General features: G+C 37.9%; 1 protein-coding gene across 4 annotated transcripts; it reads left to right on the forward strand.

Annotated features, from left to right (window-relative positions):
- The first annotated feature begins 54,554 nt into the window (after nt 1-54,554).
- On the forward strand, nt 54,555-119,575 carry ARHGAP29 (Rho GTPase activating protein 29). 4 transcript variants are annotated; one of them, XM_073008563.1, is made up of 24 exons: nt 54,852-54,978; nt 60,727-60,963; nt 62,584-62,695; nt 72,511-72,645; nt 82,933-83,029; nt 83,680-83,752; nt 86,911-86,959; nt 87,385-87,522; nt 88,566-88,630; nt 89,338-89,448; nt 89,549-89,629; nt 89,854-90,042; nt 90,759-90,896; nt 102,086-102,243; nt 102,819-102,955; nt 103,230-103,334; nt 105,569-105,667; nt 106,696-106,835; nt 107,113-107,301; nt 107,872-108,009; nt 112,192-112,424; nt 113,985-114,312; nt 114,444-114,552; nt 117,401-119,575. In XM_073008563.1, the coding sequence occupies exons 4-24, from the start codon at nt 72,573-72,575 to the stop codon at nt 118,282-118,284; spliced, it is 3,534 nt and encodes a 1,177-aa protein (XP_072864664.1). In that variant the 5' UTR covers nt 54,852-54,978; nt 60,727-60,963; nt 62,584-62,695; nt 72,511-72,572; the 3' UTR covers nt 118,285-119,575. The 4 variants fall into 4 exon arrangements, with proteins under 4 accessions (XP_072864663.1, XP_007976094.3, XP_007976095.3 ...); XM_073008562.1 differs by lacking the exons at nt 54,852-54,978; nt 62,584-62,695 and adding an exon at nt 54,555-54,570; XM_007977903.3 differs by lacking the exon at nt 62,584-62,695 and having other exon boundaries at nt 54,803-54,978.
- The last annotated feature ends 2,321 nt before the right edge of the window (nt 119,576-121,896 follow it).

The following is a 121,896-nucleotide window of genomic DNA, read 5'->3' on the forward strand; positions in this document are numbered from 1 at the left end:
ATAATTGTCAGATTCACCAAGGTTGAAATGAAGGAAAAAATGTTAAGGGCAGCCAAAGAGAAAGGTCAGGTTACCCACAATGGGAAGCCCATCACACTAACAGTGGATCTCTCTGCAGAAACCCTACATGCCAGAAGAGAGTGGGGACCAATATTCAACATTCTTAAAGAAAAGAATTTTAAACCCAGAATTTCATATCCAGCCAAATTAAGCTTCATAAGTGAAGGAGAAAAAATATACTTTACAGACAAGCAAATTCTGAGAGATTTTATGACCACCAGGCCTGCCTTACAAGAGCTCCTGAAGGAAGCATTAAACATGGAAAGGAACAACCGATACCAGCCACTGCAAAACGTGCCAAATTGTAAAGACCACTGAAGTTATGAAGAAAGTGCATCAATTAACAGGCAAAATAACCAGCTAGCATCATAATGACAGGATCAAATTCACATATAACAGTATTAACCTTAAATGTAAATGGGCTAAATACCCCAATTAAAACACACAGACTAGCAAGTTGGATAAAAAGTCAAGACTCATCAGTGTGCTGTATTCAGGAGACCCATCTCATGTGCAAAGACACACATAGTCTCAAAATAAAGAGATGGAGGAACTATTGATTGGAATAGTTTCAGAAGGAATGGTACGAACTCCCCTTTGTAAAGGGTATTCAATCAGGAAAAGAGGAAGCAAATGAAAAGAAAAAAAAAAAAAAAAAAAAAAGGCAGGGGTTGCAATCCCGGTCTCTGATAAAACAGACTTTAAACCAACAAAGATCAAAAGAGACAAAGAAGGCCATTACATAATGGCAAAGGGATCAATTCAACAAGAAGAGCTAACTATCCTAAATATATATGCACCCAATACAGGAGCATCCAGATTCATAAAGCAAGTTCTTAGAGACCTACAAAGAGACTTAGACTTCCACACAATAATAATGGGGAACTTTAACACCTCACTGTCAATATTAGACAGATCAATGAGACAGAAAATTAACAAGGATATCCAGGACTTGAACTAAGCTCTGGACTAAGTGGACCTAACAGACATCTACAGGACTCTTCATCCCAAATCAACAGAACATACATTCTTCTCAGCACCACATCACACTTATTCTAAAATTGACCACATAATTGGAAGTAAAACACTCCTCAGCAAATGTAAAAGAACAGAAATCACAACAAACTGTCTCTCAGACCACAGTGCAATCAAATTAGAATTCAGGATTCAGAAACTCACTCAAAACCACACAACCACATGGAAACTCAACAACCTGCTCCTGAATGACTACTGGGCAAGTGATGAAATGAAGGCAGAAATAAAGATGTTCTTTGAAACCAATGAGAACAAAGACACAACGTACCAGAATCTCTGGGACACATTTAAAGCAGTGTGTAGAGGGAAATTTATAGCACTAAATGCCCACAAGAGAAAGAGAAATGATGTTATGACACCATAACATCACGATTAAAAGAACTAGAAAAATAAGAGCAAAAAAATTCAAAAGCTAGCAGAAGACAAGAAATAACAAAGATCAGAGCAGGACTGAAGGAGATAGAGACACACAAAAAAAAACCCTTGAAAAAAATCAATGAATCCAGGAGCTCGTTTTTTGAAAAGATCAACACAATAGGTAGACCATTAGCAAGACTAATGAAGAAGAAAAGAAGGAAGAATAAAATAAATGCAATAAAAAATGATAAAGGGGACATCACCACTGATCCCACAGAAATACAAACTATCATCAGAGAATACTATAAACACCTGAATAGACCAATAACAGGTTCTGAAATTGAGGCAATAATTAATAGCCTGCCAACCAAAAAAGGTCCAGGACCAGACAGATTCAGAGCTGAATTCTACCAGAGGTACAAAGAGGAGCTGGTACCATTCCTTCTGAAACTATTCCAATCAATAGAAAAAGAGGGAATCCTCCCTAAATCTTTTTATGAGGCCAGCATCATCCTGATACCAAAGCCTGGCAGAGACACAATAACAAAAAAAAGAGAATTTTAGGTCAATATTCCTGATGAACATTGACGTGAAAATCCTCAATGAAATACTGGCAAACCAAATCCAGCAGCACATCAAAAAGTTTATCCACCACAATTAAGTTGGCTTCATCTCTGGGATGCAAGGCTGGTTCAACATATGCAAATCAATAAACATAATCCATTACATAAGGAGAACCAACAACAAAAACCACATGATTATCTCAACAGATGCAGAAAAGGCCTTCTACAAAATTCAACAGCCTTTCATGCTGAAAACTCTCAATAAACTAGGTATTGATGGAACATATCTCAAAATAATGAGTTATTTATTATAGACCCACAGCCAATATCATACTGAATGGGCAAAAACCAGAAGCATTCCCTTTGAAAACCAACAGCAGACAAGGATGCCCCCTTTCACCACTCCTATTCAACATAGTATTGGAAGTTCTGGCCAGGGCACTCAGGCAGGAGAAAGAAATAAAGGGTATTCAATTAGGAAAAGAGGAAGTCAAATTGTCTCTGTTTGTAGATGACATGATTGTACACTTAGAAAACCCCATCATCTCAGCCCAAAATCTCCTTAAGCTGATAAGCAACTTCAGCAAAGTCTCAGGATACAAAATCAATGTGCAAAAATGATAAGCATTCCTATACACCAGGAAGAGACAGAGAGCCAAATCATGAGTGAACTCCCATTCACAATTACTACAAAGAGAATAAAATACCTAGGAATCCAACTTACAAGGGATGTGAAGGACCTCTTCAAGGAGAACTACAAACCACGGCTCAACAGAATGAAGAGGACACAAACAAATGCAAGAACATTCCATACTCATGGATAGGAAGAATCAATATTGTGAAAATGGCCATACCGCCCAAGGTAATTTATAGATTTAATACTATCCCCATCAAGCTGCCAGTGTCTTTCTTCACATAATTGGAAAAACTACTTTAAATTTCATATGGAAACAAAAAAGAACCTGCTTAGCCAAGACAATCCTAAGCCAAAAGAACAAAGCTGGAGGCATCACACTACCTGACTTCAAACTATACTACAAGGTTACAGTAACCAAAACAGCATGGTACTGGTACCAAAACAGAGATATAGACCAATGGAACAGAACAGAGGCCTCAGAAATAACATCACACATCTACAACCATCTGATCTTTGACAAACCTGACAAACACAAGCAATGAGGAAAGGATTCTCTATTTAATAAATGGTGCTGGGAAAACTGGCTAGCCATATGTAGAAAGCTAAAACTGGATCCCTTCCTTACACCTTATACAAAAATTAACTCAAGATGGATTAAAGACTTAAATGTAATACCTAAAACCATAAAAACTCTAGAAGAAAACCTAGGCTATATCATTCAGGACATAGGCATGGACAAGGACTTCATGACTAAAGCACCAAAAGCAATGGCAACGAAAGCCAAAATAGACAAATGGGATTTAATTAAACTAAAGAGCATCTGCACAGCAAAAGAAACTACCATCAGAGCAGATAGGCAGCCTACAGAATGGGAGAAAATTCTTGCAATCTACCCATCTGACAGAGGGCTAATATCCAGAATCTACAAGAAACAAACAAACGACCCCATCAAAAAGTGGGCAAAGGATATGAAGAGACACTTCTCAAAAAAAGACATTTATGCAGTCAACATACATATGAAAAAATGCTTATCTTCTCTGGTCGTCAGAGAAATGCAAATCAAAACCACAGTGAGATACCATCTCACGCCAGTTAGAAAGGGGATCATTAAAAAGTCAGGAAACAACAGATGTGGGAGAGGATGTGGAGAAATAGGAATGCTTTTACACTCTTGGTGGGAGTGTAAATTAGTTCAACCATTGTGGAAGACAGTGTGGATCAATGATCTAGAACTAGAAATACCATTTGACCCAGGGATCCCATTACTGGGTATATAACCAAAGGATTATAAATCATGCTACTATAAAGACACATGTACACGTATGTTTATTGCAGGACTATTCACAATAGCAAAGACTTGGAACCAACCCAAATGTCCATCAATAATAGACTGGACAAAGAAAATGTGGCACATATACACCATGGAATACTATGCAGCCATAAAAAAGGATGAGTGTATGTCCTTTGCAGGGACATGGATGAAGCTGGAAACCATCATTCTGAGCAAACTATCATAAGGACAGAAAACCAAACATCGCATGTTCTCATGCATAAATGTGAGTTGAACAATGAGAACACGTGGACACAGGCAGGAGAACATCACAAACCAGGGCCTGTTGTGGGGTGGGGTGCTAGGGGAGGGATAGCATTAAGAGAAATACCTAATGTAAATGATGAGTTGATGTGTGCTGCAAACCAACATGGCATATGTATACCTGTGTAACAAACCTGCAACTTGTGCACATGTACCTTAGAACTTAAAGTATAATAATAATAATAATAGTAAAAAAGGTTTAATTGACTCACATTTCCAGATGGCTGAGGAGGCCTCAGGAAACTTACAATCATGGTAGCAGCCAAAAGCGAAGCAAATAACTTCTTCATACGGTGGCAGGAATGACCCAGCTAGAAAGAGCAGGGAAAACTGCCTTATAAAACCATCAGATCTCATGAGAATTTACTCACTATCATGAGAATACAATGCGGGAAACCACCCCCATGATCCAATCATCTCCCTCCCTCAACATGTGGGGATTACAATTCCAGATGAGATTTGGGTGGGGCCACAGAGCCAAACCATAACAGTATTCTTTGTAATCTCCTTTATAATAAACCAGTAAACGAAAGTGTTTACCTGAGTTCTGGGAGCCACTCCAGCAAATTAATCAAACTCAAAGAGGGTAGTGGAAACCTCAACTTGAGCCAGTCAATCAGAAGTTCCAGAGGCCTGGACTTGTGACTGTTGTCTGATGGGTGTGGCAGGATGTCCTGGGGACTGAGCCCTTAACCTGTGGGATCTAATGCTATCTCCAGGTTGATAGTGTTGGAATTGAATTGGAGGGCACCCAGGGATTGTGATTGTTGTATGAGAGCAGAGGAAAATTCAGTTTTGTTTTTCCACATTTACCACATCATATTCCACTTTCTCAGTCACTGGAACCCAACTTTTGAGATCATCTTTGACTCCTAACGTACCAATTCATTTGATCACCAAAGACCTTGTTTATTCTATTTCCTTCTTAATTTTTCTGAAATCTATTCATCCTCTCTGTTTCTTCTGACCTCACTTTTTAAATTTATTTATTTTTGAGACAGGGTCTCACTCTGTCGCCCAGGCTGGAGTGCGGTGCATGATCTCAACTCACTGCAGTTTCAACCTTCCAGTGTCAGGTGATCCTCCCACTTCAGCCTCTCGAGTAGCTGGGACTACAGGTGTGCATCACCACGCCTGGCTAATTTTTGTATTTTTTATAGAGATAGGGTTTCACCATGTTGCCCAGGCTGGTCTTGAACTCCTGGTCTCAAGTGATCCTCCTGCCTTCGCATCCCAAAGTGCTGCGATTATAGGCATGAGCCACCATGCTCAGACTAAATTTTTTCTTATTTTCAATCCTTAGTATATGTTATGGGTTGAATATTTGTGCCTTTCCCAAATTTATATGTTGAAGCCCTAAACCCCTAATGTGACTGTTTTTTTAGGCCATAATTATAGTTAAATGAGGTCATAAGAGTGGGGCTGGTAGGATTGGTGGCCTTATAAAAAGAAGAAGAAATCTTTCTCTGCCATGTGAGGGCACAGCAAGAAGGCAGCCATCTGCAAGCCAGGAAAAGGACCCTCAACAGACCCTGACCATGCTGGCACCCTAATGTAAGACTTCCAGCCCTCATAACTGTGAAGAAGTAAATTTCTATTCTAAGCTACTCAGTCCATAATATTTTGTTAGCGTAGCCCATGCTGACTAAGGCAGTGTATTACTTGCTGTCTCCTAGAACAAGTCACGTTCTTTCAAACTATTTTGTCTCTGTGTCCTCGCCTTTCCACCAACTGCTCACTGGGGCTTGGCTGTAGTTTTTTTGTTTTTTTTTTTCAGAATCTTTTTCTGTCGTCGGGCCGGAGTGTAGTGGTGCAATCTTAGCTCACTGCAACCTCCGTCTCCGGGGTTCAAGTGATTCTCCTGCCTCAGCCGCTGAAGTAGCTGGGATTACAGGCACACGCCACCACGCCCAGCTAATTTTTGTATTTTTAGCAGAGACTGGGTTTCTCCGTGTTGGCCAGGATGGTCTCCATCTCCTGACCTTGTGATCCACCCGCCTTGGCCTCCCAAAATGCTGGGATTACAGACAAATGTACTTCTTTTTCTCTGCACCAGTACGTTCCCTCTCCTTCTTCATCTGCAAACACTCACTCATCTTTTAGGAATCAACTTATGACTCACTTCCTCCAGAATGCCTTCTTTGACTCTTCCAGGCTGATATTCTTCCTCCATATATCCATAGCTTCCTGAGCTTAACTTTATTACAGCTCTTATCATGCTCTAGTATAATTCCCTATTAACGAATTTGTCTCTCGCACTAGCTTGCGAGACCTTTGAGACTGGGACTGTATTTTTTTTAACCTGTATCTGCAGGAGTGAACACAGCACTCAACTCATTGTTGATGCTCAACGTGTATTTGTGGAATGAATGACTGAAACTCATGACTGCCTCGTTCCGTACTCAATCTACAGTTAACAAAACACACTGTCCAACTCTATTCATCGCCTTTTGACACAGCTGGTTGTGAATATGCGACTCTCACTCATGAAATTATGAACAGCTGGAAGACAATCATTTTTATGTTTTGTTTTTGTATCAGCCATGACACCTCACTCTGTGCCTTGTACATGTTATGTAGACAATAATTTTTTTGTTAAAGAAATAAGTACAGTTGACAAAAAAGCTAATGTACTCTAAACCTTCATTAACAGATGTTCAGTGTAAAAAGACTGTTTGTACTCCTAATGACTCTTACGTGGATCAGATCACATCTGAAGTATTGTGTTCAATGCTGGGCAACAACCAAAAATTCCTTCCTTCAACAAATGTTTATGGAGTGCCTAGTCTATGTCACTACCTTTCTTCTGTGCCCAAGGCTTAGAAATCAAAGAAACTTGGGTTTTGACACTTAAACTATGTGTACCAGACAGGATTGGCTAGATTTTGTTACAGAAATGAGCAATCTCGAACTATCAGTGGCTTACCACCTCCTAGTTTTGTTTCTCATTCATGCTTTATGTCTATCATGGGCTGAATGCGACTTTACTCCACACAGTCTTCACTCCAGGACCCAATCTTCTTCCATCTGGAGCACTGCTGATTTCACAGCAGACAGAAGGCATAGCCAACCATGCATTGGCTCTTAAAACTTCTGTCCAGAAGTAACACACACCATTTCTGCTCACATTTCATTGGCCAAACAGTGCTATGACCATGCCTGGATTCACACAAAGAGGGGCAGAGGGGCAAATAGGGTGAACAGTAATATAATCAACTATACTATGTGACCTAACCTGTTCAAGTCCCCATTTTATCATTTGTAAAATGATAATAATAATCTCTGCAATGAAGACTGAGGTAAGGATGCAAACTAACGTATATAAAGTGTTTGGCACGTTGTAATCTGTCAGGAAATTGTAGCTATTTCAATTTAAATTCTATTTAAAAGTTTAAAAATTCTGATATTCAGCATAAGAAATTACTATAAGTAAAGCTCTCTAAGCACTTAACAGTCAAGTAAATTAGTTCTCCCTTCCTTTGAATTTTTTCTCTGAAAGCCCACTTAAACTGTCTGATTTATGTTTCCAGCCCTGGTTTGATGTTTTTTTCCCATTTCTACCTTTCACCTTTTTGCCAGAATCAACATAACCTATGAAGAAATTGATTGGGTGAAAATTCTGTGATTTATTATTCATTTTTTTCATGTTCAAGATCTGTTTTTCAAACAACTAAGCAACTGAGTACAAGACCATTTTTCACACTTTATTGCATCACTAGAAACTAGCTCTATTCACCATCCAGAAAATTTCTGGGTACCAATAAGGATGTTTGGAAATGGGACTGGGACTTTATGTTATAATTTTATAGTATCCACTGATTTTCTAAATTTATGGCTACATTTTAGCAGTGTTTATTTTTAAATGCACCTTATTTGTTTGTTAAACTTCATACCATTTTCCACCAAATTATGCAAGAGCAAAGGGCATGATGGTATGACTTAACATACAGAGTTACACAGATCCTGGTAATATTGCTTCCAGATTCATCCACTGAAAACTGAGTGCAATAATAACTTACTGCTTTTTCATTACTCTCCCTGGAATGACTAAAAGAGATTCTAGATGCAGAGTTGAACATTCTTTCCATGAGATAATCGATTCTAGTTTTTTTAACTACTTGGTAACCATTCGAGGTATCAAATATGACTTTCTAAAAAATAATTATGCAATTGGGGGCATTTTAAAATAAGTCTTTGAAATCTATTGTATACCTCATTTGAAGTGAGGGACAGGAGTGGTGCTTGGGAGTCACGTGGGTAGCACCTTCCAAGACTTTTCTAAACCACTCAGCAGCCCTGTGAGCCACGTGTGCATGGCAACCAGGTTTTCCCTCAGCAATGTCATCTCATGCAGAATATCCTTAGTGACTCTGCAGTGTTTAGAAGATAGAAAGCAATGGTACCCAGGTGGCCATTCAAACTAATGGCTGGCTACTTGCTACAAAAACAGAGAGCCACCCTGTTTATAAACTCATTAAAATATACTCAATAACAATAAAAAATCTTACAGAGTTGGAGTTGGCAGTTTAGAATAATGCGTTTATGTATTTTTTTTTTCTTAAGGTTAAAAAAAGGTTGCTGACTGTTGGTCTATGTCTTTACTAATCTTTATAACTTGGTATTTATCTATAAAGATCTAAATACTAGGGCCAAGACTGTCGAGAGAGTAGGAGGGAAAGACATCCTTCCTTACTAACAAAGGGAGAAACACTAATTTGAACTAGACTTCAGTTATTTAGATTCACTCAGATCTAAAGTCCTCATTTTTGCCTGCAGACAAACCACATAGTGAGGGGAATCAATCAGCTTAGGCATAGCCCATTCTTAGTCCTTCTTCTGCAGTATGAAGCAGTCCATAGCTCTCTAAGCTGCCAGGCTTACCCTCTCATCATCCAGAAGAAAACCTCAGGGCTGTGGACCTCTAGGCAGAAGAGAAGAGGGTTAGAGGCCCTGACAGATACTATGGAACTCTCAAATCTCATTCCCTCCTTTTTTACTTATCTTCCATTTTTACTATTCACTGGCAAAAATACACTTCGACCATGTGCTGTGGCTCATGTCTGTAATCCCAGCACTTTCAGAGGCCTAGATAAGAGGATTGCTTGAGGCCAGGAGTTTGAGACCAGTTTGGGCAACATGGCAAAACCCTCTCTCTACAAAAAATACAAACATTAGCTGGGCTTGGTGACATGCACCTTTAGTCCTAGCTGCCTGGGAGGCTGAGGTGGGAGGATCACTTGAGCCCAGGAGGTCAAAGTTGCAGTAAGCCAAATTGCACCACTGCACTCTGGCCTGGGTGACAGAGGGAGACTTCGTCTCAAAAATAAATAAATAAATAAATAAATAATAAAGCACTATCATGTAAACCAGTGGTCCCCAAACTATTGGATTACAGAACCACCATGGAACTTTTTTGAAAAAAGACAAGGTTGTGGGCTCCAGCCCAGACTTACAAGGTCAGATTCTGGGTGATAGGGCCCAGGAATCTATGTTTTTAAAAAAGTTCCTTTGTGATTCTGATTGTCTGCCAACTTCAAGGACTATGGAGAGAATTTCCAGCTGTGGGCTGCCTTGATTTCTGCCCTTGATAAAAGGGCTCAACCTATATAGTTTGAGTCATTTTGGCAATTAGAGAGATCTGGTCAGAACTGTAGCTCTCCCCACCACCCCTCTGCACTGCCCCGTCACACCTACAGCATGCTATGGTAGATGCTGAGGAGTGCAAACAAAGAATGTCCCGTGCAGGAGTCTCAGTGATTGCATGTCCATCGTAATGACAGTCCTAAACTATCACATCCCCAAGGGAAACAAATATTCCCCAGCAATGCTGTCAAAACTGCACTTATTACTCAGAATTGAATTTCACCCACCCTGGCTGCACTCTGTCCTACTGTTTACACTTTATAGCATTTGCCCAACTTCGTGTAACTGCTCTCTAATTGATTTTATCCAGAACCCCATTTTCCTTAAGTGCTTGTAAGCAGTACCTAGTGGGGGAGAAGTCTGTGTGCACATAATTCAAATTCTAGTCACCAGTGATAACGCTATTATGTGTGATTGCAATTCTCTAAATTCTTTCAGCTTATTTCCTGCCACCAGAGTAACGAATGCTTTGATATGTTCCTGAGTTTCTGTGATGCTCTGCCATGAAGTCCTGTAACTCATCTCACTGACGGTGTTGATATCAGGGTTAACTTTAAGTGCTGGGCTGTTCCCAGCAAAAGAAGCCTCTAGCGCACATCCCTGCCTTGTGCTTGCCCAGCAAGTTATGATAGCACAAGGGCCTTAATTCATTCCCTATCATACTGTCATGTTTAGCAAACACAGAGACTTAGTGCAATCTTAGAAAATTATGAATCTTTGTTTTAGAAAGGGAGTTTACATGTTTATATACCTGTATCAATGTGAGTATTTTACAAACGCATATGTGTGAATACAGGTATATGTCTATAGGAGTGTGTGTGATACTAAGGTGCATGTATACACCAACATACCTTAAGATGCAAATATTCCACTGCTTTTTGTGTCTCAAAGAGCAACATTTTGACCATTTCTTTTTTTTTTTTTTTTTTTTGAGACGGAGTCTCACTCTGTCGCCCAGGCTGGAGTTCAGTGGCCGGATCTCAGCTCACTACAAGCTCCGCCTCCCGGGTTCATGGCATTCTCCTGCCTCAGCCTCCGGAGTAGCTGGGACTACAGGCGCCCACCACCTTGCCCGGCTAGTTTTTTGTATTTTTTAGTAGAGACGGGGTTTCACCGTGTTAGCCAGGATGTCTCGATCTCCTGACCTCGTGATCCACCCGTCTCAGCCTCCCAAAGTGCGTTATGACCATTTCTATATCTAATAATCACAGTTGTCACTTGTGGAGATATAATTAGCTCTTGAAAGGGTTGAAATGGTTCTGTGCCACTGGAAGTGATTATTCACCATTGGGAAGTGACTCCTAGAAATTCAAGATTGATGGCAGAGGTGGCACAAGAGAATAGAAGGGAGGATGTCAGTCTTCTCTGCTTACACCACCATTATTCCATTTGTGAGGTCATTTGACAACTCCATCCCATCCTCTTAGTTATGTGGACCATGTAATAGTTTGAGAATTGAGTTGTAATTTGCAGAAAAGAACCAGGGTAAGCTCCGGGCATTACACCATAAATCCTGACCACAGCCAGCTATTACACATCAGACATCAAATTTCCCTTGTGCACTCACCATTCCTGGCCTTCGCTACAATTTGGCTTTCATCCATGTATTCATTTATACAGCCATGCATTTCATTTCATTCAATAAATTATTATTTCATTCAATAAATTATTGTGCACTTTCTACATGTGGTACTGTTCTTTACTGTGTTCTGCCAGGATCACTCTTCTCCTCCTTTAGAAATTCTATTCATCTGTCCGTCTCTTCTAGTTAGACCTAATTTTTCCTCCTCCTTCCATCTCTTAGCACTTGTGCATTCTGGTAGATTTTTAAAATTTTAATTTATTTTTACTGCATTTTGTTTGATAATTAGTTTTTTGGTCTGGCTTTCTTCTCCTGCCGAAGAGGAGCTCTTGGAGGACAGGAAGATGGTCTGCAGCATTGTGTCTCCCACCCACCCTGGCACTGCCTTTTGCAGGTAACCTTTCACTGGAAAAGTCTCTTGAATTGAAAAGTGAGTGAACTGTTAAGGAACCTGGAGAGGAATATGGAAAGGTTGGAGGCTTCCAGGAATCTCACTTGTGTCCTCTAGTTAATCTCTCCCACGTGCATATAACCTAGCCATCATGAGTGTGGTAGACTCATGGAATTCACCATTAAGAAGTAAAGAATTTAATTCCCCTGAATTGTACACTTATAAGTGGTTAAATGTAAATATTATGTTATGTATATTTTATCACAGGAAAAAACAAGTACAGAAATATTTTGCTCTGGAGTTGGGGAAATAAAAAACTAAAAGAACAAACAACTTGCAGGCACTAGCAGGAAGGGAGGCTGTTTCAGGAAGATGCTGTTAAAAAAAAAAAAAGTTGGAACCAGATTAGGGAAACCCTTGGCCCAAAAGAGCAACGCACATCAAAGCCCCAACAGAATGAATAGAAAGACTTTGAGGAAAAAACTCAAGGCATAGTGAAAATCCAAGACATACCCCTAAAGGCGTTACTCAGGGCACTGGAGCAGGAATGGGGGTAGAGGTGGGGCCCAAGGATAAACAGAGAAATTTAGGCTAGAGAAGAGAGTCTATGAATATACTTATTTCGTGAATCACAGAACAATGAAGCATCAGTATGCATTCAACCAACATGGGCCAAAGGCCTACTCAGGCCACTTTTAGCCATAGAAGAAAAGATGCAGTCACTTCTTCATGGAGCTCCATTCTACTTGAAAAGGTAAAAAGATAAATTAGTGATTTTGATATGATCTGAAAAGCATTGTAACAGAAATTGTGTGTTAAATGTGATGGAACATACTGGAAGGAGAAATTAGTGCCACCTTTTGGGAGTCAGGAAGAAACCTCATAGAGGAGATGACATGTAAATCTGCTCTTGGAAGTAGAAACTTGTCAGAGAAGTCAGAGAAGAGAGGCAGGGCATTCCAGGCAGAGGGTCTAGCACAGACAAAGGGGCATGGAATCGCACAGCAAGTAAAGCATTGCTTCATACTATAAGCAGCTGTCCACTAATCTGCACAGAAATACTAATGCTGTTGGAGATTAACCATCTGGAGGACCTTCACAGCTGCTTTTTGGGAACCACTGTGTTAATGGACAAAAGGAAACCATGAGAAGTATTATAGTGAATCTAGCCAAAAGGATCAAAGAAGCTAGAAAGTAGGACACTGTCGTCTGACACCTAGATGAATGTTAGCCAGATTAATAACAAGTTTTTAGTCACTACTTTGATTCCTTGCAAGTGTAAATTGATCAATACCAGGTTATTCTCCTATGCATCAGATGTAAGTACTTTTCCTAATGATCACTGAAATCACATTTGTGCATTTCTCTAAACCAAAGGAGGAACAGGAGTTATACTAGGGGAGAAGCCCTAATGCTTGGAGCTGTTAAACATTTGCTTGTATTTATTGACAGTCGGGTTGAAAACCCATCTTTCCAGGCTGGCATGCATACTTAGTAATTAAAGCGGGATTTTATAGGGCGTGAAATATTTTAATGTGAATGTATCCTGAGGGACCTCAGCAGAGAGTCTGGTTTAATAAATTTAATAACTAATTAAGACATCCTCAACTTCAACCTCCATTAGGTTAATTTTTTAATGAGTCTCAGAATGTCTCTCAAGTCATTTCTTCCCTAGATGTGGTAAGAAACACACATGCATGCATGTGCACCAGCTGTAGATTTTAATCTTTGACTTGCCAGGTACTAACTGTGTAACCTTGGTAAAATCACCGAGTGTCTCTGGGTTATTCTTTCCTTCTCCATAAAAAACATGTTTAAATGAATCTCATTTCATGAATCTCAAACAGTCTGATGGCTTTGTGCAAGTAGTAGAATTAGAATTGGGTATGTTATCAGTATGCAGAAACATTCCTTGAAAGAGTTTTTTAAAGTTAAAATTAAAATTTAATAATAATTTTTTTTTTCTAGAGAAAGGGTCTTGTTCTGTTGCCTAGGTTGGAATGCAGCGCCATTATCATAGCCCACTATAATCTCCAACTCCTAGGCTGAAATTATCTCTATGCGTCAGCCTCCTGGGTGGCTAGGACTACAACTGTGTGCCACCACACTTAGCTTTTTAAAATTTTTATTTTTGTAGAGATAGGGTTTTGCTATGTTGTCCAGGCTGGTCTCAAACTCATGGCCTCAAGCACTTCTCCAACCTCGGCCTCCCAAAGCTCTGGAATTACAGCCATGAGCCACTGCACCCAACCTACTTGAAAGGTTTTATTAACTGGCCAATATACCAACAAAATGTGTAGATAATCCAAAGCCACTGAGATTTGTCTCTTTTTCAAAAACTACTTAGCCCCTTTGCTTCTAAGGGCTTGAATTGTTTTTCCCTTCAGTAGCTATACCTTGGAGGACCCATCAGAAAGTGATGGAGACTATCTCTCACCAATCTGCCTCCCTCCAATAAAGATCTTAGACTTAGGGAAAAGCAAATCACTAGCCTATTCTTCTTCCTTTCTTTCTTCCCATCACTGTGTCAGACCAATCCCATCATGGAAAATTTACTTTGATGGAGAAGGAGGAGGGAATTGCAGAGAAAGGGAAAGAGGAAAATTAAAATATTAACTTCTTCGTATGCTAAAATAGAATGGTCTTCCTCATTCCGAGGCAGACTTGGGTAGTATAATCCTCTATTTTTTTTTCTCTTCCACACTAATGGTGAGTCTGATCTACCTACAAAATAATTGGTACTTTCAAAAAATAACTTTTATAATATATTTAAAATACTCTTTACATATACTTTTTATAATATATTTAAAATGGTAAAAATAGGCATTTGCTTTTACCTTGAGCAGTGATATGGAAGGGAACATGATCTGAGGGAAAATAAAGTCTGAACAGTCTCATTCAGTACAGCCAAATGTTGATCATCCAAATCCATGACAAATCTGCCTTTCAGTTTCTTTGTGACATTACTCCCTCCCTCTGCATATTTAACTCATCTTTAAGAATGAGAAGTTGGCCTACTGTCCAGTTTCCTAGGAACAAGATCTTCCGAGAATGGCAACACTATTTTATTTAAAGTTCATTTGAATTCCCAGCATTTTAGAGAATCCATATTCAAACGTTAGAATAAAAATACATTCCGAAGTAAGATGAAAAAGTGCACTCCGCTCCAGAGCCAATGTACTATTTGGGAAAGTTCCTTTGGGTCGAAACTGGTTAGAAGCAGGCCTGTTTTCCTTTGCAGTGTTCATAAAGGCCTCAGTAACAATCTGGGGGTCATAGCTATGGGGAGTTACACCCATAGGCTGGAGAGTGCGAAGACACTTAAGTCATATTTGTTAGGTAAAGTAAGCCGGCCCTTTGCAATGCCCAGGAGCCGGGTGACACATTTTATAAAAAAGAAATTAAGGAACATACAGGATGAGAACTTTTTCCAATATGCTAGTAATAGGAACTACAGTGAATGGAGAATTGGGACACAGGACGTTTTTTTGTTTTGTTTTGTTTTTGAGACAGGATCTGGCTCTGTCACCCAGGCTGGAGTGCAGTGGCAACATCATAGCTCACTGTAGCCTCAAACTCCTGGGCTCAGGCAATCTTCCCACCTCAGCCTCCTGAGTAGCTGGGACTACAGACACACGCCCCAATGCCCACTAATTTTTGTATTTTTTTGTAGAGATGGGCTTTTGCCATGTTGCCCAGGCTGGCTCAAACTCCTGGACTAAAGTGGTCCGCCTGCCTCGGCCTCCCAAAGTGCTGTGATTACAGGCAGGTGATTACAGGTGTGAACCACCACGCCCAGCTTGAGACTCAGGACTTTCTAATACTTCTATCTTTTAAAAAAAAAAAAATCTTAAAAACCAGCTCTGTGTGTGAACAATAATAGCTTAATATCCTTTGGTATCTCTATGAGAGTGCCCCATCAGACCATCTTATTCATATCTCTGCAGTCTAACAAGATGCTCCCCTATCCTATGCTCTGAAGTTAAGCAATAACTTAATATCCAGATGGCTTCCAAAACTTTTTTTTTTTTTTTGAGACAGAGTCTCACTCTGTCACTTAGGTTGGAGTAGAGAGGTGTGATTTCAGCTCACTGCAACCTCTGCCTCCCAGGTTTAAAAGATTCTCATGCCTCATCTTCCCAAGTAGCTGAGATTACAAGCATGCACCACCATACCCAGCTAATTTTTGTATTTTTTAGTAGAGACGGGTTTTGCCATATTGGCTAGGCTGGTCTCGAACTCCTGGCCTCAAGTAATCTGCCCGCCTCATCCTCTCAAACTGTTAGGATTACAGGCATGAGCCGCCTATCCCGGCCCCAAAACTTTTTTTTTAAGGTTGAAAACCCTCCTGCTAATCTTGTAGCTCTGTTTCTACCCAAATGCCCTGATTTGTGATAGAAGTTGAGAATTCTAGGTCTTTGGAGTAACAAAAAACCCCAAACCCAAAAATTGACCTAATTTTTAAAGCATAATCAGGAAATAGGAAACTTTCTACCACTCCAACATACCTTTTCTTCCTCGTTGCTTTCTAACACACTCTCTCGTATGTTTCTTTTTCTTTCTTTCTTTTTTAACCCTTTTCCTTCCTTTGCTTATGACATTTGCCAACTGGAACTCAGTAACCCTACTGGACACTAGTTTAAACCAATGCTGGGGCTAAGAAGACTGCCAAGCAGCACCCATCCTGAACCTGAAGGCATGAAGAATTCTCCTGTGTTTTGCTAGGCTCGATTTATACACAGCTACTGCTCTTTTACTGTGTAAAGCATGCCTGAATTAAGCATACAGGCATCATCCATCCAAGATTCACATTTTTGTTCTGTTACCTAACAAAGAGGAACTCCTGACCATTCTTCAACATATTAGGGCAACAAAGTTTACTCCCACACATCAGCCTATCAAACCATTGTCCTTACATGGTAGTGATGGGAAGGTAGAAATCATGGTAAACATCCCTAAAACCATTTCAATTTTCCCTTCCTTCTTAGTAAGATGTTTGTAAATGTAGCCATGGCAATAAACAGTTGGCTGGAAAGGTTAAATGCATCTTTAGAAATCCTTCCGGCCAGCAGTTTCCAAACATGGTTCATGCACACCAGACATACTTGTGGAGCTTGTTTAAAAGTTGGCTTCTCACCCACTTAACAAGTACTTTCTAAATCGCTAGGCTCAGAGTTCTAGAATGCTATTCAAGTAAGTAGTTCATAGACAGCCAGGTTTCAGAAGCCCTGGTAGATTAATCCAGGCTTACCCACTTGCTCTAAATGCCACTCTTTGGGTGAGTAGATGACAACTGAGTTTGAGCACTATGGCCTCTTAGAGAAGGTCAGGATTCAAGGCGAAGCTAGAGAAACCAAGACCCTTCAAAACAAACTGGTGATTTCTTTGAACAGATCTCCAGGTGACATTGGCAGACCCTGGTTCATGAGACTACAAAGGGCCTGAGCTTGAAGCCCATGGAGACTGGACAGCTAGCTGAAGCCATGCTCCAGCTGTTGTTGTTTAAATAACCTTTGCTCCTGGAGAGTGGAGCTGGGTGGTGGGAGCAGAGAGTTGGCAAAGGACCATTGGCCTGTTCTGCCAGAGGCTTCCTAATTGCCCAGGCTAGGTTTGTTGCCCTTTTGCTGTGTTTTCTTGGTATCCCAATCCCTGCCCCATCAAATAGCATTTATCACAGTGTATGGAAATAATAACTCTCTAATTACTTGTCTTTTTTCCACATTAGACTCCATTAAGGTCTCTGTGACCACCATATTGCCAACATCCCAGCAATAAGCACTCAGCTGGTATTTGCCGAATGAATAAGTTTTGTAGCTTAGTTAGATTCAACTTGGTTAGAATTTTCTCTGTAGGATTTAAAATACATTTACTTTGAAAGCAACTCATGTGCTTTGCGATTTAAAACACAGTCCCACCTAAGAACAAGAAACATTCACAGTGATTAGGCCCACTAACCAAATCTAGCTGGCCTGTTTTTGTAAATTAAGCCTTACTGGAACACAATCATGCTCATTCATTTATGTTATCATTGATAGCTTCTATCACAATACGACAACAAAGTTGGTAGTTGCAATGAAGACCCAGAGACTGTAAGACCTGCACAGCTGAAAATATTACATCTGGTTTTTTACAGAAGGGTTTACCAACTCCTGCCCTAGAATCACGTGGACTTGACTGTGTGACACGTTGGGCACGTTGCTTAGCTTCTCTAAATCTTGGTTTTCTTATTTGGATAGTGGGCATAATAATGGCATCCTGTCTTACAGGGTTCTTTTTAGGAATAAATAGGATAATCTCTATAAACCTGCCCATAGTGTTCAGTAATTATTAACTGTTATTTTTACAGCTTTAAAAAATTTGCCTACATTCTTTCTTGTCTCTCTTTTTTTTTAATGCTACTGCTCATCTGCTCTTCAAATTTTTAATCAAAATAAAGCCAGAGCATTCCCTAGCCTTAATGGAGGCACTGACATTTGAAAGAACTTAGGGTTCAATCAGGTTTTGGTGACTATTCAGTTTCTTAGGAAAAAAAAGACTAAAAACTTCTCTAGTTCTATTAAAAAAACCAAGGCAAGATCTTTTAGATGTTTAATAAACATGCTGTGATATGAGATGTTTGTTTTGCACAAGTTTCAGTCATAATAGACAGAAGTAGGACTTGACTTCTTACACATTTATCCCCTAATTGTGTATCTATCTTACATATTATTTCAATTGCCTCTGAAACCAAAAAGCCACAGCAGTTCTATTAAATTTCTTTGAAAAATGCAGAGGGTGGAGTAGTGTGGGAGGAAACACTGAAAATATCAAATGGTTTTTTGTATCAAGAAAGTTCTGAGTGATAAATAAGAGACCAAGCCAAGAATTTCCAAGGGATCTTTTACTTAACTTGCAACTTTGATTGCTGGAAAGCTTACTGATCACTTTTGTTAAAATAAATTGCTTAAGCCCTTTAATCAGAAAAACATCCTGCAGAGTAGCTCATGCAAAGGAGGAGAGCATTCTGACTCATTTAATATTTTATTTACTTATTTCTCATTCTGATCATGGAGCTTAAATGAAATTACAGTTTACCCTTTAGTATTCAGGATTTCCAAAATCTTGGCATTAATCAAGACTCTGTCTTACAGGAATGGACAGCAGTAGGCAACTCCTACTTTCACTCCTTCAAGCACTCATATATCCATCTGAGGAGTTACCTGCTTGGTCACAGTGTCCAACTGACCATAGCAACAGGTATTTACAGTGTTCGTTAATGTACAAATCTATTCTCCAAAAGTTACACTGCAGTCTGGATTTGTATAATTGGGACATTTACATGTTGAGTTAGAATCTATCTACATTGAAGATATTTTTTTCTGGAATTTTACCTTCAACTCCAAGAAATAAGGTCACTCTGCTCTGGGTCATTTTGTGTCCTCCAAGAAGCAGTCCCCAAAAAGGAATTAGACACGCATGAGATTTACTGGGGGACAAAGCCCATGAAGGATATAGGGGCAAGGGAGCAGGTAGGAAAAGCCTTCAGACTGTGACGCAGGTCTGACCTCCATGGAAGGAGAGAAGGGGAAGGAGAATTGTGAAGAAGGAACCTCAGACTGCAATGCAACTCGCCGCAAGTCTCAGCCAGGCCAGTAGAGAGTTTCAGAGCTGAGATTATTCATCAGAGGAATGTCATGTTAGCCATAAATGACCCAGCTGTAGTACTTCCCATTTCAATCATTGGCTTGGACCAGCCTAGGTAGACTGTGACCTTGAATGAATGCTTGGATGTATTCAAAGATGCAGCAGCTGGAGGCTGTTGGCTGCCTACCTCCTTGCACCTGGTTCTCTAGAAGGGAGATCCGAGCAATACACTTTCATGGTCACCACAGTCTAGCCTTTACCTCACAGATCCCCTTCTCCACACAAGTTCAAGGAGCAGCTCCACCATAGTTCCCATAGTCCTCTCTTCCTGAAAAGAATCTTAGAAAAAGGAGGTTAGTGGGACAAACTATAATCCCATCTCTGCAGTTAGTCTTTTTAAAATTTATTTATTATACTTTAAGTTCTAGGGTACATGTGCACAATGTGCAGGTTTGTTACATATGTATACATGTGCCATGGTGGTGTGCTGCACCCATCAAGTCGTCAGCACCCATCAACTCATCATTTACATCAGGTATAACTCCCAATGCAATCCTTCCCCCCTCCTCCCTCCCCACAATAGGCCCCAGTGTGTGATGTTCCCCTTCCCGTGTCCAAGTGATCTCATTGTTCAGTTCCCACCTATGAGTAAGAACATGCAGTGTTTGGTTTTCTGTTCTTGTGATACTTTGCTGAGAATGATGGTTTCCAGCTGCATCCATGTCCCTACAAAGGACACGAACTCATCCTTTTTTATGGCTGCATAGTATTCCATGGTATATATGTGCCCCATTTTCTTAATCCAGTCTGTCACTGATGGACATTTGGGTTGATTCCAAGTCTTTGCTATTGTGAATAGTGCCGCAATAAACATACGTGTCTGCAGTTAGTCTTAGAACCAAAGTGGCACTCACCCTCTCCTTCCTCTACTATCCAGGCTAAGTCTCCCTTACCCTCAACCTTTACTTCAACAGGTGTTGGTGGCTCTCCTGGTGGTTTAACCTTAACTCTCTTCTCTGAGGCATCTGAGCCCTTGGCATTCATAGCCTTCCTACACCAGGACTGCTGTCTGTGCTCTTTCACAGTTATAGTTGAGTGAGGGATTATCAAGAGATCCCCAAGTAGATAACCCGGGCTTATCCCTGACCCCATTGTCTAAAAGCAGTTCCATTTCTCTTGCTCATCAGGATTAATTACTACTGCCAAAATGGTGGCACTTCTTGCCTACTTGCCTCTGGACACAAAGGTTCCAAAGTGTCCAGGTAGAAGCTGTACCTTGTACTTCAATGGAATTCTTTGCTCTGTCCCCTTACTTCAAAGGAAGTAAGAGAGTACTTCCTCTGGGGACCAGAACTTCGAATCCTGCAGTCCAAAATTACCAGAGTGAGTCATCGGGAGTAATGGTGAGTGACACTACTGCTGCTTCCACCTTTTATATTCTTAATAGAGGGGATTCAGTCTCATAAAGAGGTCCTGTGTCCTGAATGATGACACTCCATCTGTAGGATATTGCCACCAAATTGGCACTTGAGCTGCATGTTCAGTAGGCCATTCCAATGTTCTAACGAGCCGCTGTTACTGGTCATTGCCCATGAGTCTGTTTTGTGGTACACAGTTTCTAAGCTGGCTCCTAATAATCTTCTCTTACTAGTATTGGTGTCCTTATGTAATCCCCTACCTTTGAGTGTGGACTGGACTTAGTGACATACTTCTAACAAATAGAACAAAGCAAAGGTAATGGGACATCACTTCTGAGATTAGTTACAAAATAGCTCTGGTTCCATCTTGCTTGCCCTCTCTTATTCTCTTGCTCACTGTCATAGAAACCGGCTGCCATATAGCAAACTGTCCTATAGAGACCCATGTGGTAAGCAATTGAGGGAGGCCTCTGGCCAACAGACAGCAAGGAACCAAGTCTCTCAGTCTAACATCATGTGTAACACTGAATCCTGTTAACAATCACATGAGAGAGCTTGGTTGCAGATCCTCTCCCTCAGTTGAGCCTGGAGTGGCTCTAGCTCAGCCAGCATCTTGGTTGCAGCCTTGTGAAAGCCCCTGAGTTGGGGGGTCTAGCCAAGCAACACCTGGATTTCTAACCCACAGGAACTGTGAGTTTTGTGTTATTTCAACTCACTACATTTTAAAGTAATTTGAAATGCAGCAACAGATGACTAATAGATATTCCTATTTGGGGCCATTCTCTTTTCTTTGCAAAGTGGGTATTCAAGTACACTGCGTGGCAGCTCCGCCCACTGGGGAAATTTGCTTTCTCTGCTGTCTTTCTAGTTCATCTCTGAGGGTAGCAGTAAGGAAGCTGCTGTCCATTTTTTACTTGCTCCCACATGCCAAGCTCATCTGTCCATAACCTAACCTTAGGCTTTTTCCTTCTGTTTAAGTTGATCATATAGGGATCCCTGCATGGCATAGGTGCCAACTGAGGGAGAGGTGCTGGTGTAGCTGTGGCCATGAGGTCCTGGGCCACCTGCTCATGAAGTTTATTTGGCCCTCTGGTGCTGCTTGGGCTGGATACTGGATGTACCAGTTTCATGTTTTAATGGACTATCGCTGGGAGTGTCTGACTTTATGATATGGCAGCACCAAAATAACCCAACTCATAATGGGTAGTTTTGGGTACCCGGTATCCCATGGTCACACATTCTGTGTCTTCCAGGGCACAGTTACGCACATCAAGAGTTATTTCTCAAAAAGTGCATAATGTTTCACTGCAGATGGCATAGCAATGCTCTGCAACTTCAGGGGCCTTCATTGTGAGTCTCTTCCTGGGACTTACCATCAACTCCACTTTCCCAGCACCAACATGTCCACCACTACAGCTCTGCCAGAAGTTATGGCCCAAGCAGTAGAGCTGCTTGTATTGGACCTGTTGCAGAGCATTTTTTTCTGCTCTGGACCCCAGTAAAAGCTGGCAGCCTTCTATGACACTGGAATTTGGGTGGTGCAATATTCATAGGTGTGAAATGTGTGACTTCCAGGACCCAAAAGGCTCATCAGGCTCTGTGCTTCCTAATGAGTAGAGAAGGTAAGATGCAGTGCTCTATCTCTTGCTTTGGAGGCAATCCCAGGACACCTATGATCACCGGACTCCAAAAACTTTATTGAAGTGTCAGATCCCTGAATCTTGATAGAGTTTATTTATCACATTCCAGAGTGCATGTATCTGACCAAGGTCTCCAGCATGCTGACTACCTCTTATTTTTTCGCCTGATCAGCATGAAGTTATCAATGTCATAGTGTTTTGAGGGAAGTCTGGATTGTGCAGCTCTTTTTCAGAATATTTTATGACAAATGATTAGGATAGTTAACATAGCCTGGAGCAAAACTGTAATATTGTTGTCCATCCCATTGATTTTCTCCAATTTTCATGTATGTTGATCTCAATTTTATAATTGGGGACTATGAAAATGACCTCTATCTGGATTCATGGGCCCAGTGGACCCCCCAGTAAACGGAGCTTCAATCAGGACTCTAATTATAAGCTCATGCACTTACCTATTATTTATTCATTTGTTTATTTTATGTCTCCCCAACTAGAATACCAGCTCTTTGAGAATCATGATTTTGTCAGCTTTAGTCCCTACTATACCCCCAGCACCTTTAACAATGCCTGCTGGCACACAGTAGTGCTCAATAGTTGAATGAATCTATTTCATTATTATTTTAATTTGCATTACTTCAATTATGAGTAAGATTGAATTTCTTATTCTGTAAACTGTCTTTTTCTTACCATCATTGTTATTACAAATATATTAATAGTAATAATAATAATATATTTTGCTCCTTCTGTTTCTGACCACAAGCAATTACCATCTCAGAGCAGACAAAATGGCTGGTCCTATCTCAGAGCAGACAAAATGGCTGGTCCTATCTCAGAGCAGAAAAAATGGCTGGTCCTATCCTGAAAACCTGACTGTCTCAGGGTGAACTTGGCAGTGGTCTTGAGTACTTACATATCAGTATCTCCTAACTGCTTGTGTTCCTTTAGCATCCTGTTGTCAGCTATAATGAGGCACTTACACTGCATTATAATCGCGGTTTAAACTTGTCTATTACTTCCCCTAGATTATATTCTTTAAAGGAAGGAATTTTGTCCTTTCATCATACATAAACAGAACCTAGCACAATGCCTGACAAATAATGGTATGTGAATAAGTTAATTACATGAATGCTTACAAATCAATCAATCCAATGAATCCACTCAGGGCTAAGCAGCAACTAACAAGTTTAATTTAGGTAAAAATGGAGAAATCCTAGGTCACTCATTACTCTGTGGGATATGTGATGAAATAGCTATTTCTTTAGAAATAAACTTTCCCTCAAAATAGAAAAGAAGAAAAAATACTATAGAGTTTGAGAGATTTAAAAGTTATTGCACCATTAAAAAATGTAACCTTCTTACATATGTATATGGATGTGCCTTTATATGCATATTATATATGTATATGTGTGTGTATATATATACACATGCATACACAAATAGTCATTACTAAAGTTTAGTTAGGCTTAGCAGGAAGACAAATAGAAGTTAATGGCTCAGGGATTTGTCTCTCTCTCTATATATCATATATCATATGTGTGTGTGTGTGTGTATATATATACATACATATATCTCTTCTTGAGCCCAGAAGTTCAAGGTTACAGTGAGCTATGATCAGCCTGGATGACAGAGCAAGACCCTGTTTCTAAAAAGAAGAAGAAGATAGTGATTTGATAATTTAAGAAGATCTAGTTTAATAAATATGCCAGTATATTCATTCAAAAAACATTCAACCAATACTTATTGTACTTACTGAACTCTTACTATGTCCCTGGCACTACTCTAGGCCCTTGAAAGTATTAATGAGAGAGAAACAGAGAGAGGCAAAAACCCTTACCCATGTGGAAAAATACAATAAACAATAAAAATTATGCAGTATATTAGACAGTGATAAGTGCTGTGGAAAAAAAAATTGAGCAGAATAAAGTGGGTTCAGGGATGCCAATGAGTGTGTGTGCTGGGGGAATGTGGCAAGAGTAGGGGAGGGTGAAAGTTCCTGGAATCGGGGAGTGGTAGGTGTGGGAGAAGGTAGAAGCTTGCAGAATAGGATCAATTAAGCTTCGTTAAGAAGGTAAGATTTGAACAAAAACTTAAAGAGAAGGGACTTAGTAAAGTGGATATTTTGAAAACCATGTATTGAATATTGTCTATGGGTCTTGCTATGTAATACAAATATTTAAATTAAACTAAGAGTTTCAACAGCTATATTCAAAATGATATCTGAATTAAGACAGACACACTTAATTTAAAAAATACATGTATTACACAGAACTATAATGAAATGTACTAGTTCTTTTTTTTGTTTATCAGAAGAAGTTTAAGTTTACCGTGTGAAAATAATGAAGAGTGCTACAGAAAGGGGAAAAAAGTAATAGAATAAATATTAGCACCACCAATATGCCAAAAAATGTAGTTATTTCATCTAGCAGCTTGACCATCCAAGGTCTCTTACTATGTAGTGAAGACTGAGGTAGTTCAAAGGAATGCAATAATACAACTATTATTTGGGAGGCATTGGCCATTAGATATGCTCAGTGTTAAGCCTTTTTCCTGGATTATTTCATGTAGTGATCTCAAGTAATACTCATTTTATGAATGAGAAAACTGAGTCTTGGAAAGGTTATGTAATTTACCCATGATCACACAGTTAGCAAGTGACCAGGTCAGGATATGATTCCACATTTGTTTGGCACTGGAGTCCACTATTTCATTATTTATGTTATGCTACCTCTCCACAATGTTTTATTGCTACATTCATGTATACAATGGAAGATTAAACATAGGTGAGTTAAATTTTCACTCACAACTATTATTTGGAAGGCATTGGCTATTAGATATGCTCAGTGTTAAGCCTTTTTCCTGGATTATTTCATACAGTGATCTCAAATAATACTTATTTGATGAATGAGAAAACTGAGCGAGAGAAAGAAAAATGAAAATAGGATTTGACAATCACATTGCACTTTTACCTGATCCCAGTACTTAACATAGGTCACTCAAGTATATTCATGGCCACAATCCATATGCAAGACTTGTGACACTGTAGCCTTTGGAAACCAAAACTGTAGACCACATCTTAATTGAGAACACACCAGCAATGACTTTCCAGAATTTGGGATTACTAACATACCTGTTGAGGATCTAAGATGGCTCCATGAGGCCCCAGTTTTCTACTTTAACAGTCCATAGTGTTTTGAGACTCCCATGTAGAAAGGCAGAAAGAAAATGCTAATGAGGCAATTGTCCTATTTCTAAGCTATGGGAGTAATTTCAACTTAAGATATAGAGTTGCATAAGCCAAAGATGAGCAAAATCCTGAGGAAGGCATGATAGCATAACAGAAGGATCCCTGGATTGAGGGCAGATCTGACTTCTTGTCCTGGGTCTAACTCATGTGACCTTGGGCAAGTAAGTCACTTCGCCTCCTTGAGTCTTGGTTTCCTCACACGTAAGATGTCCGAAGTTGTAAAGCTTTAAGAATGCCAATGGGTGTGCTTCCTCTAGGAGATAATGATTGGTTTTCACAAATAGTTGATTTGTGTATGTGTCTCTGGAACGTGAGGGCAATCAGAAAGTTTGATTCAAGGCACTTAGGATGGAAAACTTCAGTGCTAGAGAGGCTATGAATACTAAGAGGTAAGTTACCATGAATTTAATAAGGATGGATTAACAGGTACTCCACCTAAACGGTTTTCTTTAGAACCAGAGTTATGGCAATGAGTTGGTTCTCCCAGCCTCTCTCTGTGTTCTGCACCCTGAACCCCAAAATAATGCAGGTGAAAAGAAGCAAAGGCCATAGTTTGAAGGGGCTCAGTTCATGAAGGGGGAAGGAGAGAAGGGATGGAAGAGGTAAGGAGTTAGCTCTTCAGTTAGCACAGTGAGCACACTATTCAGGAAAAGTTAGTCCCTGTCTATCAGGAAGAGAGACTCAGAACTTCATTCAAAGCTCTGATAACTCCCCAACATGATTTGGAGGTGAGAGAACATTCATTTGTTGAGAGGAGTTTCTGGACTAGCATGGGCCCCAGGAGTTCCTAGTCTTTTTGTAATCAGGAGGAAACCAAGGAATAAGCATGCTATAGAAGGAACAGAATGACAGTGACCAGTGTTCATTCAATGCCTGTCTTTTGAGACTGGCTGACTCACTGCTCTGGACATGACAGTCCATTTGCCTGTCATTTTCTATTTTCCTACTAGCATTGCTAGAGAAGGGCCAGCTCTTCCTCTTATTGCAATTGTCTGAACCCTAAGTAGATTTTGGTTTCCTTTAATCAAATGCAGCTTGACCAGAAAGAACACCACCATGTGCCTTGCCCTGCTGGCTCATACGATAGGCCAGAAACAAAAGCAATGTTTCTTCCTAGTCTCCCTGCATTCACATGCTTGTTCTATGCCAAGTCTATAGCAGCTACTAGAGTGGAGGGGCACCAGATGCTCATGGATTTTTGGACTTTGGCTCCCATGAACCAAGAAACATTTCCTCACCCTCCTGATTTTGGTGCTCCCCCATTCCCTCTGGTGAAATAGCCCCCACAGTCCCTCACCTTGTAGAACTCACTAAGGTGACCAGCCACCCCCACCCTTGAAGCAGGGTGACTCAGACATTCAGCAATAGGTCTAAGGAAAAAGTCACTGGAGTCTGGGGAGCAGAAGCAGTAGCAAGGTGGGAGACCCCCCACAACTGATAGATAAAAGCACCTTGGTAGCTTTTCAAAATCGGTAACATAGAACTGGGTAAGAACACACTATAGAGGGATGATCAGGGCATTCCAGGCAATAACTGCTGGTTTATTTCTTAGAGTTTCTTCAGTTCTGAGTGGCTGCCCCTATTATCCACTTTCCTTCCCAAGGCATGTCCCTGGAAAGGATTTGCTGGAAAAAGGATGGTCTGAGACTGGACTGCCGATACTCACGTGTTAGGCCCTATGTTCTCAGGAGAACACTGAAATTGGAGGGGTTAAAATATCCTATACACATAGCTTCTGGAGCAGGGCCAGAGCCAAGGAGGAAGCAAGCCCATCAGGAATGCGAGGTCATGCCTGCCAGGGCAGCTTATAGATTCAGCTCACAGGGAAGCCAGACCCGGTCAGCAATGCCAAGGCAGAAGGGGAGCCAAACTGGGCACTGAGATATCATATGGTGGGCCAGAGGTCAGAAGGCAAGTTAAGATTCTGAAGCCAGAGATGGAGCTTCAACGAAGTGAGTCAGGAAGGACCTAACAGAAGTAGGGCAGGGCTGGGATGTCTGGGGAGTGGCATAGAGTTCATTAAGATGTAACTGGCAAACTGCCATGGTCCTTCTATGCATAATTAATACACTCCTTTTGTATTCTGAAGCAAAGTCTTGAAGTATCAGTTTCTCACCAGGCTTGTAACATACAGGCCAGGGCATGCTGGGAATAGTAAAGCCTTGCGCCAAAGTGAAGGGGAGTCACCAGAGTCAGGGGCAAAGCTAGGGCAGAAGTGGCAACCTAAAGGAGGGGGTGGCAATAAGGGACCAAGAGTAAGCAAATGCATAGAAAATATAGCTCCATTTCACTGATGTCAAAGTCAAAGCAACAACTAATACAGGAGAGTAGCATAAGGGAATGGCCTCAGTGGCCTTGGCGAAGACGGGAGATGGGGTGAGATGGAGGATTGTGACATGCAAAGCTAAATCATCCAGGGAAGTCTATCTAGTAGGAGGTAGAGAAGAGCAAGAGATGAGCAGGTGACCCAGCCCCAAGTAATAAGGCAGGCCGAGATGATGCAGAGAAAGTAGATATCAGCTTGATGGCAGAATACAGGATGGAAGTCCCCTGAGTGAACTCAAGAGCCCAAAAGAAGCAAGTGGAAGGCTGCCATAAATGGGCATCCAGGGGCATTAGGGAGAACCACTGCCCGAACACACAGAAGCATCTGTGTCTTAGGTTTTGGCCTGTGAGCCAAAGACCATTTCCAGACCCCAACTGACTAGTAGGGGAGGGCTGTTGATGTTCTTCCCAAATGGAGTCTTCTCAGTCTTGGGATGGAAGGTGCAGGCTTTGGATGGTTGAGCACCAACCATGAATAATGGAGATGAGATGAGAATTAACACAGAATCTAATGCAGAAAGACTCAGAGAGGAACCAAAGAACTCCTGAGCCTCAATGAGAATTATGCTAAATCATGGAAGAAATCAAGGGCTGCCGTAGTCAGATGGCCATTCTACCACCATCTCACTACAGCTACTGCCAATATGCTACTGCCAAGATTGTGAATAAGTTTGTTCTTTCTGGAGATCAATTTGGCATTACGTACGAAGAGTTATAAAAATATACCCAGCCTTTGACCCAAAACTTACACTTCTAGGGATCTCAACTAGGGAAATAGGATTGATGCAAGCTCAATTTTATTATAAGGATGCTCACCACTGTGTTATTTCTACCCACAGAACATTGGAAACTATACAAGCACTCAATGATAGAGAACTTTTAACGGGCTAAAGTAAGGAACTTCTACAAAATGAACATTATGTGGCCATGTTAAATCATGCTCTTGAATGGCATGGGAAAATGTTTATATTATAAAATGCTAAGTGAAAAATGACAGAACAAACAAGGAGTACACAGTGGCATATATGGAATAATTTCAATTTTGTGAAAAATTTACAAATATCCACACAGGAGAAAACATTGACTGAAAGGAAAAATATCAAGGTATTAATAGTCACTATCATGGATAGTGATATTATATATTATTTTAGAATTCTAACCAATTTTCTAAAATGAATCTTGTATTATTATAAGCAGAAAACATAAACATATTATGTAAAACCCAAGGGGAAATAGGGAAGAGAATGTAATTTATTACACTGAAGGGCTCTGCTGCCTCATTTGGTATTTCATAATTATGCATGAGTACATGGTCTGCATGATGTCTAACATTGTTAGAGCACTGCATTTTCTGATTGCAGATAAAAACCAGATGCACAAGACCCCAAACCTTTTTTTTTAACTTTTAAGTTCAGGAGTACACGTGCAGGTTTGTTATACAGGTAAATTTGTGTCACAGCGGTTTGTTTTACAGATTATTTCATCATCCAGGTATTAAGCCTACTACCTATTTATTTTTCCTGATCTTCTCCCTCTTCTCAACCTCCACCCTCCAGTAGGCCCCTGTGTCTGTTGTTTTCCTCTATGTGTCCATGTGTTCTCATCATTTAGCTCCCACTTATAACTGAGAACATGCAGGATTTGATTTATGGCTGCATAGTATTCTTGGTGTATATGTACCACATTTTCTTTATCCAGATTACCATTGATGGGCATTTAAGTTGATTCCATGTCTTTGCTACTGTGACTAGTGCTGCACATGAATATATGTGTGCATGTGTCTTTATGGTAAAACGATTTATATTCCTTTGGGTGTATACCCAGTAATGGAATTGCTGGGTTGAATGGTAGTTCTGTTTTTAGATCTTATAGAATTGTTTTCCAGAATGGCTGAACAATGTGTAAGTGTCTCTTTTTCTCCACAACCTTGCCAGCAACTGTCATTTTTTTGACTTTTTTTGTAATAGCCATTCTGGCTGGTGTGAGATGGTATCTCATTGTGGTTTTGATTTGCATTTCTCTAGTGATCAGTGATGTTAAGCTTTTTTTCATATACTTATTGGCTGCATGTATGTCTTCTTCTGAAATGTCTGTTCATGTTCTTTGCCCACTTTTTAAGTGTGTTGTTGGTTTTTTTGTTGTAAATTTGCTTAAGTTCTGTATAGATGCTGGATATGAGACCTTTGTCAGATGCATAGTTTGCAAACATTTTCTTCTATTCTGTAGGTTATCAGTTTACTCTATTGATAGTTTGTTTTGCTGTATAGAAGGTCTTTAGTTTAATTTCCATTTGTCAAGTTTTGCTTTTGTTGCAATAGCTTTTGTCATCTTCGTCATGAAATCTTTTCCCTTTCCTATATCTAGAATGGTATTGCCTACACTGTCTTCCAGGGTTTTCATAGTTTTGGGTTTTACATTTAAGTCTTTAATCCATCCTTATTTGATTTTTATATATGGTATAAAGAAGGGGTCCAGTTTCAATCTTCTGCATATGGCTAGCCAGTTATCCCAGAATCATTTATTCACTAGGGAGTCCTTTTCTCATTGCTTGTTTTCATCAGCTTGCTTTATAAAAGATCAGATGGTTATAGGTGTGTGGCCTTTTTTCTCAGCAATCTGTTTTATTCCATTGGTCTATGGGTCTGTTTTTGTACCCGTTCCATGCTGTTTTGGTTACTGTAACCCTGTAGTATAGTTTGAAGTTGGCTAGTGTGATGCCTCCAGCATTCTTCTTTCTGCTTAGGATTGTCTTGCTTATTAAGGCTCTTTTTATGGTTCCATATGAAGTTCAAAATAGTTTTTTTCTAGTTCTGTGAAGAACATCATTGGTAGTTTGGTAAGAATAGAATTGAATCTATAAATTGCTTTAGGCAATATGGCCTATTAAATTATTTTGATTCTTCTTATCCATGAGCATGGGATGTTTTTCCATTTGTTTGTGTCATCTCTGATTGCTTTGAGCAATGTTGTGTAGTTCTCCTTATAGAGATCTTTCACCGCCCTTGTTAGCTGTATTCTTAGGTATTTTATTATTTTTGTGGCAATTGTGAATGGAATTGCGTTCCTTATTTGGTTCTCAGCTTGACTGTTGTTGGCGAATAGAAATGCTAGTAATTTTTGTATGTTGATTTTGTATACTGAGACTGCTGAAATTGTTTATCAGCTTAAGGAGCTTTCAGGTCAGGACTATGGGGTTTTCTAGGCATAGGATCATGTCAAGACCCCAAATCTTAACCTTACTTCTAAACTACAAAATCTTCTTAATTTTGTTGAGATGTAGCTATACTTGACCTGCACGCATAACACAGTAAAGCCAAATGAGACCCAAACTTGTTATAGTAAACACAAATAAGTGTTTATTACTTCATTATGTTCAATTATGGAGACAAAATTACATTAAATGAGATCAGTGTTATAATAACCTATGTGCCTTGATTTATAAAGCATGTCCGAGCTTCTGCAGCAGGCAAACTGGAAAAGGGGAAGCAACAGAGCTGAGGTAAGAAGGTCTGGCCGAGCAATAGTAAGGTACTTTCCAAGTGTTAATGTCTAAGAGGAGAGTGTATATTCAGAATCTCTGGATTGTTTCCAGGAAGTCCAGTTGGATGGAATTCGGTAGCAGCAGATGGTGGTTTCATGGCCTGGTTTTTCAATGTTTCAAGAACAGAGATGCATTTACCTTAGTTAATGGGGGTGCAGAACTAGGAAGCTGGCATTGCAGGGATACACAGGAGGATGTAAGGAAGTCAGGAAGCACTCAGCAGCTGCACAGCTATGCCTCACAGAGACCAGAACATCATTTACAAGATAGAAGCTGCTTTAGAACAAATGTAGTTTGAGTTATCCTGTGGCCCTCAGACACCAGCATCAGCTGCCCTAATGCTCTGCCACTTTTATGATGATGCAGCTGTTCTTGTCTCTGTTTTACTATTCCTGCCACTACCAGCCAACTTCCTTCATTTTTGTCTCATGGCCTCAGCTCACTGATGGCACGTGCTACCACATGATTTCTTTCTCTGTGTGTCTTTCCAATCTCTCTACCTATTACCAACAGCTGGGCCCCCATACCCCAACAAAGCATTCTATTTAAACTCTCCAAGACAGAAGGTCCTATTGATGCTATTGAGTATTCTTTCCTTCATTAAGTAAAGCTTCCTTGCCAGATTACTCCATAGAACACTGACAGGCCTACGGATGAGCTGCTCTTGGACCAGACACCCAAATTTGGTTGAATCAGCTGAGGTTGGGATATAGGAGCTTGTGACCAGCTTTCTTCAGAGTTGCTATGGGCATTCCAAAATTGAAAGTGTAAGAAATCCCTCTCCAATGCAGAGAGTCCATCAGATTTGAGGCAGGGCCCCTCCAGCGGTAAGAGTAAGGAAGGGATCTGTCTTTAGAGAAATGAAAGCTGGTTTGGTTGTCAGAATCATAGTCTCAAAAGGGAAACTGCGTCAGAAACCACTCAGACAGGGCAAACATGGCAGAGAATGGGAAAAAGCTACCATATAATGCACACTTGAATGTCCATGGCTCGCCCCAGGCGTAACAGATTTTAGGCTTGTGATGACATGGCAAGTGATGGTAGATATTGATAGATGGACTTACTAAACACAAGCAAGTCTTACTCAGGATTAGATCAGAACTAAGCCATTTTGAATCAACACATGGAATGCCTCTAGTCCTCTACAGAAACGCCATAGAGACTTTTGCATTATGCAGGGAGAACACTTTTCCTCTGTGGAAAGTTTATTCTTCAGTCAACAAACAGTGAGTCAGAAAATGCTTTCTGAACTTTTGACTTGAGAGCTTTCAAATTTAGACTTCCAACACAGATTTCTATTCCATCTTGAAAGGGCATTTTAGTATTTAATTTTTTTTCTTTATCATGTGTATTAGTTTCCTGTGGCTGCTTTAACAAACTACCACAAACTTGCATCACTTAAAACAACAGAAATGGATTCTCTCACAGTTCTGGAGGCAAGGCAGGCCCATGCTCCCTCTGTAGTCCCTAGAGATGAATCCTTCCTTGCCTCTTCCTAGCTTCTGGTGGTTGCCGGCAATCCTTGGTGTTCCTCGGCTTACAGGTACATTGCTCCCATTTCTACCTCTTTCTTTATACAGCTAACTTCCCCTTGTGTCTCTGTTTTCTCTTCTTGTACGGACAACAGTCATTGGATTAAGTCCCAGCCTAATCCACTATGACCTCATTAGAACTAATTACATCTGCAAAGACCCTATTTCCAAACGAGATCACATCCTAAAGTTCTGGGTAGACATGCATTTTAGGGGGACATTACTTGATCCACTATAACATGTCCAATCTTTGGTCAAATTAATACTAGAACAAAAATTCTATGCTTTTCCTAGTCTCTGTTGGATGAGTTATATTCATTAATTGTATTTCTAAAATGGATACAGGTCACAGAGATGACTGAAACTGTGAAACCTCAAATCTTTGCCCATCACTGGCAGAGTTCCAAAGAATCTAGGCAAAAGGAACAGACACCTAGTAAAAGAACACTGCTTATGACTACTTGGGAGTTTGGCCCTAAACCCCGCTGCCTGCCCCCACCCCGCCTTGTTCTAGAGATTTGTGCTGAACCACTTGGCCTGTATTCTACATACCTGAATGAAACAAGAAAATATCTTCTTGCAGACTCAGAGTCAAGACTTTATAATTTTCCATGGTGACAAGAGCTCAAAAATCACTCATCCAAATGAAAAACACCCCAATGGAAAGAAAAACTTGATCTGTCTACAGTGGGAAGCAGCAGACACAGAGGAAAAAGATGTGGGTTTTTTGAGTCAAATCTGACATGAGTTCAGATCCTTGGTTTTGCCACTTACTAGCTGGGTGACCTCATTCAAACTAATTAGTCTCTTTAAGTCTCAGTTTCCTCATCAGAGCAATGGAGATTGTAATATCTTCCTTATAGGCAATTGTGAAGAGTAAATAAGATAATCTGTGTAAGACCTTACCACATGGGAAGTGCTAGCTATAATCATTACTAAGGCCTCGAACAACTGGCCTAAACTGCCCCTGTCAGGCCTGTTGTCTCCTGGGCCTTGCCCTGATTACCAGTGGAACTGCCTAAAGCAGAAGGCTTTCCCCTGTGGGATTCCCCCTAAGACCCTCTCTCACTAGCCCATGAAAGAGGTGGTCTCCAAAGAGGGAAGGCAAAGAACACTGTAGTATCAGCTAGAGTTTCTAACTTACAGGTGACAGACTGGCAGCTCTCAAGCCAGATTCCACCTCCCATTTTTTTTTTTTTTTTTTTGGCCTGGACAACTTTAAAAATTTGGAATTTATTGACCACATTAAAAAATTCGAAATGTTCTATAAAAATCCAAATTTCTGGCTTAAAAAATTGAGAGACCAGGCAATATTGAGCATAAGTTCTCCTATGACTAGAGTACACATTTACTGTATTGTGCAAATTGGCACACTTTTGAGACCGAGAGGAGGGTCTATTAATAATTTTACCTGAACAATTAGTGTTAACTGAAATTGTCCAGGGCAAATTAGGAACAGTCACTTTAACCATGACCACAGTGGTATGGAGCTAAGTAGGAATGGATGCTTCCTGCAGGAGGTCTTGTCTCTCTGTTTGTCTAAGGTTTTGAGTTTTCAGCTGCTATTTTAATACTTTGTCATATCATACCTAACACTCGGTTGTCCATCACCAGAATCCAACATCCCTGATCGGGGCTTATATCATCATCTTCCTTCTCTAAAAAAGAAAAGGTATGGTGTGAGTTATCAAATCAATGCATATACTGGACTTCATTCCGGTGCTCTCAGGGGTACTGATAAGATTTCCAATAGGGCAAGACTACCTATGCAATGTTGGCAACACTCTGTCACCATCCAGTGCCTATTAACTAGTCCTTGCTGCTCTTATAGGGCATATATCATTGGGATAATGTTGCATGTGTCATAGATACATTGCAAGCTTTTCATCTCCTTCTCCTTCTTCTCCTTCTTTTTGAGACGGAATCTCCCTCTGTTACTCAGGTTTGAGTGCAGTGGAACAATCACAGCTCACTGCAAGCTTGAAGTCCCAAGCCCAAGCAATCCTCCTACTTCAGCTACCCAAGTAGGTGGGACCACAGGCATGTGCCACTATGCTCAGGTAATTTTTTTTTACTTTTGTGAAGACAGGGTTGCCCTATGTTGCCCAGGCTAGTCTCAAAATCCTGGGTTCAAGCACTCCTCCCATCTTAGCTTCCCAAAGTGCTGAGATTACAGGCATAAGCTACTGCGCCCAGCCAAGAATCTTTTTTTTTTTTTTTGAGACAGAGTCTCGCTCTGTTGCCAGGCGGGAGTGCAGTGGTGCGATCTCGGCTCACTGCAACTTCCGCCTCCAGGGTTCAAGTGATTTTCCTGCCTCAGCCTCCTGAGTAGTTTGTGGTGCATACCACCACGCCCAGCTAATTTTTGCATTTTTAGTAGAGATGGGGTTTCACCATGTTGGCCAGGATAATCTCCATCTCCTGACCTCGTGATCTGCCTGCCTCAGCCTCCAAAGTGCTGAGATTACAGGTGTGAGCCACTGTGCCCGGCCCAGCCAAGATTCTTGAAGTGCCTTCTGAATCATAAAAGGATTGGTTTGAGAGGATCATAAATCAATTCTTTGAAAATTCTTAATTTTCAGTCTCCATCCAATGAATGAATTATGTTTCAAAAAGTTTGCTTTTAAGTCTAGCATAAAAAACCTGAAAAGTATATTCCTATAGAAGCAATGTTGCTTCCCTATTCCACACACAAACATACACAAAGTAAAATAAAAAGTAAACCATAGAATATATGAAGATTAATATTGTTAAATCTGTTTCTGAGTATTGGTTAAATTGGAACTCTGTATTTATGTAAGAGAAAGTATCTCCTAAGCAATTATTCTTAAGAAATTCTGACCCAAGTTCAGTAGAAGGGAAGTAACTTATGAAGGGGTTCTGGGGGATTCTCCTTCTCTGCCCATTTATATGTGCAAAGTGTTTATTCATGTAATATTTGTAGGGTAGGTACAATCTGTGTAATAAATATCGAAGCTCTTCATTATCAAGAATATTTGATGAATACAGAAAATGTCATTCCTTGATTAAAATGGATTATTTAAAACTTATTGGGAGGAATAGAACTAACTACCTACAGCTGGTGGGTATACTGGAGCAAGTCCTGCATGAGGAGACAGGTGACCCTGCTTTGAGTTCAATCTCTTCTATTAACTTGTTGTGTAATTTTGAGTAAATAGTTCACCTTCCTTGAAATACAGGTTTCTTAGTAGCTGAATAAGGATGATAACAATAATTCATATTTCACAGACTTGTTTTGAAGACTGAGATAATGTGTGTAGCAGAGCTTTGTATACTGTGAAATGCTATAGAACCAAAAAAAAAGCTTATTGAGCTCATATTATAAACTAAGCAGGGTGATGGAATTAGTATTATTAACTAGCCACCAATACTAATTGCAATGGCAGCAACAGTATCCCTAAAACTGCCATACTAACTCTTCCTCTCTTAGATACAAATGAAGAGACCAGGGCATCCCTTCAACTCTGAGCAGAAATGAATCAATCTCCTCCCACTGAAAATTCTTTACTTACAGAGCACTAGGCTTGTAAACATCCTGCCTTCTCATTTTAATGACAATATTACAATGGATGTGATGCCTTATCCTGGGCCACACCCCAGAGTAGGAGTGATATTGACTCATTGTGACTTGTGAATATTAGGAAGAAATGCCCCACTTAACAAATTGGATAATGGCAATTTTCAGCCACAGTTGGACTAACATTTCTACAGGGAAGGGAAGAGGATGGTCTTGGTTCCAACTAGAACCCATCAGTGCTGTTATTATTTAATTCCTATAATTCGAATGGTGTTGCCTTATGTGTTACTTTGCTAGGACTGCCATAACACAGTACTGCAGACTGGGTGGCTTAAACAACAGAAATTCATATTCTTACAGTTCCAGAGGCTAAAAGTCTGACATCAAGGTGTCACCGTGGTTGGTTTCTTCTGAGAACTCTCTCAACTTGTAGATAGATGGCCATCTCTCCCTGTGTCTTCATATGGTCTTCCCTCTGTGTGTGTTGGCGTCCTAATCACCTCTTCTTATAAAGACACCGGCCATTGGCAAGGGGCTGCATGCACTAATGACCTCATTTTAATTGAAGTACCCCATTTGAAGCCCATATTTCCAATATAGTCACATTCTGAGGTAGTGGGTGTTAGGATTTTAACATACGAGTTTGGTAGAATGGAGGTGGCAAACACAGTTCAACCTATAACGCATTGTTAGATAAATCAGTAGTCTACTTTGTTCTCAAGAAATTTTCCGTAAGCTGTGATCTTTGTGTCCTTTATCTTTTCCTCTTCCCCAAAGCCCTGTCTCCACTACCAAAAACTACCTTCAGTTTTCATAGCACTTCAGATACTGATTCATGAATACAACATTGTTATTGGCATCTGGCAGCTCCGTTTCACTGACTTGTTGGTGTTCAAGAAAAGCTGTGTAAATTAAAATGCCAGCTCTCTGTGAAACATCTTCACAGGGTATTTCTGGAATCCACTGTCCCTTGATCCACATCCTATGCTTATATTTTTTGACTCACTAAGCAACTCCAAGGTCTGGATAAGACCACTTGCCTACTAGTCTACTCATTTCCTTGGATTCTGTTTTTTTAGTAGGCTTGTTTTACCTTTTAGTCATTTTTCCTGAATGGAGATCTTCTTCCCCTCTTCTTGGTTCTTAGTCATTACCCAGGAGGAAGTTACTAGAAGTCAGATTGCTAAGCAGTATTGTCTTCATCAACTCACAGAAGAGATCTAAAGCACTTCTCACCTTGCAGCCAATTCGCGCTAACTCCTAAGCAAGGCAACTTACTGTCTTCCTGCCTTGTTTGCCTTTCTCTCTGTTCTCCACCCTGAGTCTACTAAGCTGATGGTTTCAATGACATTATGTAACAGGTATTTCATCAGTTTTTTGGCTAGTAGGATATATGGTTATGTCTGTGACCTCATATATTCTAGTACCATGTAGCTCCCAGACAAAATTTAATTGCATTCATGAGTATCCTAACTGAATATGTCATCAAGAAGAATAAGGTAAAGGGTGTCAATACATCAGTGACAATCAATATTTTTGAAGCTCTTTGAAGTAAAAGCCTCTATAGACATTTCTAGACACCAATATTATAGAATTATTAACTCATAGTACTACTTTCTCTTGTGTTTTCCTTCTTCTAGTTTAAACCACACGTTGTCAGCTATTGAGATAATTTCACAATAAAATCATTTAAATTCGAGTATCTAAATGGTTGGATGATAATAGTTCTTATAATGCTATAAAATGTAATGTTATCTTGAGTGAATTTAAAAACAGGTTTCTAAACCAAATATTTTCCAACTTTTACAAGCAATCACTTCTCAATTGTCTGGCAAGCATGCCACAGGCAGCCACCCCTATATAAATATGTAGTTGGAAAGATAAACACTCATTGAAGTCACTAAGTCACTAGTGGTAACATTGTTTCTCAGAGAGTTCAGCAGTACTTGCTCAGTGGGTAGATAAAGAAAGATTAGTAATGTTTCCAGTGGGCTCTACTCCTTCCTAAAGCCAGCCAGCCTTCTCCCTTGGAGAAAAGCCTTAATGTGTGCATGTGCATGTGCGTGTGCGTGTGTGTGTGTGTGTGTTCCAGATGCCTGCAGACAACTTTCTACTTCAAGAGCAACCCAAGCTCCTCATTGGTTCTGTGTTAAACCATCCATCGTTTAGGGCCATTAATTTTTAGTAACAATAAATCGGATCTCCAAAATAATATGAGTAAATTTGTAGAACAAATTTCATATTTCAACATGTTAGTATAGCTCAAATATTTACTCATTAAGAATGATTGAGGCAGGTGCTCCCGTTTAATTTCATAGGTTTACAGAGATTTTGAAACATTGAGATTTTAAAACATTAGTGTAGAAAGGGCCCTGGTCTTGGTTCCAGTCTAGTCAGGCCAATGACTAACTGTAATCCCTGGGAAAGCTGGGCTGGGATTTCCTTATAAAATAAAAGAGAATGGGTCGGGCGCGGTGGCTCACACCTGTAATCCCAGCACTTTGGGAGGCCGAGGTGGGCAGATCACAAGCTCAGGAGATCTATACCATCCTGGCTAATATGATGAAACCCCGTCTCTACTAAAAATACAAAAAATTAGCTGGGCACGGTGGCATGCACCTATAGTCCCAGCTACCCAGGAGGCTGAGGCGGGAGAATCACTTGAACCCAGGAGGCAGAGATTGATTTTATCAGAAAAACAGATCTCATTTTGTTATAGGTATTTTGTGAGGTTTATAGAAAACACAGGTTAAGGGGAGCAGTATTTGTTTTCTTATCTAGTCAGCATTTGGTGAATCGATGAAAGAAAAAAACAATCACAGAAAATGTTCACCCCTCTACTTTAAAGAAGGAAGGAAATAATTTAAGATATTTTATTTTTCATTAGAGACGTTTTATTAGAATACTTACAAGGCCATGGGGATTTGTTGCCTTTCCCTTACTCTAAAACTTTGGCTGATTGGGTTGTTCCGGTTGTTTGGCGTGATCCCAACATTTATTACTGATGTAAGTACACCCTTGGTAGCATGGGCAGGGTCAGGCTGTGGTTGTCTACTAACCTGCCCCTGAATGTCAGGAGGTTTGCCTGAGGACTCCCTGGACTACTTTTGCCTCTACGGCACAGGGTGATCTTTGACAAACACCCCAGCCATCGCTGCAACTATCCTTTATTTACCTGTTGAAAGTAACAGAGGCAAATGACCAGAGGCTTCACTTTTACTTCTATGATAAAATTGTGTTCCTTGGAAGAAGCATTCTTCCTTAAGTTACAAAGGCCTCTAAACTAGCAGAGCCCAGAAATCCAAGAAAGGGAACCACGCTATGAGTAGGACTTTATAATGTAAGATCCTTGAGTTACTTACGGCTCTTTCAGATAAATATTTGCTGAAGTCATGAAACTTGTCATATGTTAGTATATTGGTTACAAGCAGCTAAAGTAAAATCATTCTCAAACAAAGTAATGTGGTTCTCTTATCTGATTAAAACTCTCAAAAAGTTAACAAATTAATCTTTTCAAAAGATAACTCTAATGTTTGGGTATATGTATTGTTATTTTCTTTAAATCTTTCATTTGTTGATGAATTCCAAGTACTTTTCCAAGGGCTGGAAACACAGCGGTGAACAAAGCAGGCAGAGTCCCTTCTTTCATAGAACTTAATATACCCATACTAGTAAGGGGACATTTAAAAAATCTGTAGATAAACTAATAAATCTATATCAAGTCAGTAGAGGGATAAGTGCAGAAATTAAAGCAGAGTAAGGAAGACAGGGAGTATCAAAAAGGGGGGTGCTGTTTTTATGGAGGAGTCAAGGAAGATGTCAATAATTTGGACTATTTGAGGAGAGACCAGAAGGGAGCAAAGAAAAGGGAGCAAGGAACAAGTCACACAGATGTATGGGAAAAGCCAATTCCAGGCAGAGGAAACAGCAAAATCAAAAGTCCTGAGGCAAGAGGGACTTTGGGGTACCTGGGGAAAAGAAAGAAGGACAGAGAGGCAGAAGTAGAAGAAGAGGAGTCATTTCCTAATATCTTTTTCTAAGAGAGGTATAGTCAAACTTAACTTCATGTTAATGTCAATTTCTATAAAGTCCAGCAGAAATTCTTTATTGAACTTCTTCTGTGTCTCAGCTTTTCATTCATAAAATGGGCATGATAGGCCAGGCACGGTGGCTCACGCCTGTAATCCGAGCACTTTGGGGGGCTGAGGTGGGCAGCTCACGAGCTCAGGAGATCGAGACTATCCTGGATAACATGGTGAAACCCCGTCTCTACTAAAAATACATTAAATTAACTGGGCATGGTGGCTGGCGCCTGTAGTCCCAGCTACTCAGGAGGCTAAAGCAGGAGAATGGTGTGAACCTGGGAGGTGGAGCTTGCAGTAAGCCAAGATCGCGCCACTGCACTCCAGCCTGGGCAACAGATCCAGACTTCATCTCAATGATAATAATAACAATAATAATAATGGCACTTCATAGGTTATTGTGAGGACTGAATAATTTATGAAATGTAAAGTATAATTAAAAGTGTATCATTAGCACAATAACTAGCCATTTATAGTTTACTTGCATGGAGTACACTATAAATGGCTAGTTATTATTACTACCACCGTAATCTTTTTATTCACAGTAGTATCGATAATTGCATTTTTAAGGATAATATTATTTTTGGCACTGACCATAAATTATTAGGGGAGTTACCTTATACATGTTACTAAGACATCAGGTAGGGTTATGGTATGTGATGGCTCAAGCACACAGGTTTATATCATCAAAGTCTTATAAGAAAGTTTAAAATACATTAAAAGTTGGAATTTGAAATGTAGTAACTTAATCTGGACATAACATGAGTATGATATCCTTATCTATATACTCAAATATTTCTTTATTTTTGTCAGTCTTAGTTTCCTGTCCTCATGACAGCACAGAATTCTTGGATGTTGGTAATGTCTTTCACATTCATTTCCAGCATGAGGTCTGAATTGATGCCTTGTTTCTCAATTACACCCATCATGGAATCAAGATTAATAACCTGCTTGGTGAGTTTTGTCCACCTTGGAATCTGGAGGCTTTGTACTCACTGTGGCCTGTCAGGCTCTGAGTCGTTCTTTTTACATGCCCCAGCAGTGAGGTCAAGGACAGCCGCAGTCCAGGGAGTCCAAGGACTGCCTGCCTTGGGGCCACCATTGTAGGTTTCCATTATTTCTTCCCCTCTCCCAGGCATTATTCATCATGGTTGAGAAGAATCTGAGAGTGGATTTAAAATTCCCTGATATATCCCCTGTGCTCAGAACAATGTCTGGCCACATTAGAGGTACTCAGTAAATATTTGTGGGATCAATAAAAATACAATAGACATGATGGACAATGTGGGTCCCTCTTATACAGACTGCTGTTCAAGCATGGCAGAGGGAAGAGCACCTGTCCACTCTGCTCCCCTGTGGGGCTGGGCTCCTATCTCAACCAGCCACATGCAACATGCACATTTGTGATCAGCCCCTTCACCTCAGGGAATAGGATATCTGGGATAGACTTTTCTTTAGACATCAGGTTTTTGTGACCATCATATTTGGTTCTACTAGATACAACCAATTTAGCAAGTTTGTGATTAAAAAAAAAAATCACACTGGAAGAATTTTTACTTCTGGACCTACTGATCATTCCCTCAGCATTCCTCCAGAAAATTCTTAGTGGGGACCCATTCTGGATTAGATACATACCTAACTAATGTAGTAGTGTGGAACTTTCAATCTAATTAGCATAAACACTGCCAAAAACCATGGCACCAAAACCACAAGTGCCACAAGAATAGTATCCTATGTACAATATGATGTCAAATAGGATGACTAATTTTCTTTCCTTCCTTTTTTTTTTTTTTTTTTTGAGACGGAGTTTCACTCTTGTTGCCCAGGCTGGAGTACAATGGGGTAATCTCAGCTCACCACAACCTATGCCTCCGGGGTTCAAGCGATTCTCTTGCCTCCGCCTCCCAAGAGCTGGGACTACAGGCAAGTGCCACCACACCTGGCTAATTTTTTGTATTTTTACTAGAGATGGGGTTTCTCCAAGTTGGCCAGGCTGGTCTCAAACTCCCGACCTCAGGTGATCCGCCCACCTCGGCCTCCCAAAGTGCTGGGATTACAGGCATGAGCCACTGCGCCTGGCGGATGACTAATTTTCACTGGAGAGAACAGAAAGGCTTCAGACCAGGGGCAGGATTCTCTATCATGGAAGGAATGAAGAATATTTCAATAAGCAGAGTGGATATGTGTTAATATATACTGTAATTATAAAATAATACCACATCATCTGTCATATATGCTTCATTAATGCAGTATCCAGTTATGCCTTTGATTTCTTGTTTGTGTGTCTGTTGGTCCTTATCCTCCAAAACCATGATCACAAGCCACTTTAATGAAGAAACATTTAAAGGTAAAAAACCTAGTTGGCTTATAAGAATGATTCAGGGCACATGCTGAGTCAGTGTTAGAGGATGTGGTGGAGATATTGTCCTTTATTTTTTAGTTTCTTTGCCAAACACAGCCACTTGTCCCACATAGCAGATGTTTGACATTCACTCTTTCTCAGTTAATAATCATATTTACTTATAAAAATGACCCAGGTGTGGTGGATCGCACCTCTAATCGCAGCACTTTGGGAGGATGAGGCAGGAGGATCCCTTGAGGCCAGGAGTTTGAGACGCCTCGGCAACACAGGGAAGACTCCATCCCTACGAAACAGAAAAATAAAAGTAGCTGGGTGTGGTGATACGAGCCTGTAGTCCCAGCTACTCAGGAGGCTGAGGTGGGAGTATTCCTTCAGTCCAGGAGTTCCAGGCTTCAGTGAGCTATGACTGTGCCACTGCACTCCAGCCTGAGCACAGAGAAAGGCCCTGTCTCTCTCTAAAAACAAAACAAAAACAAAAACTACCATCTTCCTTTGAGAATGTTTTCAAATATATTTCTCCTAACGAAGAAGGGTGAAGAATATGACAGATATGTAATTTTTTTGAAAAATATTTAAAGGGAAGATGACATTAAGTGATTTTTCCAAACTCCCTTTCCATAATTTTACCCATTAATCAGCTAATATTCAGGGAGTGCTTATGTGTCAGCACAGTTTGAAAGGTATTCTTAGTAGAGTTGGTAAGTGTTAGTAACAAATATTTTATATAAATTCAGTGTTTTGTTTTCCTCCAAACATGATATGATGTGTGATCCAACATCTAGATAAATGCTTTATTTTGGTTGCGCCTTCCCCCACCGTGTTGATCAGTCCCATGACTCAAGGAGCACTTAATGGTAAGAAGCAGGTGGCGTGGTTAGGGACGTGCAATCAACTAGCATCTACTGAGCACCTGCCATGTGCCGCGGACTGCATAATAGCTGATGTTTCTGAAAGTGACAATCAGTTGAAGACAGAAAAGAGTGGGGGAAGTTTTAAAGTTAAGCACAAAATGTACCTTTGTTTTGAATGGGAGAAGAAGGGTGGAGGAAGACGGCCGACAAAACAAGTTGAAGACCTGAGTCCTGACTGGAAGGAATTCAAAGTGTCCACCTGAGAAATGTCTAATTTAACAAGGACAGAGAACCTGCTCCCTGCAGGAGGGTACAAAAGGTGACTTTTCCTCTAAGTCGCTCCGCCTGCCCCGCTGCAAGTCAAAAGGGCGGCCGAATGAGTAAGTGGTACAAGAATGAAAATTCTTTAGGGTAACTTTAGGCGGCCCGGGATGCTGGGACAATTTCAGGCCGGGCACAGCTGACCGCCGCCTTCAGCGCCCGAGCTACAGCCGCCCCAACCTGCCGCGGTCGCAGACCCCGCCCCCGGGAGCGCAGACCAGGCCAATGGGCTGGGCTCCAGAGGGCGGGGCGGGCGGCCGGCGCGGCTGTGGGGGTTGCTGCAGGGGCGGCGGCCAACGTGGTGGTGGTGGTGTCTGTGGCTGCGGCTGCGGCTGCGGCTGCGGCTTGGCCGGGCGTCCGCGGGCCGTGGGGGATGGGGGCGGCGAGCTCCAGCCCTCGGCGGTGGAGGCGGCCGTAGGTGTGGGGCGGGCGTCCGCGTCCGGGACGCGGGATGGAGCGCCGTGGTGAGTGTGAGGAGGTGGCGCTCGCTTCGGCTGCGGCGGTCGTGGCTCCTGGCTGTAGTCCGCGCGGGCGCCGGCGAGTTGCAGTCCAGGGTCCGGCCGGGGCTAGGGGCGCGCCCGGCGAGGCAGGCGCGGATGAGCGGCAGGACGCGGGCGGGCGCTGCTGGTACGCCGCGGACCCCACGTGCGCGCGTTCCGAGTTGGGCAGCCGGCGGGCAGCTGGGGAGAAGCTGGCCGGGTGGACTTTCCTCCCCTTCCAGGACCCCCCGAGCGTGTCTCAGCCCCGCTAGCCACCAGCCCTCATCGCCTCACTGCGGAATTCACGGGCTCCTTTACCCTTCCCCCATTGGTTTCCTTCACGGGGTCTTCAAGTCCGTCTTTCTCACTTGGGATCCTTTTTGGAAGTTTGGTGATGTTTTCTGAAATTTCAGTCTGACACATGGAAAGGCCAAGTAAAACAACAGACATCTCATGTTCCATATTTACTTTTTCTTATTGCATTTCACCTCACCTAGGCCCTGGCTATTAGGAGAGGGAGATCTAAGGTTGTAAAACACCGTCTTGCACCTTCTCACTGTGTGCCCCTTCTGGAGCGTCTCTGTCGTTCCCTCCCACCCTACTCCTCCCGTTCTCGCTCCCCGCTCATTACTGCCCTTCCACCTTTTCCCAGCCATGGCTCTAGGGCAAGTCGTGTGCTCTGCAAAATCGGAAGGGACAAGCTGGGAGACTGCAGCTACCACCTGGAGAGCGGACCCCTGTGCGTTTGTTTTCCTGGGTGTCCCAGGACCGGGTCTGTGATAGAAACTTGGTGTTCCCGGGGAGGGTCTTCCCTTGGTTTAAAGAGAGCAGTCAAGGACATTCCTCCCTTGTCTTTCAGCCCCTCTGATACGTCCAGAGTTTATCTCACCTTTTCACCACCACCACCCCTCTTTAAAGACCGAGGGTGGCGTTCCACATTGTGTTTTTTGGATCTTTGACATTCTCTATTTTCTAAAGATGGATCTTTTTTGGGTGGGGGGTGGAGGGGTTGGGGGGAGGGGAATGTTAGGAGGTGTTTTTTGAAAGTTCCAAGTAGCTTGTTCTACATTTACCTTTTTCTTTATTATTCTTTGGGAATTAGCTTCACTTCCTCCTCATTCAGTTTGGGAGAGGAGATTCCCTTTTCAAGAAAAATACTTCAAAATTAGATATGAAAGTGAATATTCAGAATGAGTGAATCACGACAAAATTATGGGAGTCTTGGAGATTAGGTCCCTTTCTGTAGTGATTTCTTTACACAGTTTGCCAGACATGCCATTTCAAAATTCCTCCTTGTTACAGGAACTGTGTAAGTGAGCAACCCTGATGCTTAAGCTTCATGAGCTTTACGGTATATACAGTTCTTGTCTCATGATTCTGAGAAGAGTTTAAGAGTGAACTTGAAGAAAATAGAATAGGCCTGAGTAGAAAATGTTTCAGTCCCCAAATTGGCAGGAAATAGAACTTTGGCTGAGATGTAGAAAAGCGCTGCCCAAGAATGCATAGTGGTTGGTCATTTTTGCTCCCCTCACCTCCTTAAAATAGAATATCCACCTCAGTTGTAAGCACCTTCACTTCCTCATATTTTAAGGCTCTTGACCTACGAACATGGGCTTTTATATTTTATAGCCACTGCTCTTGGTCCCGGGGGTTAGCACCACATTGAACAAACTTCATGCCCAGAAGTTACCCTGAAGAATTTTCATTCTTGTGCCACTTACTCATTCAGCATTCACTAAGAAAATTTAGTCTGATCCCATTTTGTGGTAGACAGTCCTGTAGAACCTTTGCATCTTGGGTAGCAACAGACAATACTGATGGGGCCCAAGGTATAATATCATGAGTTTCCCAAGTATGTTGAATGCCCTATGGGAAAGTAGAGGGATGCTTTATATTTAGTGGAGGAAATGAAAGGCTTCTTGCAATTTCTCCCACACCTACACCACCAAGGCATTCCTACGCAACCGCTGAAATTCTTTTGTCATTTAAGATTAGGTTCATATTCTCTAGAACTTTATGTAAATGTAATCATACCAAAGATATACGGTGTGTGTGTGTGCCTGGCTTCTTTCATTTAGCTTAATGCTTGTGAGATTCATCTATGATTTTTTGCTATGTCATGGATATTTATGTTAAATAGTATTCCATTTTAAGGCTGTACCACAGTTTATCTGTTGATGGAGATGGGGTTGTTTTGGTTTTGACTATCATGAAAAATTGCTATGCATTTGTGTACAAGTTTAGGGGTGAATGTATGTTTTCATTTCTTTTGGATGCATGTAAAATGAGAATTACTGGGTTGTATGTTAAATGTATGTTTACCTGTGTAAGAAAATGCCAGGCTGTTTCACAAAGTGATTGTATACCTTGTATAGAAGCATGTATTACAGTTACAGTTGCCCTACATCCTCACCAACAGTTAGTATTTCAGTCTAGCTGAAATTCAAATTTCTTGTGACTAGTCAGTGGTATCTCATAGAAGTTGAAATTTGCATTTCCCTGATACTAATGATATTGAGCAGTATTTCATGTGCTTATTGCCCAGTTGTGCATCTTCTTTTGTGCAGCGTATGTTCACTTCATTACTCATTATTTTATTGGATTGTTGTTTTATTTTTATGGAATTGTAAGACTTCCTGATATATTTGGTTACAAATCCTTCGTCAGATGTTTTCTCCCAGTTTGTGACCTGCATTTTATTTCAACACTGTCTCTCAAAGAGCAGAAGTTTTGAATTTTTTTTGTTCAATTGTTTGTTGTTAGTGTATAGAAATAAAATTGATTATAGTGTGTTAACTTTGTATTCTGTGACCTTGATAATATTCATTAATTAGACGTAGTAGCTAATTTATAGGCTTCTTGAGGTTTTTTTTAGGTACACAAACATATCGTCTCTGAGTATTTTACTTCTTTCTTTTTAAATATGAATGCATTTTATTTCTTTCTCTTGTCTTACTGTACTGGCTAAGACCCACAGTAACAATATTCATCCTGATCTTAAGGAGAAAACCTGTAGGTTTTTTGTAGATGCCTTTTATCAGATTGAAGAAATTATCTTCTATTCCTACTTTGTTGACTGTTTTAATCCTGAGTGGCCATGGAATTTTGTCAGATGCTTTTTCTGCATCTTTTGAGATGATCACATGGTTTTTTTCTAGTGAATGTTAAACTAAGCTTGCATTCCTTGTGTATTATCCTTTTTATATATTGTTGGATTTGACTTGTTAATACTGTGTTAAGAAATTTGTTGTTTTGTGTGTGTATATGTGTGTGTGTGTGTGTGTGTGTGTTTGTAATATGTTTGTCTGATTTTGGTATCAGGGTAATGTTGGCCTCATAGAATGAGTTGGGAAGTGTTCTTGTCTCCTCTATTTTCCAAGAGTTTGTATAGGATTATTTTATCTGGTTCAGTGAATTTTTTAAGTGAAGCCCATGTAGGTGTAGTTTTCTTTGTGAGAAATTTTCAATAATGAAGTCATTTATTTAATACATGTAGGGCTATTCACATTTTCTATTTCTTGTGTCAGGGTTAGTAATTTGTGTCTTTCAAAGAATTTTTCCATTTCATCTGAGTTTTTAAGTTTATTGGCAAAGTTGTTTGTAACATTCCCTTGTATTCTTTTATCCTTGTGTCTGTAGGGTCTGTGCTGATGTTCTTTCCTCCATTCATATTAGTGATTTGTGTTTTCTCTATTTCTTGATCAGTCTAGCTAGATATTTAAGAATTTAATTGATTTTTTCAAAGAACCAACTTTTGGTTACATTGATTTTTTTCTATTTTCTGTTTTCTAAATCATTGATTTCTGTTCTTGTCATTATTTACTTCAGCTTACTTTAGGTATAATTTTCTCTTTGTTTTCTAGCTTCTTAAAATGGAAGCTTAGATCATTGACTTTAGACATTTCTCTTTTACAATAAAGCATCTAAAACTGTGTATTTATCTAAACATGACTTTTACTGTGTAATCTCCACATTTTGAAATGGGTTTTCATTTTCATTCAATTCAAAATATATTAAAATTTCCCTTGTGGAAATTTGACCCATTGGTTATTTTAAAGTTATATTTTATAATTTACAAATATTTGGGGATTTCCTGGTTATCTTTCTGTTACTAGTTTCAAATTTAATTTTTTTTTTTGATCAGAGGACATACACTGTGTGATTTCAGTCCTCTTAAGTTCATTGGGACTTCTTTTTATCATCCCATATATGGCCTATCTTAGTGAATATTCCATATACATTTGAAATGAATGTGTATTCTGCTGTTTTTTGGTGGAATCTTCTGTAAATGTCTATCAGGTCAAGTTGATTGATAGTGCTATTCAAGTCTTCTATGTCCTTACTGATCCTTAATGATTTTCTGTTATTCTATTAATTACTGAGAGAAGAATGTTGAAATCTTAACTGTCATTGGGGATTTGTCTATTTTTCCATACATTTCTCTCAGTTTTTTCCTCATACTCTGCACCTCTATTTTTAGGTACAGATACCTTCAGGATTCTTGTCATTGTGATGAGATGACTCATTTATCATTATGAAATGTTGCTTTTTATCCTTGGTAAAATTCTTTGATACCTATATTATAGAGCTACTTTGGCTTTCTTACGATTAGTGTTTGCATGGTGTGTCTTTTTCTGTTGTTTCCATATATCTGTGTCTTTATATTTCAAGTCTGTGTTTTAATAGGCAAAATATAGTTGGGTCTTACTTTTTTACTCTGAGAATCGATGCGTTTTTACTGGGCTGTTTAGATTATTTATATTTAATGTAATTATTGGTATGATTGGATTTAAGTCTGTTACTTTGCTGTTTGTTTTATTTGTTCCATTTGTTATTTGGTTTTTCTTCTTGTCCTGCTTTTTTTTTTTTTTTTTTTTTTTTTTAATTTATTTATTATTATTAAACTTCAAGTTGTAGGGTACATGTGCACAACGTGCAGGTTTGCTACATATGTATACTTGTGCCATGTTGGTGTGCTGCACCCATCAACTCGTCATTTACATCAGGTATAACTCCCAATGCAATCCCTCCCCCCTCCCCCCTCCCCATGATAGGCCCCGGTGTGTGATGTTCCCCTTCCCGAGTCCAAGATCCTGCTTTTTTTTTGTTGTTGTTGATTTTTTGAAATTCTGTTTATGTCCACTATTGGCTTAATTAACTTTATCTCTGGAGATTTTATTATGCATTTTTAACTTACAGTATACCTTCAAACAATATTACACTACTTTACCTATCATGTAAGAACCTTACTGTATACTTTCATTTCCTCCTCCTTTATGCTATTGTCATACATTTTGCTTCTGTATATGTTATAAATGCCACAACGTATTGTTATTACTTTTGTAAAAAAATTATAAAATGTGCCTGTTCTGAAGCTTTGTTGGAGTGTGGCTAGAGTACAGTTTTCACTAGAGCTAGGTTAGATGTACTATGAGGCCTGCCCTGGGATCTCCCCTGGGGTGTTCAGTAGGTCTCTCTACTCTGGCTGATGAAAATTTGGAGTTCTTCCAGCCCTGTGGGAAACCTGGGAATTGTCCGTCTATAGCTTTCTGGAAATTCTTTGCCAATCCTTGTGGTGTTTTGCTGTATACATGTGCATCTTAGTGTTCAGCAAGATAATTAAGAAATTCCCTATGCAAATTTCTGGAGCTCTTTTTTTACATCCATAGTCTCTAGTACTCTGTCCTACAGATTCTGGTGACTCCAGTCTCCTGGAACTAAGATCTCTGTCTCTTCAACTTGTCAAGAGTGCCATGGTCAAGAATGTGACTTGAGGCAGAAAGTTGGGGTAATTGTGGGGCTCACCTCATTTGTTTGTGATCCCATCTCTCAGAGATGGCGGCCCCGAGCCCAGTGCTGTGTGTAGTTCAATGTCTGAAAACAATATATATTTTGTCCATTTTTCTAGTTGTTTACTACAGTGGAAGAGTATGTCTGTTTTTATTTATTCCTCCATCTGAAATATCTTTTTTTTATTATTATTATTATTTTGAGACGGAGTTTTGTTCCTGTTGCCCGGGCTGGAGTACAGTGGTGTGATCTTGGCTCACTGCAACCTCCACCTCCCGGGTTCAAGAGATTCTACTGCCTTAGCCTCCTGAGTAACTGGGATTACAGGTGCACACCACCACGCCTGGCTAATTTTTTGTATTTTTAGTAGAAACGGGGTTTCACCATATTAGCCAGGCTGGTCTCGAACTTCTGACCTCTGGTGATCAGCCCGCCTTGGCCTCCCAAGTGCTGGGATTACAGGCGTGAGCCACCGTGCCTGGCCGCGTTTGATATATCTTTTAAGGATATTTTAATCTAGAGATTTTTCTTTCCATCTTTTTTCCTGCGGTTTATTTGTTGAAGAAATCATGTTTATCCTGTAAAATGGCCCACAGTCCAGATTTTTCTGGGTATATACTATGACATAATTTAACATGTTCCTAGGTCTTATAGGTTTTTAAAAAGTGGTAGTTGGATATAGAACAGGGTGTTTCACCTTGGCACCATTGACCTTTGGGGCTGGATAATTATTTGTTGGGGGTGAGGGCAGTCCTATGCATATGGGAAGTTTAGCAGCATCCCTGGCCTCTACCCACTAGATGTCAGTAGAATCCCCCTCCCCAGTAATGACAACCAAAAATGTCTCCAGATACTGTCAAATGTTTTTAGACCCATGTTCTGCTATGAAAAGTAGGCTACCTAAACTACAGAATTGTCTTCAGGAAGATGAAGCAAAATTAACAATGCTGATAATGTCACCACTGTGGATAGAGAGAATACTAATCCATTCAGTCTGGTACCACAGACATTTTGAAGAGAACACATGAGGAAGATGTGGAGAATATAAAAGTTAAGGCTGCACTGAATGGCTGACTTGAACAGCATCATAGAGGATGTGAATGTCTGTTTGAGAAGGAAAAATTACTAGAGGCAATAATAATATAAATGGTAAAAACACAAGTATTTTTAAAAAATTATATATTGCTTCCAGAAATGTTTTTCTGCAACTTTTTGAAAAACTTAAGATATTGGACTGCTATGGTAGATACACTGACGGTTTTACTCTTTTTTTCTGAACACTACAATTTTATCATAAGCCAAGAATTTTGGACTTGCAGAAAGGTATTATTGCATCCATTAATGTGCTTTTCATATTTAAAGTGTATTCGTGTGATAAATTACTTCAAACAAATTCAAGTCATGGGAGATTAATAAAATAACCCTTTTAAATTAAAAGTGAACTACCATTTTTGCAAATATTCCCCAATGTCATCATCCTCTGGATGAAGGATGGCAGATAATGTATTTTTTTAAAGGTTTAAGAGGAGGATTGAGATTGAGAGACTTCTCAAAATTTCCCTTAGGCAACCTTATAGTTTATTTAACCATCTAAGTAACATTCCTTGATTCCCGAACAGCCAGCTATTATGACTGTGTCAGGTCCTATGCACAGTAGTTGGCTGTTTTGGGATGGTTTAGAGGTAGTTCTGGTTTGGGGGGTGTTAAGAATAAACCAGAGCAGATATGAGGGGCAGACTTTACTTCCTTGAGCTCGCTGAGAGTTGGCCAACCCCACTCTCCTTGGCCTTCAGAATTCTTTCTTCATTCCCCATTGATGTCCTTCAATTTTGAGTCATCAGTGGATGAGTGTCCATGGTGCATCATTCTCTGGTGGGGTTTGAAGGAGTGTTTGTTTTTTAGGAGTCTTCAGTACTGCTTGTCATATTAGTACTGTTAGATTTGAGGCCTAATGGAAAAAAAAATTTAAATTAAGTCTGAAAAATAATTGTGGAAGCAGGTAATCAAGGAGCCTTGGATTCTTATATTTATATTTTTAAGGTAACAACCTCAGAGCCTAATTGGCTTCATTTCCACGAGAACTGTTTGCATGTGAGAAGTGACCCTCTTTCCTTTCTCTATCAGGGGGTAGTCTCTGTCACCTCTGTTTGTCTCTTTTATCTTCCTTATCTCTCTCCATCTCATTTTCTTTTTCTGCTTCCCCTTGTCTCTGCATATTTCTTCTTTCCCTCTTGTCTTTCTTTCTCCTTTATAGTTGTCTCTCTTTCCTTCTTACACCTCCCTTTGTCTCTCTTTCCCTGATTTTCTCTCCCTCCTCGTGAGCTCCTTTCTCTTTGCCACACCCCCACCTCCATCCATACACCCTTTCTCTCCATCAGGAACTTGTTCATGATTTTGTCAGTGATGCTTCCAGTTCCATTTTAATCAGCAACACAATCCTCTTTATTAATCCAGTTCCAATTAATCTCTTATTAAGGGAAATGGTGTATATGTGCAAAATAATATGTTTTAAAGTAGACTTAAGAGGGTGTTTGAGGTTGAGGGACTTCCTCAAAAATTTCCTTCCAAAAACCTTACTTATGATTGAATCATAGTTGCACTGTTCAGCCTCCTCTTGGCCTGGGGACTCCTTTGTCTCCTCTTATTAGTTTGCTTCAGTTCAGGCATCATTGGTTTCCATGGTGAGAGTCTTTGGTGCATTTTTCTTTTTCAGCACGATTAGAAGGAATTTTGGTTTTTGAAGTTTCCTGAGTATTTGTGGCAGGACCTTGGACTATTGGGGGTTTGAGGGGAAAATCTGTGTAAGTTGAGTCCAAAAAATCCAGTATGGTGCCAAAGTAACCAAGGAGCTGAGTTTTCTTATTTATCTTTTCTAAGTAGCACCCAAGGAGCCAAATTTGTTGTATTTTTTTGGCATTGTTTTTCCTGTAAGGGTTCAGAGATACGTATACGTAAGGGGTCCCTCTTCTCTTTCTTTGTCAATGAGTTTTTCTCTTGCCCCACTACCCTACTTTTGGTTCTGTCATGCTCACTTCCTTTTCTGTTTAAGTGGGTAGTCTTTCCTTTTATTTTTCTTCCTTATTTTCTCTTTTTGCCTTCACTTGTTTCTGCCTTCCTTGGTTTTCCTCCCTTTTCCTGTGTCTGCACCTCATTTTCTTTCCACTTCTCCTCAGCACATTCTCCTGTGTCTTTTTCTGTTTCTCCTCTGTGTGGTCATTTTTCTGTCAGACCCCAGCACTACCCACATTCTCCCTCTCTCTGTTTTTTCCTCTGTTTCTCTCTTTCTTTCTTTCTGAATGTTCCAGCACTGAGATAAGTGCCATCGCTTGTTCCAGCGAGCGGTGTGATATGGGGGCCGTGTGCTTTCTAGCCCTGCTTGCTATAATTTATTCCATCTTTCTCAGACTTTTTTTTTTTCTCATTATGAAGTGAGTTTGAGAGTGCCGCTAAGAAAGGAAGGACCGGGCACAGTGGCTCACGCCTGTAATCCCAGCACTTTGGGAGTCTGAGGCGGATGGATCACCTGAGGTCAGGAGTTCGAGACCAGCCTGGCCAACATAGCAAAACCCCGCCTCTACTAAAAATACAAAAATTAGCTGGGCGTGGTACTGGGCGCCTGTAATCCCAGCTACTCAGGTGGCTGAGGTGACACAATCAGTTGAGCCCGGGAGGCGGAGGTTGCAGTGAGCCTAAATCACGCCATTGGACTACAGTCTGGGCGACAGAGCGAGACTCCGTCTCCAAAAAAAAAAAAAAAAAAAAAAAGAGATAGGCCTACCCTCCATAGAGGGCAAAGGGGCATAGTAGATGGCTGGTTTTGAGGTAGTTCATTCTTCATTCAGACGTGTGGCGCCCTTCCCCAGGCCCTAACCCCTGGAAGAGGGTGGAAAACAGCGATCCACAGAAGTGCCTCATAAGAAATGTAGCTGCTCATCTGGCCATTAGCCGCATCTAGTCCTCAGGTGACTTTTCTCTGAGTCGCTCTCCCTGCCCCCTGCAAGCCAAAAGGGCGGCCGACACAGCCCGTCACACTGGGACTGCGAGCGACCGGGCGCAGCTGACGGCCGCGTTCTGCGCGCGAGCTAGTTGCAGCCCCGACCTGCCGCGGTCGCCGGCCCCGCCTCCGGGAGCGCGGGCCAATGGACTGGGCTCCAGGGGGAGGGGCGGGCGAGCGGTCGGCGGGCCTGTGGCGGTAGCTGCAGGGGCGGCGGCGGCTGTAGTGGTGGTGGTGTCTGTGGCTGCGGCTGCGGCTTGGCCGGGCGTCCGCAGGCCGTGGGGGATGGGGGCGGCGAGCTCCAGCCCTCGGCGGTGGCGGCGGCCGTAGGTGTGGGGCGGGCGTCCGCGTCCGGGACGCGGGATGGAGCGCCGTGGTGAGTGTGAGGAGGTAGCGTTCTCTCCGGCCGCGGCGGTCGTGGCTCCGGGCTGGGGTCGCCCGCGCGAGCGCCCGCGAATTGCTGTCCAGGGTCCGGGAGGCCCGCTGGAGGGCCCCGAGCGGAAGCGGTGGCGGGCTGCACTGGGACGGGTGCCCTCGGGCCAGGACTGGAGTCCTCGGGAAGGGTCCGGCCAGGGCTAGGAGCGCGTCCGGCGAGGCAGACGCGGACCAGCCGGGGAGGACGCCAGCGGTGGCCGGGGCAGACGGTGACGATCGTAATGAAAGTTAGCGCACGGCGCGTACTACGGGTCCGCCTGCTGTTCTGAAGACTTTGCACATTTTAACTCTTAATGTTCAGAACAGTCCATGATTGTTCGACTCGGTTTTCACACGGGAAACCGAGGTTAAAAACCTGCCAATGCACACAGACTAGTGGTTGGCAGCGTCAGGACTAAACTCAGGCGCTTTTGCTCTGGAATCCGTGCTCCTGACCACTGTGGGTCTGTGTTCTCGCCTGGATTCCAGCCCCGCTCCCACCTGCCCTGACTGCAGCCCTCACTCCAGTTGGGCTCTCATTCCTGAGATATTTTAGGATTTCCGTGGTGCATTTTCTCCTGGTCTCTGTCTTTTGGGTTTCGTTGAGAGTTTTCCTCAGTCTCAGAGGTTTGTTCAGGTTCAATTGTGGACGCGTTTTGGGGTTTGACAGTTTTAATTAAAGAAAGTATTTTTTTGGACGGGTTAGCTGGAGTCGGGCGTTTCAAGGTGGAGCCCTCGTGACTGACGAGCCTCTTGTCTCTCTCTCTCGATCTCTTTAAAAGTATGTTTCTCAGAGGGTATTGGCCCGAAATCTTTTCGGAGGGCAGGATGTTACCTGCTAATGACAGGAGCTGAGCTCTCCTTCCCTTCTCTCCATCTGTCTCTGTGATTGTATCTCTTGTCTATCGTTTATCTTTTGTCCGTCGTTACCGACGTCGGCTGTCCATTTTGGTTGCTCCATTCTTCCCTCTTTATTTAAATTCTTGGATGAGGAACTTGCTCTTTGGCAAAGGGTAGTTTTGGCTGGTCAAAGGAGAGCCCTGCCTGCCAGGAATGCTAGACATTCTGGAGGCGTGGGGTGCTGGGCAGCTTCCTCTTTTTAAAGCGTGCTAGGTTCAAACTGTACAGAAATGAAGTGCGTGTGTATTGCATGCTTTCCTTTAAAAATTGTTTACATAGTATTGATAAAACTGTTTCTCACATGTCCCTATTCTGTTTTTGTGGAGAGTGCTTTTTGAAACCATAGTTGAAGATTTAATCATCATTTCAGAATGAGCTCGTCTCATCTTTTTAGCATCTTTAAGTAGATTCTTGCCAAATCTGAAATTGTGCTGAAATAGCAGATTTCTGAAATATCTGGCAATTTTTCCTCAAGAAGAAATGGTAAAATGGGAAATAGTAAGTATATATATTTGGGGCAGTTTTACACTTCAGTTAGAGAGCCTAAAATGAAACTACTGCCATAATGTGCATTTGGCAGGGGGTATGTGGGGCAGCAGACGTTTGATTGACACAGGCTCCTGAAGTCGTGGGGGATAGGCAGTTTGTGTCTACATTTCTAATGCACACATTACTTAGATTTACAACATATGATGAAAGTGGTTTTGCACGGTGATTTTCTACTTGCTACAGAATTCTTTGAGAAGTGGATAATACATGTTTTTAATATTGTTGGTTTGAAGTTGAAAGAGATGCACCAGAATTAGTGTGTCACAAATATTTTGCACAACAGTCTATTTGCACAGTTCAAATTTCACTTGGAAGCTTTTTAGTAGGTTTCCACAGAGTCAGTTAAGTTTCTCCAATTATTTCCAGTCCTGTATTTCTTGCTCACAATCCACTAATGTATTGTAGTGAAGCTACATCTTGTTCAAAAACAATTTCCCACAATGAAGCACTGCTAGTAATAATGGCTTTTCTTTATGGTTCATCTTTATGATGAACCAGGCACTCTGCTAAGTACTTTGCATGCATCATTACCTAATTAAGTTGCCAGTAGCGGTCTGTTAGTAACTACATTTTATGTTACTGCCAACAAGAGAATATTAATTTTAGCATATGAGAAAATAGTGTGTATGATCTTGGAAAGTGTGTATTGTCCCAGCTTCTCATTATCATAGTTCATTTATGAAAGCTTGGGTTAAGTTTGTTATTTTAAGCATTTTTTCAATTGTAATGTTTCTTTTTTTACTCTGGAATATGAAAAGTAGTAATATATAACAAAATCAGCACATTAATCATTATAATGCTGGCTAGAGGTATCATTCTTTTTTATAAGAGGTGAAGAGTTCTTCCCCTTGCCATGTGTTTGATGATGTTGTTGTTGTTGTTTGTTTTTTGCAGATTTTTAAAGTCTTATCTAAAAATGTTCCAGCAGTTTTGAAACACTTTAAAAGTTTAGGTTACTATTTTACATGTAGTTACTTAAGTAAATTATTTCTGCTAAAATAGGTAAATTGCTTTAATGTCTTTAATTTTTGTAGCCATCTTTACCAGTGACAGTGACCAATTCTCTAATTTACTAAGCTTAAAAGCTGTCATAACTAAACAGAATGACTTTATTAGGTAAACTGCAAGAGTGATGTTTTGTTAGGCTAATAGGCATTTTGGTTAGTGATTTGTAAAAGAGCTGCCCAAACAAGGCACTTTGAATTTTTGTTTTGTTTTTGTTGATGGGAAAGAAGACTTAGATATAATAATAATGCTCAAAAATTGCCCTAGGTTCATTTTAGAAATGATGCACACATTTAAGGATTAATGTTAGATAGTTTTGAAACTGGTTTAAATGTAGAAGTTAGATTTTCAGAAATAATTTGAGATTATCAAAAGGACAATGAATAAACTTTAAAAATTATAAAGTGTGGGGTCCCCAGTTTAATAATCAGGAGGAGCAATAATAGAAATCCAACTTTGATTTCAGTTTTATGTGATCTTCCCTCAGCTTCATATGCTTTTATTTTCGAAACATACCATTTTAGAGAGTTTTAAAAATATATATATATTTTCACTTCGAAACATTGCAACAACCCAGAGTTATTTTTGTTTCTATAAAAATTAATTGAAACTTTATTAAGTTTATAAGCCTATCTGCAGATAGTTCTAAGTAGTTCATTCCTCATATGCCAAGCATTCTGCTATGAGTAGAGAACACATGGTTAGCAAACGGACGTGGTCTTGATTTCCATGAGATTATAGTCTAGCTAGGAAGATGTGATCTATTTGAACTGTGGTATAAGCAGTGATGAAAAGTAGAGGATACTATAGAACATCTCACAGGAGATTCTACTCTGGTTTGGTGGTAGTGGTTTTGTGGGGGATGGTGATGGTCCAGGAACATTTCTTTGAAGAGGTAAGCTTTGAGCTGAGATCAGAACGAGTTAACAAAGGAGAAGAAATATTTCCGGCAAATAGAATTACTTGTAGACAGGACCCTGAGCTGAACAGTTGGTGTTTTTCAAACTGTAGGGTCATGACCTGTTACGTGTGTGAAACCAAGTTGGTGAGTTGCACCCAGCATTTTAAAAAATGAAATGGGATGGAATTTTAAAAACCTCACATACATCACATGAGCCTTACCCAGAAGCCGTGCCACACACAAATATGATACCCTTAACATGTATATTGGCTCATTATGTGAAATTATTTCCTGGTGAGTGTCATCGTAAACAAATACTGTTGAAAGAATGAGAAGGAGGTGTGTGTGGCAGGAGTGTTGAGAGCCAGCAGGTGTGTCTCCATATAACATTGCACAGGTAGGTAGGAGCTAGATCTCATGTTGAGCCTTATAAAGCTTGATAGCTTCTCACTTGTCCTTTGGAAGGGTTTTCAGCAGAGAAATGACGTTATGAGATCTGTGTTTGAAATGTTCACTCCATTTGTGATGAGACAAGAATGGTTGCAGATAGATCGTTGGGAAAGTAGTATAGTAGCTCAGAAAATAAATGATGGTAATTTGCTAGTGTGGTAGCAGTAGAGAGAAGTGGATTGATTAGAGAACCCCGTAGATCAGAAAGAAAAACAAACTATGGAGTTGGGTGAGATATAGGAAGGAGTAAATGATACAATAAAATATCTTACATATGACTAGAAATGGATATTGCATAAAACTTTCTAGTGGGCCAGGCATAGTGGCTCATGCTTGTAATCCCAGCATTTAGGTAGGCTGATGTAGGAGGATCACTTGAGCCCAGAAGTTTGAGACCAGCCTGGGAAACATAGTGAAACTGTGTCTCTACAAAAAAAATAATTTTTTCTTTTTAGCTAGCTAGATGTGGTGGTGTGTCCCTGGAGTCCCAGCTACATGGGTGGCTTGGGGGGGGGGGGGGCAGATGGCTTGAGCCCAGGAGTTTGAGGCTGCAGTGAGCTATAATCACACCACTGCACTCCAACCTAGGTGACAGAGTGAGACCCAGACTCAACCCTTCCCCCCCTCCGCAAAAAAAACCCAAAAAACTTTCTACTGTAAATTTTATAGAAGTCCTTAATCATCTACCATTTTTAAAGTAGCCAAATATTCAAGACAAAATACTTGAAAAAAGTGTCAATAATAAAGTGTGAGTTAATTTAATTTCTCCAATTATTTCCTTTTTGATTTCCAGAGATACAAACAAGATTAGAACTTTTAACTCTGGAAAGGTAAAATGAGAGTGAAGAAGACGATAACTATGATTTTCTTGAGTTCCAGCTATGTGCCAGTATTAGGCGTTTTAACATATGAAGTCTTATTTTGTGATCCCTTTTAATCCTCACAAAAGCCTATAAATAAAATTGTCCTGGTCACCTATCTAGAAAATATTAGAGCCAGGATTCAAATCTAAATTTTTCTCATACCAAAAGATTACCTTTTTACTACCATCCTGAGATTATCAAAAATATTGCTCTGATAATCACACATTTATTTATTTAACCAGTCAGGGTATGTCAGATTAGTGGACACCCTTGTAACTTGTTTTCAGCAAAGAAATATCCTTGATGAGACTTGGTAACCCAGGATGTGTCGTGTGTGTGTGTCTGTGTATATGTATGTATATGCATTATTAGGAAAAACCAACTGTAATTGAACTTCTATGTTCTGTATCGTTGTGTCACATAATCCCTACAATAATCTTCTGAGATAGGTGTTGTCAGGATGTTATTCCCATTTTATAAATGAGCATACTGAAGTAAAGAGATGAATAGATCATATGATAAGTGACAGAGAAGGATTTTAACAACAGGTCTTTCTTTTTTCAAACCCCATATCTCATCTTTATTTTTGAAGGTGATGTCATGGAAGGAGAATATGACCTTCTATTAAGTGATGTTTCAGAACAACTTTTACAATTAAATAAAATTCTGTACCCTAGGAATCAACAGGAAGTTATTAAGAGCATGGATTTTGACTTCAAGGCAGATACGGGTTTAAGTCCTAGTTCATTATCAGTTGAGAGCTTAGACAAAGTTTTAACCTCTAAACTTCAGGTTCCTCATTTGTGAAATGTAAAAAACAGTGGTTTGCATGTCAGAGTTGTCAGAATTACTGGCACTTAATAAATGCAAACTGCTATTATCAATAATACAGTGAATGATGATTGGTTTTTAAAAATTTAAAAATAGGATACCAAGGTGGGCTGTTTTTGAAAATCTAGTGTAATATTTCCCTGGCTGATTTAGTATTTGTGTTTTTTTCTCTCTCCCCGCTTGTTTTTGTTTTGTTTCTTGCCCCCTTAAGGATTTCTGTTTTTCTGACTGTTACATGAAAGGATGATTGCTCACAAACAGAAAAAGACAAAGAAAAAACGTGCTTGGGCGTCAGGCCAACTCTCTACTGATGTTACAGCTTCTGAAATGGGGCTCAAGTCCTTAAGTTCCAACTCTATTTTTGATCCGGATTACATCAAGGAGTTGGTGAATGATATCAGGAAGTTCTCCCACATGTTACTATATTTGAAAGAAGCCATATTTTCAGGTTTGTCACTTTTCTATTAGCATTCTTACTGGATAGTTCATAAAATTTTAAATGCTGGGCTGCCGATAAGTTTGTACACGGTGGTAGGAATAGGGTATTCTGCTTTAGAGATTTTAGGGCTTTTTTCCCCAAATCTTTGATGGTTATAATGTAAACCATTTTATAATTAAATAATAGTATAATACATAATAGAAACTTTAGTGTGGGGGAATAAGAATACAAAAAAGAAAAATATCTTTGATTCCTGTGGTTGGGTCCATTTGACGTAGGAAAACTTGAGATCATTGGGATTTCAACCTTTTTGTTAATGGTAACACAGTGCATTGATTGGTCTTAAATAAGCAGACTAATGTTTATAATTTACGTTGTTGACACTATTACCTAGTTCAGCTTTCCACATTTTAGATGAAGTTTTGGTATCTAAAATGACTGCGCTTAAGTGATTTTTTTTTTTTTTTTTTTTTTTTTACAAAAATCAGACTTAATTCTGTTTTGCTGATCTGTAACATCTTGAATTAAGGGCTAATCACAGAATTATCTGTCTAGTTAGAAAAGGATAATGGAGCATTAGACTCTGTTCTCCTAAAGTAAAAGATTGTTTATCTCTGACTCATTCTTAGTACCTGTCTTTCAATGTTTAGCACCTCTTAGGTCTAAATTTGATGACAGTGATAATTAATAGTTACAAAAACAGCTCCTATTCTTTTGTGATAAATGGCAGTTTCATTTCCATATTCCTGGTGGTATGTCTAGATATAAAAATGAAGATTCTCAGTGTTACTTATATGAGACCTCCTGGGACTTTATAGAAATTTGTAAGATTTCAATAAATAGTTCTATGTATGTATGTAAGTTAAATACTTATTTTCTGATGGACATTTTGAAAAACTAAAATTGTATCTTGTGCTTGTACTAAATTTAAGAGTTTATTTCTAATCTGTTATTTTCAGGTTGAAATGCCCAAAATGACTAGAATTGAAGCCTCAAAGTTTTAGTATTTGAGTTTTCCTTAAAACAGCAATCACATAAGTGATTCTTTTGAGACTGTATAAATATTACTAGAAAAGTTGTTCATATTCCCATTAATTTTAATAGCTTCATTTTGAAGTCTGATTGTGGATGATTAAATGGCAGTGAAGTTACCTAAAGTTATTGTGGAAAGATACCCTGAGTACATTAAGTATTATAATGGTAGCAAATTTGCCAAAATGATTAATTTCCCATTTATTTAAAGAAGCATAGCTTTGTAATAACAATTTGTTCTCAACTAGTTTGATTTTTTAAATTTACAAACAAAATTTATACTTCTTGATACACAGTTCATTAACTGGGTTGATTTTTAAGGTGAAATTTAAAATGATGTATTAGTTGACAAGTCATTTACTTTGATTTAAGGTATAAAACTGTATTTTATTTAATACACCAATTTAAATGCATTTTTATTCACATAAATAAGATTTCTAGTTAGGATTTCTATTTGTTTTTAGTTATTTTTCTTAAGAGATTTATATCTCTTAAAAAATCTTCATTTTATGTAATTATCCTTGTGTCACAGATTTAAAATGATAGTAATTTAAAACAAGTTGGACTACTTCTTATCTCCAAAAAACATTTTTATAGGAGTTTTAAATTGTGAGCAGACACTTCAGAGAATACTGAAGGATGGGGACTGAAAGTTGATCCTAAGTGAGAAAAGAAAAAAATAAGATACAGAAAGAGACTACCCTTTGAGGTAAAAGGATATGTATGGAAATATATTCACTGAAATTTAATTTTAAAAATTCATAAGGACATTATCAAAAAGTTTGCAATTTATGGTCAACAAATTAATTACAAAATGGATAAACTGTTTTTTTGATAACCAACGCAGTAATATGCAATGGCCAGAGGATGTTCATTATTTACCTTTGGGTTGATTTTAATGCTTAGTCTTCAGTCAGAATTAAAAGGATATATGTATGCCATGTCAGGATGAATTTTGAATATAACAAGAATTTGGTTTTTTGGTCTTTGAAATACTGTTATCAAAATCTATAAATAAACGAGTTAATTTGAGTTGATGGAACCTTTTTGTTTTATAAACATAAATGTACCTCATTATAAAAGATAAGTAAAATGCTACATAATATTGTGCATGTTTTTAATTTTGATGATTTTCAGCTTCTTTAGAATATCAGACTATTCTTTATTTACTTAACAAAAGTATTACAAAGATCTCGTGAGATGTAATCTTCAGGAAAGGTAAAATGTTTAAAATGCTCTAACTATTTAAGATGGTATTATTACATGTGTCCCTATAGTCGTGAGCCCTGCTTTTCATCTCTGGGTGTTGAGAAATATCCCTGGACTTCTTTTCTGTGGTTATCACTGCAATGTTGAACTGTGGCCAGACAGCAAAGAGCCGTTTCATTCACTGTTTTTCTTTTAAAGTGGAAGAGCCTTGTCAGTAATTTCTCAGTAACCCTCCCAAAATTTTGTGTATTGCCTCCTTAAGAGGAAGATGCCATATTTTTTGCATTATTACCTTTTAATTCACATTTGTTAATTGTTAAGCCAAAAAGGCAGCTCTTAAGAATAAAGAATGTAGATATACAATTAAATCATCTTTTGGTTTAATCAGAATACCATTTTCTCTATAATAACTTTTATCTGTTAATACCTTTATTACTAAAGGTAATAAAGTGATGTGCAGTCACTTGACTTTTACCACAGTAAAAGGCAGCAGTAATGTGCAGTCACTTGACTTTTACCACAGATGTTTAATCATAGGTTGAGGCTAGTCTTAGATAAACAGCTTCATGATTGGTTTATGGCTACATTTTACCTTCTCCAAGTAGTTAGAAATGATATATAACTGTATATGGTGCTTTTCATTTTACAGAGTACTTTGTCATACAGACAAGTTTAATCACCCAGTCCCCTCAAAGGCAGGTACCTTTAACTCTGTTTCACAGATGAGATGTATGTATAACTTATGTGATTTCATCAGTGTCTTATTGCTGATAAATAATGGCCAGGTTATACGATTTGGTTAAATTGGTAGTAAAGGATGGCAGCAAAAGCTCTGAAAAGAGAATCAGAATCTAGGTTCTAGGCTTAGTTCTACTGACTAGCTTTGGAATATGGCTTAATTCATTTAATTTTTTGTTAAGAATGAGGCACTTGTGCCAGATGTTATCAGTTTTACGAATCTGCAATTCAAAATTTGATTAGAGTTGGAGATTATTATTCATTGTTCTGAATGTTGGCAGTTTAGACCTAAGAATACAGCTCAGTATTTGTTTTCAAATTATATGAAAACAAATTAATGAAAATTTCCTAACTGAGAATATGAAGCTCATATTGTAATCGTCATTGAGGAACTGATTAGAAAAAATGTAAATGTCTGCCAAAGAGCTCTGTACTCCCAACAGGGTTAAGATATGTATATGGTTTATCTCTAATTTTCAAATTTACAAATATAAATAGCTTAATGTGGAAGATTAGAGGACTGAAAATATTCTATTCTTGCTGGGGTAAGTTAAGTGACAGAGTTTGGTAATTCTCTTTCCACTACTTAACCGCCAGGAGGAGGTTACCTTGTAGCCTTATACAACTAGCAGATGTGGAATTTGAAGTTTTAGATCTCTGTCCAGTGTCATTAAGATACATTAGGAATAATTGCGGAGTAAATGTTCTATCTTATATGAAAATGCTGAAGGCACTCAGTTATGCATATGCATGTTGTGTTTAATTATAACACTGTAGATTAATATATGTGCAGTATAAGTACCAATTCAGGTTTATGGTTTCCTCCCCGTGGAATAATGTGTTCTAAATTCTAAATAACAGATTCATAAGTGCTTTTCAAGTTTATATAATAATTTTAAAGTCTGTCATTGTGACATACCTCCCCATTTTCGTGTGGAATATCATTCAAGGAAGCTCAAAATCTGAGAATATGGAAAATGTAAAGGCTTTTTAATTGGGCTAGAAAGAATAGTATAAAATATCTAATTGTTCTAGTCAGTGCTTGAAAATATTAACTGCCATTTTAAAATATATTAGAGGGAAAATAAATAGTCTAATAATTTCTTACAGCTTTTTTATTATATAGTACTATTTTAAAGTGGATTTTTTGGTTTGTGACTATCGTGCCTTGTTTTTCTTTCTTTTTTCTTTTTTTTTGGCTTGGTTTTTAAATAGGCTGGAAAGGAAGATAAAAATGTAAGACCAGTTTCAGATGAACTAGTCAAGTTCTCTTATTTATTTATTTATTTTATTTATTTTTTTGAGACAGAGTCTCGCTCTGTCACCCAGGCTGGAGTGCAGTGGCATGATCTCTGCTCACTGCAAGCTCTGCCTCCTGGGTTCACACCATTCTCCTGCCTCAGCCTCCCGAGTAGCTGGGACTACAGGCGCCCGCCACCACGCCCAGCTAAGTTTTTGTATTTTTAGTAGAGACGGGGTTTCACGTTGTTAGCCAGGATGGTCTTAATCTCCTGATCTCGTGATCTGCCCCCCTCGGCCTCCCAAAGTGCTAGGATTTCTCGTGAGCCACCATGCCCAGCCAAGTTCTCTTATTTTTAAAAGATGCTTTCTAATTTAAGAGTGTATCACCTTTATATTATTAAAAAAATAATAACATTGACCTCATAAGTGATAGCTTCTGATGAATTGTTTTTACAGGACTATAGTCAGAAGTAGTATGTTAACTTTCTAAAACAAATTTTGTTGAACAGTTAGGTTGAATAAAAAGTTTTTATTGAATTTTTTATTAAATGAGAAGTTTAATACCGTTAAATAATATATTCTGAGAGGTTCTGCATAAATTTACAAAGTCTTCATTGAAATCCTGTCTTGTGGGTTAACTCAGTTCTTTTCCCAGGGAAAATATACAGAAGGATGTGTAAATTTTTTTTTCAGACAAATTGCATTGTTACTTTTACCACTGATGCCTCTTATGTAACTTTACAGTGTGCCAGAAATTTTGTGAAATATTAGACACATTAAGCTGCTAGCCTCAGATGTGTACTGCTCTATATTACCCTAGAAATAAATCTTTTTAGAAGTGATTTCTAATGGATATCACTTAGAAGTTAATGTGAATGTTAATAGATCATTGTTTAGTGACTAGAAGGTATGAAATGAATCTTTGAGAAACGAAGTATGAAATACAAATAGCTCATTTACACCTGTGCCAGTTCTCAGTGCATTAGATTCCTCTTCTGCATTTGCCTAGAATGGTTTATATCATTTAACAATGTTTATAGTAGTAACTAGCATATTCACTGGAAGTTAAAGCCTGGTAAATTGCAGATCGCAGAGTACTTGTCATTAAGCTTAGCTTCTTCAACCATGTGCCAATATATCATAGTGATTAGGAGCTCAAATTCTACACCCAGGATACCTGAGGTGGAATCCTCATTCTGCCATTTGCTAGTTGTTTGTAGCCCTGGACAAGTTATTTATCTTCTTCCTTTATGCTTGTTTCTGTGTCTATTAAAAGGAGATAATGGGGGTTTTGTGACGATTAAATGAGTTTATGTGTGTAAAACTCTTAGAATAAGCATTTTCAAATGTTAGTTGTTACTATTTTCATAATCCCCGGTAGCTGAATGAAGTAAGTTGCTGTTTCTCGGGCTTCACTTTCATTCTGTAACTTCAAAAGTCATCACAGCAAAAGGAGTTTCCTAGTGATAAGTTCTGAAACATTTTTTCTCCTCATTTTCATTGCTTTCCCTAAAGAGGTTAAGCTGAATTAACAAGATTGATTTTCAAATTATTGTCAGGTTTTTTTTTAATGAAAGAAAACATCATGTTTTTTTCATTTATTTACTTAAGCATTTCCATGAAGTATTGGCAATACAAACACTGTGGTATTTTGTTAATGCATGAGAACAAAAAGTGGAGCTGGCTAATCTGTCTTCACTTGATAAGTGGAATGAAGCAGAAAATAAATGACTCAGATGGGTGAAATAGTAAATTAAAATTCAGATTACTGTATTACAGAGTGAGTAGATAAGCAAACATTGGGATACAGAAGTTTTACTATTCTAGACAACTAGTATTAAGACTTTAGTTGAATTTTTTTATATTCACATCTATAATAACTTTGTAGTATAAATTAAATTTCATTACATTTACAATATGAACACTATGGCGTTTGAAAATTATCTTGTATTTAGTTATATGACTCAATCAAGTACTATAACTTGAGAGGTGTAGAAATTTTTAATAAAACATATCCTGAATGACTTTCTTTTTCAGATAATTCACCAATTTAGATTTTATGCAGAAAATGAAATTGAAACTTAAATGTAATGTCTTTTCTTCCTTAGTCAAAATACTGTGGGATCTAGCTATAAATGTATTTGTTATTGAACATGATTGTATGTGAGGCAAACCTGTTTTCAAAGGTAGTTTGAATGGCTTACAGAATTACTAGTAGTAATTGCCATTTATGTATATTAAGACTATAAAGTAGCTTTATTTCTATTTATTTGATATTCACAACAACCTTGTAGGTAAAACAGGTATTATCAATTGTGTTTTTACTGAGGATGAATCTGAGATCAGAGAGGCTGAGAGTTTTGTATGTGTTCTTTTCAAGGAAGAAGCTGATCAAAGGGTTGGAACCCAGGTTTCTCTATCTAAATCTATTGTTTTTTACTGCATCAAGCAGCCACTTTCTTCAGTTTTGGTAAAAATGGAATTTTCTTTAAACCATTTATGGCACAACTAGTTGAGGGCTTGCTGATTTATGAAGTTCCAACTGAAATATTATTAGGACATGCTCATGACCTCATAGTTTACCCTTCTGCCCAAATATATAGGAAAGTTTATGAACCTTTGTGGTTAGCATTTTCTTTATTTAGTCATCATGTTCATTTCTGTTGATTTGTGGGCTTCAGAAGGGTATTTAATTTCAGGAATTGGAATTCTTTATAGTGCAACTGAAAGAGCTTCTGAAACTTCTTACTAAAATAATTCCGACGCCATTTTTTAGTATGTTAGTTGGGGACAACTTCAAGATCTGTTTATTAGGGCTACGCTGTAGGAAAAAAAGGAATTGCAAGTTTGTAGATCATTTGTGCTGCCACCAGTTATTAGAGTGTTTTGCAGTTGCAGTGATTTTTTTTTTCTTTTATTTTTCTTGAAATCCAGGGACAGATTGGATACAGTGATTCTTAAGAAAAACTATAGCAGGGACTCCCAGGACCTTTTTACGCTGTTAAAAAAAAATTACTGAAGATCCCAAAGAGTTTTTATGTGGGTTGTATCTATTAGAAATTAAAACTGAGAAAGTTGAAAAGCATTTAATAATTTTAGAAATATATGGATTTCTACATGTTTAATTTCCTTGATTCTGAGAAGACCACAGTATTACTTTGGTTTATGTAGGCATTTAGGCCATTAGTATTTTGTAGTTTTTGCCCAACACTAATTTTGAGTATTGATGGTTGTTGTTGGCATTCTGAAAATCAAGCTCTTTTGGCCTGAGATTTAATGTTTCCTAAGTATATTAATACCTGAAGATTTTATTGTAAAACATTAGAACACAGGATAGAAATAACTTTCTTCTCTAAGAGTAACATTTATTAGGTTTCGGCCGGGCGCGGTGGCTCAAGCCTGTAATTCCAGCACTTTGGGAGGCCGAGACGGGCGGATCACGAGGTCAGAAGATCGAGACCATCCTGGCTAACACGGTGAAACCCCGTTTCTACTAAAAAAATACAAAAAACTAGCCGGGCGAGGTGGCGGGCGCCTGTATTCCCAGCTACTCGGGAGGCTGAGGCAGGAGAATGGTGGGAACCCGGGAGGCGGAGCTTGCAGTGAGCTGAGATCACGCCTCTGCACTCCAGCCTGGGCGACAGAGCGAGACTCTGTCTCAAAAACAAAACAAAACAAAACAAAAAAACAAAAAACATTTATTAGGTTTCAAAAAGAGGGCAGTGTAACTCTCTGTGATGAGAATCTCTCCACCTTGGTTTTGATTAAGTCAGCAGAAGTACTAGCATACACCAGCTTTAGTTAGTTATATATGTGCCAAATAAGAGATTTAGCTGTACAAAACTGGGGAAAAAATAGCGTATCAGGAAGGTTCCATAGGCTGGGCGCAGTGGCTCATGCCTGTAATCCCAGCACTTTGGGAGGCCAAGGCCGGTGGATCACCTGAGGTCAGGAGTTCGAGACCAGCCTGACCAACATAGTGAAACCTTGTCTCTACTAAATACAAAAAAAATCGGGCGGGTGTGGTGGCAGGCACCAGTAATCCCAGCTACTTGGGAGGCTGAGGCAGAAGAATTGCTTGAACCTGGGAGGCGGAGGTTGCATTGAGCCAAGATTGCATCGTGGCACTCTAGCCCAGGCAACAGAGCGAGACTTCAACTAAAAAAACAAAATAAAAGCCAAAAAAAAAAAAAAAAGGAAGATTTTATGATTTTTTTACACCTATTCAAATTATATTATTTTCCCAGAAGTTTCCTTTATTTCATATCTACTAGATTTCATTTCAGAGCTAACCTATATCATTAACCTATTTCTACTGCTGCATAAAATATTACGTTGGTGCAAAAGTAATTGAGGTTTTGGCTATGTATACATATATATAATTTTTTTTAGTGGCCAAATCTGCGATTACTTACTTTTTCACCAACTAAAAATAGTTGCAAACATTTATGAAGGGCCTACTGTGTTCCAGCCACTGTTCTAAGTGCTTTGTGTGTTTTAATTCATTTAACCCAATAACTCTGTGAACTAGCTACCTTACCTTCTTTTTATAGGTGAGGAAACTGAGGCACAGAGGGGCTAAGTAACTCACCCAAGGTTTCTCAGCCATGGAGTTAGAATTCAGTCAGGCAGTCTGGTTTCAGAGACTCTGCTTTTCAACCACTATACTGTATTGCCTCAACTAAGTAAACCTACCAAACTAACATTACTAGTTATAAAAAAGAGAAAATAATGATACTTATTAAATTAAGACAGTTATTTAAACTGCATATTCACATTTTCCCTAAGAATTACAAAAATTGTATATCAAGCTTTAAAATTATGTTTATGGGGAAAATTTCAACAACACATAAATTTCCTAAAATATTTTACTTACTTGTATTTCATTTTAGAAATAGATTTTATTTTTTAGAACAGTTTTAGATAACAGAAAAATTGAGATAATAATACAAAGTTCCCATATAGTCTGTACACTGTATTAACATCTTACATCTCTTAGAGTTATAGAGCCAGTGTTTGATAACCAGTAATAATGATGCATTATTATTAACTAGTGTCTATATTCAGATTTCCATAGATTTCCTGTAATACTCTTTATTATCTTCCAGGATCCTATCATATTACATTTAATTGTTTCTCCTTAGGTCTTCCTTGGCTGTAAGCTTCTCAAACTTTCGTCATTTTTATTTTAAGGAATACTGATTAGGTGTTCTGTAGGATGGCCCTTGATTAGAATTTGCCTGACATTTTTCTCCTCATTAGACCGGGGTTATGGGATATTGGGAGGAAGATTACAGATGTAAAGTGTTGTTTTCATCACTTTACATCAAGGATATTTACCTTGAACATGATTTGTCGCTGTTGATGTTGACCTTGGTCACCTGTCTTCAGTAGTGTTTGTCAAGTTTCTCCACTGTCAAGTTACTCTTTTTGTCCTCTTTTCCATACTACACTCTTTTGAAGAAGTTAGTCCACATAGGTCATATGTAAGAGAGTTATGTTTCACCTTCTTGAGAGCAAAGTATTTGCACACATTTTTTACAGTTCTTTTACACTAGAGATTTGTTTCTTTTCCCCTGTTTACTAATGTATTCAATCATTTATGTCAGTATGGACTCATGAACATTTGTTATGTACTTTAGGTTATAATCCAATATTACTTTATTTGTTGCTCACATAGTTCCAGCTTTGGCTATTGGAAACTTTCAGTTGGTTCCTGTGCACCTTTGACATGCCCTCCTCACTGTAGGGTGTTTTTTTGTTGTTTGTTTTAGTTTTTTTTTTTATAAAGTTCTTCCTTCCTTTCTGGCATTACAAGATGCTTGTTACTTATCTTGAACATTTCTACCCCGGTCCTAGAATCAGCTATTTCTCTAAGGAGACCTGGTTGCTTTCATTGGAGAATAGTATTAGAAACCAAGATCTGGGTGCTAGGTGTGCTTGTTGCTACTGTCATTTCTTTTAGGCCCTCTCAACTAACAAAGAAATATATATATATATATATTTTTACATATAGATATTTATATAGACATACATATTTTATGTGTACATTTTCATGAATGTATTTATACATGCATACATATGTGCACATACATTTGTATGTATATATGTACATATGTGTATATATGTTTAAATATATACACATAAATATTTCTATATGTAGTCATACAGAAATGTATATAAAAGATATAAATATGTATAAAAATATATACTTATATAAATAATATAGATGACTTGATACAGAAATATGTGTATATACATACGTGGGTCATAATGAGTATGACCCATCACAGTATTCAGTATTACATTGAATGAAATAATATCCTTTTGTTTTTAATAGTGCCTAGCACATAGTAAGTGCTTAATAGATATTAACTCTTATTAAACACCAATGCTGTGTAAGTTTACAGAAAGGAAAATTATGTAAGAGTACTGTACTTAAAGTAGTTGTCTTGTCAGACTTTTGAGGATTACTTCAGGGGTTAAAGGTAGGGTGATTATACTTTCTGATTTACTTGGGATGAAGATCGTAGAATGTGATTGTTGTGCTAGCATGACTGTGAGTAGCATCCCCCTTTCCACTAGCAAAAGTATTTTGGTTTGAATGATATATAGTCATCTTATTTAAGGGGTAATAAAACTGCATCTCTCTGACCTAGAATGATGTAAATGAGTGGAGTAGGCTGGGAGAAAATGAATGGGCACTGAGAAGAAACTCATCTATCTAAGAGAGCAGCACTGCTCTGTTCCAGCTACTGTGGCCGAGGAGGAATGTGGCCCTGAGTGTAAAAGATTTTGATTTTTCAGGAGTAGGCAAAATCTAGAATTTGTGTAATGATCCCTCAATTTTTCATCATTGGCAACTAATTCAGTTTTTCTAAAAAGCACAAAAACTCATTAAAGGTCTGTACATTTTATCATAGGTAAATTATATCATAATTTTAAAAATGTGTAGGTTAGATGATGATCTTTATATGCCTGAGTTACTGGATATGTTAAATAAATATATGATAGTAAAAGTATAAGACAAGGAAAACTTACCTTATAAAGTTGGCTCAAGGGAAGTCTGGAGCACATATTAAAACTGAAAAATGTAGTACTTAAATTGACCATAACTGAGAGCCTTTGAAATCCTTAATGAATTAAAATGACTAAGGATTTTCTGAAGGCTTTTTAAATTGTATGTAATTGCAACAGTGAAGATAGAAATGAACGTATAGTAGGCAAAAATTGTGTAACCAAGGCTTCTACTTGAAATGTGCTTCAGATGATGTTTTGTAGTTTAGATTTGTGGAACTTTGCTCTGGAAATAAATTATTTTTTTTCTTTTTAAAGACTGTTTTAAAGAAGTTATTCATATACGTCTAGAGGAACTGCTCCGTGTTTTAAAGTCTATAATGAATAAACATCAGAACCTCAATTCTGTTGATCTTCAAAATGCTGCAGAAATGCTCACTGCAAAAGTGAAAGGTAAGAAGATATAGTCAAAGTGGGTTGCTGTGGGCAAAAAGGAGCCAAGTGATATATTTTAGTTTATAATGACTATATAGCCAATTCCTCTCATTGCATTTGTATGATGTATGTCAATAAGGAGTTATATATACTTTGATATTGAAATATTCCAAGTCACACCTAAAGCTTTCTTCCTTTTAAAAACTAACTTTATTTAGCAGCAAATACTTTAAAAAGACTAACTTAAACCAAACAATTTGGGTTTTTTGTGAATGAGTGCATGCTCTTTCGAGGTGATTAGTGTATAAGAAGTCTTTGTTATGTGAGGACAATTGGTGTTGGAAAGTGGTAATCTCTAGTGACTACTTAAAAGAGGGAATCAAATGCAGAAAAAGAAGGCTTAATTGGGACCTTATTTTAAAATGTGAAAATGAAATTAAAATTATAAAATAAGTTTATCATATATATGTATGGGTGTGTGTGTGTATCTATAGCATATAGATGCTAAAACTTAGCATGAAGAGTTGGACCATTATCCTCTGATGAAATGACTTGCCACTCAAAATTGTGAAAATTATTCTGGGTTGCGGTATATAAAAGAAAGATTGAGAGCGAAGTGAGTATTTGAGAAGAAATGAGACAGGAGGCAGGGAAATTAATTAGGAGATTGTTAGGAATAATGGGCTAGATGAGGGTTGAAGCTGAGGGCTTAAGCTGGGTGTGGTAGTGGTCAAATGTGATTTGTTATATAAGAGGGAATGAATGTCAGTTTGACAGAACGACACAGGTTGAATGTTAGTGGTTATAGAGAAGTTCGGTGTTAAAGATGTGGACTTGGGAATTGTTGATGTATAGGTAGTGGAAAAGGATGACATCAAATGAGTATACAGAGTAAGTAGAGGACTGATGTGAGATCCCAGGGAGAGAGAGAAGATATAGAGGAATTGGAGAAACACCTAACAGGTAGGGAGTTGGACCTACAAGGAGGTGACATGGAATTTTAAAAGTGTAGGGTTTTAAGAAGTTATTATCAGTGTTAAATGCCACCGATAAGGTAAATGGATTCAAAGTAATAAAACTACAAAAAGTGACCTTTAGGTAGCAGTGATGTAGCAGTCAGAGACAGACAAGGTAACAGCAATCCTGTGATCAATTCTGTGATAGAGGTAGGCCTAGGCACCATGGGAGCACAGAGTGAGGAACTCACTCTAGGCTGAATGAGGAAAGGAAACTCTCCTTTTGGGGAAAGGGATTGCCTGTCCTGAGTCAAAGGTCAAGTAGGCATTAACTGGACTGGGCTGGGTGGGAATGGGGCTGCGATACAAGAACTCTGGGTGAGAAGAACATGATGAGATTGGTGAACAGGATCATATTCGGAGAGGCTAAAGGGCATGCGTCAATGGATGAAGCAGGAAAAGAAAATAAAAACCTTGTCTACAAAATATAGTTCACATGCTTAAGGAAACCACCCCACCCAGCACTTTTTGACATAGATTTATCATGTTTGTGTGGTTTCCTTTTTGCTGTATTTCAAACACTGAAAAAAACGTAGATGATTTTAAATGGGAAACATGAATAGCTTCTTCTGTCCTGACTTTCAAAAATGTGCTTAGTAACCAAATTTGTTTCTAAATAGATTGTTTACAAGTACCATTTAACTTTACTTAGATAGGGAAATTTGCGTCTATAGATAGTAAAATTTCCATGCTTGGAAATAGCAACCTAGTTCAATTGTTGTCAGTAGCTATTGTGTGCGGTCAGGATGTCCTGGGGAAGGAGTGCGCCTGTGTATAGTTGGTGTCCACATTCCAGAAACAAACTTGAAGAGAGTGCTGTTTCAGATACCTTGAAGATCTTTTTGTCTTTGAGGAAAAGTAATTTTCTGAATATTATTTTCCACTATTACTATCTTTACACTTGGGATTATTGTTACTCTTTTACTTCTGTGCTGGATGACATTTAAAAGGGGAAGATTATTTTGTTGTTGGGAAACTACTTCTGTTTCAGTAGGACTCCATGAGACTAGAACACTTTAAATAATTGTGTTTTCTTTGTGTTAAATTTGTATGGTTTATAATAAAACTTCTTTCCCTGCCCCAACTCTTATTTTGAGGCCATTTAAAAATATCATTGATACTCCAATTGAAAAATATTCAGCGACTTGAATAATTGAGGTCAAATCAACTTAATTAATTATTTCATTTAATGGCAATTTAGTTTTCAAAACCTGGAAAGGCAGAGAGTAGGTAGAAACCATTTTGAGTATCTGTTCAGTGCCAGCCAGTCTAAGTGCTTTAAAACCTATAAATGTACAGTAGTAGCTATTTCAGAAAGGAAAAGTTTCTGGGACAGAAAGCTGTCTGGAATATGGGGATCCTTTATATTAGTTAAGGTTTCAGTCTTTTTGTTTGTTTAAGAGATGGCATCTCACTCTGTTGCCCAGGCTGTAGTGCAGTAGCATGTTCATAGCTCACTGTAACCTTAAACTCCTGAACGCAAGCAATCCTCTCACCTCAGCATCTCAGTTAGCTGGGACTACAGATGTGAGCTGTCACTCTCCTAGCTGATTTTTAAATTTCTAAAATTTTTCACAGGGACAAGATCTAGCTATGTTGCCCAGGCTGATCCTGAACTCCTGGCCTCAAGCAATCCTCCCACCTTGGCCTCTAAAATTCTGGGATTACAGGCATGAGCCCCCACACGGGGTCCATCATTGAGTGTTTATTTTGAGACAGTGTCTCACTCTGTTACACAGGCTGGAGTGCAGTGGCATGATTTCAGCTCACTGCAGCATCCGCCTCCTGGGTTCAAGCAATTCTCCTGCCTCCGCCTCCCGAGTAGCTGGGATTACAGATATGTGCCATCACACCCGGCTAATTTTTGTATTTTTTGTATTTTTAGATGAGGTTTTACCATGTTGGCCAGGCGAGTCTCAAACTCTTGACCTCAGGTGATCCGCCTGCCTTGGCCATGGAAAGTGCTGGGATTATAGGCATGAGCCACCTCGCCTGGCCCCATCATTTAATTTTAACTCTGTGTATGTTTAAAAAACAGCAGTGACTTAGGTATATGATTAACTTTAGAGACCTTAAGTATGAAATGCATTTTTTCAAATCTACCAAACAATAGAAAAAAATACAGAATAACTTTAGAATCAGGGATGTGTAATCGTATTTGTATTACCACAGGTTTGAATGCATGAAGTGTGTCTGCTTCCTCTGTATAAGAAGTGAGAAAAAGGAATCTTTACCCATATTTTTTATTTTAAATGTGGAGTTTACCTTCTAATAACTTTTAAAAGAAAAATCTTTAGTTTTTTTCCCATTCATTCTAGTAGTGATTTGCATTTCCTGTGTGTCCTCCTGTTTCCAAGCAGGAAATTAAGTCTGACAAAATATTTGCAATATGGTAAGAGAGATACAGCCTGTTTTTAAAGGAGATAAAGGTATCTTCAGAACTCAGTAATTTATTATGTACTATTTGTTTTCATTATTTTCAGTTATTTTGGTCAATCTTATTTCTAATATAAATGAAAATAACCCTTAATTTAGGTTTTTTATGTTCTGCATTTTACCCTATATTTAAAAATTGGTAAACAAAAAAGAAAAATAAGTCTTAATTATGCCTTCAAGATTGTAGAAGCCTTATACTTCTGTTTTGAAAACTTGATTTTATTAATAGGCAGTTCACACGGAATGCAAATGGTATAAAAGGGTATTGAACGATGAGGTTTCTTTGTTGCCTTTGACCGTTAGTCACTCATTCCTTTACCTAGATAAACGACAACCTTTATTGGTCTCTTGTGTGTTTTTTCAGAGATATAGATATACACATACACGGATGTGTTCTCTTTTTTAACCTTCTTTTTACACAGATGGTAGCGTTCTGCTCCTTGTTCATTGTCCTGGTTACCTGCACGGAAAGGGTTTCCTCATTCTTTTGTTACTATTTGTTTCTTCAAAGCTGTATGGTAATCCCTTATATTGATGTACTATAATTTATTTAACCAGTTAACTACTGATGGATGTTTGGATCATTTCCAGTTTTTTTTCTATTACAAACAATGCTTCAATAAATAGTCATGCAAATTCCTAGATGAATAATTGCTGAATCAGCAAGCATGTGTGTTTATATTTTTTGATATTACCAGATACCCTCAGTATAGGTTCTGCCCTTCTGATAGCAGTGCTGAAGAGGCTGATTTCCTGTACCTTTGCCAACAGACCTGGTTACAAAGCTCTGTTATCCAGTGTGATAGTGAAAAGTGGTATCAGTCTAGGTTTGATTTGCATTTCCCTCATTTTGAGTGCAATTGAATATCTTTTCATTTGTTTCAATACCATGTTTACATCCTTTTATGTTAATTGACCTTTTATCTGTTTTTCTTTTGCTGGTAGGTCTTCTTTTATTATTGATTTGTAGAAACTCTGTGTAAGTAAAATTAGCCTTTAGTCTTTGATTAATGTTGAAAATTTTTTTTACTTGATTTTTCTCTTTTATTTTTGCATTAACATTTTTCAGTGTTTTTTATGGTTTCTGGGTTTTAAGTATCAGGAAAGACTTCTCTGCTCTGAGATTATAGTAGAATTCTTGAATGTTTTTTCTTCTGATGTTTCATGGTTTCATTTGTTGAAGTTAAGTCTTCAGAAGCATTGTAAAGTATCTAAGCGTCTGGTAAGTTTAGCAGGTAATTCATCTTTTTGCCACTAATTTGAGGTGTCATCTTTATCATAAATACACTACATTCTCACATATATCTATTTCTGGACCTTATTCTGTTTCATTGATTTGTTCAGTTGTATGCCCAGACCATTCTGTTTTTATTGTAGTTTTTGTGACATTTTAATATATGGTAGGGATAGCTTGTTTAGAATTTTATTTTTTCCATGAAGATTTTTGAATTGGCTGTTTGGTTCCAAAAAATACCTACTTTTTTTAAATTTATAGATTAAATTAAGGAAAATATACATATTTAGTATTTCTATCCAAGAATATAATATGTACTTTATTTCTTCAAGTTGTCTTTTGTGTTCCTTGGAAGCAACTTAAAGTTTTCATTAGGTAGGTCTTGTAGCTTTTTTGTTTTTTTCCCTGTGTATTTTATTCTTTTTTCCCCCCCTTTTCATGCTTTTCTTCCATTGTATCTTTTAATTGATGGTTTTTGAACTGTGGACTCTGACTCATGACATCAAGTTAGTGGATTGTGACCAGCATTTTTTAAAAATGAAAGAGAATAGAAAAGAAAAATCAGAAGCAACACTTATTATATAAAACTTAAGTATGTGTCAGAAATGTTATAGATGTTATATAACTGATTATTATTATTATATGTGTATAGAATTCTCAGTCATGATACAATATGTATTTTTTCCCAAGGTTGTGGTAAAAAACATTTGAAAGTTGCTGCTCTGATAGGTTGTATGAATGAAAGCTATTCATGTGATTTCTTGAAGAGATACTAAATGTTTCTTAGGGCTTTGTATTGTGATTTAATAGGGAACTCAAGGGAGGCAATTATTTAAACCTTAAGCAACATTTTAATGAGCTTTTGAAGTACTATTAATAGAGGGGATGGAGTGGAGACAGAGACACCAGTTAGGTTGCTAAATAGTTCAGACTAGAGGTAAAACATGGGCTTTTAAATTAAATCAGTGGCAAATGGGGATGGAAAGGAGGAAAAAATATTTTAGAGGCATTTTTGAAAGTGAAGCTAATGAGCTAAGGATTGTATGGAAAATAGCAGGTGGAAAGTAGGAGAAGAAATATATCAGCCTATTAGAAATGCAAATTGAGCTCGGAGGTTAAAACTAGACAGGTAGTTTAGGAATTTGTTCCCTCAAAGGTATGGAAGTGGATGGGATTCTGTAGGGATAGTGTATATAAAGAAAGAACTATAGAGGCTAAGTAGAGAAAGCTCTATGAAGTACAGATTGTCTACAGATGGATATTGAACAGAGGAAGAGAGCTTGTGTTTACTGAATCCAAGCACTGTACTCTGGGTGCTTCACACTTGTTTTCTCAGTCATTCCTCTCAATAATATGCTATTTTGCTGATGAGGAAATTGAAGTTAGGTAATGTATCCAGACTAACACATAAAGTAGTAGAAACCAGATTTAAACTCAGGGCTGAAACTCCAAAGCCTTATATTACTTTTATATCACCTCTCATTTTGCAGATATGGAAACTGAGGCATAGAGAGACGTTTGTCCAAGTTTTGCATATATATTAAGTGGTAGTGTTGTTGAAACTTGCAAAAAGGTTTAGTAGCTTGAAGACTTGAAGACTTATAAGAAAAAAGACCTCTAATTTTGACTGATAGGAGGTTATTGTTGACAGTGTTTTATGTTATTATATGATAATAATAGCTAACATTTTTGAACATCTATGTAACAGGCTCTGTTCTAAGTTCATTTAATCTTCACAACAGTTCTTGAAGTATGTAATTATCCCCATTTTATAAATTAGGAAACTGAGTTACAGAGGGGTGAAGTTATGTAACATTGTAAGAGAGAGAGTTAGGATTTAACTTAGGCAGACTGACTTCAGAACCCATCCTCTTTACCAGGGGCTGGCAAACAGGCTGGTGGGCCAAATCTGGCCAGCTGCCTGTTTTTGTAAATAAAACTTTATTGGAACACAGTTAGTCTTATTCATTTATGTATCATCTATGGCCCCTTTCAACAGAATTGAGTAGTTGCAACAGACTGTATGGTCTGAAAAATGTAAAATATTTACTACCTGGTCCTTTATAGAAAAAGTTTTCCAGTCTCTGATAACCATTAAAGTGGGTGTAAAGCCAAATCTTGAATGTAATGTTAACTTGGGAAGAAAGGCAATATAGGCCATGGCATGGCCTGTTTATAGCAGTTCAGTAGTGAAGAAACGGTAAATGGATTGAATGGTAACTTTAAGGAGAAATATGGTAAAATGAACATTTTTTTCACATAGGAAAGATTTGAGTATGTTAGTAGCATAAGAAAAAACGTCAGTTGGATAGGAGATAATGAAACTGAGGGAGGAGTAAAGTTGGTATAGGGTTTTGGGGAATGTAGGAAAGAGTAGGAATATTTATTATTGGAAAGGAGCCAAAGACTTTTCTTTGAAACACTGAGCAGGAGCAAAAAAGATAATTAGGTTAGATATTAGAAATATAGGGTTGTTTTGAAGTCAGGCAAAGGCATTAGGAATAGGAATTTTCATTAGGTGGCTATAACTTCACTCAAGTAGGGATGAAGATAAGATGGTTCAAATGTTGAATTGATTCAATAATTATTCTTTTCACTACTCAGCGGTTGTTACAATTATTATTTTTTAATCTCCCCGTCATGTTTAGTGTGATAAAAAAATATAAGAAAGTAAGAATAATTATACAATTTTGGATAGTGTTATAAACTATTTTTTTTAGCAGGTTAAAGTTAGGGAATACAAGTAGGATTTACATTGTTGATGATATTATGTTATAAATTACTATTTAAAGTCTACTTTACAATGTATTTTTATAAACAGCTTTATTGAGGTATGATTGTATAATAAACAATTGTACCATTTGAAAATTCTGACATATGCATCATACTCCTGTGAAATTGTTTTCATTCTACCTATATCTCCTGGTCCCCCCTTTCACGAATTTTGATATGTTGTTTTTTCATTTTTATTCTGCAAAATCCCTTTTTTTAATTTTTTGAGATGGAATCTTGCCCTGTCACCCAGGCTGGTGTGCAGTGGTGTGATTTCGGCCCACTGCAGTCTCCTGCCTCAGCCTCCTGGGTAGCTGGGATTGATTACAGGAGTGCATCACCACCCCCAGCTAATTTTGTACTTTTAATAGAGATAGGATTTCGCCATATTGGCCAGGCTGGTCTCGAACTCCTGACCTCAGGTGATCCTCCTGCCTCAGCCTCCCAAAGTGCTGGATCAGAATACTTTTTAATTTCCTTTTTTCTTCTTTGACACCTGGGTTATTTAAAAGCGTGTTATTTAGTTTCTAAATATTTGGAGATTTTCCGGAGATCCTTCTGTTGTTTCTAATTTAATTTCATGTTATCACAAAAAATATTTTGCCTCATTTGAATCCTTTTAAACTCATCAAGACTTGTTTTATGGCCTGTAATATAGTCTATCTTGGTATTTCAGTGTGCATTTGAAAAGAACATGTTAGGTAGGGTGTCATAAATGTCTTGTCAAGGTGGTAGATAGGGTTGTTCTAATCATCCCTATGCTTACTTATTTTCCATCTACGTGTTCTGTCAGTTATTGCGAAGGGTTATTGAAATCACCAGTTATAACTGTGAATTTATGTGTTTTTCGTTGTGTTTTTTAAAGTGTTTTCAAACTCTGTTTATTAGGTACATAAATATATGGAGTTATGTCCTTTTTTTTTTTTGGAGACAGAGCCTTGCTCGGTTGCCCAGGCTGGAGCACAGTGATGTGATTTCAGCTCACTGCAACCTCTGCCTCCTGGGTTCAAGCGATTCTAATGCCTCAGCCTCCCCAGTAGCTGGGATTACAGGCATGCGCCACCATTGCCTGGCTAATTTTTTGTATTTTTAGTAGAGATGGGGTTTCGCCATGTTGCCCAGGCTGGTCTTGAACTTTTGAGCTCTGACAGTCTGCCCACCTCTGCCTCCCAAAGTGCTGGGATTACAGGCATGAGCCACCGCGCCTGGCTGTTATGTCCTTTTGATGAATCGACTCTTTCATAATTGTAAGTGACTCTTTTTATCCCTGGTAATGCCCTTTGTATAGAAATCTTTTTTTTAAATAAGAAACAGTTTTGGTCTGTTAGCTAGGCTGGAGTGCAGTGGTGCAATTATAACTAATGTCAGTCTTGAACTCTTGGCTGCAAGTGATCCTCCTGCCGTGGCTTCCCAAAGCCCTGGGATTATAGGCATGAGCCACTGTACCTAGCCTATTTCTTATGTTTTATCTGAGTGTGTTTTAGTTGTTTCAGGTAGAAGTATAATCTGTTCTCTATCTTGGTCAGAGTGAAGTCAGAATATTTTTTAAATGCCCGTTATTTAAGAACCATATTTGCAATGGTAACTTTTTCTTTTTGTTTGTATCAGTGATATTTCGAAGAATCTGATGAAGGTTATGGATCTTAGCCTCCCACCTGCCAATTTACAGAGGCTTATTATGCTTATAAAATTTTAGTTACAATTTCGTGGAATTTATAGGCTTGAAGTTTAATTCACTCCTACCTAGGAATTCTTGCTTTCCAACTCTCGTTGCATATTAGAATTACATGAGAGAGCTTGCGACAAAATATATTCTTCACCACATACCTATGAAATCTGAATCTTTCATTAGTGGGACCCAGACTTCGTTTTTATTAACAAAACTCCCCAGGGAATTCTAATGTGCAGCCAAGATTCAAAACGACTCTGTTTTAAAGCAGAGGATGACTACTACTTCAAAAGATTTCTCTTCCTTCCTTTTATTGGCAAGAATACTAGGGAGGAGCTATATAGGGAACCAGTTACTCTTTATACCCAGTCAAAGTAGCACCGGTTACTTTAAAAAAATTGCGAATTCCACCTTCAGACTTTGTCTTGGTAAACTGTGTTTGTGCTTTTAACAAGAATGCATACAGAAGTTAAAATAAGAAATCTTTTTCGGTTGTGTTTCATAATTTGCTTTAACAAAATGCAAAATATTAGGATATCGCTATTGTAAACAAAAGGCAACTGTATGTCAACATGGACCTCAGAGCCCAAGAGCTTGTTATAAGAAATAAGGCTGTAAGTAAATAGGAATTTTAATTTTCCAAATCACTGGTTTTTTTTTTTTTTAATGTGATATGCTTTGTTACAGGTTTTATGTTGTATCAAGTATATGTATGTGTATATATATATATATGACTTTATTGGTAATTCATTCTAAAAAATGTACCTCATATTGCCTTCAGTGAGCTACAATGTGTTTGGCTGATTTTAAAATGCCAGAAAGCAGTAAGGAAGAGAAAATAGCACAGAACACTCTTAATAATTGAGAGATGTGGTATAACATGGACTCTGTGACTCCAGCACTGATTGATTTCACATAGCGTCAGTTTTTAGATGTGTCAAATTATGTAATCTATGGAGTAGTTAGTTTGGAATGCTGCTTTTATGCGAGCTGATTCTTTTATATGAATTTCATAATGAAGAATTTGAACATCATGTCCATTTTGTATGTTAGGCTTTTCAATTTCTGAATCTTCTAATGCTCTTGAACTAATGATGAAGTTTTAAAGGATTAAATGATTCTATATAAATCTAGTTTAAAGCATGTTTTTCCTTATTGTAACCAACTTTTCCTTACAGCTGTGAACTTCACAGAAGTTAATGAAGAAAACAAAAACGATGTCTTCCAGGAAGTGTTTTCTTCTATTGAAACTTTGGCATTTACCTTTGGAAATATGTAAGTAGAGGACTGTCATTTAAAGCAGCTGGGCCTAGGTGTTTTAGTGAGAGTGTGTTGCATTATCCAGTAAGATACATGGGAAATGAAGTATTAAATGGTATTAAATATCACAACTTTGGAAAAACTACCTTCTGTATGGCCTTATTACTATATTTGAAGGTTTTTTTTTTTTTTTTTTTTTTTTGAGACGGAGTCTTGCTCTGTCACCCAGGCTGGAGTGCAGTGGCGCGATCTCGGCTCACTGCAAGCTCCGCCTCCCGGGTTCACGCCATTCTCCTGCCTCAGCCTCCTGAGGAGCTGGGACTACAGGCGCCCACCACCGCGCCTGGCTAATTTTTTGTATTTTTAGTAGAGACAGGGTTTCACCGTGGTCTCGATCTCCTGACCTTGTGATCCGCCCGCCTCGGCCTCCCAAAGTGCTGGGATTACAGGCGTGAGCCACCGCGCCCGGCATTTGAAGGTATTTTTATAGCTATTTAGAAGCAACATCCATTTGCAAGTGACTGTGGTTTGTGTGAACAGATTCCTAGGGGTTTATTTCTAAGGTTCTTATTTTTAAAAAATTATTTTAGATAACATGTTGAATGTAAACCATGTCACAAAGAAGTGTAATGACTTGTCTTTCTTTTTTTAACCTCCCTGGATAGCCTTACAAACTTCCTTATGGGAGATGTAGGCAATGATTCATTATTGCGACTGCCTGTTTCTCGAGAAACTAAGGTAAGCTAAGTTTGTGTGAAAGCAAAGTCTTTAATGTTTTTAACCTCATATTTCAACTATTGCCTAATCTTAGGCCGGGGGTGGTGGCTCATACCTGTAATCCCAGCACTTTGGGAGGCCGAGGTGGGCGGATCACCTGAGGTCAGCAGTTTGAGACCAGCCTGGGCAACATAGTGAAGCCCTGTCTTTACTAATAATACAAAAAATAGCCAGGCGTGGTGGAGGGCACCTGTAATCCCAGTTACTCGGGAGGCTGAGGCAGGAGAATTGCTTGAACCCAGGAGGCAGAGGTTGCAGTGAGCTGAGATCACACCACTGCAGTCCAGCCTAGGTGACAGAGTGAGACTCTGTCTCCAAAAAAAAAAAGAAAAATTGCTATGAAATAACAGAATATGAGGAATGTATGGATAATGTTTCTTTTAAGGTTTATGGTAGTAATATTTTTAATTGACTAAACTTTTTTGCTGAATGCAAGCAAAATACATAAAAAAAAAACTGCATCAGGGACCTGTGTTGATCATTTTCTGTTAAGGAAGATCAAATCCAAAAGAATTTCAACAGATATTTGGGACCAGGTATAGTGACTCATGCCTATAGTCCCAGCACATTAAGAGGCCAAGGTGGGAGGATCATTTGAAGCTAGGAGTTCAAGACCATCCTGGTTAACATGATTGAGACCCTATTCCTACAAAAAATTAGCCAGGTGTGGTGGCACACACTTATAGTCTCAGCACTTTAAGAGGTCATGGTGGGAGGATCACTTGAGGCCAGGAGTTCAGAACCAGCCTGGTTAACATGATTGAGGCCCTGTCCCTACAAAAAATTAGCCAGATGTGGTGGCACAAGTCTGTAGTCCCAGCTACTTGAAAGGGAAGCTGTGGGGGGGTTCACTTGAACCCAGGAGTTCAAGGCTGCAGTGAGCCGTGATTGTGTCATTGCTCTTTAGCCAGTGAGACTCTGTCTCTAAAAAAACACAAAGAAACAAAAACAAAAACAAAAATCCCAAATTATGGAAATTTGCCAAGGACTTATATTATTATAAAAACTTCACGTCCTTCCTAAAATTATATAAAATTAAAATGACTATCTAAGGCATTTGTTATATGTATTACAATATTGCCAAGAATTTTGACTGATTCTGAAGCCATCCATTGACAAATGAAGGCGAATGATGAAAAGTTTTAAGATGTTTAAATATTTTGCTATTATTCATGATTATTCCTAAAGTTTATCTTTTCAAACTATTGCTACTACCTCAGAAGATAACACAGTTTATCTGTGTGGCAAGACACTGAACAATTTAAATTTTAGGTGTGAATCGTATTTCCTGTTTCTGTACCTTTATTGTGCATACATATGATACTAATTCTTAACAGGAAAAAATACTTTTTTCTTTTTTTTCTTTTGTACTTTTTTTTTGAAGGTTTTAATTTGTTTTGGAGATTGGAATAAAAAAGCTATGATGATATATAATCCTAATAATAAAATTACTTTGACCAACAGTTTTGAAAAATATCCTTTAAAAATAATAGCTGCAGCCTGGGCGTGGTGGCTCATACCTGTAATCTCAGTACTTTGGGAGGGTGAAGTGGGTGGATCACCCGAGGCCAGGAGTTTGAGACCAGCCTGGCCAACGTGGCGAAACCCAGTCTCTACTAAAATTCCAAATATTAGCCAGGAAGGGTGACATGGCACTTGTAGTCCCAGCTACTTGGGAGGCTGAGGCATGAGAATCTCTTGAACCCGGAAGGCAGAGATTGCAGTGAGCCAAGATCGTGGGCGCTACACTCCAGCCTGGGTGACAAGAGTGAGACTCTGTCTCAAAAATAAATAAATAAATAACTAATAGTTGCAGGCTCGCTCTCTGTATATATTTGCCTCATTTGAATATATATATATATTGCAACTATGTATTACATATATATAATATTAAATATATATATATTTTTTGAGAATGAGTGAGAACTCTTTCACCTGGGCTGGAGTGCAGTGGTACGATCTCGGCTCACTGCAACCTCCACCTTCTGGATTCAAGCAATTCTTGTGCCACAGCCTCCCAGGTAGCTAGGACCACAGACATGCGCTACCACACCTGGCTGATTTTTGTATTTTAGTAGAGGTGAGTTTCTCCATGTTGGCCAGGCTGTCCTTGAGCTCCTGACCTCAGGTGATCCATCCACCTCAGTCTCCCAAAGTGCTGGGATTACAGGTATGAGCCACCATACCTGGCCTGTTGCAATATATTTAATAGTGGTTACTATGTACCATGCTGTACGCTAGGCCTACATCATCTTAATTCTTAAAACAGTCTTTTGAAAGTAGTGTTCTTATCCCTCTTTTACAGAAGACCAAACAAAGTTAGGTGAATTTAAAATATGTAGCCCAGTGTCATACAGGTAATAATGGAGCTTGACTTCAGACCCAGGTCTCCTTGATCATTTTTGCTTTGAATCCCTGTATACCCTGTACTGCCCAACTTAAATCGATTAAATTTGTTTAAGATCTCAAAGTTTTGGTAAATGATGTTTTCCAGCACAATGCAATAAAGTAGCACCAGCCACATGTAGTTCTTTAAATTTAATTATAATAGTTAAATAAAATTAAAAATTCACTTCCTAGTCGTGCTAGCCACTTATTAAATGTTCAAGTAGCTACCTGGAGCTATTAGCTACTTTATTGGACAGTACAGATATAAAACATTTCCATCATCATAGAAAGTTTTGTACTAAACTATCTAATAGACTTTCGGAGACATGCTTATCATATAGTAAAATGATAAAAGATGACTGGAAGAGACAGATCTGTGTCTTCTGTTTAGATAGCAATCTGTTTGCATTGCTTCTCTAACTTCTTGACTAATATTTGTATTATCTGCAAAATTTAAAGTTTTGAATGGATTCATTAATGTTAACTAATGCTGTTAGTAACAACAGTGAGGTTGTTCATTCTTGGATCTTGGGAACTGCTGTTGTAAAAAGCTGTGAAATTCTTATGAAGTGTTCTGGCGCTTGAACAGACTTCTCAGGCCCTTTAAGTTTTAAATACTTGAAATTCTTTAGCAGGAATTAGGTTAGAGTAACAAATTGGGGCAAAAAATTTCTGAAGCAAAGATTTGTGTTCCTCTCTAATTTTAAATTTATCTTTTTCCATGTTGTAAGTCATTTGAAAATGTTTCTGTGGAATCAGTGGACTCATCCAGTGAAAAAGGTATTTATAACTTTTCACAAACTTCTTGTAGTTACTTTCTGTAAATGTCCTGGATTAATCTCCTCTTGCTTAGTAACCTAGTGTATTCATTTTTAATGCAAAATGATATATGAAGTTTTACATATAAAGCTTAAGGGAAATAGCCTGCTAGAGTAGATAGATAATATGAGATATAGACTGATCAAGAATTATGTAAAGCTTTTAACTTGATGAATAATAGAAATATATTTTAAGACAAAAATACATTACAGTTTGAAACCATTTTAAGTTTAAACTCTGGCCTTTTAAATTGTAAATTTGTCACTTGTATTTTTTTAAAAAAACAGTTTTTGTTGACTAACATCTTAGGATCTAAGTGCTTCTTTGTTTAGAGTTATGATGTGATCACATTTAACATATACTTACCTTGATATTTTTGTTTTCAGGAAATTTTTCGCCTTTAGAACTAGACAACGTGCTGTTAAAGAACACTGACTCTATAGAGTTGGCTTTGTCATATGCTAAAACTTGGTCAAAATATACTAAGAACATAGTTTCATGGGTTGAAAAAAAGCTTAACTTGGGTGAGTTGCCTTTTAAAGCATCTGATTTAGAGTATAATAATTAAATTGTTTCTAACTCATTTTTTACAGATTATGAGTAATAGAATTCCAAATTAGTACCTGTTTCATTGTAGTGAATAAAACCATTATCCAGAAAAGACTCTTCTTACACTAGATGTAATTATTGAATATTTACTGTGGACCAACTGCTAGACCTAGGGACACAAAGACAAATAGAATACTGTCTCCGCCTTCAAATAAGTCATACTCTAGTTGGTAAAAAGAAATGCAGTCAGATAATATGGTCAGGAGATAATAGCAACAATAGATGTATGAGTAGAAGGCAATGGAAGCAGAGAAGAAACATTTTAATAGTTAATATTTCCCCAGTGTTTTACAGTTGTCAAAATGTTTTCATAGTCATTATCTTACTTACTTCATACAAAAACCCTGAGAAGTAAGCAAGACATGAATTGTTTTTCCTATTTTACAGCTGAGAGAGATAAGACAGGAGATTCCCTAAGGTCATATAGCAGATTTGCTTAAAGTCATAGAGCATAACTGGAAGAATATAGAAGCTATTCAAAGCCTATGCTCTTTCTACTATATTATTTGCTTATAATAGAGAATGCTAATCAGAATCACCTGAATAGTCCTGTAGAGGGTCAGTACACAAGCCTAGGTCCTATCCTTCAAAGAGGTGAAATGAAGGCAAATATATTCTGAAAAAGTTTGCCAGTTGATTCTGATGAGCACTCACAATTACGAAATGCTGCGTTAAGAACTGTACATGGTGGCTTACGCCTGTAATCCTGGATATTCCTGAGGCTGAGGCTGGAAGATCACTAGAGCCTGGGAGTTCGAGACCAGCCTGGGCAACATAGTGAAATCATGTCTCTTTAAAAAAAAAAAAGAAGAAGAAGAAGAAGAAAGTATTGCTGTGTTATATCTTGATACTAGTATTTGTGATAACTTCTTAATTGTGGAATTACAAGTAATTTTAGAGTATGGGGGGGGAAAAATAAATTGATTTTACCTTCTGATACCCTCTTTGAACTTTTCAGAATTGGAGTCCACTAGAAATATGGTCAAGTTGGCAGAGGCAACTAGAACTAACATTGGAATTCAGGTAAGTGTTCTGTGAACTTCTAGGGTTCTATAATAAGAAACTACTCATGAACTCCCAATCATTTGCAAAATCAGAATATTTCAGTTAATATAGGAGAGCACTTAAATGCTGATCATTTTATTGACAAAATTATTTTAAGTTTAGATGGATATCCATTATGAAAAAATCTAGGAAATATACTTTTTTTTCCATCTTAATACAGGGTCTCACTCTGTAACCCAGGCTGGCGTGCAGTGGCATGATCTCAGCTCACTGCAACCTCTGTCCCCCTAGGCTCAAACAGTTCTCCCACCTCAGCCTCCTGATTATGTGGAACTATAGGTGCCCACCATGCCTGGCTAATTTTTGCATGTTTTTATAGAGATGGGGTTTCACTATGTTGCCTAGGCTGATCTCAAACTCCTGAGCTCAAGTAGTCCGTCCCCTTGGCCTCCCAGAGTGTTGGGATTACGGTGTGAGTCACTATTCCTGGCCAGAAATTTACAATTTTATACAAATACTGATTGTCTTGATAGCTACTACTTTTGCTAACCAGTTTTATAATTAATTAATTTTCTTCTATATTTTTCTCATAGTCATGTTTATGACTAGTTATTTTTCTGGGGGCAGAAGTCTAAACTTAGTTTCCCTTTTTGAAGAGTAGTGATATGTTTGGAATTCTAGTGCCATTTCTATTGTAAAATTTACTTTTCAATTTTAAATTTTAGGAGTTCATGCCACTGCAGTCTCTGTTTACTAATGCTCTTCTTAATGATATAGAGAGCAGTCATCTTTTACAACAAACAATTGCAGCTCTCCAGGCTAACAAATTTGTACAGGTAAAGATTAATTTATATGTATAATACACTTTTTCGTTAAACAATGGCATGCCTTTAGAAAATTGCTTTTTTCTTTTTCCATTTTAAATACCCTTCACAGCCTCTACTTGGGAGGAAAAATGAAATGGAAAAACAAAGGAAAGAAATAAAAGAACTTTGGAAACAGGAGCAAAATAAAATGGTTAGTATTAAAATGGAGTTTCATATACCTATTTGTGAACATTTAAAATAATCTGCAGTATATACTGACCTTCCTTGCTCTCATTTTTCTAAAATATTGTCTTAACTATCTGGCTGAATATGCTAAAGACATTTAGCATAAAGACATTTAGCTGAATATGCTAAAGACATTTAGTTCTGTAGGATTTCTTTCATATTCTGTGTTTAATACTCTTTGTGATGTAGCTCGAAGCAGAGAATGCTCTCAAAAAGGCAAAATTATTATGCATGCAACGTCAAGATGAATATGAGAAAGCAAAGTCTTCCATGTTTCGTGCAGAAGAGGAGCATCTGTCTTCAAGTGGTGCATTAGCAAAAAATCTCAACAAGCAACTAGAAAAAAAGCGAAGGTTGGAAGAGGAGGCTCTCCAAAAAGTAATGATCTTTTTCTTTTTTATTTGCAAGTTGAATTAGCAGTAGTCTGCCAGGAGTTTTGTGTCAAAGTTCTGTGTCTGCCAGGACTGCCTGGAAAGGCGTGTTAAAAGATGGCTAAGCCCATCCCCCAGAGTTTCTCATTCAGTAAGTCAACAGAGGGGGCAAGGCAGGTTACATTTTTTAACAGACTCTCAGGTGGTGCTGATGCTGTTGGTGAGGATCCACATTTTGAGAACCACTATGCTGAGAGCTGAATTTTGGAGTTTGTGAAAAAATATCTTACAGAAGGCAGTAGTTTAATATATATTTTACTTGACAAGAAAGTTCACCTTTTAAGCAAGTGTGTGTGTATATGTGTACTAATTCAAGCACCTGATAGCAGGGATAGGCAGATGCTTTGTATTATTGATGAAGTGTAATTTTACGAACAAAATTCTATAAGATTATATGGAATATAGTAAATGTAAATATAAAATGCTATTTCAAATAGGAGCAAATGTTTTATAGACAAACAATATACTAATTATAAATTGTACATGGCTGTCCATTAAAATCAAGTGCCTTTGAATCACTGACCAGAACAGATTAACTTTAGAAGTATTATTTTGAAAACAGAATATTTCAGAATTTTCAGTTATTTCAACTTAGCTTTACTGTAGTAAATATTTGTTTAAAATATAAATTCTAGTGGTTTTCTTTCTGTGATATTTGTGAAGGTAGAAGAAGCAAGTGAACTTTACAAAGTTTGTGTGACAAATGTTGAAGAAAGAAGAAATGATCTAGAAAATACCAAAAGAGAAATTTTAACACAACTCCGGACACTTGTTTTCCAGTGTGATCTTACCCTTAAAGCTGTAAGTAATTTCTTCAGTATTTTGAAGGCAAGAAGAAAAGACCGTCAGGCCAGGCATGGTGGCTCACACCTGTAATCCCAGCACTTTGGGAGGCTGAGGTGGGAGGATCACTTGAGCCCAAAAGTTTGAGGTTACAGTGAGCTATGATTATGATTACCCACTGTAGAATGGGTGATCAAGAAAGAGAGAGAGAGAGAAGGAAGGAAAGAAGGGAGGGAGGAAGGTAGGGAGGGAGGGAAAAGAAAGAGAAGTCTCTGTATCTGCAGAAGGGGAAGGTATGCCTTATAAGTTACAATTCTTACGGGATTTAGATTCTGAGATTAATGAAATGTGTTGAGTTTGCAGATTGATTTTCAGTTTTTCATAGTGATGCACAGTTTGAATTTCTTTTGATCTGCCTTTCCCCATGTTCTCTGGATTAATGATTTGTTTGGTTAAAATTGAAGTCTGAGTGTTTAAAATTGCCTCTAAGCCACCAGTTTTCTTGGCTTTGCTGACATAATTGTTTTGACCCTTGAAACTTCTGTCAGTGCTCTGAGATATATTCTTCAGAATTGGAGTAAATTAAATATTAAAATTGAACCAAATTATTTGTTTGGAGACAAAGCATTCTGCCCTGAAGTATTTTTATTTACTCTTTAAAATGTTTTTTGTAAAATTAATTACATACAAAACCTTTTTTTCATATATAGTCTACAAGTTTTAACAGTTATAAATTTGTGTAAGTACCACCACAATCAGGATTCAGAACAATACTGTCACTTAAAAATGATTCCTTCATGCTACTTATTTTGTAGTCCAACTCTCTGCCCACTCATAACCCCTGGCAAGTACTGATCTGTTCTCTGCCTTATTAGTTTGGTCTTTTCCAGATTGTCATATAAACGAAATCATATAGTATATAACCTTTTGACCGGCTTATTTTACTCAGCATAATGCCCTTAAGATTCATCAGTGTTATGCATGTATCAATAGTTTGTTTCTTTTTATTGCAGAATTCCATTGTGTGACTGTACTACAGTGTTTATCCATTCACTAGTTGGACATTTGTGGTGTTTCCAGTTTGGGGTGATTATGAGTAGAGCTACAGAATATTTTCTTATACATTCTTGTTGAACATAAGTTCTCTTGTCTCTCAAGTCAATACCAGGAGTGGGATTACTGGTTGGTGTGCTAAATGTATAGTTACCTTTATAAGAAACTGCCAAACTGTTTTCCAGAGTGGCTATAATATTTTTCATTCTAACCAGCAGTGTCTGAGAGTTCTAGTTGTTCTGTGTCCTTGACATGTATCAGTCGTTGTTTTTAAATGTTAGCTATTCCAATAGGTGTGTTATCTAATTGTGATTTTAATTTGTGTTTCTAAAAATGATTAACAATATTGAGCATCTTTTCAAAGGCTTATTGACAATCTGTATTTTAGCTATTTTAAAAATTGAGTTGTTTATTTTCTTGTTGAGCTTGCATATATTTTCTCTCATTCTGGAGCTTCTCTTTTTATTATTTTAGCAATGTCTTTTGGGAAGCAAAAGGTTTTAATTTTGTTGGAATCCAACTTAACAGTTTTTTCTTTTATGGGTCATGCTTTTGGTTATATCTAAGAGTGCTTCACCTAACCCAAGAACATAAATGTTTATCCTATGATTTCTACTAAAACTTCTGTAGCTTTACATAAAGATATATGATCTGTTTTGGGTTAATTTTTGTGCAAGATTTAAGGTACAGGTTGAGGTTCATTTTTAGCATATGGATGTTATAATAAAATTATACCCATAGGATTTTACTTTATCAGAGTGACACAGAGAGGTCAATGCCGTTGAAAGAAAAACTTAGGACTTAAATTTCCCAAGAGAAGGGGACACATCAATCCACGCAGGGCCACAAGGGAAATAACTGGGTTTGGCAAGCATAAGCAGGGATGAAAGGAAGCTGAGTAGAGTTTTTGTTGGGGTTTCCTCAGGAAAGGCAAGGTAAACTGTTCCTCAACAGTTTGACTAGTGTGAATTTCCATGGACTTTGGAGCATAGGGATGGTCTCTAGTTGTTTTGTACCTGACCCCGGGGTGATTTAGGACAGATAAAATAATTGGCTTTGTGTGTAAGAGTAAGAGAAGGAGGTGGCTGGATATATAGACTGGAGACTTGTTGCTTTGCACATGAAAGCTGTGATCCTACCTGAGCCCTTGGCTATCTCTAGGAATTAGCTAGCCCAGGGAGAGTCAGTCTCTCACTGGCCAGCATGCTTTTTAAGATGTCAAAACTGCATAAAATAGAGAAAATGAAAAACATGCTAAATGCAGATGTCCACTTTTTTGATACCATTTGTTGAAAACACTATGCCATTTTCATTAAATTGCCTCTACATCTTGGTAAAAATCAGTTGGCCATATTTGTAGGTGTCTACTTCTATATTTTCTGTTTTGTTGCACTGAAGTACTTGCTGTCTTTTTTTTTTTTTTTTAATACTTTAAGTTCTGGGGTACATGTGCACAATGCGCAGGTTTGATACATAGGTATACATATGCCATATTGGTTTGCTGCACCCATCAACTCATCATTTACATTAGGTATTTCTCCTAATGCTATCCCTGCTCCAGCGCCCAATCACCTGACAGGCCCCGGTGTGTGATGTTCCCCACCCTGTGTCCAAGCGATCTCATTGTTCAATTCCCACCTATAATTGAGAACATGCGGTGTTTAGTTCTTGCTGTCCTTTTTGTAAAGCCCCAGTGTCTTGATTATTTTTGCTTTACAGCAAGTCTTAAAGTCAGGTGCATAGTGTGGGTCTTCCAGCTTTATTCTTTTATAGAATTGTTTGAGTATTTTAGGTCCTTTGACCTGCCTTAAAAATGTTAGAATCAGCTTGTCCATATCTCCAGAAAACTCTTGCCAACATTTTGGTTGGATTTGGTATTAAGTTTTAGATCAGACTGGGGAGCATCTTAGCAATATAAAGTTGCCAACACATGAACATACTTAGGTCTTTGATTTAAAAAAAAAAAAAATCAGCATTTTGTAGTTTTCAACATACCTTTAATAAGTTGTGTTAGATTTAATCCTGTGTATGTATGTGTTTATTTAGGGGGGCTATTGTGAATGGTCTGTATGTACACATGAGTGCGTATGTATAGATTTCCTTTATTTAAAATTTCCATTGTTAATTGGTTTGGGGGCTTTTTTGTTTGTTTTTGTGTTTTGAGACAGGGTTTGTTTTACTCTCACTCAGGCTGGAGTACAGTGGCGTGATCATAGCTCACTGCAGCCTCACCCTCCTGGGCTCAAGTAATCCTCAGCCTCCCAGGTAGCTAAGACTACACGTGCATGCCACCATGCCCAGCTAATCTTTGTATTTTTTGTAGAGACTGGGTTTTGCCATGTTTGCCCAACCTGGTGTCGAATTCCTGGGCTCAAGGAATCCACCCACCTTGGCCCCCCAGAGTGCTGGGATGACAGGTGTGAGCCACCGTGCCTGGCTGTTTTAATTGTTAATATTTAGAAATATACTTGATATTTTGTGTGTTGGTCTTGTATTTTGCAGCCTTGCTAAACTCACTTATTTGTTTTAGGAGCTTTTTGTAGATTCTTTGGGATTTCCTACATAGAAAATTATGTTACCTGCAAATAGGGACAGTTTTATATCTTCCTTTCCAATCTGTATTTCTTTTATTTCTTTTTCTTATTGCCCTAACTAAGGCTTCTAGTACACTGTTAAATAGGGGTAGTGAGAGAAGACATCCTGGCCTAATTGTCCATCTTAGGGGAAAAGCACTGTCTTTCACCATAAAATATGGTGATAGCTGTAGGTTCTTTGAAGATGCCTTTAATCGGGTTAAGAAATTTCTTTTTTCTAGTTTGCTGAGAGTTTTATCATGAATAAACGTTAGATTTTATCAAATGTTTTTCTGCATTATTTGATACATGTAGTTTTGTCTTTAGCCTGTAAATATGGTGGATTATGTTAATATTTGAGTGTGGACCTAGCTTTGCATCCCTGGAATGAGCCCCTCTTGGTCATGAGGAACTGTTTTCTTTTATATATTGCTGGATTCAATTTGCTACTTTGTTGAATATTTTTTTCTTTTTCTCTCTGTAAGAGAAAGATTGATATGTCTAAAAAAACTGTTTTTGTCTGATTTTGAAAGTGTAAGGGTGATTCTGGCTTCATAAAATGAATTGGGAAGTGCTTCCTCCTATTTTGTTTTCTGGAAAAGATTGTGTCAAATTTGTGTTATTTCTTCTTTAAAAGTTTGATAACATTCCTCTGGTGAAAGTGTCTAGGCTTGGGATTTTCTCTTTTGGAAGTTTTTTTTTTTTACTACATATTCAGTGTATTTTGATATAGGCCTATTCAAGTTAATTATTTCTTCTTAGGTGATTTTTGGTAGCTTGTGGCTTTCATGAATTGGTCCTTTTTATCTAGGTTGTTGAATTTATGTGCATAATGTGTCTTGTAGTATTCTCTTACCTTTTAATGTCTCAGTGGGCTGTAGTAATAACCTCTCTTTCATTCCCGATACTGGTAATTTGCATCTTTTTTCTCTTTCTCTCTCTTTGGTCAATCTGGCAAGAGGTTTATAAGTCTTATTATCCTTTTAAAAAAGAAATAGCATTAGTTTCATCAATTTTTCTTTTTCTCAATTTTACTGATTCTGCATTTTATTCTTTATTTCTACTTTGGGTTTATTTTGCCTTTTTAAAAAAAGTTTCTGAAAGCAGAAGCTTATGTTGTTTATTGAGACCTTCCTGTGCTTTTCTGATACATTTAGTTCTTTAAATTTTCCTCCCCAAGCATTGCTTATGTATATCTCACAAATTTTGAAATTTGTATTTTCATTTATATTCAGTTCAAAATATTTTCTAATTTCCCTTGAGACTTCGTCTTTGATCTGTGGATAATGTAGAAGTCTGTTGTTTAATTTCTAAGTATTTGAGGATTTTCTGGATATCTTCCTGATACTGATTTTTAGTTTAATTCTATTATGGTAGGAGAAATACTTGTTATTATTACATTTCTCTTAAATCAATAAAATAGAAAAGTGGGGAAAAATCGAAACTAAAAGCTGTTTCTTTGAAAAGATCAGTGATGAATTTTCCATGTGCACATTTGAAAAGCATGTGTATTCTGTTGACTGGAGTGCTTTGTAAGTATCAATTGGTTCCTGTTGTTTTAAGATGTAATTTATTTCTTCTGTATTCTTGATGATTTACCTTTTGCTACTTTTATCAACTACTGAGAAAGGAGTTTTGAAGTCTCCAACATATGGTGTATTTTTAGTTCTATCAGTTTTTGTTTTATGTATTTTGAAGCTCCATTGCTTACACAGTAACAATTATTATATGATCTTGGTATATTGATCCTTTTATCCTTAGAAATGTGTCTTTTTATAGTGATAAATTCCCTTACTTTTTATTCTACTTTATTTAATATTGATATTTTATTCCAGTTTTCTTTTGATTATTTTGAATGTAGCGTATCTTTTATCATTCTTTTAATTTTATCATATTTAAAGTGAGTTTCTTATATAGCATATAGAGAGCATATACTTCTGTCTTGATTTTTTTTTTTAATCTATTTTGGCACTATCTTATAAGTGGAGTGTTTAGACCATTTATATTTAAGGTAAATATATGTTCAGATTTAATTTTATAATTTTATTTCTTTTTCATTTATGCCTTATGATATTTTCCTTAATCTATTTTCCTTTTGCTGCCTTCTTTTGGATGAATTGATATTTTTCTAGACATATATTTTAATTTGTCTACTGGGTTTTTTATTATGTATCTTCGTATACCTTTTTTAAAAAAATTGATTGCACACATCTGTGTTATTAAGAAGTTATAGTAGCTCAGGTTCTATAACTTCTAAGTGTTTTCTGAAGAAAACATTGTGAAGGAAAAATAGTGTGGATGCTCATAACACCTCCTCGGCACCAGTGTCGTAAATTGAATATTGCTTGCAATGGTCTTGGATTCACTGTCAATTGAATATTGGGTTACCTGGCCCATGGGTCCAATTACCAGAATGATTTTTTTCGCCTTTGTCGTTATAAAATGAGAAAAAAGTTTAAAAAATGAACCAAAACTGAGATTTTGTTTGGTAGAACTCTCTCCCTTCACTTCTCTTGTTCTAATGACTACAGTGTCTTTTTCAAGAGAATATGGCTGTTACAAACCATTCCTGGCCAGCTTCCAGTTAGGAAATTCAATTTTTATCTATTTATATAACCTGAAAAAATCTCCCTCTAATTATCATTTAGAAACTTGCATTGCCTTAATAACTACAATGGTTGCACGTAGACTTCCATTATTACTTTTTACTTTTGTCTACAGTTACTCTCAGTGGAGCTAAATGTAAAACTACATCAGTTGACCAATGAAAAACTGTGTTTGATTGTTTATGTCGTATGGAGTCAACCAGTTAAGCAGCATGTATCAAAACATAATAGTTTTTGAGATCATTTAACATTGTAAATTCTCATTAGAATCCCACAATCAGTGCAACTTGCTTGAACTGAGTTGCTATGGACTGTTTATCACCCCCTGCAAAATTAGCATGTTGAGATCCTAATCCCCAGTGTGATAATGTGATGATATTTGGAGGGTGGGGCCTTTGGAAGGTGACTAGGTAGAGCCCTCATGACCCTTTCCCCTTCTATCATGTGAGGACACAGAGAGAAAAGAGCAGTCTGTGCACCAGGAATTGAGGCCCACACCAGACGCCGAATCTGATAGTGCCTTGGTCTTGATCTCTCAGTCTCCACAACTGTGAGAAATAAATCTTTGTTGTTTAAGTCACTCGGTCTATGGTACTTTTGTTGTAGCAGCCTGACGTGACTAAGAATGTACAGATGTAGTAGTCAGATGTAGTAGTACATATATGAACTCTGTCATATATGAAAATGGATATTGTGTCATTAAGATACAAAATAAGCATTCTGGTAAAAAACAAAAATTATCTCTTTCATGGAACAGAAATAGAAGTTCTAAGATTACTAGTTACCTGAAAAAGTAGTAATGAACTATGAAACACTGTTGAAGAAGCTGAATATTTAATGTGGTTTCCAGAGTTATATGAAAATGCTAGATCCATTTAAAACATGTGCTAGGACAGTTCAGCCTAAAATAGATTATTCTATAAATAGCCAATTTTAAAAAAATGGTTGCACACTTATCTATGTTTATACATACACTTTTTAAAGTCTACTTAGAATTAGTTTTTTACCACTTCAAGTGGAATGCAGAAGCATCACCACCTAGAAGTTCCTTTACCTAATCTGGGTTGTATTTGACATATGTAAATTACATCTATATACATTGAAAACCTCACCAGACTCTCACAATTTTTGCTTTTAAAAGTCATACGTATTATAAAGAGGTTAAGAGGGAAAAAGTAGTCTGTTATTTACTATTTCTATTCATTCTTCTTGCATTCTAGTGGTTCCATCTTTCCTCTGGTAACATTTTGTCTAAAGAACTTCCTTTGCCACTTACAGCAGGTCTGCTGGTAATGGATTCACTTGGTTGTGTTTCATATGAGAATGTCTTTTATTTCATCTTCATTTCTGAAGGACATTTTCACTGGATATAGAATTCTAAATACAGAAACCAGTTCTTTCACTGCTTTAAAAATATTGTTCCACTGCCTTATGGCATCCATAGTTTCTCATGAGATACCAGTAATCATTTTAATTATCATTCCCCAATTGTGGCATGTGTTTTTCTTTGGCTGTTTTTGTGGGATTATTATTATTATTATTATTTTTGTCTTTGGTTTTTATCTGTTTAAGATGTATCTAGACCTGGTTTTTGCTGTTTTTTCCTTTTTTGGATTGGTTGAACTTCTTGAATCTACAAGTTTGACTCTTGCAAAATTTGAGAAGTTTTCAACTATTGTTTCTTCAATCTGGTTTTTTTTTTTTTTTTTTTTTTTGGTAGTATTCTTTTTCCTCGTTCTCTGACACCCAGTGACTCAAACATTAGAGCTTTTGTTAATCTTCCGCAGTTCTGGAGGTCCTTTATTTTTTCCCCAAAGCTTTTTCCTCTTGGTTGTTTATACTGTTCTGTTGATCTGTCTTCAAGTTCACAGGCTCTTTTCCTTTGTTATCCCCATTCTCCCATACAGTTCGTCCAGTAAATTTTTTGTTCTGGATACTTTATTTTTCAGCAATAAATTTTCCTTTTGTTTCTTTACATCTTACATTTCTTTGCTGAGGCTTCTGTTTTTCCATGTTTCAAGATTGTTTGCTCTACTTTTTTAAAACCTTTGTAATAGTTGTTCTAGAGTTTTCGTCTGATCATCCCAAATCTGAGCCATATCAGTCTTGGTGTCTTTTTATTGTCTTTCGTCTTGGGAGTTGTTTAGATTTTCCTGGTTCTTTGTATGACAAGCAATTTTGAATCATATCCTAGATATTTTCACTACTACTTTATTGACTCTGGATCCTGTTTATAACCTATATTGAACATTAATTTTTTTTTCAATTTTAGCAACCATTTGATACAGTTAGGTTCATTTTCCAGCTTCTGTGTGACTCCCTTCCCAATCTTCTGGCTGGGAAACTTAGGTCTGCCTATTCTGCTGTTCTCCCCAGCCAAGTGTGGGGAGGATAAAGAGAAAAAAGTAACAGAAATTTCAGACCCCTCTCACTCTAGACACAGTTCACCTGGTCATAAAGGAGGATTTCCATCAGAGTTTTGGCATCTCTTGAGCTGCTACTGTCATCATTGCTGCTCCCACAGGATTGTGTCTTAGGGATTTGGACTTGCTTAGGGTCTAAGGCAGAAGAGAAAACAAATATACAAAAGAAACCAGGGAGTTTTCTTCTACTGTTTAGTTACATCTCCTGTCACCCCTCCCCACTTTGTTCCTTGAACCAGAAAGAACCTCTCTTGGTGCTCCTTTTGTCTACCTCAGTTTGTACTTTGGGACTTGGAGAATTGGGTAGGAGCTGAGCATGGGCTGGAAAACAGGGCAGGAGTAGACCTATTGCTGGACCGGTCATACGTCGATTTGTAGTTTTTTTCCATTTACTTTTCAGAGTCTTGATTTGTGCATTCTGTTCAGATTTTTAGGTGAATTCAGTGGAAGACTGGGGGGAGTTAGCTTACTGCATCTGAACCAGACAACTTCCTTAAAATGTTTTTGAGTTTTTAAAATTGTATCTCATTTATTTTCCAAATTTTGATTAATTAATATATTATTTAGTTAAAGAATCATGAAAGGATTTAACAGAATTATAAAATCCAGGATTTGAAATTACCTTAGAAGTCATTTAGGCCAGTCTTTTACCTTTGATAAATTCCCTCCACCTCAAACAATAGCTAATGATAGCTAAGATTGACTACGTACCTGCCAGTGTATTAAGCTCTTGGTCTACATTAATTCATTTAAGTCTCACAAAAATCCTATCAAGTTTTTATCTCCATTTTACTGATGAGAAAACTAAAGTTTAGAAAGCCTTCTCAAGATGCGGTCCTTGGTCATATTGCCATTACTTTGAGAGCCTATGAGGAATGCAGAATCTTGGGTTTCAACACAGATCCTTAGAATCATAATCTACATTTGGACAAGATCCCCAAGGTGATTCATTTGCACATTAACTTTTTCAATGCAGTTAATGAGGGTCACCTAGCGTGCAGGTTACCTTTAGGATCAAGAGAGTAAGCAGTTTACCTTTAGCTGGAGAATGCTCTAATATAGCCAGTTGCTAGAATTAAACTGCACCTTATGCAGTTTGAATTTTCTTTGTTTCTTGAAGGAGTTAGGGCACAAATAAGCTACTTATTCTGTTATCTATACTTTTCAAATACTATTTATGCAGAGTCAAGTATCCTTAGGGAAATGCCTGTCTACATTGAAAAGGACTTAAAGACTAATTATCCTATCATCTGGTATATCAAGAGAGATGAAGAAGAAACGTGGCAGTCTTTGAAATAACATTAAGCTAATTGAAATTTAGCATTTATTCAGATTGTTTCTCTTAAATACCTTCCCCACAAAGAAGCCAGAGTGTCATTTTAAAGAATAAATCAGATCATGGTATAGCTTTGTGTAAAATGCTCCACCAGCTTCCTGTTGCACTTAAATTCAGACACCTTGCCATAGTTCAGATGACTACTTTTTTTAGCTTTATCTTCAACCAGAACTCTTTCCATATACTTCAACCATATTGACCTTTCATCTGTTTCTTGAGCATAACAAGCTCTTTCCCATTCACATTTGCACTACCTCCTCCTTTTGTTTGGATAGATCTCCATGAAGCTTTTCTTACATCGGCCTGCAATTCAAATGTTACCTCCTCAGAGAGGCCTTCCTTAATTTACCATGTTGGAAATACCTTTCCACAAACACATACCTGGTCATACTGCATAATTTAACATTCTTATATAGTATTCATAGCATTTTTCAGTACCAGAAAGTATTTTATTTACATAATTTGTTACTTCTCTCGCATACCACCCTCAGGAGAATGTAAAGGTCCATGAGAGTCAGTATCTCATCGGTTTGCTGTAATATACCCAAAGCCTAGGTTTTTGTGAACATCAAATTAGTTTATTCATGTAAGACTCTGAGAATGGGTCAGGCATATTGTACATACTTGTCAGCTGCTGCTATTGTTATTGTTGTTAGTAGAAGTGATGATAGTGATAATATATTTAGGCATTTGTGAAACTCAATAGGATAATGTATTTTGAATAGATTCAAGGTAATATCTAGTTATAAGAACGGAGTACTGTAGTTCAGCACTTCTGTTTTTATAGGATTGAAAAAGTGAAAACAGTCTAAATAATAGTTCTTTGATTGGAAGTGTTTTCCCCATGTTTTTCTCTGAAGAGTTTAGGCAGTTGTGATCAGACCATCAGGATACAGAGATGAGGATCCTCAGAAATACATCCATCTCCTAAAATTGTGAACCAGTTGGGGCTGGGGATTTTGAAGTTACTTTTGAACTTTTAAGCTAAAAGCCAGTTTTGCTGGAAATGATTACTCATAGATATTAGATTCAAACTACTTTTCTCCCTAATCTAGACATTATGCAAAATCAGGCATCATAGTATGCTCAGAGTAATGTTCAGTGTTGTATGCTTCACTGTATGGCATTTTTATTGGTGCAGTCATTGAAATAAATGTATGTTTTATAGCATTCAGTATATCATGAGTTACTCTGCCTTTTGTCTCTGTGTCCATAGGTAACAGTTAACCTCTTCAACATGCAGCATCTGCAGGCTGCTTCCCTTGCAGACAGTTTACAGTCTCTCTGTGATAGTGCCAAACTCTATGACCCAGGCCAAGAGTACAGTGAATTTGTCAAGGCCACAAATTCAACTGAAGAAGACAAAGTTGATGGGTGAGAATTAATGTACAGGCAAAATTATTTCAAAATATAAAACACTTAATTGTTAAAGTTTCTATCTAGTACAAGGAGGTGTCTTTTCTGACAAATTAACTTAAAAATTTTCTGAGTTCTTTAAATATTATTTTATGTTATCGAAGTAGATATATTTAAGGAACAGATATAATTCACTAACAGTAAGCCTTTCCATTTTGACACAGACTTCTTTTATTTAAGAATTAAAAATCATTTGGGAACATCATATGATGGCCATACATGTTTTGAATGTCCACAGAATTTAACCTGTGTTTTCCACAGAGGTCATGCTAGAAAACTTAAACCATGCCATGAATTATTAACTATACTTCTGCTGTTCCTTCCCATGTTTCCACTGTAATAAGCACAAATAATTAAAAAGTATTTGCATCTCCTATAAGAAGCTGAACCATGTAGTATGATTTGTTTTTAATATTGAGTTTAATTCATCTGTGATTGTTAATAGATTTTTCTAAACACAGAATGAAATAGACTGATTATTAGTTATTCTCTGGAGTGTTGAGTTTTGTTTTTTGTCATTGTTGTTGTTTCAGAAATGTAAATAAACATTTAAATAGTTCCCAAACTTCTGGATTTGGACCTGCCAACTCTTTAGAGGATGTTGTACGCCTTCCTGACAGTTCTAATAAAATTGAAGAGGACAGATGCTCTAACAGTGCAGATATAACAGGTAGTTTTCCACACTAAAAAGAGTGCTAATTTATAAAAGGTCAGATTGTTCGAATGTGATTGTTAAATTAATTTTTGCTCTGGAATTTAAAAATCAGGCCTTAGATTGTAAATTTGTGAGATCTTATTCACAGTTGTTACCATGGTTCCTTTCTTGAAGTTGATAATTGGCTATTGTTAAAGAAATTTGAATTGTCTCACTTGATAGAATATCAGTATTTTACCTTATGAAATCCACCTGTAGCCAAGTTTTGACTTTGTTCTTTTTATTAAAGGTCCTTCCTTTATAAGATCGTGGACATTTGGGATGTTTAGTGACTCTGAGAGTACTGGAGGGAGCAGCGAATCTAGATCTCTGGATTCAGAATCTATAAGTCCAGGTACATCAATATTTAAGTCTAGCAATGAAACTCATTGAAAGATCAGTCCTTTTTTGGGGTATTTTTTGACTACCTTGCTTTTATAGTAAACTTTCACACATAATAGAGAGGAAAGTGTACAATTTAAAAAATAGTTTTTAAAAACCCCTCATGTATTCGCCACCCACCCTAAGAAATAGATGGTTATCAGTATATTAGAAGCCCCTGTACACACCTCCGTGGTAACATTACCGTATCTCCCACCAGAATAAACCATTATCCTGAAATGTTTTAAAAATATTCCCTAGCTATTTTAAATGTTTCTAGTACTTCTATCTCGTGAAGTTTTGCTCTCTTCTGAATGTTATACAAATTGAATTACACTATTGTGACTTCATGTATTTTTTTTAAGTTCTATGTGAATGTAGGTAGTCATCTTTATTTTCACTGCTGTATATTCTGTGACTATAACTGTCATCTTTTGGATTGTTTGGTACTTAATTGCTATAATAAACAATGTCGTTTTGCTATTTCTGTGCCTACAACTACTTATTCTTGTTAATTTTTTACAAATGTGCTTTAAGATACTTTGATACAGATTATCTCATGGTCCCCAGAGAGAAACAGAGTAAGCATTTTGAATTCTCCATTAGTGGCTTCTAAGAGGGCGATTTCCTAGGTTATACAGCTAGCAGTAGAAGGTAGCAATTGAACTCATGAGATTCTTACATCCAACATTCTTCCTTTACACCTCTACCAAAGACTGCTCCAGGCCCATTCTTTCTGGCAACATTTCTTTCTTCTAGGATCTTGATAGATAGATTATAGGATTTAAACCATCTCAGATTCCAAGGCCTTTTTCTTCTCTTACATATTGCAGAAGTTTTACTGATTTAGATAAATCTCTTATATTTAAAGTTAGAAAAATATTTTCACGCAGCACTGGGTTTGTAGGATGATTATCACCTGCCACTTTGCTGCCTTCTTTAAAACTAGCACTGTTCAAGGAACATTCTGGAAATGTGAGCCTAATATTGAACTGAATATTTGTAATTAGCTTTGTAACAACAAACTGGTTCTAGGTAGCTCCAGAAATTATGACCCAATCTAGAGCAAGCCCCATATTATTTAGGATCCCATAAAACTTCATGTGGTAAAGACAAAATTTTAGAAACCACATCACCTGATAAATGGGTGAAAACCTGGGAATGCCTTGCCTGGGAAAAAGGAAAATTGGAGACCTGTCAGCTGTCCTCAAATACTGGAAGTGAAAAGGGATTAAAGTTAGAGTACTTGTTTTCTCCATTTGGGAAAAATATGACCAAGCCTGGGATTTATAGGGAGGCAGTTTTCTGTTCAGTAATGTAAGAAATGCATTTTACATTTAGAATAGTTATAAAATGGAGCAATACAACTTTGTGATTTATCAGTCATTGGGGGCACATTCAAAGTGAAAACTAGATAGCTACCTTTAAGCATTTTGTGGAGAAGAATCCTTTGGTGAAGAGGATGTTCTTTAAAATCATTTGTAAAGGCTTTTCTAACTCTGAATTTGAAACTGTTAAGGCCTTGCATTAAGGTGAATTCTTCCACTTAGATGTAGGCCTGTGGAGAGGGAGTAAATAAACCTCATTCCCAGTTGAGCTGCTTCCAAACATGCTTTGATACATATGCAGTGTCCTTTGCTGACATAGCTTGTGTACTGTGGTCTCAGCTCCCTGCCAGTATCACTGGGCTATTGTTCCTGGTTCCCAGTCTGCCGTCTTACCAGTAACATAAATGTGATGTTACTGTTGGGTTGTTGTATTCAAAGATTTTTGTATCTTTTAGAAAGCTTTTGGTTTAATCGTATACATTTATAACTTAATTCAGCAAACATTTAACGACAACTTTGCTGTTGTGCCAGCTACTCTGTCACATATTAGGTATTAGACATGAATGGAAAATATCAGCTATACTTGTGAAGTTTACCATATCTAATACTTACCATCGGAAGTTGGCAGTAAAGTGTTACTGGACTACATGAGCCTCAGTTTTAAATTTGTTCAGGAAAGTCAGATTTGGTTAAATATCTTTTCATTTCCAGGAATGAGTATCAGAATTCCCTGTTACCCAGAGAATGAGAATGGAAGCAAATTTTTACATTGAAGCTAATAAAATAGTATGACTTTTGTTAATTCAAAAGTGTTTTCATTTCCTATTTCAAAGATCCTACAATGAATGGTCAGGTAATTGTATCCACAATTTTCTTTTAGGAGACTTTCATCGAAAACTTCCACGAACACCATCCAGTGGAACTATGTCCTCTGCAGATGATCTAGATGAAAGAGAGCCATCTTCCCCTTCAGAAACTGGTATTGTATTTACCTGAATTAAGTCCCACTAAACCAGCTGAATCAGTAGCACTGCATGATATTAGAAAAACAGTATAATTTTAAAGAATCAATACTTTCTTGTGTATTAAACAAAAAAAATTCACCATGACTTAAATATATCCCAACAATTATGTAGAAGTACGAGTTGGTAATGTATTAATTAAATGCTACAAACACAAATATTAGAATAGGCAGCAAAACTACTGATGTAAAATGTATTGGCATGGTGCTAAAATAACAGGCTAGATATCATGTGTTTTCATAAACCTAATACTATGACTTAGTGTTAAAAGGGTTGGGGTGCATAAAAAATTCTAAAAAGCTCCTTCAAAAGAAACAATGCAAGAAACTAAGCAAGAAAACTAAGTAAGTGTACTTCTTGAGGATAAGGAAGTTGTGGATGTTGAAGGATAAAGTTAAATCAGTTACCTTAACAACTTGAATTAGAGGCATATAAATTCGTTTTGTACGTTTAATGCCTACAGATACCTGGTTTGGCATCATTTCCTAAATTAATGGAATATGTGACCTCCAGTATAATATTAATATGTAACTAGCTGATATTAACTATAATTTTATAGTAAATTAAGAAAGCTTTATCTGTAATGCAGATAATGCTCACACTCTAACCTCACACAGCTATTTTTCTTTGTTTATAGGGACTTTTTCTAATGCCTCCTATGACACCCTTCCCAGCTCTATGAAAGAACATGTTAATAATAGTGTAAATATGCTGATTCTGAAGACATTATGCCATGTTATTATTCATAGCAATGACTTGGTGACGACTTTTACTTATAGCTAAAATGCTTGATAAATGTGCCTTTTAAGAGATCTATAAATTGGACCTATAAATTGAATGCTAAGCAGCTATTTTGATACTACAGATTCAAAGCTTTTTATGATACATGAACGATTACAGGGTTTAAAGATTATTCAAAATATGGTATCACATCGTATAATTTTTCTATCATTTTACAATTTTTGTAAACTATTTCTCTCGCAAGGACCCAATTCCCTTGGAACATTTAAGAAAACATTGATGTCAAAGGCAGCTCTCACACACAAGTTTCGCAAATTGAGATCCCCCACGAAATGTAGGGACTGTGAAGGCATTGTAGTGTTCCAAGGTGTTGAATGTGAAGAGGTAAGATCTTTGTGGAATTGTGTTGGCCCTTTTATGCTTTTTGTTTTCTACTTTTTTGTTACTAATTTTACTTTTTAGGATCTTTTGCAAATATATGTTTAATTGTTCTGCAGTATGCCTTCTATAATTTTATGTTTTGTTTTGTTGTTAAATCTGTTTCAAATACCACAAGTAATACTGCTTAAACTCACTTTTGTTGTGTTACCCTCCACCTGCAGTTTGCCCAGTTGTGAATAGTTTTAAGGTTAACCAGTTTCAAACTATCATTTTCTTGTAGTGTCTCCTTGTTTGTCATCGAAAGTGTTTGGAAAATTTAGTCATTATTTGTGGTCATCAGAAACTTCCAGGAAAGATACAATTATTTGGAGCAGAATTCACACAAGTTGCAAAAAAGGAACCAGATGGTATCCCTTTTATACTCAAAATATGTGCCTCAGAGATTGAAAATAGAGCTTTGTGTCTACAGGTACATTATAACTCTTAAAATTTTAAAAAGCATAAATGCCTGTGTAACCTATTCTAATGAAAAGGAGACTTTTAAAGGAAAATAATGTTCAGGGTTTTGTTTTGTTTTGTTTCGTTTCTGAGACAGGGTCTCACTCTGTTGCCCAGGCTGGAGTACAGTGGCATGATCACTGCTCACTGCAGCCTTGACCTCCCAGGCTCAAGCAACCCTCCCACTTCAGCCTCCTGAGTAACTGGGACCACAGGCACATGCCACCACGCCTGGCTAATTTAAAAAAAAAAATGTCTGTAGAGATGGGGTCTCCTTATGTTGCCCAGGCTGGTGGTCTTGAACTCTAGGCTCAAGTGATATTCCCGCCTCCGCCTCCCAGGCACCTGGCCAATGCAAAATCTTTAATAACTAAATTTTTTCAGATTTCTACACAAAATGTTAACTCATTTGGCCTTGAATAGTTTTTTCTAAAATACTAATAAAATTTGAAATAGAATGAAAAGATTGAAAATCAAATATATGTAGATTTAGCCATTTGCACTAAAGAATTTTGCAAAATTTTTTTCTTTTCTGTTGAAGGGAATTTATCGTGTGTGTGGAAACAAAATAAAGACTGAAAAACTGTGTCAAGCTTTGGAAAATGGAATGCACTTGGTAGACATTTCAGAATTTAGTTCACATGATATCTGTGATGTCTTGAAATTATACCTTCGGCAGGTAAAATTTTTACCCTTGAAACCCACCATTAAATTAAAAACAGCAAAAATCTGATTTGTAATTTACTGATAACATTTGCTACACATGTTTTTTCATTGGCATAGGCGGTATGGGTGTCTTGCTGATTATTAGTGCATGGGTCAAAGAGTATATGAAATATATGTACAGTTTAAAGAAAAATAAAAAACTCATCTCCCATCACCCACCTTAAGAAAATAGAATATTACTGTACCTTATAAAAAAACCTCATGTTCCTCTTCCAAGTTACATCCGCCTAACTCCACCAAAGAGGTCTTTAATAATCATAACTCTCTCTCTTTTCTTAATAGTTTTAATACTTGTTATTTATTCCTAAACAATGTATTGTTGACCTTTGGAAAACTGGCTTGAAAGCATAAATCTAACTGTGTAAGGGAATACCAGTATCCACATAGTTATATGAAGTAAATAAAACAGTGTCTGGATCATAGGCTGGCTTTGCCTTCGTTGATATTTTAAAATAGCCATTGTGATAGGGTAGTGGTCAACATCATGAATGTGTCCTGGGAACACATAATTTACTACATTTGGAACATCTGAAAGGACTGTCCTGTAAGCTGGGTACTGCACATTCTAGCGGGAATATGGTCAGGGAGTAGGCTGCTCTCTCTCTTTTTTTTTTCTCACTGTTAAACCTGTAGTTTGCAGGAGTAGGTCCAAAGACCTACTCGGTGGGATGAAATAAATGGCTTTAGTAGCATCAAGCAGCAGCTCGTGGAGGGACTGCAAAAACTTAATCAGCACATTGTCATGAGACAAGTACAAAAAAAGATCTGAGCCAAGGGCTTAGCTGATACTCTGTCCTCGGGTGAAAATGAAGAGATAATGTCAGAGAGAATAGCGATGATAGTCCTCAACATATCAATCTCTGCAGTTCTGTTGCTCCCAGCTGGATCCTTTTAAAAAAATTTTTTTTAATTGACATGTAATAATTATACACATTTATAGAGTACACAGTGATGTTTTGGTATATGTAATGCATAGTGATCAGCTCAGGGTAATTAGCCCAGCCGTCATCTCAAACATTTATCATTTCTCCATTTGGGGAACATTCAACACCCTCCTTTTAGTTATTTGAAAGTATGTAATATATGGTTGTTAACTACAGTCATCTTACAGTGGTATAAAACACCAGAACTTACTCCTCCTTATCTAGCTATAATTTTGTACTGGATTTTTAAAAATATGGTAACTAGCTGCCATCCTGGGATATCTCTTCCACCTTCTCCTCATTTTTGAGGAAATACCTGTCATGTCTTCCCTTTTTTTGTTGTTTTTGTTTTTGTTTTTGTTTTAGTCTCCTGTTTTGGTCATGCCCATACTTGAGCAAGGTAGAATAGGAGTAAATATTTAAAATCTTATTTATCCATGAATGTCTTTATATTCTACTCTCTTGAATGGAAATATCATGGTGTTGATAGTGTGGAAGGTTGTAATATTCTAGGCTGAAAATTATTTTTCTTCAGAAATTCAAAGGTGTTTTTTTGTTGTCTTTGAAACCTAAAATCCTTCTCATTTCTAACTCCTTGTATGTGGCCTATGATTTTGTCTCTGAAAGCTTGTAGAATCTTCTTTTTTTCCCTTTATCCTAAAATTGTATAAGTATGTGTCTCGATGTGGGTATATTTTATCCACTATTCAGGGCACTCCATGAGCACTGCCAATCCTGGTTAGTCCTTTAGTTTTTGGAACTTATCATTTTGCTACTCATTTCCTCCCCTCTATTTTCTCTTTGCTTTCCATCTGGAACTCTTATTTGGATACTTGACAACCTGGACAGGTTCTCAAGTTCCCTTATCTTTTCTCTATCATTCATTTCTTTTTTTGTTTTCTTACAACACTTTCTAAGAGATTTCCTCAGCTTTATCTTTCTTCCTTGCTGTGAACTATTTCATTCCTGGTATCATGTTTCAATTTTCCAAAACTGTGGTTTTTGTTCTTTTTGCAACTTTTTCCTTTTTTAATGACTGCAATATCTGAGGATATTTATAGTTTGGTTTTTTTTTTTTTAAGGATTCTTTTCTTGGCTTATTCTCTAGCCTTGCCCAATAGAAATATAATGTGAGCCACATATTACAATATTAAATTTTCTAGTAGCCACACAAATAAACAGGTGAAATTAGTTTAATATTTTACTTAAACTGAAAATATCATTTGAACATTTAATCAGTATTTTTAAATTATTAATGAAATAATTTTACCTTTTTTTGTTACTGAGTCTTTAAAATCTGCTATGTTTTGTTCATTTAAAGTACATTTCAGTTTAGACCAGCCACGTTTCCAGTGCTCAGTAGCCGTATGTGCCTTGTGGCCACCATGTTAACAGCACAGTCCTAGACCTTTACGTTTTTTTTTTTTTTCCTACTCATTTTGATTTCTGTCTCCGTGGTTGTCTGCTTAAAATGAAAGAGTTGAAAATTGAATCTCTTTTGAAGCTCCTGAACACATGAAGTCTTTGAAGACTTTGAGCTTTATTGTAGGGTGATGTAGGTGGACTGTTTGGGAAACACTTGATACCTCTGTCGCTATAGGTTTCTGTTCATGGGGGAGTCTGATACCCCAGAGAAGGGTCTTTCCTTGCCTAGAGTGTGGTGCCAGTCCTGTAAGAGCCAAGCAGGCTAAGAAGGTCTCAGGATCTCTACGTTTAGAACGGCATGTGTAGCCACTAAATCCCCATTTTCAGATAGTTGCCCATCTGTCCTTTGTGTTTGACATTGCCCATCCAGAGACTCTTTGTTTTATACTGTCTGGAGAAGAAATCTTGAGACTTCTCGGGAAGAGGCTGCTCAGAAGAGTCAAGTGGCAACAGGGATCTACAGATCTAAGCCGTCTCAGATAGCCCACGCTCTAGCAGATTCAGAAGACCTAGTGCTGACAGTCCCTGAGTCTCCTTAGGATTCTGTCAGTCATGTTGGTTCACAGTTTGAGATTTCAGCTTTCTCAGAGCTGCTAAGTCAGTACTTGTTCATTTGCTCTTCAACTCTTCATCTTATGAAGTCATGCTTTCGTCTCCTCTCCTATTCTCACACTCCTGTGGGCTTACTGTATTTTAGTGGGATTGCAGGGAAAGAAATTGGGTATAATTGTTGAATCTACCATGTTAGCCCAGGAAACTACTGGCGTATCTTTAATCACATTTTACAGGACTCTTAGCTGAGAAATGGAGGCCAAGTAGCTTTGAATGACTATAAATCTCATAATGAATCATCCTTTATCTCTTCTAGCCAGGCAAGGAGAGGAAATGAATAGGGTCCAATACTATCAGCTCTCATTCTGTCTCAGGAATATTATGTGATGGAGACTTTCTTGTGAGAAAGCATGTTCCATTCTTAAAACAATGTTAGAGAGTAGCCTTAATGCTACTCATTTACTGTGTAGGAAATCTGCAGCTCCGAGAGGTGTTAAGTGACTTCCTTCAGATCCCAGAGTAGTGTGGGTAGAAATTGATTTCAAGGCTGCCCCTCTCTAGGACCAGCAGAGGAAACCAGAGAAAGGGGCACCTACCTCACCACCAATAAAATACGACATCAGGTAGTAGTTAGAGGGACCCTGTGTTTCATCACAGAGCAGGTGGTAACATTGAAATTCGGTATGACACTGGGCAGATCAAAATGGCATGCCCTTTGTTAGTTTGAGAAGGTACTTTTTCTTTTGACCTATTTATGACAATTCAAGGTGTGTTAAAAAATTAGATAAATAAAATGTTGACAATGTTTTCTTGCTGTTTCTCTCATATCAAGAAAATTCAGTTTATTTGCCTTTTTAATTAATTTGACTTATTTTATGCATTATCCTGGGTTTTATTTCAATAAAACAGTTGAAGATCATACTAACTTTGGGAGAGTCATGAATGTAATTGGTATAGGATATATATGAGACTTGTAAAATTCCATCATGCAGCTTTAGGTTTAGTTTTACTGATTATCAGTTAAGTCATTTTTAATACAGATACAATTTATGATGATGATTCTAGGTTTACTTTGTAGACCACATCTGTAGCAAACATTTCCATTACTAAATGTGGATTGACTTTAAATCTTCTTAATGTAAAGGGACATCCTAAATTGTTCTGTAACTGTTAGTAATAGTTGATTATTAACAGAAAAAAAGAGTACTCACCCCAATGTAATTTTATTTCTTTAGCTCCCAGAACCATTTATTTTATTTCGATTGTACAAGGAATTTATAGACCTTGCAAAAGAGATCCAACATGTAAATGAAGAGCAAGAGACAAAAAAGGATAGTCTTGAAGACAAAAAATGGCCAAATATGTGTATAGAAATAAACCGAATTCTTCTAAAAATCAAAGACCTTCTAAGACAATTGCCAGCATCAAATTTTAACAGTCTTCATTTCCTTATAGTACATCTAAAGCGGTAAGAATTTTATATAACTAGAACATTAATTAATGGGCAATTGATTTTGTTTTGTTTTGTTTTTAATTGTGGTAAAATCCAAATCCACATAACAAAATTTACTTTCTTAGCCATTCTTTTTTTTTTTTTTTTTTGGGGAGACAGAGTCTTGCTCTGTCACCCAGGCTGGAGTGCAGTGGCAAGATCTTGGCTCACTGCAACCTCCGCCTCCTGGGTTCAAGCGATTCTTCTGCCTCAGCCTCCCGAGTAGCTGGGAATACAGGTGCACGCCACCATGCCCAGCTAATTTTTATATTTTTAGTAGAGGCAGGGTTTCAACATATTGGCCAGGCTGGTCTCGAACTTCTGACCTCATGATCTGCCCACCTCAGTCTCCCAAAGTGCTGGGATTACAGGTGTGAGCCATCACACCTGGCACTTCTTAGCCATTCTTAAGTGTTAGGTGTGTTCATATTGTTGCAGTGTTACTTTTAAAATGAACATTTCATCTCCAATCTGTGCAAGGGAAGGGGAGACATTGAAGATATATGTACTTGCAGCCCACATGGTTCCCTCAGATGCCTCTTGTGTGCCAGGCTCTAGCTGGCTAAACAAGGATGAAAACACAGGGCTTCAGCCATCTGTTGGTCTCATCAGCTGCAGGGACAGATCTGCAGACAAGCAGAGTACAGCATCATTGTTCTAATAGCTATGTACAGCATACAGAGGAAGATTGTGTGGTCAGGGCATAAATCAGAGGAGATAGCCCTTGAATCAGACTTACAGAACCAAGTAGTATCTTGGTGGGCAAAATTACACAGAAGAGCATTCCAGGCACAAAGTCACAGACATGGAGACACAAGAGCACGTTGTACATCTGAGAAATACAAGTGAATTGGTTAGGCTGCAATACAGCAAGCAGTAGCAGAAACTGAGCCAGCTAGAGGCCTGATAAAGTTTTGCGTGCCTGGTAGGTGGACTGACCATCTTGCTTCGGTACGCACTAAAGAATTTTGAGCTAGGGATTTGACAGGCTCAGATTTGCCTTTTAGATATTTTGGCAGCAATATGGAAACTAGGTTGGAGAGGAGGCCTTTATTACAATTCAGATCTTCTTGAATAATCATGGAAATAAAAGGTGGTAAGAGCTTCAAGTGAGGCCAGAGGAGTGGGGATGGTGTTGGAACTGAGATCTTCAGAAGGGAGAATCATCTAGACTTGAAGACTGGAGATGGGTAGTGAGAGAACTGACAATGATGTTTAGGTTCCCAGTATAAGGACTTGGGAGGATATACCATGTACTGAGATAGGAGCAGTTTTTAGGGTTATTTTTTCTTTCTGCTGGTAAAACTGTAGTACTTCCTTCTACTTGAAATTTATTTCAATACTGTGAAACTGTGAAACTGTATTTGGCATGTGGTCAATATTTTAATCAAATAAATATAACCTTTTTCTAGACTTTTTCCCCCTAGTATTCTTATGCAGCTCATTTTTCCTCCACCCTCTCTATTACATAGTAAACTACAGTCAAGGAACTCTAATAGGCAAATCTTATGCAACTTTATGTGTTCTACTTTGCAGGGTAGTAGATCATGCAGAAGAAAACAAGATGAACTCCAAAAACTTGGGGGTGATATTTGGACCAAGTCTCATCAGGCCAAGGCCCACAACTGCTCCTATCACCATCTCCTCCCTTGCCGAGTATTCAAACCAAGCACGCTTGGTGGAGTTCCTCATTACTCACTCACAGAAGATCTTCGATGGGGCCCTACAGCCGCAAGATGTCATGTGTAGCACAGGTGTTTTTTCACCTCAGGTTGATCAAGGCTGTTTTCCAAAGCCTCTGTTATCACCAGAAGAAAGAGACCCTGAACGTTCCATGAAGTCACTATTTTTTCCTTCAAAGGAAGTGAGTTTGACCTTTATGGAATTATATTAGAACTTTGTAATGTTTATGTTAATAAGTTAAAAATCTTTGAACTCTTTATTTTGAGGTTGTATTTTACTTCTTCCATTTTAAAAATTATCTTCCATCAACAGGATATCCATACTTCAGAGAGTGAAAGCAAAATTTTTGAACGAGCTACATCATTTGAGGAGTTAGAACGCAAGCAAAATGCGTTAGAAAAATGGGATGCATGTCTCAGTGGTGAGTAGCCATGTTAAAAAAAAAATGTTTGCTGACTTAAAACTGCCAGTAGAACCATGATTAAAGTCAAGGTGAGGGGTGATGAGGGAAGCCAGAGAATGAAGCTTTATTAGTTAACAAATCTTGACTAGCCATTGAGAAAGTTGCCTTTTAGTGTACCTTGCATTTAAATGAATGTCATTCTTCCTAAAAGTCTTTCTTGTAATAAGGACATCTTGGAGGTCATAATGTTTTTTGTGTTCCTTCTGAATTTTGTTTTCGTTCCTGCATTTTGCCATCAGCTAAAATCAAGGTAGAAATGTGTTGAGCAGTGTGATATTCATTAGTATCTTCTGGTTCCATAATTTAGTGCATTGAACTAACTGTTCATATGGAGTCAAACTAGACTCTTAAAAAAATTTAGAGTCCTCCTTTTTTTTTGACATGCTTTTTACCTGTGGCCTACATTTAACCCATTAAACACAGAGATGGGTATGTATTTTTTATTTCCTTGACTACAGTCATTTTATTCACTTATTTTCTCTTTATAATATTAGTTGCTGTCATTGCTAGTTGTTAAGCTGGTGGAAAAGCTTCCATTTGTATTGTCATTTCTACATTGTTATAGCTAAATTCCAAGTTTTTACGTTGCAGCCATATATGTTAAATTTAATGTGTAATCAAGTATCAGTGAGCATAGGGTCTAAAAAGGAAAGGAGTGACGGACATGGTGGCTCACACCTGTAATCCCAGCACTTTGGGAGGCCAAGGCGGGCGGATCACCTGAGGTCAGGAGTTTGAGACCAGATTGGCCAAGATGGTGAAATCCCGTCCCTACTAAAAATACAAAAAATAGCCAGGCATGGTGACGGGCACCTGTAATCCCAGCTACTCAGGAGGCTGAAGCAGGAGAATCACTTGAACCCTAGAGGCAGAGGTTGCAGTGAGCTGAGAATATGACAAGTGAAACTCTGTCTCAAAAAAAAAAAAAAAGGAAAGGAACTAACATTTACCAGGTACCTGCCTGTTCTGTGCTAAGCACTGTGCTTATTTGTTTGATTCTATTTGATCATCATAATAGTTCTATGCTATAAAGAGCATTATCCTCATTCAGCCCATAACCAACCATCTGGAAGACACTAAGTAATGCCAAAGATTGTACTCCTAATACATTTGAACCCAGTTCTGATTGCTAAACCTAACCTTTTTCACTATCCCATGAAGCTCTTAGGAACAGTAATAATAATAAATGTCACTTTCCAGTGTTTATTACATACAACATAATTTTAAGCACTTTTCCTAGTAGATCATTTAGATCACACAGTAACATAGATACACATAGGAGTCTTTTTTCACAGATGAAGACACATAGCCACTGGCAGTGGCTAGACAGTGATTGCCTATCCCAGTGCAGAAGTGGCAGGCAGGGCTGAGCCAGGACCCAGGCAACTGTGCTTCAGAGTCTGTACTCTTCTCCATTATGCTCTAAGTTTTTCCCTCAGAAATTTAAGAATATACATTGGTGCTTAGAGTCCAATTGCAAGGAACCAGGTCCCTTAGAATGCTCTATAAATGTGTGGAGGACCCGGGAAAGCAAATCAAAAGAGCTTTGGCCCGGGTGTGGTGGCTTCACACCTATAATCCCAACACGTTGGGAGGCCGGAGTGTGCGGATCTTGAAGTCAGGAGTTCAGGACCAGCCTGGCCAACATGGTGAAACCCTGTCTCTATTAAAAATACAAAAATGATCTGGACATGGTGGCAGGCACCTGTAATCTCAGCTATTCAGGAGGGTGAGGCAAGAGAATCACCTGAACCCAGGAGGCGGAGGTTGCAGTGAACCAAGATAATGCCACTGTACTGCAGCCTGGGTGACAGAGTGAGACTCTGTCTCAAAAAACAAAAACGAAACAAAACAAAAAAAAGAGCCTTGGAACCCAGGGAAGAGAGGCCAGCAGTCCCAGGTGTAGAAGAAGGTCAGATGAGATGACAACCAAAAAGTTACTCTGGTGGGTACCTGTCTGCAAACCACTGCCTAAAAGATGTGGGTGAAGGACTGGGTGGCAGGGAAAGGATTGCATGCTGTGCTTGGGGCCGGCTGCAGCTCAAAATCAGGATGGCGTTGAGGCACGGAGTTGGTGGATGTGTTTCGGCAGTGAACAGAAAAGCAGGAGAATGGAGGGCTGGAACATTCCTGGAATTGGAATTTTTTAGGATAGATGCAGGAACTGAGGCTTTTAAGTGAGAAAACATGGACTGTGGGTTCAGACTGTAGAAGAAAGAAAATCTGGGAGCAGATGGGGAAAATGGCATTTTTTAACTTAAAAGCATTCGGCCTTCATTTGACAGAATGGATGTTATGCTTTATTAGTTAATCAGATAAGGAGAGCATCTAAGTCATCTAATATGATATGTTCTCACTGGGTTGAGTGTAACTGAAAAGCAGATTGAGTGAGTTGGCAAAATCCTTGGGATTCAGGGCATGGTTACATCTGGTTGGTGTGTAAATTAGTGCCACTTTTCTGAGGTTAATTTTCCCATGTCTACCTATTGACATTGTGATAGTCTTTTGACCCAGAAAGTACTTGTTCATGCACAGCACTTAAAAGGAAGTTACTCAGCAAGTGTTTTTTTGTATTTTGTAGCTGTTCATATTGATTTAAATGAGTAAAAAATTTGAACTTTTAAATTCAATATACACCTTTAATACTGTGCAAATGTTTAACTCCTCTGCATAGATAACTGAGAATATTACTTTAGAAAAAATATGTAAGACTTGTATTGTCTTGATACAGTGTTCATCTCTAACTCATTCAGACTCTCTTATTAACCATGTGTCATGAACTTAAATAGATTGCTTTCATTTTCAGACAAAGCACAGTTGCTTCTAGACCAGGAGGTTGAATCAGCATCCCAAAAGATAGAAGATGGTAAAACCCCTAAGCCACTTTGTCTGAAATCTGATAGGTCATCAACAAACTGTGTGGAGAGGCATACTCCAAGGACCAAGATTAGACCTGTAAGTTTGCCTATAGATAGACTACTTCTTGCAAGCCCTCCTAAGGAGAGAAATGGTAGAAATACGGGAAATGTAAATTTAGACAAGTTTTGCAAGAATCTTGCCTTTGAAGGAGTTAATAGAAAAGACACTGCTACTACTGTTTGTTCCAAATTTAATGGCTTTGACCAGCAAACTCTACAAAAAATTCAGGACAAACAGTATGAACAAAACAGCCTAACTGCCAAGACTACAATGATCATGCCTAGTGCACTCCAGGAAAAAGGAGTGACAACAAGCCTCCAGATTAGTGGGGACCATTCTGTCAATGCCACTCAGCCCAGTAAGCCATACACAGAGCCAGTCAGGTCAGTGAGAGAGGCGTCTGAGAGACGGTCTTCGGATTCCTACCCTCTCGCTCCTGTCAGAGCACCCAGAACACTGCAGCCTCAACATTGGACAACATTTTATAAACCACATGCTCCCGCCATCAGTATCAGGGGGAATGAGGAGAAGCCAGCTTCACCCTCAGCAGCAGTGCCTCCTGGCACAGCTCACGATCCCCAGGGTCTCATGGTGAAGTCAAGGCCAGACCCAGACAAAGCATCAACTTGTCCTGGGCAGGCAACTGGTCAACCTAAAGAAGACTCTGAGGAGCTTGGCTTGCCTGATGTGAATCCAACATGTCAGAGACCAAGGCTAAAACGAATGCAACAGTTTGAAGACCTCGAAGATGAAATTCCACAATTTGTGTAGGGTTGTCAAATTTCAGGGTTTTTTTTTTGTTGTTGTTGTTGTTGTTGGGTTATTTTGTGGTATTGTGCTTACTTTGTGAAAGAGTGTTTCGACAGGGCCCCTTTTGTATAGGACTGCCAAATCATGGGTTTTGCCTTTTGTTGTTGTATGGTATTATCATCCTCTGTTGGTAATACTGAATGGTAGAATGTTTTGATAGGGTCACATTTGTGCCTCACTGGAATTATCTTTAATTCTGTATTTTTGAAGTTGTGAATAAGATAGGTGGATTCATATTTTTTAAAGTTCAGTTGACTTTCCCCACCAAATGGTCCATTTGAATGCATCCCTAATATATGATAATAGTTCTCAACTAATAGGTGCAATTTGGGAAAATCAGGTTTATTTTTTGGAGTGAAACTATTATAAGTGCTTATTTATAAAAGGAATGTTTCTGAATGCAAGTGCCTAAAAAGATTTTGTTGGTATGAATATGTTTTTTCACATAACTTTATACTGCATCTTTTACATTTGTGCTTTTTTAAGATACATATGTAAGCTCTTATTTTTCAATTGGCAATTCACTTAATTTTTAAATGTTTACATAATGGCCAGAAGGCTTGCAAATCTGTATTTAATTGCATTTTAATTAATTGCCAGTTTTTACATGTGATAGTCAATTACATTGTATAAAGAAAATGCACTTAAACCTGTTTCTAAATTATATAGTTCAGTTATGTTGTATTTGGCATTAGATGGTTTTAATACATTTGGTAGTTTTTTCACCCCTTGGCTTTATTTTATATAAACTTTTGTTATTCAGCAGTTCTGAACTTTTTGGTATTTTATAAATGGTCCAAAAAAATGCTTGTTTCAGAAGTTTTTAAATTCAGTGCATTTCCTCTTGATTTGTCTGGGTTAAAACCATTCCTTTTGTATGAAATGTTTTGACTTATGAATCATTTTATGTACTTGTTCTACCTGGATTGTCAACCATTGAAAGTGTATATTCCATCCAAATCAAGCTAAAATTTATTTAAGTTGATTCTGAGAGTACAGGTCAGTAAGCCTCATTATTTGGAATTTGAGAGAAGGTATAGGTGATTGGATCTGTTTCATTTATAAAATGTCCAGTTTTTAGGACTAGTACATTCCTGTTATTTTCTGGGTTTTATCATTTTGTCTAAAATAGGATATAAAAGGGACAAAAAATAAGTAGACTGTTTTTGTATGTGTGAATTATATTTCTACTAAATGTTTTTGTATGACTGTTATACTTGATAATATATATATATATCAACTTGTTAAATTATTTCAAGTTCTCGTGGCTTCTTTTCAATTGTTGCCTATTACAGTATGAGAGTTTAAGGTTATTAACCATTGGCTTAGAAGTCAACACCTGGGACCATACATCCCTTGACTACAATGTGGAATGAATTTTATGGAAACTTGTTTTATAGTTCTATGTGATGTGAAGGTCTAGGGAGCAATAACCAGCCCTTTTTTTTCCTGAAGCCTTGTTTTTAGTCCTCATTGTACAAAATATAAAAGAATCATATTGCTGTGAATACCTAAAAAGAAAATTAGAGCCAATGTGTATTGAGCCTTCTCTGTGTGCCAGGAACTTTGCCAAGTTGCTACATGGATTATTTTATTTCAAGTCCAGAGCAACCTGTAATGGGTGGGTAATCATGTTATTTTTTCTGTGTTACAGGTAAGGAAACTAAGGCTTAGTTAAATGACTTGCTTCTGTGTTCCACAGGTGGAGTCAAATCTCAAACATAGGGCGGTCAGATATTGATGGTTAGTGCTCTTAATGACTATGATTACTAAATGATATCTGGTAGTTTTTAACAATAGAAAATGCAACTTTAAAAATCTTTTATTGTGGTAAAATACACGTAACATTTACCATTTTTAAGTATATTGTTTGAACCATTTTTCAGCATATAGTTCAGTGGCATTAAGTATATTCTCATTGTTTTGCAACCATGAGCACCTATTCATCTCCAGAACATTATCATCATCCTATACTAAAACTTAGAAAATGTACTTTTAAACTTCTTCAGTTTTCTTTTAATATGTGGAGACAACCCAAAGGTTATATCCAGTAATAAACTCACTTCTCTGTTTTCCCTCGCAGCTCAAAAATGAGAATTTCACTTTTGGGTCTTTTCTGCCTTTAGGGTTCCCTGGCACTTTGTCCAGCTTAGAGCCTTAAGCCTCTAGATGCTTTTTAGTTTCCTGGGGCTCTGAGGCAAGTATCTCTTGAGAAGAAGTTGCTATTTCTATAGTGTCCACAGTGTGCAGTGTGTTGTGCTAGCTAATAATGTGGTGGAAATCATTTATCCAGAAGTTGTTTTATGCCACATGGAAAGATATGTGAGCAAAGGGAAGGGGCAACAGCGGGAGCCCTGTTAGTGCTGCCAGAACACCAGGAAGCCTTGTGGGAGGTGTATTGTCCAAGGTTCTGAGAAGTCATTTCTGAAGGGAGGTGTATTGTCCAAGGTTCTGAGAAGTCATTTCTGAAGGGTTGGTCATAACTTCCCTAGCCAAGTTTTACCTACAGAGAACTTAATTAGAATTTATGAGTACAGTATGTTAAATTACTTTTAGTGTACCTTAGGCAGTGTATTTGTTTTGATGCAGAGACAAAGACTATATGATCCCTGAGACTTATTGCCTAGTGAACTCATAAGCAGATAGAATTGTACCTCAGTTATTTGGGTGATTTAAAGATGGTACTATGCTACAGTATTCCTAGCTATCGTTATGTTACTTACAGTATTTATACAACTGGAAACACCTCTTTAAATGCCAACCATTGTATATTGTTAAATAACTTATAGTCTATGGAATTCTGTGGGTTTTTCTTTCCTACAGGTAGGAAATTATGGTGATGTGTTGATATGATTATATATGTAGACTATTCAATTAACATCTAGGAGTTAGCAAAGTTGCTACATTCACAATCAGTATGTAAGTCAGTTGTATTCCTGGATATCAGCAACTAACAGAAATGAAAGTTTTTAGAAAGATCTCTTCAATATCATTAAAAAATACAAAATACCTAAGAATAAGTCTCACAAAAGATGTACAAGATCTTCATGGAGAAAATGTTAGACCATGTCAGGAAGCATTTAAGGAGATCTTAAATAAATGTAGCACTCCATAATGTATACAAATTAGAAGCTTCAGTCATGTAGAGATGTTAATTTACATTTGTAGATTCAATGCAATCCCAGCCAAAATATTTTTTTACATTATTACCTCTATCTACTGTGTATTTCCTTAAGACAAGGGCATTCTTACATGACCATAGTACCACCATCAAACTTAGGATATTGACATTGACATCTTAATGATATCTAATCCATAGGCCACATTCAATCTGCTGGTTCTGATTGCCTCAGTAATGTTCCTGTGTTCCAGCATCCCAATCCAGGACCACATGGTGCTTTTAGTTGTCCTATCTCTTGTTTCATTCAGTCCAGAACAGCTTTTCAGACTTGTCTTTGACCTTGACACTTGAGGAGTATTGACCAGTTGGTAGAAAGTTCCTCAGTTTTGGTTTATCATTAGTTAAGACTCATAAGATTTAGGATAGACATTTTTTTCCAGTACTACAGAAAT

Source organism: Chlorocebus sabaeus, chromosome 20, assembly GCF_047675955.1.
Source record: "Chlorocebus sabaeus isolate Y175 chromosome 20, mChlSab1.0.hap1, whole genome shotgun sequence".
In the NCBI taxonomy this organism is placed as follows: domain Eukaryota; kingdom Metazoa; phylum Chordata; class Mammalia; order Primates; family Cercopithecidae; genus Chlorocebus; species Chlorocebus sabaeus.

Coding starts and splice junctions, on each gene's coding strand:
- ARHGAP29 (XM_073008562.1), top strand. CDS start 60,759: ATGATTGCTCACAAACAGAAAAAGACAAAGAAAAAACGTGCTTGGGCG. Junction 83,753..86,910: donor CTGTTTCTCGAGAAACTAAG/GTAAGCTAAGTT, acceptor CCATGTTGTAAG/TCATTTGAAAATGTTTCTGT. Junction 112,425..113,984: donor CTTATAGTACATCTAAAGCG/GTAAGAATTTTA, acceptor TCTACTTTGCAG/GGTAGTAGATCATGCAGAAG.